Source organism: Hyposmocoma kahamanoa, unplaced genomic scaffold (genome assembly GCF_003589595.1).
Source record: "Hyposmocoma kahamanoa isolate Upper Pololo Valley unplaced genomic scaffold, ASM358959v1 202, whole genome shotgun sequence".
Classification (NCBI taxonomy): Eukaryota; Metazoa; Arthropoda; class Insecta; order Lepidoptera; family Cosmopterigidae; genus Hyposmocoma; species Hyposmocoma kahamanoa.
Window position 1 is genome coordinate 9,668,286 of NW_020653726.1, and position 138,688 is coordinate 9,806,973.

General features: G+C 35.5%; 7 protein-coding genes and 1 pseudogene across 10 annotated transcripts; 4 read left to right on the forward strand and 4 right to left on the reverse strand.

The window, feature by feature from the left end:
- The first annotated feature begins 448 nt into the window (after nt 1-448).
- On the forward strand, nt 449-9,338 carry LOC113227110 (integral membrane protein GPR180). The gene is made up of 7 exons (XM_026459986.1): nt 449-915; nt 2,591-2,866; nt 3,603-3,762; nt 4,554-4,691; nt 5,232-5,487; nt 7,008-7,112; nt 8,301-9,338. Exons 1-7 carry the CDS (start codon nt 449-451, stop codon nt 8,450-8,452), a joined length of 1,554 nt encoding a protein of 517 aa, XP_026315771.1. The 3' UTR covers nt 8,453-9,338.
- Nucleotides 9,339-24,808: 15,470 nt separating this feature from the next.
- LOC113226818 (protein retinal degeneration B) lies at nt 24,809-28,842 on the reverse strand. Its single transcript, XM_026459587.1, has one exon. The coding sequence runs from the start codon at nt 28,840-28,842 to the stop codon at nt 25,327-25,329; it is 3,516 nt and encodes a 1,171-aa protein (XP_026315372.1). The 3' UTR covers nt 24,809-25,326.
- A 9,934-nt stretch (nt 28,843-38,776) lies between these two features.
- Nucleotides 38,777-38,869, reverse strand: LOC113227221 (annotated as a pseudogene).
- Nucleotides 38,870-51,759: 12,890 nt separating this feature from the next.
- Nucleotides 51,760-70,295, reverse strand: LOC113226944 (carnitine O-palmitoyltransferase 2, mitochondrial). The gene is made up of 8 exons (XM_026459760.1): nt 69,643-70,295; nt 68,688-68,866; nt 68,229-68,499; nt 64,532-64,722; nt 64,130-64,299; nt 62,849-62,962; nt 54,141-54,442; nt 51,760-52,316 (listed from the first exon to the last, which is right to left on the reverse strand). Exons 1-8 carry the CDS (start codon nt 70,254-70,256, stop codon nt 52,190-52,192), a joined length of 1,968 nt encoding a protein of 655 aa, XP_026315545.1. The 5' UTR covers nt 70,257-70,295; the 3' UTR covers nt 51,760-52,189.
- A 4,026-nt stretch (nt 70,296-74,321) lies between these two features.
- Nucleotides 74,322-75,884, forward strand: LOC113227184. Its single transcript, XM_026460069.1, has 3 exons — nt 74,322-74,462; nt 74,782-74,865; nt 75,114-75,884. The coding sequence occupies exons 2-3, from the start codon at nt 74,787-74,789 to the stop codon at nt 75,689-75,691; spliced, it is 657 nt and encodes a 218-aa protein (XP_026315854.1). The 5' UTR covers nt 74,322-74,462; nt 74,782-74,786; the 3' UTR covers nt 75,692-75,884.
- A 3,044-nt stretch (nt 75,885-78,928) lies between these two features.
- On the forward strand, nt 78,929-82,569 carry LOC113226900 (neutral and basic amino acid transport protein rBAT-like). Its single transcript, XM_026459698.1, has 3 exons — nt 78,929-79,444; nt 79,878-80,017; nt 80,465-82,569. Exons 1-3 carry the CDS (start codon nt 79,228-79,230, stop codon nt 81,974-81,976), a joined length of 1,869 nt encoding a protein of 622 aa, XP_026315483.1. The 5' UTR covers nt 78,929-79,227; the 3' UTR covers nt 81,977-82,569.
- Nucleotides 82,570-82,646: 77 nt separating this feature from the next.
- Nucleotides 82,647-101,898, reverse strand: LOC113226861 (protein expanded). 4 transcript variants are annotated; one of them, XM_026459646.1, is made up of 5 exons: nt 94,594-94,767; nt 87,686-87,937; nt 86,889-86,968; nt 85,670-86,804; nt 82,648-85,045 (listed from the first exon to the last, which is right to left on the reverse strand). In XM_026459646.1, exons 1-5 carry the CDS (start codon nt 94,634-94,636, stop codon nt 83,304-83,306), a joined length of 3,252 nt encoding a protein of 1,083 aa, XP_026315431.1. In that variant the 5' UTR covers nt 94,637-94,767; the 3' UTR covers nt 82,648-83,303. The 4 variants fall into 4 exon arrangements, with proteins under 4 accessions (XP_026315430.1, XP_026315429.1, XP_026315428.1 ...); XM_026459645.1 differs by lacking the exon at nt 94,594-94,767 and adding an exon at nt 101,839-101,898 and having other exon boundaries at nt 82,647-86,804; XM_026459644.1 differs by lacking the exon at nt 94,594-94,767 and adding an exon at nt 94,863-95,108 and having other exon boundaries at nt 82,647-86,804.
- Nucleotides 101,899-124,924: 23,026 nt separating this feature from the next.
- LOC113227111 lies at nt 124,925-125,785 on the forward strand. Its single transcript, XM_026459988.1, has one exon. The coding sequence runs from the start codon at nt 124,925-124,927 to the stop codon at nt 125,783-125,785; it is 861 nt and encodes a 286-aa protein (XP_026315773.1).
- The last annotated feature ends 12,903 nt before the right edge of the window (nt 125,786-138,688 follow it).

Below are 138,688 nucleotides of genomic sequence, written 5' to 3' on the forward strand. Positions count from 1 at the left end.
CTCAAATCCTGACTTGAGCATTGGGTAGAGTTCTAGAATACGACCCTTAAACTATTATAAGGCGTGTAAGTGGAAAGCGTCTAGAAAAGCACGCTTTTTAAAAAAAGCTACAACGACAAGTTTAAACTTTAAAAAAAATAAGCAGTTTTTCCCATCTCTAGTGTAGAGTACAGTGGCTACAGTGACAGATTTCGTGATGGTGTGGGTCTTGTATTAGTAGTTTGTGGTGTGGGTGGTGGGATTGCATGGTCTGTCTATATGTCGTAGTCAGATTTAACAAAGTGATCAAAAATATGTGCGTAAACTTTCTCTTCTAGATGGAATATTATATTAAAATAGGATTATTGGAAATGTGAAACGTAATACTAACCACGTTTGTGAAACTAAAGCATAATGCGTAATGTGTTTTAGAAATGTTTTTTTTGTGTAGGTGTATCTCTTCGTCAAAATGTACAAGAAGATTATAATTTTAATATTTTACACGTTTTTTGCTAAAACTTCGTGTACGCATATAAAGGGTGAATTCTCTACCGATGAGTTTTTTAAGTTCTTAGTGAAATTTGGCTTCCAGAAGACAGATATTCATTATCAGAAAGAAACATATGGCTATATCTTTGGAAACATTACTTCAAAACAACAATTTAAATATCCTATAACGTTTGCGGTGTTAGATAGAAGGCATTTTATACATTACTATAAGAGTAGAGATATAGCTGATAAGGAGCTAGCATGTCAGGTTATGTTTCAAAACTTGAATTCGTCGGCGTATCATCCCAAATGCAACGCGTACGGGCAAGACTTATTTAGAAGAATCCCTTGTCAGAAAGGCAAGTTGTGCGTAGATGAGGACACTCCATGGAATGTTATAAAGAAAAACCAATTTACCTATGTAATACAGAATACAGGTCAACCAAGGTAAGGCAATAACTAAATACAAATGCTAAACATTTCTCTTCACTATATTGGGGAAATTACAAGCTCATGGGACTTGTCATCTGAAGTCTCAAGGTGATGGGTGCAGTGGCAGTGCTTCTCAGATATTTGCGATTTAGAACTCTAAGTGGCACTTTAACTGCTATGGACAGATGCGTCGCTTACCACCAAGTATACAACTTGTTAGTTCTGTCACTTAGCATCTTAATAAAAATTACAAAATTGTTTTGTATGTGTGTTCCAATCCATTTTGAACAAAAAGTAAACAAACCTGTTTGGTTAAAATTCTAAAGCAAACACTCAATAAATCGAATAAGAATACTTACACATATATTTCGAAGATTTCGACTTGATATATCATCACTTTTTCCAACAATATTCATTTGAATAGCATTGTAAAATCATATTTGAAATGTGGTAGTCCAAAAGTGAGGTTATTATTCATCTATACGTCTATGACTTATGTTAATTAAAATATATAATCATATCCCTAATTATATTAAAAATTTAGATAAAAATAAGGTTTTTGAAAAACAATTAAAGGATTTTCTCATCCTAAAAACCTATTATAATATGTCTGAGTTTTTCGATGATAAAAGTATTTGAAAGTTGGCCAAGATAAAGAACTCATCTTTTAACTAACTGTATGTCTCATAGTTGATGCTTCTACATGATTGGGATTGTTTTGGGGCTTAAATGTATGACTTATATATAGTGCTGAACATGTATAAATAATAATTAATTTAATTTAAATATAATTTAATTTAATTTAAATATAATAATAATACCCATATCAATTAATTACCTACGTTTTAAGTTTGGATTGTTCCTAAATTATATTGTAACTATCACTTAACTTTAATTTGCAACGCCCTTACAGGGTATCACATGTATGCTGTCATAGTTTTAAGTTTATTAAATTGTACCATACCTGTGAAAAGCAATAAATAAATGAAATGAAATGACTTGCCTATGGTTGCATAGTGCTGTTCGAAAAAAACATTTGGTTCAATCAATTACAGTTTAGTAATCGATTATTAAATCGAACATTTTAATAGCAATTGAACGAGTATCTAAGTTTAAGGATTAGTAGGAGGATTTAAATTGATTTTTTTTTAATATGCCTATATACGTTATGTAAGGAAAAACGCTATAGTATGACTCAATTCAACTAATCTATTCATTCAATTAATTAATTGATTTGTAGTTGGCATTACAATTGGCCACCACTAAACTGTCTATGGTCGAGTCAGTGACTTGTTTATTTACTTTTTGTTCAAAATGGGTTGAAACAAAGTATAGCATAACAATCTTTAAAAGTTCTACAAAATTCATCAAGCATACTCCTTGTCTTTGTTTCCCTTTATCCTTTAATCTGATTGTATTAATTACTGTGTACAATTATAATAATATACAGAATAATTAATATGTAAAATAATAATTAATGTACTTAATACAGATTTCACAGATTTTATATGTTAGAAACATATTAGACAATCAGTTTCTTATCATATTTCTATGTACATCTGGTAAAATGTCAAGAGAAATAAATAGCTTTAGATAAACCCTGAGTATGGTTTGGTGCCTCACATGTTAATTTTCATATTTTAATTTCTTTAATTGGAAGTGAATTTTGACATTGTTTTTTATTCAATAGGTTTTGGTACGTGTCAATGGTGGCATGTTACTTAGATGAAGCAACATGCACATGGCACCACTACACGGGAGCACCGACAAAAGACAACAAAACATTGACAGATATCCCTCAGACTGTACAGTATGACTTTTGGCTTGTAAACGGAAGTCCTAACTTGTCATTTTATAATACATTATTGTATCAATTTTCTTTTGATCATCAAAACACTCTCGAACTATATTTGGTGTTCTGGTTGTGCTACATCATATTATTGCCGGTGCAAATTTATGCTGTCAGGTAAATATGACACAATTTATTATCCACCTTGTTCACAAAGATGAACCTTTTTTGTTTTCAAGTGTAAAACATTATAGTATGAAAATTAGTATAAAATATTTTTATAGCAACTAAAGGAATGCCTGGTATGACGATTGACAAATATTCTTGATAAATTGTCTGAATTGCAACATCTTCTCCTCTGAGAACATTAGTAAGAATAAATTCATAACAACAGTTATGGATATTAAAAGATTAAAAGTAATATTCTTTAAAAACCCAAATATCACAGTGTACATTTTCAATTCAGTTCTAGTTTGCAACATTACAAATTACAATTACATAAATTATTCATTCTCTTCTTTCTTCAATTTCAGTTCAAATTACATGTAAGTTCAATTTGTTTCAATGGCTTTGTTTGTGACTACTCATTAGTCATCAGGCATCACTGCACTGATAGGATAATTATTGTGGTTTAGATGTATATTATATGCTCACTGTGTCTACTATTATGTGTAGTCATATAAATATGTATACAAGTATAATATTACAGTTAAACATATGGTGTACATATGATGAATAAATGAAATAGATTATGTAATAAACTTGTTAATTGTAGTTGGTTTTAAACATTTACTGTTATTAATCTGCAACAGAATATATTTAAGTAATTAATCAAAATAAATAACGAAATTCTAATTACTTATACAATAGCACTTCAATTGTATATAGCACAGTAATGGATTGCATATTACAGAACCCAGAAGCACCCAGTGACAAAGTTATTTACCTTCAGCCTAACCCTGGAGTTTGTTGCTCTTTGCTTCAATGTGCTGCACACTGTCAAGTTTGCTGCAGATGGAGTTGGTTTCGCGGGTTTGGCTGCTGCTGGTGATATACTTGATATTATGAGCAGGGTGAGGTCTGATTTCCTTGTTGCTAAGCAGTAAAATTTTGAAACACAGTGTGTGTACAATCAATGCAAGTCGCTTGATAAATCTCACTTGATATCCTTATGTGTTTATGATGTAATACAGTAGTGTACCTACATCTTTTCAAGAAGCCCCAAAGACTAATGTGTAGTAATTAGTTGCCATTTTGATTTGTCCTTATAAGGTCAACACACATGTTCAATATTGTAAATGGTAAAAGGAAGTAGTTAGTGTACTGTTTTAAGTTTGGGTGTCTTTCATTTAGTGATTCTTTTTAACTGTTTTTGATCCTTGAGCTGTAAGTAATTTGCTTTTTTTCTTTATTTAATTTGCCTCATATGAAAAAATGTCTTTAGTGTTAAGACATGAAGTATTTATATATTTTAACTATATCTTGTTAAGTAAACTTGGGGCTATATAATTGCGAAGTATAGTGGAACCACCTTTTTCATTTTTACTGAAAGAATCCCCTTGTCGGGTATACCACTACGTACCGTCGTCGTCGTGCTTTAATCTTTAAAAGTATATAACACGCACTTGCGACTTGATGCAACCAGGGTCTTATCCGTTCCTATATTGAACATTGAACATATTATCTTACTACATATGGAAAGTTGTTTTAACACTGTGTAGAAGTAACGTAATTTTTCATATACAGTAAAATTACATGGAGTTATTGCCATTGTATGACGAATAATAAGTAAGCATGGCCTAGGAAAGCCAACATCATTTTAGTTAAAAAACATTTTAATAATTATTTCCTTTACAAATTTCAGACACTCTTCATGTTACTACTACTTCTACTAGCCAAAGGTTGGGCAGTCACAAGATTAGAGTTGACTTATAAACCGCTTGTGTTTGGAGTTTGGCTTGGGTACGGAATTGTACACATACTGCTCTATGTTTGGAATACTGTGAGTACTTTTTATACATATCATTTTACAAAGTTAAACATGCACTTTGTTTAACAAAAAACACACTAGAAAATATTTTAATTTGAGTTTAACTACAATTGATAAAAAGGGTAATGACGTCTGATGTTATGTCGATGCTAACAGCGTCATTACCAATGGTGCTTCTTGTATGGACCAGTGATTGATCACCGTCGATGACTGCGTCCTTACCTTAACGGCTCGTACAGTAATCAGATACAGCAAACAGCGGCATGTCGCGGCTGCGCAGACGCGCTACTAACTTAATGCACATTGCTAGCAAGACCAAGGAGTTACTGGAGGTAGCTGCGACCACCGCTACCCAAACGCTATTGGGATGAAAGTGAAACAGAAAGATTGGTAATATCGTTGTAATATATAAATTTAATATTCAGGCTTTTGCATTGGACCCACATAGTCAATAAAAGAGTTAGAAAATATACACCTTAGTTTATTCGCGAGACTATAATTATGGGTCATTCTATAGTTGTAAAAGTCTCTAGCACAGCTTTTTCGTTACAGACGGAAGTGGATATAATAGAGGAAATTGATGAATATCAAACATGGCCGGGGTGGTTGATTCTCACTTTACGCGTAGCTATCATGACGTGGTTCGTGCTAGAACTACGCAACACAATGGTCTACGAGCATAATATGCCTAAGTTGAATTTCCTGCTACACTTTGGCGCGTCCAGTCTCGTGTGGTTCGTTTACTTGCCGATTATTGCGCTTATCGCGTTGCAAATCAGTCCGTTGTGGAGGTTCAAATTTTTATTGGGTGAGTTTGTTAATAGAATACCTGTTAATAGTTTCTGTCTACCTTAGACAATCTGTAGAAGCAAGTGTCTGCTTTAACTTGTACTTTCTTTGATATTTAAGCTGATTGTCTAGACACTATCATATTTTGTAATAAGTAATAAAATTATGTAGGTAATGTTTAGATGTAAATCGAAGTTTCACAAACATGCTATTATCACAGTGTAAAATGGAATATCACCTTTGAAGTCTCGCGAAAAGCCGCTGTCGTATAGACATTACGTTGTATGTTAGGGTTGTCACCATGTGTTTTTTAAATATTTTTACTATGTCCATACTGGGAATAATAAAAAAAAGATGTCGATGTGGGCTTTCTCACAAGCCGTTTCATAGTATGTGCAGTAGTTGTAGATATAAAATGAATATGGTAAAAAAATGTTTAAAAGCGTTTTATTTTAAATAAAACACTCTCACTCAATTTTTTTCCAAGTTTTTCCGATTAAATCACGTCTTTCACATGCTTCAATCCGAAGCTTGCATGTGAAAATAATAATAAGCTTTTATTTAGCTACTTTGTTTATGTATCGTATCAAGTCTATCAAGGATTTAATTATGATATTCATAATCATGAACCCCGATAACAGTTAAAATCGATACCCATATTGCTTTTATTTGAATAGTCGTGTTCGTCAACTTGGATTTGAAATAAAAATGAATAAAATAATAAGACATTTATTTCTTCACAAAACATAAAACACACAATATTGAAAAAATGAATAGGACAAACAATTGAGTGATGTGGACAAAAAGCTGAGACTCAGTATTGCTGATTTTCAGTCTTCAGTAGCTATCTGTTCGCTTGCTGCACCAAGCATTAGCTCATGTGGAGAATATGCGGAGTGTACACCAAGTAATAACTAGTAATAAGTTAAAATGTAATGGCTGTCCATGTAAAGTTAAAATAGATGCGGTTAAAATAGATATGATTACCACCAAAAATTAATTTTCGAAAATTCTTGTCCATCGTATGGGATTTTAAAATTAATGCCATATTTGTATGTAATGAGCACCCACTAGAACACCGCAGACAATACCCATTGTAATTTTATTTGAAAAAGTCATCTCAGCCATCTTGAATTAATAAATAATACCATTATTCGATTAGATAACGAGTAAAAGCAAGGAGCTTGATTTTAAACGCAGCGCGTCGTAAAGATTCACCATTTTGCTTTTTAAGAAATATAATTAAAATATAATTTCATTACCTCCAAAAAAAAAAAAATTATTTGACTCACCTTTCTTCTGTATGCGGTAACTGATGATATTTAAGATTTTTGTCTATGCGAGATAATGATGTACAATTTTCCACAACAATCCACTACAACACTTACTCGAAATATTTAACGTAAATGCCGCAACCCTGAATCCTCTCTCACCTCACGCAGCCCGCACGATTGCTCTGTCTAGACGTGTCCGTTGCCCGACGTAGGACTTGGTTAAACCTATAATATCATTGGGTTAGACTGTGCTATTATGTTTCAGGTATTACGTACTCGGCAGATTGCCTTGCATTCTGCGTGATGGCGCATCTACTGTGGCCCACGCGGTCCGAACAGTATCTATTGCTGGCACCTTCTAACTATACAGGTAAGAATAGGTGAATTGTATCTAGTTGATGATATTACGTATTATTACTTTTCTCAAACATGCTAGGAAATGTGTGCATTACTTCCAAAAAAGAACCCACAAAGTTTGTCATTTATGGAGCGGGCAACTCTTTGCCGGCCTAGGCCTGCAAAATAAGTATGAAAATCCATGAGAGCCTATGCACACGTCGTATTTTATACGCGCCGACGACGCTCAGAAGACGCGCAGGTGACGCGCGTTAACGCGATTCAAACGCGATGCAATCACAGCGAGTAAACCTTTGCAAACGTTCACATATTCAGTGGCGTCGTAAATGCGCGTCGTTTACGCGTATACGCGCCGCAGACGCACTGTAATCATGCGTGTGTGTCGCGCATTTTGATAAAAGATAGTTTTAATTTTAGTTTTGTTTGTTAATATCAGTTAGTTTTTGAAATGAAGCAACTAAAAAAATATAAAAGCACGCACACTGCGTCTTTTTAAACATATGCTAAAGTAGATTTAAGAGAAATCACTTAGTAAGTGCACTAAATTCTATTCCAAAGTACAAAAATGAGTTCTAGTGAGAAGAGCGAAAATACATACAACAGTGAACTGTAGCGTACTCCATCTTATGTTAAGAACCGGCAAAATTTGTCATGATAAACTTGTTTCTTATTATACACTTTTACTTAATTCTTTAGTCATTTATTATTTCCTAGCAATGTTTAAGAATAACAATAAGAGCCTATACACCCGAAGCATTTTATACGCGTCGACGACCATCGTTTCACGACTGCAAGAAAGAAGCTTATACACTCCCCTGGAGTTTACACTTACAATTCCATTTAGTTGCTTCATTTCAAAAAGTAACTGAAATTAACGAAGACAACTAATTCATATAATACACTCAAGCTCGTCCAGCTATCACTGCCTTCTCAGGCTCTGCAAAAATGCTTGCCAACGGAACCATACTGGAACACACCAATAGTTGTACCGTCGCGAATCGCTTACCTGCTATAAATTTGGCACTGCCCACTGTGTGATACACAAATAAGTCCAATTTCTTTTCTTACTACCGATTTGGTTGAACAATAATGAACTAAAAGTCCATTCGCCAATTTTATCACTTTTACATTCAAACGATTAACGATTGTTAGACAATAATCTCATCTGAAAAATTATAACAGTTTGTACATTTTTTTGTAGCTGAAATTGACGAGCTTGATGAATTCAGCGAGTCACCACACGTTGTAAACAGCGACACCGTAGCACTAACAACATCCGAAAGCGTGAACGCGGACGACGAAGAAATAATATTTACTCGCGCGGCGCTCAAAAACGGTATTGTTTTTTCATAGCGACAAGAATAGGTCCTTATGAGATCCTACTAAAGGAACGTCTCACCTGCTTTGCAGATTGTGATGTAAAAACTTATGAAATGGTTTTATACTATGAATTAACGAAAGTTGACGTGATGCTTATGGATAAGTAGTGCATACAAGCTAAAAAACTGTATTTGGTATTAGAATTAATGACAGTTCTCGACTGCATAGTTTCAGTTTTTATCAATAGAGCTTCAAATGTTCCACGAGCTTTTGTACAGGGTTTAGTTAAATGTTGAAGAGTGCGCGCCCCCTATTAAGCATTTGAAGAACAAAAGCTATTTCATGTACGTAACTCAATATGAACAAAACAAAGACAGTGTCTTTTTTTCACTGAGTGCCTGCGACCGAGATATATGCACCAACACACGCTCTTTTATACCTGTGGCTGTGTTGCTTCCATCAACTCTTGTTAATTCACCTATACTCTCAATGGGAGGGATTTCCTCTGTAGGTAATGAATTATTGAAACTACTCGAATGATGCCAACGATAAATTAACGTCGTAACAGTCAGTATCAAATATGTCTGAACTGTAAAATAGAATATACGGTAAATTTTGCCTTTTTCGGAGTGCTCAAAATATATGTAAATTTTACAAAAATCACCGTAATGTCAATAAATAAGGTGTGCTTTTTCATTTGTTAGTGGATAGATAGCGTGCGCGCTTTCTTCATAAGTAGTCGGACACTTAACTATTTAAACTCAATTAAATCTAGTAGATATTATGATGTAGAAACTATTAGAAAGGCAGTCCGTCAGTTTCCTGATCAATTTTATATTTATAAATTTACACAAGTTCAAAATCGCATAATTTTCAGCCAATAAGGAGACCAACTTAATTAATATTTTCAAGACCATTCTACAGAAGTTTTTCTATAGATTCTGATAACAGAATAATGATTAAGAAATATAGAAAATATATTAATATAATAATATAGAAATTATTAATTAAGTGTCTTATGCCGTGATTCAAGAAAAATGAATGAATTCATTGTATTCTTAGTATTTAAGAGCTAATCTCTTGTTGGTGGAGTAATCGCGAACCATACTATTAAAAGGTTTTATTGAGAAATCTAGTATATTTCTTAATATATGGACATTAAATTAACAAATATATGGAGACAACAACAATATTATAAAAATGTCAAATGCGGCCGCCCGATAAAATGCGCACCTTCTTTTTGTGGATTAGGTTAATTTTCTTCATATACACATATAATTTGAGCTTTCTGAAGGTATTCTTAAAGTTGACTGCTCGTACTGTGGATGTATAGATTTTTTGGTTAGTTTGATCTTTCAGTACTTTTACCTGAGTGTATCGTGTCGATAATCACTAGCGACAAAGTACAACTATTTTCTTAATATTTTCGGCAATTTTTTATTTATTTATTTGTTGAGGATTGGCTATAGAGCCATCAGCTTAAACAAGCAACAAACAATTAAGAAACTCAAAACGTAATAATACTTAAACTAAAAATTAATTTGCGAAAAAACTGTAGCTACAAAATCCCGCCATTTTTTCTTCGACAATCATGTTTTCAGCAAACTTCGGATTACCGAATGTACCAGAATACAAATTTATATTTATTAATTTGTATTCAGAACCAGAGCTCCGTCACTTGCTCAAGGTTACGCGATAAGTGCCTGCCGCACGACTGCAAATGGCAGGCAACATTATTAATTTTCACCGCTCTGAGCGCGTGCTTGGGCTCCTTTTTCCTCGTAGTGAGCGCCTGGTGTGATTGGTCAGATTTAGTAGGCTATTATAGCGAAGGTATTTTCGGTTTTGTATGAAAGTGATGCATCTGTTACGTAGTAACGATTAGGTAGTCTGTGTCAGGACTACGTACTTTATTGTGTTGTTTTCCATGTCAACATATAAGCGGTACAATTATTTCCCTTTTTATAATAACATTTACTCCTTAATAGTCCTTAACCTCAGGGCGTCTGCAAATTAGACAATTGTAGAAGTGTTGCAGTGGCGCGAATGCGGCGCGGCAGCCGCGCGGCTGTACCGCTTCAGTAATTTTTAGTTCATTAATTTTATTGTGGCTTTACAAGTGGCACGCACGTGTTACGATAATGGCGCTGCAACTGTGCTTCTAAATATTGTATGAACATTAGTAGTGGCGTGACTGCAGAGTTACAATGCTACAACTGCAGCGTTTCTACACTCGCGAGCAACCAAACCGACTCAGACCCTACACCTGCATATAAAGTAGTTTTTATCAAAAAGTACCCAGTCAATTAATAAAAGTGTCTTATTTTCTGATAGCCTGAAACTTTAACTTTAAGATGGTCTCATTAGCATAAAAATCGATTGCGTGGTTTTTGAAATAATGGTAATAGAGTTAACAATTAGGGAAAATAGGAATTTAGAAAAATAATTTATGGAGATTGTTATTTAAATTAAAACAAAAAAAAGTAAAATAATAATAATAAATTTATTTAATTAATATTTGGTGTTACCCCCTCTAGCCCTAGTAACAGCTTGTAGTCGATTTTTCATTGACCTGATTAACTTTTTAATAACTTCTTGAGGAATTCCGTCCCATTCTCTAACAACGCCGTCTTGAGCTCATTGATATTTGAAGGAATTGATTTCTGGCTCGGACCCTTCGTTTGAGCTCGTCCCATAAATGTTTGATGGGATTCATGTCTGGACTAAGCGCTGGCCAGTCCATGGTCTGTATACGGACTTCTTCCAGAAACCGCTTAGTTATACGCGAAGTGTGACACCGGGCATTATCGTGCATCAATAAGAAGTTATCGCCGACAAACCCCGCGTACGGAACAACATGTTCTAGGAGTATATCGGTAATATACCGATCGGCTGTCAATCCTCCTCCTCGGTCCCCCCAGGCACGAAAACGAGTTCGGTTTTCTCGTCTAAAGAAATTCCAGCCCACATCATACAAGAGCCGCCGCCATATGCAACAGTTTCAGCGAAATAGCACTGCGAAAATCATTCACCTGGGCGCCTATACACCCGACCTCTTCTATCACTGCCATGCAGACACATTCTGCACTCGTCAGTAAACAAGACAGCCCGCCATTGCTCGTGGTTCCAATTGAGGTGCTCTCTAGCAAATTGCAGGCGCGCTTGTCGATGGCTTGTCGTCAATTTCGGACCAGTTGCAGGACGTTTTGGTGTAAAGTTGCCTTCCCTCAGGCGTCTTCGAACTGTCCACTCGCTTACAGCCACTCCTCGAACACGTCTTAGCTCTTGCTGTACGTCGACACCAGTCAGGTGGCGATTTCGTTGAGATGTAGAGACTATGAACCGATCGTCGATTTGAGTTGTGCGCCTGTGACGGCTGGTTCTCGGCCTCCGGTCGAATACACCAGTCTCTAGAAATCTTCTGTATACCCTTGATACAGCAGATTGGCTTAGGTGCAGTGGAGCAGCGACAGATCGCTGACTAAGTCCCTGTTGCAAAAGAGCAACAACTTGAACGGCTTCTTCCGGTGTTGTATCCATGGTTTTGTCAAAATAGTGATGGCGATTCACGGAGATGCGTTCAGGTCAACTTCTGGAAAGCGGCTGTAGGCATAAGCCGCGTGCGGGAGGTGTTATAGGGTTAGTTGGTCGCCCAACTCGTACTGGGTACCGCGAGTAAATTTCCCTGTACTGCCTATTTTATTTTATTTTTTTTAAACTACTGAATCGATATTGATTTTAATGGTACATTTTTAAAGCTGAAGTTTCAAGCATTTTAAACATATAACGTTTTTATAATTCGGTTGTAAACTTTTTGATAAAACCTACTCTGAATGCGCGCTTAGACATTGAGTCGGTTTGGTTGCTCGCGAGTGTATAAGTGTCTAATCTAAATAAAGAGTAATAGCTACTCTATACACTTTAAAGTCGATTGAATGCATTCAGTCTGCACCATTCGCAAAGGGCAGCTGATGGAAACGACAACCGAAACAAGGAAAACTTTGCACTGTAAACTGGTCTGTGTGACAAATTATACGACACGCCCATACAAATATGTTACACGGTCGCTAGTGACTATCGACCGCCGCATACTCATAGTAGATGTACGGATCGTTTCGACACTTGATTGTACACCTAATTAGGGTTACAGAGATTTGATGATGTACTGTAGATAGTTTTTAGCACTGTACAAAACCGTCGAAATTAGTGGAAATAAAGACGCTGCTAGGAACGGTTGTTGTATGGTAACTAAAGAGTAAGAGAAAAGGGGTGTACAATTTGTCAATTAGTTCCTCTCTTTGCTATAGTTTATAAAGCTATTTGTCACTATATGTGTGACTTTTATGTATATTTGGAATAAACGCAAGTTCCAGTCTTACCTGTGAAAGTTGACTAAGAAATTGACATTCAGTATAGTTATTAATCTCGTTGTTTTAACTAAAAGTACGAACAAGATATTTTAAACGGTTATAGGTGTTGCAATTTATTATGTTGTGCATTTTACTAAAACTTGAGCCGTTTATGCATAAAAACATTGAGGCTGAGATTTATAAAACAAATTTGACTTCGACTAAGCTAAGACGGCAAGATAAGCGGTTTTTCATATTTAAAACGAACTTTGTCTAAGTTTGAGTTTATGTCGTTATTTCTTGCTTAAACTTGGACAAACTTTGTTTTGTAAATGCGAAAAATTTGCTTAGCTCTTCATTTTTGCTTAGTCGAAGTTAAATTCATTTTATAAATCTCAATCTAAGCCTAGTCCCTTAAAATGGGAAAAAGAAACCAAATGTTCCTAACTAAACGATTTTACGAATTTACATTAACGAAAATTAATATTTCTTGTATAGGAGACAACAATGTCTTCGAATCTTGGACGTTTGTTTTACGTAGTTTCGAAAGACCGAACCCGGAATAAAACGAGAACCAAATTATGGCCGCATTGTATACCAAACTTCTATCAAATATCAAACTCCTAAAATGCACTGTTTTTGCATTTAATACAATAGTGTATTAAATCAAAAAGTGTATTTTTTCAGAATCGATGAAAAACTTATTACTTCCCTAGAAAGATTATTTAAACTATAAAAATATAGTTTAAAGTTTATTAGAGACATCTAAACAATTTCCTACTTGCCAAATATTACAATAATTTAATATGTTTGAGTAAGGTCTGTTTTATCCAGAATTAGCTCACAAAAGTTTGTCTCATTTTGAGTTAACTAGATATCTTTCATTCATTTCCTACAATATTCTAACGACGGTTTTATTGACATGTAGAGATTCAATCCAGGGAAGTACTGCCACCATGCCTATTTCTGCCGCCAAGCAGTAATGTGAGCATTGCTGCGTTTTGGTTTGGAAGGGTAAGGAAGGGTGTTGGTGAAATTACAGGCACATAGGACTTGCCTACTTATGTCTCATGGTGACGGGGCCAGTAGCAGTGCATCTCAGATCTATGAGATTTAAAGCTCTGAGCGGCACTGCTACTGTTATGGACAGGCGTGTCGCTTACCATCAGGCGTATGACTTGTTCATCCCGTCACTTAGTATCATAAAAAAAATCAAATTTGACGTTCAGCAATAGTATAATTACAATCTTGAAATTCACATATTTTGAGTTACAACAAACACTATTGTAATAGCAGTGCGATATCTTAGTTTAGTTTTAGAAATATGCTCAACAGAGTCAACACCAACCGCTTATGATAATTTAAATAATTATTTTCTATACTTATATTCTTGTTAAAATGAAGAGACTTTTATATTAGAATCTAAACAATATTTCTTAATTTACGATCATTGAAATGTATTAGAAAGTTAAGTTCCTTACGTGTGTTTTGTAAAGCACGTAACATATTTACTATATTCTTAAGAGCACCAAAAGGGCAATATGGCGTGCTTTGACTTTTTTAGTTATATATTTGTCTTTTTAGAAAAAATACATTCCAAAATGTTTCGTCAGGCAGTTTACTAACAATTCTATTGTTAAGTATGTAAATTCTATTACATGATATTTAGTTAGTAAGTATATAATATAAAATTATCTAATTTGATTGTTGTGCCAATTTATGCAATTTCAATGGTGAAAATAAATTAAAACATGACCTAAAATTATGGCAAAAAATATCAAAAATTTATCACATGAACGTATAAGAAATATTTTCTGTGGCTAGTTTTGATTACATGCACTACGTATTTTGATAATTTGGTATATATATCATCTCAGGATTTGTATATAAATACACATTTTAAATTTTCTTAAACATGTACTAAATGTAAAACTTTTCCAGATTTTTTAATTAATTGGAAATATTTTGAATATTTGTAAACATATTAACGGTATACTTAGGTTCAAAGGTTACTTTAAACAGGCACTGAAATACTTTGAACGATTTGGTGCCATTGACCGTTAACACGTAAACAACTTCTTGAACTCGTCGAGGATAGTACAATTGTGCGTAACTAGCATTTGATTATGAATCTCCATTTCGGTAACTTAGTCGCCAAATGAAATCCGCGTAAATGTCGTGGCAACCAAATTAGTGTGATTTACAGGAATCTATTGTTATCAGTCCATAGACTGTACTGTGCAAAAATGAAAGTTGTAGCCATTGAAATAACAAAGTAATAACGTTAAATCCCTCTCCTGTGAAATTTGCTTTGGTGCAGATACGTGCTTTTTACCAATAAATACTACATACGCGGATTTGCACTATCCCCGACGAAATGCGAATTGGTGTCAAATGTATTATGGAAAATTGAAACATTCTTATGAACGAACATACTTAAAACATTTTATATGTTTTACAACTTAAAATAATTCGAATAGTATAGTAGAAAATTTTCGTATTGTACAGTGAAATTTTTAAGAATATTATTATAACACCTAAGTGTGTAAGTAGAAAGTACAATTAGATCTCAGATTGATTGTTAAAAATTGGATATACATTATATTGTTTTAAAATGTATAGCTCTTATTTTTTTCAGGGTTTTGCTTTACTAGTTAATTTTCTTTGCACTAGATTTGCAAATCAAGAGAAATGTTAGTACTCGCTGTTACATAGTTCGAGATGCTATTTTATTTTTTAAACAAATTTTGTCGACAACGTTGCGCTATTTATAGTTTGCTAAATTTAATTCAGACGGTTATAAGACGGCTTTCTCTTATTTTCATCACTTTACCTAATATAACGGCCATCTTTAAGTTGTAATTGAGACTTAACTTACAACAATTTTTGTGAAAGTATTTTGAATAAAAGAAAAGATGTAATGTTCAAAATGTTATTGTGAGAGCAAAAAGAAATACACGGTGAACAAAATGCACTTCCTAAACCACAGATACTGTCAAAACTGTTTTATTATACCTGTGGTTTAAAGAAAAACATTTTTTTACACCCTGTATACCTTATTTGTTTCAGTTTTGATATTTGATAGCTAGAATAAGTGTAGTACTTGTGTAGTAATGTAATTGAAATTTTGAAATGCACAGTATTGCAATCTCTTTACTATTTGTCTTAAACCTCCTCTGACGATCTAATTTCGGCCCTAATCTGCAGGAGCAATCTGGCAGCTGGCCCTGCATATGACTACGAAGTGTCCCGATTTATGGAAATAGATAGACATATTCTGCACTTTTTCCCCGCAGATAGCATAACAATTTGCATTAAGCGTAGTTGAGAAAGTTTGGTGTGACTCCCTCATGACGTGCATAGATTTAAAAAATGGTGTAACCAATAGGTTAGCAATATTTAATGGGTAATAATAATAAAGGGAACAAACATGTAACCACACATACTATACAAATTGTCAATTAGGCCACAAATTCGCAACAGTGGTGCGTTCAGCGTACAGTGTGTCTTGCGTTGGATATATTCAACACAAGCCACGCGTTTGCGTGCAATGTACAGGCAAACCTTGAACGCTCCGTCACCGTGAATCACCGTTCCTAATTTGCGGCCTTAAGCTTCATATTGGAAGGCTATGTAAAAAATGTTGTTGCATTTTCGACGAACAAATTCGCTCCCCTCATAGAAGAATAGCAAGTAAGTGAAGTTACGTCAAACATGTTTATTGCTCCATTAGATACAGAAAAATATAACCCACATCCTCTCCAATCGGAGATGTGACGTAACTCCACTTATGCCATTCTTCCATAAGGGGTGCGCAATGATGAGTTGGCACTCGCCAATTGTTGCCCAGGGTGCGCCAGACGTAACAAAAGGAGTGGTAGGGGAGGCTCCCTCCGTGCATCCCTTGAACTGAAATTGCATCTACTCGAAATTGTGACGTGAGTACACAAGATCCAATACATTGCTATTCAGATTAGGATCGGAATTGGATCGTTAGTAGGATTTTTTGTTTGATAGGGCATTATTAAGACGCTGAATCTTTTCTCACTCGTTCATAATTTAACACGTAATATTCTACTAATTGTGGGGCGTTCTATTTTTTGGTGCGAGAATAATGCGAATGGCGGTCGCTGGATAACCTACGTCATCTGATACCGTGCTTAATCGCACAGAAAAGTGGCGTCAAAGGTAGGATAATTCGTCTAAATTGGCTTTAGTTTCAAATATCAAAGTTGCTAAGAACTTCCACCAAACCAAATAGTTACTAACAAATTAGATGTTTCAGTCTCTATTAACGATGTAATCAATGGTGTTTTTATATTCCGGCTGATTCTGACTCAACGGTCATAATTTAGGCTTAGCATCACCCTTTTGAACATCCTCTGTGCGTTTTATTACGGCATCAGATGACGTACGATATGTTAAGGTGGTCGAACGCACAAAAGGTAATTTAAAAAATATAAAAAGGGGCCAACCGTGCCCAAGCGTTATGTTTTGTTCTATTATATTAAATATTTAAAATAGGTAAATATTCCACAGATCGCTATCTAATTTCGCATCTAAAAATAACCAAAGTGGTGGAACTAGGTAAGGACGCCAGCTTTATATCCGAAAGCTGGCGTTTTAAGATATTAGGTGCGCCCTTAGCTTATTCTGTTACAACAATAAATCACAAACCGATCTATCTTATTCGTGTCAGTTTTTCTTCCTTGACATTATGATTTAAGAACAGTTACCTATTTATACGATGTATTACATAATTTACGTTTTTCTATCCTGATTAATTCTCTAAAATCTATTTATTTTTTATCAGTTATTTTCTAACGAATCTTATGTACCTATTAGCCATAAGGCCCATTGCAGCTGTGAATTTTATTGTAAATAAAAATTTCATATTTAAATTGTGGTTTCAATATTTACGCAAGTTTAGCTAAGTTTGTTATACAAAATCTACTATTAGAGACTATCGAATCTTAAATTATTTATTCAAATACATTGACTTAAATAATAAAAAATATCCAATTCCCTGAAAAAAAAAGACGAGGCAGATGATGCGCTTTCACCTCGTACAGGTATTTATGTACACGCCAGCACATCAACTTACACATTGACGTATCTTGTTCCATTGCACTGGAGGCGATTTTCGAACAAAAATGTGTAGTCTGATGTGCCGTTGTCCGTACAAAAATTTCCTAGAAGTAGTTTTCCCGCAATCGCTAAACATATTACTACGTTTACGTAATATAAACATAGGTTACCCATAGATTTAGTATACCTATAGGTACTAAATCTATGAGGTTACCAAATTATACCTACAATGGCGACTACGTATTATTCAAATTAGTTCTGCCATACATACCTGCCTGTCCTATTCTTACCAATGTGAGCTATATAAAAATAATGACTCTATACAAGTTTTTTACATATTCTATTTTAGTACACACCAACAATCGAAAATATTTGCTTCCAGGAATGCGCTATCAGAAGTACGGGTTTTATACAAAACACAACATTCTAATAATAAAACCGACAGCTCACTATAATGGAAAAATTGGATTAGAATTCTCTTGTCTATTACATTGTGAGGGCGTGTTGTGTCTACTTATGTAACAGGAATAACAATAGTGTACTACAACACCATATAATAAACTATTGATTATAATAGTACCTACTTACCACACGATTCAACTAACTGTAAAACACTTTCTTCCCAATAATCGTTTGCGTCATTTATTGCAGTCAATCATAGGTACTTCTATCCAAACACATCAACTATATTAAGGTATTAAGCAGGTCAAGTACCTACGTAGGTATATGGATGTTTAATTCGCCTGTTTTTTGTAGAGCTTGGAAACTTTCCTATATCTACATGTTTGTATGATGTACATAATTGGCGAGTATTATGTATCACCGCTTTCGCCAGCATTTGACTTAACACTTAGGAATTGAGGTGAGTGGAGTCAATTAAATACCAGCGTGTGCTGGGCGGAATTTTGGTCCCTCCCACAGTGATGGCACTGCGTCGTCGACTCGCGTCCGATCCGATTCAGATACTCACCGAAGCATCCGTGCCCGGTGAGTATCTGTGTCAGTCGGAACGTGGTGACGCACTTCCGCTGGCTCAGCCAGACTTCGAGGTTGGGCAGGATCGCGCCGACGGCGCGCTAGCGCGAGATCCACGGCTATTCCAGCCTCTCGAGCCACTTCTCGAACGCCCGTCGGCGCTCCTGCCACCGCACTTCCGGTGGCGCAGCTTCTTCCGCCTGGCGGAGGCGCGCGTTAATACGCGCGTCCATCTCCGCCAGAATGTCCAGTGGGGGAAACCGCGCCAAGACAGTCACCGCGTCAAAGGATACGGTGCGGTATCCTCGTGCGATCCTTATGGCCATGCGGCGCTGCACGCCATTGAGCATGGCTCCGCAACGCCGGACGCCCGTCAGTCGGTGTGACCAGACGGGTGCCCCATACAGGGCCACGGATCGCACCACCCCACCGTATAAACTGCGAACTCCCTCCAAAGGGCCCCCCAAGTTGGGCAGCAACCGGTGCAATGCACCCGCCACCCTATCGATCCGGGGTACCAGGCGCCGGAAGTGCTCCTCGAAATCCCAGCGACCGTCGAAGATGAGGCCCAAGTATTTTAAGTACCTACTGCCCCACCTGGACGTCGACGTCACCAACGTGAATCGAGAAGCTGGGCGGTTCCCTCCCTCGCGGGAGTTTGTGGAACCACAGCGCCTCAGTTTTCTGAGGCGCTACTCGCAAACCCAGCTCCTTGATTTTTTCGACGACGCGAGAAACCCCGAGCTCAGCGAGCCGGATGGTCCTCTCGAAGTCCTCCCCTCCGGCGAGCACCAGGGTGTCATCAGCATAACACACCAGATGTACGCCCGGGGGGAGTGCTACCCTCAAGACAGCATCGTATGCGAGGTTCCAAACGAGTGGTCCAAGGACAGACCCCTGCGGAACCCCAAACACGACCTCTCTGCGATGGCTTTCGCCATCCCGACCCGGGTACATAATGTACCTGTCGCATAGGTAGGACCAGACAACTCGCTTCAGGTACGGAGGCACTCGATGATACTCGAGCGCCTCCTTAACGGTCAACCAGGGCAAGGAGTTGAAGGCGTTGACGATATCTACCACCCTAAACCTAGATGCAATTGTACCTAATCATATACGTTACGAATCGGTAAGGTATAGAAAACCATGTTCCACTCATGGTGCTTTAGTTATCTACATTATGGTGTGCCAAAAGACACGAATTAATTAATTATTTTTCACAAAAGCATTTGTTGAAATATAACAGTACGCCGTGTTAAAAGTATAAGGATTTTATTAGCAATAGGCTTAATCGGATAACACGGCAGTTATTCAATTTAAACCTTCAAAAATTTGGCGAATGTGTCGGCGTCGGTTTAAAAATAAAATATCACGACTTTTAACTTGCCTATAGAATTATTGGCAAGTTAAAAGTCGTGATATTTTATTTTTAATTATAAATTTAATAAATAATAATTTATAATAATTAATTAATTAATATTTGAATAATAATTCATTTAATTTAATACCGTTATTTGTATTTGTATTCACAAATACTTGGGTATTGATATCTATTGTTTTTCATCATCGGCGACGGATTACTGGATCACTTCGATAAATACAAATTTAATAAAGTAAAAAAAACGACAATAGGTGCCAACAACAATTTATTTATCCACACACAATATATATGTATAAGTAGTTACATACATAATACAAAAGAATTTGAAACTAGCACAGCTGCACAGCACTTTGATGTTAAAATACCGACCAAAAGATCTAATTATAACACGTTTATTTTATATTTGTTACAAACCTTATTATTTTAATCTAGTTACCACACAAATAGCCAAAAATAAGAACGTCATCATTTTTCTAAAAATCATTAAATAATGTCCAGATATAGCTTGCTTAAACTATACATAATATATAGGTGACTGTCGTATGTCGTATATTAATATATTAATTTAGTAACGCGATTGCGTTTCTGAAATATTTACGGGAAAGGTTTATGTCAGATCACACGTCTTTACCAAGTATCCTATGTTGCATCTACGCGCACAGTTTCCTTAGAACTAAAGAACGTATATATTTTGGCAAAAGTATGTACGGACAAGAGTTTTGCCAAGCTTGACACTTTGGACTTTGGTCCGTTCTTAACTCAAGCGGCATAGAGTTGGATTGCAATCTTAAACGTCAATTGTGACTCGCTCTTGACACTGTACTTGTATATAGGGTGTATATAAATTACACTCCAATACATTCAATATGGCATTCGTAGAGGCTTTAGACTTACTTTAAGAGGTAACAATAAGTTTACAGATAATGATACTGCTATAAATAACGCAACAAAACTATTTCTTAATTGAATTAAAACAATGTGATGTTTATTTTTAAGTACAAAATTTTGTATTCACAGCAGTTGTTCGAAACTAAAGCTTCTCTACGAATGTCATATTAAATATTCGTTCCCAACGCATAACGTAAAAATTTTGGATATTTCTAGTTTTATTTTTAAAAAGTTATTGATGTCATTTTACTCAATATACAACGGTACTCTCGACATCAGTGCTTCTACTATGAGTTTACCGTGACAGTTGTCGCTAACGGCCGCGTAAATTACCTACTTCATAATTTATTTTGTGTGGAAAATTACACAATTAGGTCACAAGAAACAACATTTTGTATACAAATTATTTATGCGGCCGTTTGCGGTAACTGTCACTGTACTGTAATCTCATGGTAGAGGCACAGTTTAAAGATTTTTCATACCTCTCATATTCACGGAATAATAGCTTGGGCACACTTAACAATTACATCATGTATAGAGCGACAAATTACAAATTATTGCATTTAAAACAAACTGTTATCTCGCAAATAACTTTTCTCATCGTATGATTTTACATTTGACGTTAAATTTTAATTTTAATACACAGTCACATGAATATTTAAAATTCTAACGTCTCAGTAGACGTTAATTATTTCAGTACTCAACAGCGCAACATTAACGTTGTTAGCAGCCCAAGGTTCGTTTACGCAAATAGCATCTTGATAGCATTTTTATAATTTTATCGAGTGTTTATTGATACATCACCCTCACCCAGACACCTATGTTATATAAAATTAGAAGCGAAGCGAACGGCCTCGCCCGAAGCCACACAATGGGAAGCAATGTGCTTACTAAGTGAAACCTGGATCTACAAGTATATCTAATGCAATGTATTTCTGTATACAAGTAGTGTATGTATTATTTAACGAGCCGATATAATCTGAAAAGACACCGAAATAGCTGTTTTACATTGAAGAGACTTTTTATTTATGAAAACACGACCAACAAAACCGTGATTCAAGGTACATCGAATCACGTTGCTATGACTGCTTTTCAATCTATTCTGCGATTAAGTATCTCCTAACGAGGGAACAATGTTTGGATGGGAGAAAACAATTTTTTTAAAACATTTGTCGTTTTAGTGCATATTTAGCATAGATAAGTATATTTGTTATGACATTTTAAAAAACATTTTTATAGTCAAATTAATGTTTTACTTCCTATTATAGCTTACAGCTGCTTGCGTCGAGAATACATTGGTTACTTTACTGCTATACCACAATAAACTATTTCCGTTACTACTACACCACATTAATATTTGATAGATATCACGAACTACACAGTAGATATTTATTTAATACGTAGGTACCTACAACTTTAAAATAAAATTTGATATTACGTCACATTTAACAACTATTATAACAAACAGCGATAAATCGCCATAAATATATTCTTGCTATACAACCAATACCAAAATAAACAACAATTTGTGACTATAATTAGGTAGATAAATTAAAATTAATACTGACTTTGATGTATGAATACTATAAATGTTATAATAATATCAATACTTAATACGCTAATAATTACGATGGCACAGAAAAAAGATAATCTTATTTTAATCTAACAGTAAACGATGCAATATAATACTTACAAATAAAAATCCATTATAAGTATACTTCCAAAAACAAACCACACGAGATCTGGTACTGAATTTCCCCCTATTATGTAGATTTATTTTATAAATAAACCATGAGTCTGTGTAATTAGAAGTGATACGTAGCGCCCAGTTTTACGACGAGAGAAAGATTTTACGCAGCCGCCGCGCGGCGACCGCCCAGTTACCGCGCCTTCATGTACATTAACGGCGAATCTGAATTCTATTTACTAGGCAACAACATTTAAATACCTCTGAGTAATACAATCGCGCGGTCACCACGCGGGGCCATCGCGATCGCCCGCCGCGTAGACCAAATTCAAGCCAGTCTCACCTGGGTGCCCGAAACGCTCATTTAAGTTAAAACATAAAAGCTAACTAGATCGTATTTTGCCATGAGTCATACCGCGTTTCGCTTCCATTCGGACCGCAATCGCGAAACGCACAGTCTTTGGCGCTCATATTGCACGAACATAAAAACTTTTTCTGACTGACTTCGGGTCGTATTCTAGAACTCCACTCAATGCTCAAGTCAGGATATGAGTATGGTTTAAAGCACTCGAAATCATACTCAAGGCCCTGCCATTAGGGTTGTATTTCCAGTGCTTGTGTTTCCAGTGTAATCCTGACTCTAAGGGTCGTATTCTAGAACTCTATTCAATGCTCAAGTCAGGATTGCACTGGCAACACAAGCACTGGAAATACGACCCTAATGGCAGGGACTTGAGTATGATATCAAGTGCTTTAAACCATACTCAAATCCTCACTTGAGCATTGAGTAGAGTTCTAGAATACGACCCCTAAAGCGATTCCGTATCGATAAGTGTGTGACTCCTTAACGTTATTTTTAATAGGATATGACTCTTGGGCTGTCAAAACTTTTTCTTCCCTGCTGTTATTTCGTATAGAAGAGTTTATTCCTTTATGTGTCTAAACGTAATCTTTACTTGCTTATACCTTTACTTTTTCTTTAATGGATAGAAATAATGTGAATATTTTACATTTTTATATATTAGTAATAATTTTAAAAATTTCTTACAACAATAGAAATATTTAAGAAACAGGAATGTATTTATGGAAAATATATAATATACGTATATAGAATTTATTAAGTAAGTACATAATTAATATAATTTACTTATTATTACGTCCATCGAGAACTCAAATGGCGAACTATAAAAATAATTTACCTCTTGTTCATAATATCAACATTATGTATATATTTTCAGTTACAAAATTGAAGGTATGCCCATTTAACTAATTATAATTACATTACATAGATACATCGGATAACCTTTAATTAATTCGACTTTTTAAGTCATTACGATTTTTTTTTAATAATTGGCTCACACGATGACGTAGATCATTACTATCATTATGTATCTACAAATATAATATTAAATATAAAAAGGACAAAGGTATTATCATTTTAACACTTGGCGTATAGGATATCAAGTACATTTAATTATTTAGCATTCCATTTTGTAACAACTACGATTTTCTACGACAAGACTTCTATTCTCCGTTCGTCATTAAATCCCAAAATAAATTAAATAAATAATAAACTAAATGTTTTTGTAATAAATAATATTTTATATAAAAAGCGAAAAAATAATTACTTGGTCACATGGTCACAAGTAAATAAATAACATTACCCAAATCCAGAGTTCTTATATAGAGCAAATTAAAAATACTAAGGTAACATGAAAGCGCCAAAAATATCAAATCCTTTATCTACTAAACAATTAATAATAATAAACTGTATTTTACTAGTAGTATAAATAAATAACAAGATATTAATATCACGTATTATTATGACGTGTCTTACACTAATTAAGCATGTTTTATTAGAACAATTGCTAAAAGTATCTAATAATTATTATTATTCAAAATTCCAACAAAAATAAGAGATGGCAACGACCATAAATGATTTAAAAATAGTTTGTTCAATCATAATTTTGGAGAATACACATGTATTACATGTAAATATTTTAATTGCACTTAAAATAGGATTGTACTTGAGACAGGAAAATTAAATGAGATAAAATGTAGATAATATATTACTATGCTCAGAGATTTTGCCTCTCACTGAATACAGTGCAATAGATGGATGTGTTTAATACATCTTTTATTTTCCTTTATTTAGGAAAAGAATTACAAGAGCTCTTAAGCAGTAAACGTTTAGTAAAAACTTAACTAGTAAACGGTCATTAAGGTTCTGGTGACAATCACGCAGATTATTTTGTTCATGAAGATTCTAATGGATTTCCCAAATCCATCGAATCGAATACAATTTCTACTTATTCTTTATCATAAACTCATATTTATTCTAATGAAAAAGTTAATGCAAACTATATTATCTATAACTTGAGACAGGTGATTATTCTTTTCAAAGGGTAGGTAAATAGATAGTGTTCTTCACAAAGAAAAGTACAAACAAATTGAATTCTTATACATAAAACTACCAGTCTTAAAGACATAGAAGCTACGAAGAGATAGGTACATTCGCAAATGAGAATAAAATGTTAATTTAGCGACGATGGCGAGAGCCAGAAGTGGTGGTAACGGTGGCTAAAAGTCGCCGAGGAACTAAAAGACGTGCATTGCCTCTAGCTGGCCTGACTGCACCGGGTTGCTTCAAATCCGCTAAATGGGAAGCATACCCATCTAAAGTCGTGGCCAAGCTGTTATATTTTTTACTTATACGACCAATGGCATAAATTTGTTTCGGTGACAAACCACAATTGTGATATACACTTATATCTTTTCCGGAACCGTAAGCAGCGTGAAGGGCAACGCCATGCTCAGTAATAAGATTATTCAAATGCGCTGCTTTGTGACCCAATGGATCCGTTGAGAATCCGTCAGAAAAGAACACTAGACCATGAGGAAAATTGTGTTCTGCTAACCACGATATCACTTTTCTTTGCTGCATATCCGGCCTCCCAGTTATGTAAAGGATAAGATATCCCAAATCTTGCCAAAAACGTACAACATCAACTGCACATGCCCGCACTTTTGGGTCTCTTCCTGTAACAGATACGCTGGCGGTAAAGGAACCATCAATGCTAAACACAACACATTCGGTTTGTGGAGGAACGACGGCTAGATGGAAACTGCAACTTGTGTGATCTCCTCTTACAACAGCTCTCATTGGATAAATGCCACAGCCTACGCTCTGTTTCTCAGTCAATGTGTAAGAAATTCGACCATGTTTATCCGTAACAGCAGTTGCCAACAATGTCCATTCACCTGCTGGAGGATCTTTCATCATGTACACATCCACTTTTTCACCCGTTAAAGTTATCATATCTAAAGGTCCATACATAAAACGGGCAACAAATGTTTGCGGACAGCCTTCTTTCACAACAACATCATTTGCTCTATGATTAGCAGCAACATTTTTTAACTTTACAGAAGTTCTCTTTCTCATCCATTTTTCTCTCTCTTGGCCAGGCTTGAATATTGGACATTCTTTGTCTTCCGCATGACCGTAAAGAGCTAAATCGAAATGACCGACTTGCCTCAAAATAAACGCTATAACATCTGAGCTTTCCCAATAACTAGCGTGGAATAAATGTGGTAAGGCATTTGTGGGGAAATTAGTCAAACCTTCAGGACAGTAAAGCGCATAATCGAGCCTTTTTGAGCCCCACCACTTTTGCTGTAATGCGTTCATTGTTATGAGAGGGATGTTGTCTACTAAACCGCTTACAGTACTTTGGACTGATGCTTCCGAAAGTCTCCGCAATACAGGTGTTGGTGGCATTTGCAGTTGATCTCCAAATAACTGGGGGTGGCTTTGAATTAACTCCATCAAATGATAAGGTTGTCCATTACCCAACGGATACTTGGCATATCTAGCAACATTTATTGGTGGCAAATTTGTAAACCTAGCTGATAACAGAGGCTCTAATCTAGAAGCGACAGGGTCGGTGGGGTGGAATAAATTGTAAACCTGTTGAACAGGTGGTTTAGGAATATCGCGACATTTTTCGTCTGACATTTTTCTTGAAGCTAAAATTAGAGACAAAGGACTGCCAAAAGTAAAGAAATCACTAACTTCAAATTCAAATTTGACGTGGTTTTCACTGGTGGAAGACGATCGTCTGCGGGGCGTTGGTGCTTGTAAATGCGATTTGTTTAAATAATGTTCCGTTGGGTCATTAGGAATAGTGATTTCTGTGTCGAGAATACTATTTTCACTGTCATGACGTGATTGATACTGAGAAGTGCGACACAAAGAATCGTAAGCCAGAACTGAACCGATACTATCCCCCACGAAGCAGACTTGGCCATTAAATCCTTTTCCATCTTCCGTTTTCAAAAATTCATTAAAGACTGCATTTGCCGAATGTATGGTTTTTGTCACAGAGTCAACATAATCAGGAAATGAAGTGGATAAAAGAGGAATCGCACCTATCGGTATAATATCATTGGTAAGAGATGGATTTTCTGCTGTAGATGGTGAACAATCGAAACTATAAGGGCTGAGTGTAGAAAGCACTCCAAGAGCTTCTGTGCAAATAGATGGACATGAAACTAATTTTATTGCAATATGTCCGACGAGTGTTGGATAATGTTGACGCATTACTGATTCAAAGGCGCCTTTAAACGTTGTAACATCCGATTTTTTTGCAGTCATATCCACATTGGCATCTAAGACACTTCCGGCATGGAACACAAGGATTAACACAGTTGTTGGACAAGAACTATGAACTGGTGTTTCAGGACAACCATCTATACTTTGATGGCTTTGTAGACTACCTATTCTTCGCGACCCTCTCTCAGATGTAACCCTCTTCAAGAAGGATGGATTAAATATACTGTCCTCTTGATTCTGTTCACCTTGCGTAGGAGATATGTCAATGTCTGCTTCATCAAGAGAACACATTGAAGACCACTTATTCAATGAAGATTCACAATCATAAAACTCATCTTCAGACCCTGTTTCAGTTTCAGACTCTCTAACAAGAGTTTCCATTCGCCAATTCGCCATTTGTTGTTGTAAACTTTTAATAGAACCTGAGGAAGATGATCTTAAATTTGATTTAGATGAACTTTTATGTTCAGATGGTGGTGTGCCTTCAGGAGTTAAATGTTTTTGGATTCTTTTTTCAGCATTGTTTTTCTTTGCACTAATGGGTGTTGGTACATCTTCATTCTTCTCTAAACTGATCATTGTTGCAGCAAGTGACTTGGAATTTTCTTCAGACAAGTCCTGTTCATCACTTGTATCTCCAGCCATTTTTTTCTGCAGTGCCAGTTGAGTTTGTCTTTCAATTTCTCTTATATCTTCCATGGTTAAGCCATACCACTCATCTTGCCACGCCCAGGCTTGCCTGTGAGCTCTCAACATTGTTTTTCTAAGAGCAACGTCATGAATGAACTTTTCTAACTTTGTTTGCATACCCCAGTACCTGAACTCTACTCTACAAAGTTTATAGGCGCACATTAGAGATTTCCCATTAGGTAAAGGTTGTGGTTTCCCTTGAACTTCTCGCCAATATTCCTCTAACCAATTGTCAGAGAGTGGTCCTCTGTTACATTTTTGGGAAACAAATAGTTTTGGATCTTCTTCTTTAAAATAGTCGGCACCGTACAGTTGATCCTTGACAACATCAATTACATCGACTACTCTATTTTTCAAATCACTGCCAGTCAGCTTGAAAACATTTTCTTGGTGACCATTATCACCATAATAATATGTTTCTATTTCTAAGGAAAATTTCTCAACAAATGGGCAAGTGTACCTTGTTTTTGTGTATGGGTATGCATTCCAGGCTTCTTCAGATACTGTTAGGGCAGATTTTGGAAGCAAACTTTTAAACCAACCTGGCAGGTGACTACCAACATGGTATATTTTTTGAGTGTACTGACCTTTACCTCCAGGCCCATCTTCATATGGCTCGTTGACTAGAATTTCAACGCCACTGCCTTCACCTGAGCTCTCTTGTCTACTCTTCTTGGCTATCATGTACAACTGCGCAATGCGATACTCCTCCACTGTAAGTGGCAGAGGGATCCTATACTCTTTGATCAGCATACTGCTTGTTAATTATTCCTTCTACACATCACGCATAAATTGAAATCTGGAACAAATTTAATATAAAAATCAATTAAGTACACAAATGAATATCCATTTAATATAAAACCATTTATTTAGTTATATACATTGACACCAGCAATTAACACTACACTAACTTAAAAATTGCAAATTCATAGCTGGGAAATGTGTGTTACCGTTCAAATTTTCAAACATATATTAATGATTTATTTACTACAAGTTATTCATCATAGATTATAAAAAGATAATTATTAGTTTTGTATTTTTTAATCTAATTTAAATTGGCTTGATATTTGAGCATTAAAAAAGTAAAATCGAGAAAATTCGAGTTAGCGCAGTGATATACTACAATTTTTCTAGGATGATCCCTGTGATACTTCTCAAAATTCTACATAATATAACCTTGTAACGATGTCCACTAATATACGTATTTTATAAACTATTGTTATACGTCTTGCTTGTAAGTAAATAAATTTTATTTAAGCAAATACATAAAATAAAAATAAAAGTAATACCAAATTAGTGAAAAATGAGCAGAGAACCATTTTTTATTTCAATAATGATTTTATCTTTATGACATACAAAGGTTACTTCATTAGACAGCATTTGCTAGAGATAAGGCATAAGTTTTCGATGATTTAATGAATAAATATATAGTGCATACACAAGTTTAATCTATTAGGTAATTAGTGCTTAATATAGATTAATGTTTTTAATCTACATTATGAGTCTCTTTATTAAAATATCAATTAAAATGGCATTTGAATTGAAATGGGTGTTTTATGCCTTCAATGCAATACAAAACACTTTATACAATCTATACAACAGGCAGGAGGGGTCCATTATTTTGTTTCTCGCAGTCAATATAATCACACAGACGACACACTACAAGTTACCACACTTGACTGTTGACGACAATGTTTTTGAGTCTTTCCAGCAAGGCTAAACAACATCCAAATTAAACAAAACAAAGTAATAAGAAATAAAAACAATAACAAAAACAAATAATTTTAACAGAAAACACAGCAGGAAACAATAAAAAATTCATGGCACATACAAAGTGTCAGCACTCAACTCAACTTCATCTTTTGTGTCTATGGCTCCGTCGTTTTGTGCGACGATTTTGCCAATGTCAGGGTTGAAAGACTTGTGGAGCGGTGGTGAGATAAATTGCCGGTTATTAAAATATTTCGGCGGTTTTTATTCACAATGACGGTTATATATATATATACATATTTTAATGACATTACAAAAATATAATTTGAGAGCTCATGTTATTTTCTTTCTTTTAGAAACATTGTAGGAAGTTTTATTTAGCGGGAAATAAAAAATAAAATCATTTAGTAAAACAAAGTTAGGCATCGTTTTCATGTCAGCACTCGTAATAAATTAAATTGACACATATGTACACATATCGAGTTCTTAGGTTTTCGCGATTGTTATACATAGGAATGAAACTATTTTTCCGGATTTAAATCGCGTATATTTGACTTGAGTCAACCGTGACCATGGGACCTGTAAAGGGCCCGAAACGTCGGTTTGTTTGAAAAAACAAATATACGCGATTTAAATCCGGAAAAATAGTTTCATTCCTACATATGTACACATGTCAAGATAAACATGAAAAGTTTTTATTCTTGAACAATTTCATAGATTTTAGGACACTATAATTGGTTGTATATGCAATCATTTTTGTTTACCTACCGCTGGCGATGGTTATTGAATCATAAACAAAAACTCAATTTACATTTATTTCTTCTCCAGTACTTACTCCACAGAAATACCAGATCGGATTTCTAAAATACAATAAATGTTATTTGTACACAATTCATGGGAATTAATTATTTTAAAAACTAACATTTTTTTAAACTGTAATATTTTACAAAGCTGTATAAGTGAGAACCTTTGTGTGAAAAATCAATTAAACCAAAAATCTATCAAGTTTACCTCATCCCTATGACAAAGTGTCCCAGGGATTATCTTAGAAAATTTGTAATAGTATAATTGTTGGTGTCAACATGTTACAACGGAAAACTGTTGTTTCACAATGGTTATTCAAATTACCTATGAATGAATGGTTTCTAGTGCAACTTTAGAGGTATCTACAGCCATACGAAACTAATGACAGCATTTGTGAACAATACATTATGATCCTACCAAGATGTGTGTTATTCCTTTAGGAGTCAACTATGAATTTTTTTTTATAATATCAAGTGACGGAACGAACAAGTTGTGCGCCTGATGGTAAGCTACATGCCTGTCCATAACAGTTGCAGTGCCACTCGGAGCTTTAAATCGCAAAGATCTGAGGGGCACTGCCACTGCTCCCTTCACTTTGACACATAAGTTGACAAGTCCCATGTGCCTGTAATATCACCAGCACCCTACCCTTCAAAACTGGAACACAGTAATGCTGACATTACTGTTTGGCGGCAGAAATAAGTAAGGTGGCAGTACTTTCCTGGACGAACTCTTTCACAAAGAGCTCTACTGCTACTAATTGACTCCATAAACGTAGATTTAAAGAAGGAATAAGGAAATAAACTATTCTTTCAAAATATAGGTACTAAATTTGTTTATTTTCCTGTTCAGAAAGCTATTACTTTCGCATTAAGGTTTAAAGACGTCATGGAAAATAATTGAGATATTGGAATGAAACACTTACCTTTGAAGTTCCATTTTTTAAGAGAAGCACAATGTTTTCATTCAGAGAAATGACTTTTAACTAAAATCTTTTTCTTTCACCAACACTAAAACCACCAATGAACTTTGACATTTTACGAGCTTCGATGTCAAAATGGCCTAAGCGCCATTCCTTTTTACGTTGTGTAGTATTAATATCATGTTTATGCATTTATATGAAAGAAATCAATTAAACTGCACGTAACACAGCATCACTGATTATTTTTTACATACAAACAAATGTAGCAAGTAGTACACGAGTGCGAGTCACGAAAATAAATAAAAATACAACATACAACCGAGGTTGAGAGTATGCGCGATCGTGGATTGGAACGCTGTTGATTCTGCGTAGGTAAGCTAGGGGCAAATTCATAGTCGGTTCCAACAATATTTACACATACTAACTTTCGAAATTCTCAGTTGAAACTTGTATTAATCACGTCATTTGTAAAGAGTTCAAATACTAGATATGAGTTAAATAGGTCGGAAAGGGGTGTTTCAAATCTATAGATACATGTATAGATATAGCTACAAGGAGTGACATAAAGTTGTTAAAAGCACCAAATATTAGGAGGAAATTAAACTATTTTTCCGGATTTAAATCATATATAATTGTTTTTTCAAACAAACCACGGTTTCGGGCCCTTTACAGGTCCCATGGTTTGTTTGAAAAAACAAATATAGGTACGCGATTTAAATCTGGAAAAATAGTATCATTTTCTGTATGTAACAATCGCGAAAACCTAAGAACTCGACACCAAATTAATTACTTACTTTTTTCGGATTTCGGATTTCCGGAAATGGTTTTAATGCATCGTAGGACGAAACTTCTGACCTGGAGGTCTAATGGTGCCATGTGAAAAAAAATGCAGTAGATAACCGACCTTTTACCAAAGCAGAGAATGAAAGAATAATGTGAAGGTCATTTTCCACCCCTCCCTAGCTTTAGATACCGCACCGCGCCCCGCATATTGGCTATCACATTGAAGGAACGGCAACAAGGCCGTCAGTGAGCCATTTGCTAAAGACAACACGTTGATGTTTAAAAAACTGTATATATTTATTTATTACGAACATCATGATCATCCACTGCCCGACTTCACCCACTGCTGGGTATAAACTACGAGGTAGTTTGTGCCATCCACCACGGTCCTGTGCTAATTTCACCCATCATGCCCGCAACTTTGACAATGTCGTCCACCCATCTCGCTACAAGACGTCGCACGTTTCTATATCCATTTCTGGGCCACCATTCGGTTATCGCCTTACTCCACCTGTGTTCACCACGTCTCGTAACATGTCCCGCCCAACTCTATTTTAAACTCGTTATCCGATCTCCTATGTCCTGGACCTTAGTTCGTCTACGGATTTCGGAACTCGATCTATAAGTTTGATGCCGAGCATGACTCTTTGTGCTATTCTCATTCAGTACACAGCCTTCTGTGTGAGCGTCCACGTCTCAGCACCGTAAGTCATAATGGGCAAGACACATTGGTTAAATAAGCGGGTCTTCAAACACTGTGGAGAATCAACTGATCATTTTACTGATGCTCTTTATCAAAGGATTGAATATGCCCAAGGTAAACTTACTGGTTAACTGTCTCCAGCTTCTCATTTCCTATTATAACAGTAGGATTTATGATGCTGGAGACATTGCCATAACTTTCGTCTTGGATATATTCATCAATAGGCCCACGCTCTAAGAGGTATCAAAAAGTTCATTTAAAATTACGAACGTATGTAACTATTATTATGATGGTCGTGAATATTTATCTTGATCTTGATAAATAGAATAAAGAAAGAAGTTATAGAGCCCCTAACGGCAATACAATTTACTGCTTGGGAAAAAAAACCTGTAAGTGCTAAATTTTCTCATACATCCTATAGATACGGCTCGCTCGAAGATGGACATTGGAAAATCGATAACAGTCGGCGGTGAGTTAAAGCGCCGCCGCCACCGCCCCGTGATATTTACAAATTGATTCAGTTTAATGATAACTATGTATTGCTAGCCCATTTATTTAGACGATCGAGGTAAGCCGTCCTACTGTCGAATATGTAGGTAGGTACAGGTACCAACTCAGATTAGAAAAAGCAGATGGAGCCCGCCGAACTCGAAAGTGAAGCCACCAAAGCAAATACAAATCCAAAAGCCAATACAAATTCGTAAAACATTGCAAAGTACTTTGTAGTCAGTAGTAGAGACGGGTCATGGATAAATATTTTTAATCGTGGTTTATTATTTGTATTTAGTAAAACAAAGTATGTTTTTAAGCTTAAAAACTTAGAATAATAACGCATAGAATGATAGTTTCATATCAAACGAACGGTCACAAGTGAGGCAAAAACCAAATTCATGTAGGCGTAAGCAACTTGTAACTACGCTCGTCGGCACGCACACAAATATACAAATAATGATGCCATGGAATAACATTTCCCTCAAAAGTGGGGAAAGTGTACCTTGCTTAACTCATCATTAAGTTAAAGGTGCCTACAGATTTGCCCGACATTGTCGATCAGGTACCTACAGATGTGCTCGATTTTGTCGATCGTTACTGTCGATCGACAATGTCGATCAGGTGCCTACAGATATGCTCGGTTTTGCCGATGAAAAACGAATATAGCACTTATTTATAAATCTAAGATGGCGGACACGATTTTTCAAAAAATGCTATACCTATGGGTATCCTTTTCGAAGTATTTGGAGATGCTCATTACGAATATGGCACTCATTTCTAAATCCAAGATGGCGGGCACGATTTTTCGAATAATGGCAAGTTGGGTATCGTTTTCAAGGTATTTGGGGGTGGTCATTACAAATATAGCATTTATTTCTAAATCCAAGATGGCGGACACGAGTTTTCAAATAAATGCAAAATGGGTATCATTTTCGAGGTGTTTGGGGGTGCTCAATACGAATATAGCACTTATTTCTAAATCCAAAATGGAGGGCACAATTTTTCGAATAATGGCAAGTTGGGTATAGCTTTCAAGGTATTTGGGGGTGCTCATTACAAATATAGCATTTATTTCTAAATCCAAGATGGCGGACACGAGTTTTCAAATAAATGCAATATGGGTATCATTTTCGAGGTATTTGGGAGTGCTCATTACGAATATGGCACTCATTTCTAAATCCAAGATGGCGGGCACGATTTTGACGAGTGCCATATTCGAATTGAGCATCCCCAAATACCTCGAAAAGGATACCCATATATCATTTTTTGAAAAATCGTGTCCGCCATCTTGGATTTACAAATAAGTGCTATATTCGCAATGAGCACCCCCAAATATCTCGAAAACGATACCCAACTTGCCATTATTCGATAAATCGCGCCCGCCATCTTGGATTTAGAAATGAGTGCCATATTCGTCATGAGCATCCCCAAATACCTCGGAAAGGATACCCATATTGCACTTTTTTTAAAATTGTGTCCGCCATCTTGGATTTAGAAATAAGTACTGTATTCGTAATGAGCACCCCCATATACCCCGTAAACGATACCCAGAATCAAAGTCAAAATAATCTTTATTTCATAGTTATTACACTAGAAATCGTCACATTGGATAAACTCTATCGCTCATTCGTAAGGCAGATTCCCCCGAGAAGTATGAGCAAGAAACTCTGGGGGTTGCTCTTTGTAAACAACATTTGTACGCATTTAACTTGCAGAAATGGAGGTCAAATGCACACTTACATCAGAATAAAAAAAAATCTGCAGCCATCGCGATATTGCCTATTCTCAAAAAATTACGTAATATAATTATTTTGAAACAGAATAGCAAAATCGGGAGAAAGAAATCCGTTACTTTGCAACATTTTCGTGTCTTGTTGCAACGAAATTAATTTTCGGTTTTAGTGAATATTTATATAAAAATACAAGTTGAAACGCGTTACTTCCTTGTGGAATGTGATGTTAGTGTCTATTTGATGTTTGCCTGTTCTATTTTTACACCCATTTGCCGCACATTTCGTCATTTTTAGCAAAAATTTTGGAGCTGTTTGCGGTTCAATTTGACCTTGAGCACTGACAGTCCGCCCGCTCGTGTAGGCCGTCTGGGAAGCCTCTAACTTGCCTCACTTAGCGTGTGCGGGCTAGGTTCTATGCGTTATTATTCTAAGCTTAAAAATATAATTTGTTTTATTTAATTAAGCTTAATTGTGGACATTGATACAATTTAGGAGCATATACGTGTAATATATTGCTTGTTACAACTTTTTTCTATAAGCAGTGATAAAAATAATCCTTTTAAGTACATACCATAAATCTCTGTGTTATTGCGTGAACCTTATTATTATTTAAATGAGTAGTTTGTTAAAAAAAAATTGTCTCCACACTATATTAATCAGCTGTCTACCATTTTGTATGGAATTTTTTTTCAACTTACTAAAGTGTTCTGCTTTTGTACATTTGTTCAGCTTCGTATATATAGAATAAGGGCGCTCCCTCACCGAGAACATTCACCTGTAATGTAACATTCAAGATTAGATTAGGCTGCGATTCCACCAGACATGTGCGAGGTAGGCGTGCGTGCGACTGCCTCTGAGTGCCCGCGAGAGCCAGGAGTGCCCGCGAGTGCCTTTGAGTACCTTTGAGTGCGTTGAAGTGTTGCGAGTGCCTTTGAGTGTCTTGAGTGCACTTTAGTGTCTTTGAGTGTCTTCGAGTGCCTTATAGTGCCCACGAGTGCCTTTGAGTGTCTTGAGTGCCTTTGAGTGTTTTAGTGCCCGCGAGTGTCCTTGAGTGCGTTTGAGTGCCCGCGAGTGCCTCCGCTCAAAGGTACTCAAAAGCATTCAAAGGCACTATCGGGCACTAAAAGGTACTCCAGGGCACTCGTTGGCACGCAAAAGCATTCAAAGGCACTCGCTGGCACTCAAAGGCACTCGCGGGCACTCGCAGGCTCCTAATTTAGTAAAGAATTGAAAACATTTCCACCATAACTGGTGGAGTCGCAGTCTTACAATCTGAACAGATTGTTACATTAGAGGCGAATGCTCCCGGTGAACGAGGCTACCGAATGTTACGCAGAGAATGCTCGGCTTACCTCCCTCACCGCCTGTAATGCTCGCTTTTGAACGTTACATTACAAGAGCATGTTCGCGCAGTTAGTGAGATGTTATCGACTCGAAAAACGTTAGGTACTAAAACTTAGAACTTATAGTTGATGAATTTACTACACTTTGCTAATACTATTTTTAAATAAAATTGAAAATACATTTTGCTATATCTCTTTTTATTTTTTCGGCATTTTAGACAAGCTATATTTAAACATGACATTTAAACATATTTCTTCTTTATGACCATTGACTTTCATTGAACATCACACTGAAGTCAAGGCTTGAGTATGATTTCATGCACTGGAAATACGACTCTAATGGCAAGGATATGAGTATGATTTCTAGTGCTTTAAATCATCCTGACTTGAGCATTGAGTAGAGTTCTAGAATACGACACTAAGACTCTAACATCTTTGAGAGATCAATGAATAGGTACCCAATCGACAGACAAATTTTTGTAGCCTGGGGTCTCGGTAGAGCTTTGGTAAAAATATCTAAATATCCGCCAGTTGTCCTTCACTTGACATCTTTACTGTAATCTCTCTCTTAGTTACCAGCTCTCTGAAAAAAATGACGTATTCGGATATGTTTTGTAAGTCGATGAAATTCCGGGTTTTCCGCTAGTCTTATTGCTGCCTCGTTATCAACTTGCAAAGTTGGTTTAGCTTTCACTTCAATTAGACTTGCCATAACCCGAACTAACCAGACACACTCCCTTGCACCTTCACTAGCAGCTACAATTTCAGCCTCTGTAGTCGAAATGGCTACACTTTGTTGTCTCTTTCACATCCACGTAATAGCTCCTCCGGCATACATGCATAGCACTCCTGAGGTTGAGCGCCCCGTATGTACGTCTCCGCCATGATCTGCATCACTGAAGCATTCCAGAACACTCTTATTTCTACCATAACTGATTCAGAAATCTGAAGTATACTGCAGATATCTCATGATCCGCTTCACCCTGACACAGTCATCATCAGTATTACTATCGAGGCTTTTGACACCACACTGACAGCATACGCTATGTCTGGCCTTGTCCCGATCATCAAATAGGCTAGTGCTTCAACAATCTGCCTCTGTTTGAAATCGGAATTGTCTCTTTGTTCAGCGTGTGTTTGTCCATCATTCACAATAGGTGTTGATACCGGTTTACACTGCTCCATACCAAACTTCTTTGTGTAGGAAGCCTGGTGCATCTTTAAACTGTCTTCTCGTCGTGTCTATTAATAAATAAAAAATGTCTAAACCAGTATCCAAAAGAGAATTTATGACATGTTCTAAATGTAAAATGTCATACGACTTACACTGTGCAAATGTTTCTGTTCAGCGTTTTAATAATACTATGACACCAAATCACAAATCTGCATGGAAATGCATGACCTGCATTGTAACTAGTAATATGGGCAATTTTTCTAACTCTAAAACCTTGAAAAAATCAGAGCAGTTGACCGACCCAAATAGTTCCTACATCACAGAAAATTCAATAACAAATCAAAGCCACAATAGTTCTTCTGGTGGGCTTGTCAATTACAATGATAATATTTCGATAAGACGGAAAGAAAAGATTAATGTGTCAATTCACAACTCATTTCAATCTTTATCTACTGAGGACGAAGAAGACTTATCACCATTACTCACCAGTCAGCATTGACTTACAAATAAATGGACGACGGGTCTAATACAAAAACCACGAAAAAAATGTCCTATTTAAACGTAGTGACATGTAAAGAAATATGAAAAAGCTAAAACGTTGAATTTAAATTGTAATGTCATCGCAGTACTGTCTAATTTTGCTTGCTTCGCTATCAGTCGAACAAACGAAGACTAAAGCGTGAATGACGCTCTGTATACGATTTTAACGCCCTATAAGTTCGGACACTTTTTAGCGCGGACCCGACGTCCATATAATTGTAAGTCAATGCCAGTCAGTAAAAAACTAGACTCAATAGAAGTTATCCAGAAATTGATACAATCCTGAATGCTGGAGAGGAATTAGATTTGATAAAAACGGAATTAAAAGACACTCAACATAAACTATTAACAGCGAAAAGTGAAATTGATAACCTGTGTGGAGTCGCTATGCTAATTCCTATTCAATATTTAGAAAAATAACTAGTAAGGATACAGTAGGTAATATTACACAATACAATTCTTCAAAAAATCGAAGAATGCTTCAAAGAACGCTTCACGATTTTGCGTGTCATCCTTGCGCAGAGGCCATGCTAATCTTCTCTGTATCATTCTGGTGGTAGAAAACAGTAACTTACAAAAACAAATAATACAGTATGAACTGAAGATGGAAAAAATTACTACAATATGTAATTCAAATGATATCAAAAGTAACTGTATTCTAGACGGTGGAACAACCTCGACTAGAACATTACATAAAAAGAATAAAAGTGATCAAAATTACGCTTCTACACCAAAATCCAAAACACAAAACATGCATTTCAGAATGAATCATAAAACATCTATACAAGGAATAAAATTCATAGAAAAAAAACAACATAGAGACGAAAAAGTTATGCGTTATAAGTACAAACAATAAAAATAAAATATTATCTATATCTAAAAAAGTATTAGGTGATGAATGTGAACTTTGCCACTACATAAAACCAAAATGCGGCATTCTACAAATGTTACATGGAATCAATTCAAAAGTGAAAAAATTCACAATGAGAGATTGTTGTATTATTATGATTGGACACGAAGACTTCCGGTCCACTATATATTATTATGACTTAATTAAAAAAAAAAAATATATCTTAAAGGAAATATCTCATACAAATGTGTTGTTGTGCTTACCTGTATTGAAGTGTGGCAGATATTGTAACTCAGTAATGAATTGGAGAATCGAAAGTTTCAGCAAGGCTATATATGAAGATATACAGACGCAGGAAAACTATCCGTGTCATATTATTGACTCTAATCTTCACCTAAGCTATGACGATACTATGTTCAACAGGCGCACTGGTTTATTAAAAAATTATGGCATGCTAATAATTTTTAATAATACTTACAAAACGATGTGCTTCATAATTTCAGAAGAATCTAATAAGAGTCAGGACTAATAAAAAAAGGAATTACAATAATCGTTAACCACATCTATATTTTTCATCAAAATGTTGCCGGATTGCTCAATAAAACAGATGAGTTGACAATATGTTTAAACGAGTTCTCACTTAAAGGTAGACATATAGATGTGATATGTGTGACAGAACACTTTATCAAAATGGGTCATGAAGTTTTGTTAAATGTCCCTAATTATTATAACGCAACGTGCTATTGTAGGATAGAGCAAAGCAGATGTGGTTCTTGTATATTAGTACGGAAAGGTATGCGGTGTAAAGAATTGTGTGAAGTGAAGAAACTTAGTGTAATGGGTGTTTTTGAGTGTTGTGCAATAGAGCTCATGGAATATCATGTTACTGTTGTATGTATTTCTAGAGTACCATATAGAAGTAATATTCTGATATTTTTTGCACCGTTATATAAATTGTTAGACACCGTTTTAAAAAAAATGTAAGGATAAAATTGTAATAGCAGGAGATTTTAATATTGACTTGATGAAAAAGGATAATACTGTTTTAGAATTTGAATGTATACTTTTAAATTTTAATTTGAAACTAGAATAAGACATCCAACACGAGTTGTAAGTAATACATGTATTGATAATTTTGCGCATAATGTTGGAGCTGGACAATTTGCAGAAGTAATTGATTAGGCATTATCTGATCATACAGCGCAACTACTAAAATTTCCGGTAAAAAAGTATGTGTTTTAAAATATTGGCGTAGATATAGACGTGACTATTCTAATGTAAATGTTAAAAAGTTTAAATATTGCCTAAAAAGTTTATCTTTTTCGGACATCTACACAATTAACGATCCAAATAAAGCCTATTCTTATTTTATCTCAGATTTTAAATTATTTTATAACTTATGTTTTCCATTTAGATACATAAAAATTAAAACAAATTGTAATAATAAATGGATATCCAAAGGCATTAAGACCAGCAGTAGAAAAAAAAGGAGTTTGCTATGGAAATATAGAAACATGCCTAATCAACAAAATAAATATATATATCATGCATACTCGAAGTTATTTAAAAAAACAATAAAATCTATGAAGCGGTTGTATAACACTCTTAAAATTAATTCTGCTAGAAATAAATCAAAGGTTACATGGGAGTTAATAGATACATGTAGGCAAAATGTACCCAGGGAATCAATTACACAAATAAAAGTAAACGACACTATATATTACAAATCCATCACTCATTGCAAATGCCTTTAACGACTTTTTTATTCACAAGACTCTACCACCTACAAAAAAATCGGCACACAATCAAAAAAATTTCGACAAAAACTGTTGCTCTATGTTTATGGCACCTTGCATACCATATGATATTGTAAAAATTATAAAATCACTTAAAAATACTAGAAACGTTGGGTATGACGAAATATGTACAAAGGTTTTGAAGTCAGTTGCTGAAGAAATAAAGAATCAATTATGCTATATCCTAAATATGTGTATAAATCTACCCGGATGACTTAAAAACAGTAATATTCAAACCACTTTACAAAAAAGATGATAGGGAAGTCATGAAGAACTATAGGCCCATGTCATTGTTATCAGTCATATCCAAAATATTTGAAAAATACATAAGTTCACAATTACAAATATTTTTAGAAAAATATAATATATTAGCATGTGAGCAAAAAGGTTTTCGACCAAAAAAGAATATAAACATGGCTATATATGATTTTATGCAGGAAGTTATATCAAGTGTAGATGAAAGTACGTCAGTCTGCTCTATTTTTTGCGACATGACTCAAGCGTTTGATCATGTAAAGCACAAAATACTTTTAGGAAAATTAGAAACCTATGGTATAAGAGATAATATTCTTAAAACTAATTTCATCATATCTTAATAATCGGAAACAAATCACTGAAATCAGCAACATAAATATCCGTACCAAAACTGAATGTGTCCTTAGATCTTGTAGTAAAACAATTATGTACGGCGTTCCGTAAGGTAGCGTCTTGGGCCCATTGCTATTCATTTTGTACATAAATTATCTACCTAAAGTTGTACTGAATCACCACGTTTCTCTCTTTGCCGATGACAGTACAACAACAATTAAGTGTAAAAATAAAATTACTTATGAACAAGACATTAACGAAGCAGTAGAGTCCATTATAACTTGGCTAAAAGAAAATAACCTCAGTATTAATTTTGAAAAAACTAAAGTAATGCATTACAGTCAGCGCCAGAATAATAATAACGCCATTGTTAGTTATGACAACATAAGTAATAATAACGCACACACTCAACATAGCCTATAGCTTTTGGGTGTAATTGTAGATAATTAAGTTGACATGGAAAACACATTATTCAAAACCTATGTAAAAAATTAAGCATTTCTTCCTATGCCTTATACAGATTGGCTCATATAATTGACATTAACTCATTATTGACGGCTTATTATGGTATAGTGGCTTCACATTTAAGCTATGGGATTATTTTTTGGGGTAATTCTACAGATTAGGATTTAGTATTTAAAGCACAAAAGAAATGTATGAGAGCTATATTTAGCATTTCTCGCATGGACAGCCCTTTGCCCTATTTAAAAAAATATAATATACTAACGGTGCCATTATAGTATATTCCAGAATCAGCATTATTTGTCAAAACAAACCCTAATCTGTTCAACAAACTTATGGAAGTAAGACGTAGGAATAGAAGAGATAATGATGCAGTATCTATGATGCCACATAAAACTGCATTTATGTCAAAAAATGTGCTCTATATGCTGCCAAGATTATATAATAGAGTCCCAAAATCTATCCGTGAATTACTTACTTACTTGGTGTAACGGGCTGGTGTCCGCAACTTGACGACAAGGCGCCTATTATCCGTGAATTAAATGTAGATTTGTTTAAGAATAAATGTAAGCAGTTTTTAATTGATAAATGTTTTTATAATATAAATGATTATATGAATACGAGATGGATTTAGGGCCCAATTGTAATTGTTTTTATATCTAGTAAGATTACAGATGTATTTGACTAATTTATGTTATTATTGACTTTCATTAATTTTTGACATGCACATATTTTATGGAGGTTTAGAAATGTAAATTATATAAGTTTGACATTAACACGATTTTTCGCTTTATTTTTGACATTGTTAATTTTTACTAATTTTTATTATATTTTTCTTTACATGTTTACTAGTTTTTGACAGTTTTTAATTATAATATTTTGTACATTATGCGACCACCACTAATTATATTTGTATGTTTCGACGAAACTGGTTGTAGTAGCACTGTTAATGTATTGAACTGATCTGATGAACTTATTGTACCTACTTCCACAAATAAATCGATCTTTATCTTTATCTCCGTGTTCTATCTCTATACCAAGAAAGTAAGACGCAGGTTTTGTTGTGATTTTAAAACCTTAACTCAATTGCTCCAGAAATTCTTCCACTAACTTCTCAGTTGAGCCTGCTATCAGCCCACCATCCACGTACAGTGCGACAATAAGTTTTCCAGCTTTAGAATTTCTAATAAGTAAGCATGGGTCTGCTTCACTTACTTTAAATGCGATTTCCTTGGAAAGATTCATTATGCTCTTATTTCAGCAGCCCGGAGCTTGCTTTAAGTCATAAAGACTTCTTTTTAAAAGACATACGCGTCCAGTACCATGATCATATCCTTCGGGCTGCTTCATGTAGATCTCTTCATCAAGGTCTCCATATAAAAACGCCGTTGTTACATCAAACTGTCTAATAGCCATATTTTCACTAGCAGCGATGCTAAGTACCGCTCTCACTGTTCCTAGTGAGACAGGGTAGCAACAGGGCTAAAAGTTTGATCATAATCAATTCCCCTTTTTTGTGAATATCCTTTGACTACCAAACGCGCCTTGAATTTGTCTACCGTACCATCTGCGTTGTGCTTTACTCGATAAACCCACTTACATGGTATGAATTTCCTTTTCTCCGGTAGGTACACAAGTATCCAAGTCTTTTTTTCTTTTAACGAATTTATTTCGCTGTCCATAACGTTACGCTATTCTTTGGTATTTCGAGATTTTATTGCTCCTTTGTAAGTTTCTGGTTCAGAATCAGTGCCATGTTCCGTACTCATGATATAATCTTTATATCTTTCAGGTTATTTCAAAGTGGTGCGATTCCGTAACACCATACGATGAATTTCTTGAATTTCATTTCAATTAATATTTTCTAACACATCATTTCTTTCCTCCCCAAATTCATTAAATTCATTGGACGTTTCAGCATCATTAAAACATCGTAATCACGATCGTCCGAGTCTATTGCAAACATCTGATTTCTACTACCTTCAGGACTCTAATTGTCTTCTCTGACTTCACCGTCACTAACAATACTATCTTCTGTAACTTAAACGTCGTTCTCTGCATTATGTTGCATAACATTCGGTCCTTTAGAGGTTGAAGGTCTGTTCCAAACTTCATAAGGAATCTCGCCAATATCCTGATGACTCTCTAGATATGTGTCCTTCGAGTGGTCTTTCATTGAAAGTCACGTCTCTTTATCGTATGATCTTGTTTGACTTTTCAATGCAAAGCCTGTAACAATCATCGTCGTCATATCCAAGCAACTTGCATTTGACAGCCTTCTTGTCCAATTTCTTGCGAGCTGTTTTGGAACATGAGCATATCACGACGCTCCGATTATTCTCAAGTGCTGTATCTGTTACTTCCATGCCTCACTGTAATTATGGCTTTACCGCCAATCTTCATGGTACATGATTCTACGTGTGACTCAAACACACTATTGGGGTTCATATCTTGAGCCGCCAACACAGAAAACAAATTCCATTTAATTCCAGGTACGTACCAAACATCTCTGAGGTAAATCCGACTCGGTTTTCCATGTAATTGAAATCCTCAAATAAATCTGCTCGCATCTTACGTGACTAGTTGCTCCATTATCAATATACCATATCTCAGGATGATTCTCAGCAGAAATAACAAAAACCAAAGTTAGCGTCATGCTAGACATACCCACAGTTCGTACATCCTCAGGTATTGTTATTCCAGATGTCTTCTTAGGACAATGCAACTTTAAATGACCTTTTTCCTTGCATATAAAGCGGCGTCTGCTCTCCTCTTTCGAAGTATCCGAATTCTGTTTTAGTACCTTCTGAATTATTTTCTGGTTATTCATCTTCACAGTAAAAACTTCAACTCCAGACTCTCCGTCGTGACAGTTCAACAGTGTCTTCTCGTGAACGTGTTCTGTCCTTCTATGACATTAGCATCCAACTCGCTTTAAATGAGAAATATGTATCAGGCAAACTATCAAAAGTCTTGCAGATTAGCAAAAACTCCGGTAAATCTGTACCTTCACCTGATTTGACTACCTCTTGCTTCAAAGTATGCCACAAATTTTTCAATTTCGAAATACAAGTCACTATGTCATCTGATGGATCTTTTTTCGCTTTAAAAAATGCCAAATAAGCTTCATACAAACGGTCTTCGTTCATGCCGTCGTACAGCCGATGCAACGCATCCCATACATCCTTAGGGTGACAGAATCTTTGTCCAGGATTTCATCCGAGATGTTGTTCGTGATCAAAAGCAACGCAGTGCTTAAAGATATCTTGTATTCTCCTAGCATCCGATTGTAGGTACTCCCCAAGAACAGAAGTGTCACCATCACCGGTAACAGCTACTGGTCGCTCAGGTTCTCGTACTTTGCCCTCGACGATATCCATTAATCCGTTGATGCCGTTGAGCATTGCGGTCATGCGGTAACGCCATTGGACCCAGTTATCCAGCTTCGTAATCTGAATTTTACACAACTCCATTTTGATCGGATGTTTCCGAGTTGTTTCTCAAAACTTCAACAAACATGGCCCATAACTACTTAGAAGTTATAGTTGATGAATTTACTACACTTAATAAAATTGTGAATACATTATGCTATAGGTATCTCTTTTTATTTATCCGACATTTTAGACAAGCTATATTTAAACATATTTCTTCTTTATGACCATTGAGTTTCATTGAACATCATACTCAGATTCTAACACTAAAACAGTATTGTTACTTAAAACAATGTCAAAATGAGAAGTAATCGTAGGTACGTAATTATTTAATAAAAAATGAATTCTAATGAATTTTATTATAAAAATAAATACTCAGTAAAAACGGATATTTATTGGATATTTATCCCTTGACGGATATATATCGGGTAAAAAAACAATCTCTAGTCACTATTATGCATAAATAAGTAAGATATAGGTGGGTCGTTTTCAGAGAACCTCCAAAAATGTGTCCTTTTCATGTAATAACATTGTTATGTTATTACATGAATGTTAAGCATTACTCATTTAATATGATTGCTTGCTTACTTAGTCTGTGTTACACATGAAAAGACTACTTTACTACGTCACAGTAATAAATAAAAATTAAAAAAGTGGGCAATTTCTCATTCAAGGAAGCCGGTTCCCAGGTCGCCCTAATTTTAAGAAATGAAGAAAAAAATTAAACACTCGTGGAAATCGCAATATTTCCCATCGAGGATAAACTCAAATAAAACAAATAACGTACTCGTCGAATTTATTATAAACAAACATGTTTTCTTGGGAATACAAAATGTGTTTCAATTTTTCTTATTATTAGTGTCAATTCAACTAAAAGCCTCCTAATAACAAAAGTTCATACCGCATCACCTTCACCCTTCGCACACGTAAGAAGGGGCTTCTATCGGATTATAGTGTACACAGTGAAGTAACCTGTGCATCTCCGTCTTAGCAAAAAATCGACATAAATACTTACCTATTTCAGCGCTAGTGACTAAATCCCCCATTTCAAGTTCCCATTCATGTAAAGCAGTCTATCTAAGTAAGTATTAAATAATAGTCTTATAAACTTTATTGTACATCAATTAGACAAAGGGAACTTTAAAATCCATGCACTTTTATAACGGTCCAGCATATTTTACACACTTGACAATTAAAAATGTATCCAAATATCATTATTGTCGCTCTCATTCTAGTCTGCTTTTAAGTCAAATAGTTACTTTAAGCCAAACATTTACTTGAAATATAACAATTAGATGGTGATAGTGGTGGTGATGACGGTGGTGACGATGATGATTGTAGTGATGATGACGATGATTATGATGATGATGTGAATGGTAATGATACTGATGATAATGGAGATCGTGATGATGATGTTTTGATGATATATTGATGTACATATTGGTCTCATCACGCCTTGAACCTCTGCAACTGCGTAGAGATGTTGCATCGCTTAGCGCCTTTTACCGCATGTACCATGGTGAGTGCTCTGAAGAGCTGTTCAACCTCATCCCCCCTTCCCCGTTCCTGCTCAGAAGCACGCGTGCTGGCCTTCGAAGTCACCGTTTCACTACCTGCCGAATTCCATCGCGTACTAAAAGGTTCGGTGGCTCCTTTCTCTGCCGCACGGTTGACAAATGGAACTCCCTTCCGGCACATGTCTTCCCTCCCTCTTATGATATGGGGTCCTTCAAACGAGGCGTGAAGAGGCATATTGTAGGCAGGCAGGGTGGAGGTGGCTAGTGCAGTGAGGATTTCATCGCTGCACTAGGTTCCTTCGCGTTTGGATACCACTTTCCACTTAACATCAGGTGGAGTGGAGGCATTTGCCTGTCATGTATAATAATAATAATACAACAAAGTTTATATGACATTAACAAAATACTTATTTATTTATTAATTACATATAGATAGATGGCCTTACACGGATGAGAAGGATTTTGATACAAGAAGTTGTATTAAAATATTTGTTACATGTTAAATGTTGTTAAATGTTCTTTTGTGAACGATAAAATGTGTGTTGTAATAATAATTTCTCATTACTGTGCCATCTTTCTCATTTATGTTTATGAGAAAATCATTCGTGTTACTGCAATCTCATTCGTGTGACCTAAACTGTCGTTTTTTGTTGTATTTAACTTAAATATTTCGGTGATTTTATAACTATTCACATTGCTTGAACTTATTTGTACGTTTAAGACCTTAAAACCAATAGAAAAAAGAGTTTTGCAAAAATCACTCAACAAGTGCCAAGTGCAACTCAAAAAATGCCGTTGAAATTCGGAAAGTGAAATTCACCCAGGTATTGTACTAAGCTCAGCGTCGCACTGTTTGGACTTCATGAGTGATTAAGTATTTATTTATGTTTAAAAATACCGGTTGTGTCTGTAAACATTGTAAAAGTTGTCCTCAAAAACAAAACAAAAAATGATGGAATATCTGTTCATAGGGCCATTGTTAATTTAACTGTTTTGTAATTTATTAATCCGATATTTTTTGAGATTCACTCGAAACACAAAACCTCGAATTTGTATATCTTGCCAATTTATATCGAAATAGGTTTTATGTAAATATGCATGGGTGATAGGAGCATCGAATAATTTATAATTTTGTATAGAAATTAAATAATGCATGCATTGCATGTACACACAGAATGGTCCAATTACAGCGGATCCAAAATTGTTTATATGTAACTCAGATTCACCTAAATTATTCTCAAACCAATCTCTAATCGCCATAATGTATGTAACTACTTATAAGAAAATGTTCAACAGCTAAAATTGTAGCCCTATAGATACGTATATTATATGTGCACATGTCATAAACAGAGTGATTTTGTAAGAAAACGTGTCAATAAAATTGAAAAAATTATTGTAATGTATGTACGTACATGCATACATAGGTAGGTACATGATTTCACAGGTTCTAAAGTTTCATTGGGAAACAACAATTTTTGTCAAATAATTATGAACACAATAATCATCAATGCTATGGCGTTGATTACAAAGTTAATTTAATAAAAATTTTAATAGAAAAGTATTTGTTGGCGAGATTGCACTACATATCAAAATTAGAAACGAATGCTGGATGTATAGACGCGAAAGGGTAGTATTATAAAAAATGTGTACAAAATAAAGGTTAATCATTGAATACCAATTCAATAAAAAATTAAAAATAAAGGTTATTAAGATATTGTGTAACTGCGATTGTAATAAATATTTTGAACCATCAAAGTTTTCCAATTTAAAATATCATAAAATATTATTTCTGTTGTGTGATGCAAATCAAATAATAACAATTAAAGATTAACTTATATTGCATGTAATTTGTTTGATATCCTAATATCACTTAAGTACCTATATTGCAAAATAATATTTCCAGTTTGTGACAGTATTATAGAAAGCAACAAAAAAATACGTGAGTTTGTTCGCAGCATCTGGCAATCTTACACGCACACAAATGCGCATGTCCCTACAGTGCACCTCCTAGTTGTCACGCACACAATAAATAATAATCTCAGTACCGAGTACTAAAAAAACCGACCTCAAAAGTACGTGGAATTACATCTATTTGCCAAGTTTTATTGAAATATCCCCTAGTTCGCCACTATACAGGACTTGACACAGGAGATAATAAAAATCGATTTTCACTACTCAAAAGTATATTAAGAGAGAAAACGCCTTGAATTGGAGAATAGCAAAATCAACCATTAAAATAATTGCTCCTTAAGTAAAATTTAGGCGCTATGTATGAATGTGAAAAATGAATGTTCATGCGTGATCAGCCACCCTTAGAGATGGATGATTTTCTTCAAAATGAAATGGAACCACTATGGAGGTAACCTCTTTCCAACAAAAAAAGAATCATGAAAATCGGTTCACAAATACCGGAGTTATCGCGTAACGTATATACAAAAAAAAAGTCGAATGGAGAACCTCCTCCTTTTTTTGAAATCGGTTAAAAAGTGCCCTTCACTTCGTTTGTTACATATGCTCCATCTGCCTATTGTTTTGTAATTTGAGGGTACCAACTTAATTGATTACAAATGTAGGGCGGAAATTCAAAATACGTACGTACGTCAATAGCACTACTACTATAAGCTTAACACTTACGATTTAAATTCAACTCTATGCCTTTTGCTATATGAACGGTCAGTGTCAAACTTGATTGCTCTTGACTGTACATGCGTAGCACCAAGGTATATCTTATATACTTATCTAGACAGTGAGGAGAGTGGTGGGTGGCGAGGTGAGGTACCTACGAGTTTCTAGGCATATTCTATTTCCATTGTGTTTTGCAAAATTATCCAAAACATGTTGATTTCAACGGGGACATAAACTACCATACGATTCACGATCACACGCTTAAAGAGCGAAATTATTATACTGCAACATGACTGCAACTACGGTTTTGCTTGGTGTCTATTGGCTTTTAACGTTCTATGAAAAAGGTATGTCAAAAAAATGCGACGTGTTGGTACAGTCAAGAGCACAGATCATATAAATGGTCCCAGAGCACATTGGGTCGTTTATAGTAGACATACTCTGGAACCTATAGCGAGCAGTACGAAATAACACAAAAAAGAATTTCGGTATAAAAACAGACTAGGTTTATTAATCAAAATGCTTTATAAATTGAATAACGATCACCGTAAACTTCTTATAAAATATCATGTTATTCTTAAAAAAATACACATTATTAAAAAGTAAATATAAACCCTTTGTAAATTCACTAGACACCTACATTCTAGGTACCTACATTCATATATACAGGGTTACTGGTAACTCGACGTATTCCTTGCAGGACGTCATAGTAGGGTTAAAATGCAGCAAATTAGGCCAACAAATGTTCTACCGAAGTTCAGTAGTTTTTGAGTTATTTAGATTTTAAGGTTTTTATGAAAAAAACCCAGATTAAATAATTTGAAGCCAATTCAAAAATGATTTACAGCGGGAAAGTGCTGAAATTTAAGTTAATATCATAGTTGATGACATAGCAGAGCTTTGTAAATAATTAAAAGTTCAAAAATGCCAAAATCTTTGGCAAATATCACTGAAGAAACATTTTTTTTTTGTAATTTTCGCTATTACTTCATACTATACAAAATGTTGTCTAGTGAAAAAAAAAATACTACGCCTGATGTACAAGTTATTAGAAAAATATCCTTGTCTTATCAGCTATCCAAAAAGGTATGATTGTCAATAGTTTTGCATGTGTGACAGGGAAGGGAAGAGTTTTATGAGGAGGGGGTAAAATTACGAGACGGTCAACCTATTGTTTCATATTCGTATTATTCGTAGTTTTTACCTGCGCTTCAACTCCAAACACTCGGCAAGCTTTGTGATTGGTCACTATTGTTCTCTCGGCATGACACGGGGTGCGACTTTACAAAATCTGGTCGTCAGCGTCAGTTAGTTTCAACTCTACGTCGCGCAAGCTCGTGTTTTGTTATCTGGCTATTTCCTTAACTGATACCGCGTATCTTGCTCTTGTGCTGCGCTGTGCCTTCATAAGTGCTGACTATGGCGGCATATTCTAACCCTGAATACGCTGACATAATGTACTGTTACGGACTTAGTGACGATAACGCTGCTCAGGCGCGGAGAGAATATCAACGTCGCTTTCCCAACCGCCGACTCCCACACGTTAGTGTTTTTGGATCGACTTATCGGCGGATATCTGAAACTGGCAGCGTCCAAAGAAGCAGGCAAATTGACACTGGTCGTTCTCGGAGATACACGGCTGAGGACGAAGAGCTGATTCTTCAACGTTTTATTGACGACCCCAACATATCGACAAACATCGTAGCGCGTGAGCTTGGTATGTCACAGTGGAAAGTTTGGTCTGTAGTTCACTTGTCAGGCCGACATCCATACCACTATCAATCTGTCCAGTCATTAGAAGAGGGAGATCCGCCAAGACGGCTTGAATTTTGTCGTTTTATGCTAAGTGCCGACGCTGAAAGCGAAGACTTTTTAAAAAACATTCTGTGGACTGATGAGTCATGTTTTGACCGTGATGGTATCACAAATTACCACAACTTACATTACTGGGCACCGAAGGCAGAAGCAAATCCTAAGAAACTGAAACCAACCGCATCCCAGCGTAGGTTTTCGCTTAATGTTTGGATGGGTATTATCGACGACAAATTAATTGGCCCACATTTTTTACCTATTTTTATGAGTTACCAGTAACCCTGTATATATAAATCTATTTATTATTATATATATATTATTTATATATAAAAATCATAAAAGAATGCTACTATAATGTCTTAAATATGTTGAGAGTAGATAAATCTGCTCATTATTTCTTGGTGGAAATCGTAAAACTAAAAATAAATAGCATCATTAGTAAAAAAAAACAGAAGTGGTCGATTTATCTAAATTGCTCTCAAGTATGTGTAGTTACATTTTTTCTATTGTCACTATAGAACAAATTAAATTAGAAATTGACTATGAATACTAAAGACTTGCAAATAAACAATACTCTTACCCTAATAACCATTTTTTAATTGATCAAAATTCACTTTATTATGCTTACTATTGTTATATAAGGCACACTTCACATCATTATCTACTGTACATGCGTGGTATACATGCTAAACGCCATGCCATGCCATTCGATTAAGACGATGATTTTCGATATTGGCAATTAATGTCGAAAAGCAACAAATTCATTTAAAAACAATAAAATGCATTCTTGGTGTGAAGTGTGCGTAAGAAAATAATTACCCAGACAAAATTTTAGTGATGTCAATAAATGATTTTTGTAAAGCTTCAACAAACTGCGTGCTGTCGTTGTGCGTACGGTAGCTTGATACTGCCGCACCTAATTTGTCGGCGAATGCTGAATATCTGAAAAAAAAAAACACATTTAATACTTATAACCCAGAAACTAGATTATATTTGTGACGGTGTGACCTCCTTTCACCGTCATCTCACCTTTTTGTAACGCCTCTCTCTTCTTGTATCCTATCATTTTTTTTTATTTTACGTGTATTTAAATTTTAAATTTGAATTGTTCCATCTTCATTCACTTTCTCATTTTGTTTTCGTACCACGGTCACTCCCAGCTCGACCGCCACAACAGTCGGAGCTGTTAATAAGCTAATCATGTGTAACAACTTATAAGTCTACACCCTTCATGTATCTATTTCTGTAATTCAGTTTCTCGGCCCATTTAGGGCCTTTCTTTAAACTTTACATCTTTAATAAATTTTGTGGACCGGAAGTTTCCCATTTCATTGCCGTGAACCTGTTCACGGCTAGTTAGGGTTACAACCCTTTCATATTTTTATTAACATTTACGCGGTTGGACCGACAAAATATTTTAGGAGTTTGGGGGTCATTTCTTAGCTTTAACTCGCTGACCCCTACTTGTCACGGTAATAGAAATTATTTAATTACATTTTTATTTAATTACACAAAATCTCGCCTTATGATGTGTAAAGAAACTAGTTTATGCTACAAAGGGGACCTAAAATAAATTGTAATAGAAAGAATTAGCACCGCTTTTGATACTATGGAAAAAAGAACTGCGATTTGGAACAACAACAAACTGAAGTAAGAAAAAGATGCCATGTAAAAATTTTAACTGCTTACGTGGCCGAACCGTTACTATGCTGGACTGCCACGCGGAGGTCCCAGGTTCGATTCCCGAGCCGGGAGAAATATTTGTATGGCCTATATTTATTTTTCTCGTGAGTTTGGATGTAATTTGTAGTTGTCTATGTGTGTGTCCATGGCACCCGCGATACAGGGTTTCCCTAGTACGGGGCTATGAGTGTGCGTTATTAATAATTATTATTATGTAAAACAGAGGCGGATAATTTGAGCAAAACTTGTAATAGTTAAGAATGAAAAAACTAAAACTAAAAACGTCTTTTTATTAATCTTATTTTAACCTTGTAATTCATTATTTAGTTAGCACCTTTTATGTAGTATCTCTTAATTCTCCCTTCGGTACAATTGGTCTACTTTTACCATTCGTCCACTTGTTTTTCCCGATTCGTCTATTTCCCATTTCGTCTACTTTCCTGTTTGGTCTACTTTTCAATTTCATCTACTCTCCTGTTTGGTGTACTTTCCCGTTTGGTCTACTTTACCATATGGTCTACTTTCCCGATAGGTCTTCCTTAATGATGCGTCTACTCAGATAATCTCAGTATAGAGTACTGAAAAAACCGACTTCAAAAGTATTATTCATTTTTTTTTGTAAAATGTTATTAATTTACATGCTTAAAACGTGGACCATTTGGACAAGTGGATCAATCAGGACAGTAGACCGATCTGGAAATGAAACGAAATTTAAAATGGACGAATCGGGAAAAACAAGTGGACAGATCGGGAAAGTAGACGAATAGTGAAAATCGACCGATCGGGAAAGTAGACGAAATGGGAAATAGATGAATCAGGAAAGTGAACCATTTGGACAAGCGGAACGATCGGGAAAGTAGACGAATAGCGAAATTGGACCGATTGTGAATGTAGACCGACTGTACCGAAGGGCTTATTCTGACCACGTGTCGAATGATTTCTATGACATGTAGCATTATGGTTGGACAAGTTTTTAAAATGAAGTTAATTTCAAAATCATTTTTGGTTTTTATGTGAGCTTCAAAAACTCATATATTTATTAACTAAGTATAAACGAAAACCAACAACTAAATAAACATTTACCCAATACCGAGTCCTTCCGGGATAACTGGTCCGAAACCTCCAGCGAGTACACTAGGTGATGACAACGTACTGGTGCTTAGTATGGATTTGTTTAAAATCTTGTATTCGTAAGAATCGAACAACTCTGGTGTCGGTATATTGTTGTCTTGGGCGATTTTCATTAATGCGAACAGATGACGGTCAAACCCTTGGCCCATTGCAGCTTGTTTGACAAGCTCGGAGTGCGTTGTAGAACACTCTTGCAAGATTGCTCGCAAATCATCCTTAGAAGCCTTCTTACTATGGAGGCCGTCACAAAACGCCTGTGAACAATTGATTATGTAACGTTTATACCAAAATATATGTATAGAACATACATAATGAAAGGTAAATTAACAGACACGAAATACATAAAAAAACAATCCAATTATTGTTACTTTATTTATTAGTTAAATAGATTATCATTATTATTACTAAGTTCATATCGCAAAGCACGCTTGTCGCCCGTCTTGACAAACCCACACGTTTTTCTGGTCTTAAAAAGGTATCTAGTTAAATAAGTGTCAAGTCAAAAATATAGACATCATCATACTGCAAAATTGTATAAATAGGTAAAATTCGAGAATGGGGGGTTGGTGTACTTTAACACAGGGTAATCTCTAGTATAGATTCTGCTCTCTCATCATAGCCCAACAAATTACAAGTTAAGCTCTTATGTGTGACCATCTTAAAATCAGTGCCACTGTAATTGGAAAGCTGTGGTTAATCATAATAATATATTGTTGTCAACCTATTAAAACAATAATTATTTTATTTATATTCATTTAATGACAAATTACACATTTCTTATTAAATGAATATGCATTCAATAAAAAACAAGTTGTATTGAATATCGTCCAAATACCTTCCTAAACTCCATATCACATAGGATGGGTACTGTCACATTTCAAATATTTACGTTACATGCATCTTTCAATCAGGTTACTGAAAGAAATAGTGAATTCGTTGTAATAATTATACCAAAAACAAACAATATTTGTTACAGTTATAATTTTAAGTATGTTAAGTTGATAGAAAATGAAATGTATATATTGAGATTTTTTGTGAAATAACTCCACTATATAATAACTCCACAATAGAATCGATAAATCGCGTAGGTTATTGTGTAGCTCACGTCAATACGTGTACAAATTGTATTACAATAACCTTGTATGCAGGCATCGAGTATATACTCGATGTATGCAGGTAATTTTCTTTTGTTTTGAGTTTTGGATGATGTATTTGGGAGTCATTGTTATAATTTCGTTGGTTTGCTGTTGATTTTATGCTTCGTTGTAGAATTTTCGTTTGGTTGTTGTCGATTTTTTTAGTTTGCTGTGTAGTTTTTTAGTAACTTAATAACATTTCCTTTCTCCTTCCCCTTTGATTCTTTTTGATACGTTTATTATCGTTCTTAAACAAAATCTGCAAATCGATTCTTTGTTCGGCATAAATTATATCGATAAGATACTTAAATAGATTTATTTTCATTCGATTTACATCACTAAAGCTACATACAAACGTCACCGTACCCATGCTATGTGTAATGAGCTGTAGTTGGCAATATTGACGCCCCACTATTAGAAGGAATATTATTATTTGATCCTCAAAGAAATAGTTGATCTATTGTAAATACGCACTTTTTTAAATAAACGATATTTTCTTTATGTTTGATATATGGGTATATTAATTGTTCCATCTACTTATATTAGTTGGTCTACGGATAAATTATAAATAAACTTAATTCAAGATTACATTATTTTTTTATGATACATAGGGCGCACTATAAGTTTTCGGAACTGGCCACTTACATAAACAATATTTAAAAAGTAATTACAACATTTGAAAATGGAACTCTTTGGCTGTAGAATACAGTTTGTTTCATCTGACTGTCACTTGTTTTCACATTGCGGCGTTATTTTAGAAATTGGTTGTCTACAACACTATTGATTTAGCTCATGAAAATTGTCGTAGTATGATTTTCTACGACATTAAGTGTAATTTAACAGCTCAGCGGCGCTTCGCTCGGCTTGGAACTGCTTTTGGCGATGAAGCAAGCCAAGAAACCATGCAAGACGACTATTTGTAGCTGGTTCGCAGAATTCAAACGCGGTCGTGTGAATTTCAGTGAAGAACTTCGTGATGGTCACCCGTCCACTGCTGTGAACAACAAAAACATCGATGCTGTGCGCCGGATGATCAAAACAGACAGGCAGACATACTATGAGATTCGGTCATCTTTAGGCATAGGCATGAGTCAAATACAATAAATACTACACAAACATTTGGGTGTGAAAAAGCTGTGCTCTCAGTGGATCCCACACAATTTGACTGAGGCTCAAAAACGGATCGCGTCACTTGACACACCAGATTCAATGAAGGGGCGTCAAATTTGGTGTAGGACGTAGTAACAGGTGACGAAACATGGATTTATAGTTACGATCCCAAAACAAAGCAGCAATCGAGCGTATGGGTCTTTCGAGATGAACTGAAACCAACCAAAGTGGCGCGCGTGCAAAGTGCCTCTAAGCGGATGGTTGCTTCTTTTTTTAATAAAACTGGACACGTGGCTACTGTTGCTTTGGAGAATCGTTGTACCGTGAGTATTGATTGGTACACGACCATTTGTTTGCCGGAAGTTATTGATAAACTCCGTAAAAGTAACCGTAAGCACCGTATCATCTGGCACCACGATAATGCCAGTTCTCACACGGCCAGACAGACAAATTAATCTTTGAGGGTGAACAACGACCTTATGAGCCATTCCGCGTTCAGTCCCGACCTGGCACCTTACGACTTTTATTTATTTCCAAAAATTAAGAACCAGTTACGCGGTCAACAATTTTCATCACCTGTAAAGGCTGTCGAAGAGTATGAAAAATATGTTTCAGAGATTATCACGGAGGAGTGGCATAAATGTTTTCAAAATTGGTTCATTCGTATGAAAAAGTGCATTAACGCTAACGGAGAATATTTTGAGAAACAATAAATTAATTTCTGACCATTTATAGTACTTTTTTCTTATTCATTCCAGAAACTTATAGTGCGCCCCACGTACTAAGTGATATATAAACTTAAACATAATAATAGCTGCAGTAGAGCTCCTTGTGAAAGAGTTCACCCAGTGATGAGACGAACAAGTCGTGCGCTTGATGGTAAACGACACGCCTGTCCATAACAGTTGCAGTGCCACTCAGGGCTCTAAATCTCAATGATTTGAAAGAAGTGCTACTGGTGCTTCAATAGGTGTTTAGAAAATACTTACGCGTTTACATATTTATATCTGAGGTGTCAATATACACTCCGTGTCAATATACAGGGTGTAACAGAAAGGTGTGGTCATATTTGAAGCTCGGACTCAGTTAATGGTATGAAACTAGTTAGCAAAGTTGTTTTAGTACACACTACGTTATTTATGGAAATTTCGCCATGAACAGTTTCGATCAGCTGATGTCATTTAACGAAAATAAATAGTCACATCACATCTCTATTGAGTATCATAATACAACCAAATTACGTAACTTGAAAAAATTGTGAAATTCAGGCATGTTATTGTAAATGATAAAGTACTTAATGCCATATTCTTATTACTATGTTATAATTTACTAAATTTATTATTATTTTATTCATGTAATATGCGTGTGAACATTTAATGAAAAATAAATATTATCGATTACTTTGCCAAAATACACTACTTCATAATAAAACTATTATTTAAAACTTAGTACATAATAACGTAATATGGTTTCGTTAACTTCATATCCTCAAACATACAAAATACACAAATTTCCATTTAATATCCATTAATAAAACTAATGTCCTCTAAAAAACACATATTTAAAGTTATCTCTGTTTCTTTTTACCATATCATATGTAATAATACGCATTCATCTATTGTATTTCAATGAATGAAATTTGTCTCTTTCTATCCGTCGGTACTGTTCTAACGCATGGCGGCTAGCGAATCAGTCGGTATGTTTCTTCTAACGCATGACGCAATATGACGCAATTATCCGACTAATACTTCGCACCCTTACAATGAAAGTGACCCAAATCAAAAAATTAAAAAATGAGTTTATACCGTAAAAATATCTTAAAAAAATATTTTGTTACATTAGTCACACTGCTGCACTGTGGTGAAGATGAAATTGTGCAATTAAAGCTCGAATAGCACTGATTCATAAAGGTCCCTTTCATTTTGTTCTTTCAGTTTAAAAATTCTACTCCCGCGTCGAAATATTAACGCTGCATTTATTGTTGAATCTGCATTTGCAAAGACAACACGCTGCCACTGACGGATTAGCATTTGAGCCATTTTCGTTCCGAAAATCATATTCAAAAATCACTAGTAGCAGTAGAGCTCCTTGTGAGTTCGTCCAGCGTAGTACTGCCACTTTACCGTGTTACAGTTTTGAAGGGTAAGGGTGCTGGTGAAATTACAGGCACATGGGACTTGTCAACTATGTCTCAGAGAGATGGACGCCGTAGCAGTAGTCTTCGAGCGGCAGTGCTACTGTTATGGACAGGCGTGACGCTTTCCACCGGGTACACGACTTGTTCGACCCGTCGCTTAATATTTAAAAAAAGTACATTTTTTTAGTAACTTACTTTTTAAAGGGACTTACTATTTTGTTTCGTGGACTTTCTTCTTTTTTAATTGTGAAACAGGGACCACAAAACAATATCAAGGGTTATGACATCTTGCTTAGCTGATGAACATTAAAAAGACTTAATTCTTAATACGTTAAATGATAACAAAAAAATCGTTAAAAAAAAGATCTATTGGCGGCTAGTTTTTGTAAATTATGTTTTTAAATTGTTGAACATTAAAATGATCAGAAACAATTTTCAGTTGTAAAGTTCCATTTTTCCTCATTATTTTCAAAGACTAATAACGCCATCACTTTTAGTACTTCAAGAGTAATAAATAAAATAATATGAAAATGTCACAACTTGAAATCTTATGTTGCGTATTCCCGTAAGTAGAAATTTTGTATTGGGACACTTTCATCGTAAAGGTGCAATCTGAAGGTCGGCAAGCGTCAAGAAATTAGTTTTGATCGTTGACCACGAATTAATTATTGTAATTTTCATCTTTTGCTTGGAAATGAAAATATCGGGAGAAAACTTGGATTTCGGAGATAATTGCCGAAATCTTCAAAGATGCGAGAATGTCATGTCTCCAACCAGTACTTACTATGCAAGTGTAGTGGACTAAACCTTGTGCAAAAATAGTACTTTACTAACTTACATACGTCTATTGCTGAGCACACGTTTCTAACAACAGGTTTACGCTTAATTTGACTTATCTACACACGACAACTTTCTGTGTATGGGTTTATTACATGGTGAAATTGAAATAATTAACATCCGTTGAACCTGTTAAGGTTCTTACTTCCTAATAATATCTACTCATCTAAAGAAATATTTTAGAATAGTTTAAATTAGCAATAGTGTAAAACCATAAAAAATCTTACCTAAATAAACAAAGTATCAAGATTAGTCGCCTTGCGTACGCGATACGTATTCGTAGCGAAGTCGCAAGTCTTTGGCGGCAACTTTAGCGGCAAAAATATCACCTTTGACTTTCACCGCCAGCATTTGATTTTATACATCGTGATGTGGAGTAGTGATTAATGTTAGACTCGTTTCGGAGGTCGTGGATTCGATTCTCATAGTTGACTGGCTCTATGGTGTAGTTGTTAGAGTGTTAGGTTTTCTTTTTGGATGTCGTAGATTTGATTCCCATGTTCGACTGCCTCCATAGTCTAGTGGTTAGAGCGTTAGGCTTTCTTTTCGGAAGTCGTGGATTTGATTCCCATAGTCGACTGCCTCTATGGTGTAGTGGTTAGAGTGTTAGGCTTTCGTTTCGGCGGTCGTGGATTTGATTCCCATAGTCGACTGCCTCCATGGTCTAGTGGTTAGTGTCAGGCTTTCTTTTCGGAGGTCGTGGATTTGATTCCTATAGTCGACTGCCTCCATGGTGTAGTGGTTAGAGTGTTAGGCTTTCGTTTCGGAGGTCGTAGATTTGATTCCTATTGTCGACTGCCTCCATGGTGTAGTGGTTAGTGTGTTAGGCTTTCGTTTCGGACGTCGTGGATTTCCGATGGGTGACTGCCTCCTTAGTGCAGTATATCCGTAATCACCCAGTCAGTTCTTGCGTCGTGTGGAAGTGGTACGGGTGATGGCTATGTTTACAAACAAAGGCGTATGCAGTGCAACGTTGAAGGTCGTAGATACGTAGGATATAGGTATTCGTTTAATGTGTATGTAAAAATTACATAATTTGTACCATGAGAAGGGTCTTATTTTAAAAGCATGGTAATAATTTTAATTTCATCCGGTAGGTACATTATGAAAACGTTACCCTATATTCCAAAATTTGCGTTTCAGTCGGCGTCCTTTGATGTGCCGCAGCTGAGGCAGAGGCACTATTTTTTAATTTTTTGTAACAGTCTGTAATTGCCGTTTGCGTTGTGAGGACTAAATAGGTGTCATCGTTTTGTTTGTGTCTCGTTTTTGTGTTTATTTAAACTATGTCACGCTTAAGCAATAGTGATTATTAGAGATGATGTTGTGCGTAGGCGCAGCCGATGGGAGCTTGCGCCAGCCTCGCCAAATTTATTGATGGCGTCCCAGAAAATCGACGTTGACTATTTCCTACTCTGGAATGCTTCAGGAAGATGGTTATGAGACTTCATAATAGTGGATCGTTCCGTGGTTCCAGTTCTGAAGGCCGGCCGAGTTCACGAGACCCAGAATTCGAGGCAGATGTTTTGGGACATTTTCTCGGCAATCCAAAGACAAGTACTCGTCATGCTGCGGCAGCGTGTGCTACGGGATGACGGCCAGCACCCATACCATTTTCAAAGAACGCAGGAGCTGTTACAAGCGGACTATGATCCACGTTTGGCATTATGCCGCTGGTACCGCGACCAGGTTGGGAGGTTTCCCGACTTCGCTTCGTCGGTACTGTGGACAGACGAGGCGTCATTTACGCGTGCGGGCATTATCAATATGCACAATGAACATTTTTGGACTCATTTGAATCCCCGCGTATCAAGGGAATCAAATTTTCAACACCAGTGGCGGATTAACGTGTGGGCTGGTATAATAGGTTGTGCCGTCATCGGTCCAGTGTTTTTGCCGGCAAGTCTGAATGGGGCCAATTATTTAAGATTCCTAACAGAAGACTTTGATGACGTTCTGATGGCCCTGCCAGTGACACAATACGTGAGACTCGTGATGGAACACAGGATGACTTTCCAGCACGATGGAGCACCCGCACATTTTGCTCGAAATGTAAGTTCCCATCTGAACGACCGTTTCCCGCAGTGGATTGGGCGGGGAGGTCCTGTACCCTGGCCAGCGCGGTCCTCAGACTTGACACCGCTCGATTTTTTTTTATGTGGTCATATAAAAAATATTGTTTATGCGGAGTCCTGTGAAAGCGCAGAAGAAATGAGGCAGCGGATCGAAATGGCGTTTAGTCAAATCACTCGGCAGATGCTTCAAAGAGTAGAGCAGTCTCTGTACCGACGCACGGAAATATGCATATTACATGGAGGTCGGCATTACCTCAAAACCAAAAAAGGAACCTTACCTGTAAATGTGTGAAATGTGCCAGCAGTGCGTGCAGTGATTGTACTTATTATTCAAAATTATCGTAATCAAGTCAATATTTCGTACATTGTACAACAGTGAATTACAATTCGTAGGAAATTCATTAAAACGTGTATGAATTGAACAGTAGGTAAGTACCAATTAAAAAAGTATCCACTATTGTAAAATTGTCGTAAATAAATGTATTAATACGAAACTATGTAGAATGTGTATACGATGAAGGCGTGCGTAACTACGGGCTTAATAAGTAAATAAATATTCTTTAAATTGTATGTAAATAAGTACGTACGCGTACCTAGGTATGGCATAAAATAATGTTGTTAGAGATAATTCGATTTTTTATGTATTTAAAGATTTTGTTACTTAATATTAACGTATTATCAACATATTTAAATCATGTTTTTACAATGGCATTTCAATTGTAGTCAGCTGTTCTTTCGCCCCGCTTGCGGCCGCCCAGGTTTCATGAATGAATTTGTGAAGTCGTAGTAACGTAACTAGCAATAGAGTTGTGACGCAGTGGTTGTTTCGGACAATCACTATTTATACAAACATAAACTTATATCAACAATAAAAGTCACTTATTTTTATTTGATATTTTGCACACAGGGTCTAAATCAAGTGTACATTTGGGTCCTTTAATATGACCACACCTTTCTGTTACACCCGGTATAACATATGCTATGCAATATTAGTACTACGGACAACGGCACATCAGACTACATATTTTTGTTCGAAAATCGTTTCCAGTGCAACGGAGCAAGATACGTCATGTGTAGCTTGATTTGCCGGCGTGTGTACATTCAATGGATCGAGGGCAAAAACAAAAATTCCACGGTACCATTAATGGGACAATGGCAAAAAAATGCCTCTGTACCATCAATGGCACTGTCTAATGGTACTACAGTAAAGAAAGGATAATAACAAATAGGACTTTCATCATACTGCAAAGAAAGAAAACAAAATAAATAAAATATGTACGCAGAATAAAATATTATAGTTTTATCACAAAACATAGCCACATTAGATTAGTGTAAAAACTTACAAAAGATTTCATATTTACATACCTTAGTATGCACGGTACATGGCCTCATCGCTTCAGTCCTGCCATGTTTAAAAGCTGAAGTACTGCACGACTCGTAAGTGCCGACATACTTACCATGGAGCAGGTGGAACGCAGCCTGAAATAATTCATATATCATAATGAGTAAATAACATGCATACTCGAATATGAAAATAATATTCACCATAAAAACCTTTTTAAAGTGATCTTTTACTTGTATACAGGTGTAACGGAAATGTGTACAGGAATTTAAAAAATGTAGTGAGTTACAATGAAAAAGTAATTTTGCATTGATTTTTTGTTCAATAGTTTGTTTAATTAAATTAATTTATATATTTTAAGACTTTCTTATCGAAAGAAGATAGACATAATGTCTGTTCTTGAATGAATCAGTAACAGAATTAGAATGAGATCGCCACTTGTACTGAAGGTACAAGGGGCATGAAGCGGTGGCAGAGGAAGGGCTGTAGGGGTGTGTGTGGAGGCCCATCATAGGGATCAGAGGATCCCACTGCATCAGATCCGGAGGATCGATATGAGGTCAAGGACCTGTTAGGACAATTATAGTAGTCCCATGAAGTAGAATGGAGTTAGAAGAAGTGTACATAAAAAAAGATACTCTATTTAAAGGTTGTTGTGATAGAAAGAATGTCGCATATGTAATTTACGTTATGATGGAACCTTAGGCGTGGCGACACCTATGTTTCGATCAATCAAATTTAGAGATGTCGTCGCTGGAAATCATTACGCCAATTTTAAAAAGGGCCACCAATATGGGACAGCAAAAATATCGACTATAAAAATAGAAGTATCACTATAGAGAACAATAGAGATACTATTTGTTCATAATTAGTGTGAGTTCAATTTTGCCTTGATATTTCTAAGAATATAGTCAAACGTTTCGACGGTCATTCTAGCGTTATCGTAGAACATATCCGGATTTTGTCTTTGGTCTTTGTAATTTTGGCGAAACTCGCCCTTTTGCTTTGTTTGTTTGTAGTGCTCACGTCGAGAACATACTGCCGCCGGCATCTCTCGCGCAATCGCGCCGCCACTCGATCTGTCGTCCGAATACACCATCATGTTTTGACGCTTTTTGTTACACCCTGTATATGCGTGCTTTTTTGTTATAACCTCTATATATTGATATATTATGTTTTAACGTCAGGCACTCCTCACGGGCAAATTAACAGCAAAAAAATCCTTATCATATATATAATCTTATCTGGTTAAGTATTGTAGTAAGTTTTTTGTTAAATAACCTAATTTTATATCTTCACATTACCTGAAAACCAAGCTGCATAATACAATCGGGACTGACTTTGAACTTTTTGCAGGCTTCCTTAGTCAGGCCCTCATACAGTATGTAGTCTATACTTAAAGAGTCACACCAATCCTTGTACTCATTTTTAGCCTTTTGAATGAAAAGTTTAGACTTGTCATCTAGCTCGAGATCTATAATCGTAAATATAAAACAGGCCTTAATTCAGCATTGGTCGATTAAGGCCAAATAGATGAAAAGTATATTAATTTAATTGTGTAATTGTGTTATTGTTCTCTCAGTTTTTCGTTGTCATTTCGCTTTCGTTACGTGGTAACGAGATCTATGTGGATAGACTTTGAGACTTTAGAGATTTCTTCATAGAAAAGTTAAAATGTTTTACAAAATAGCAAATAAACCACATACCTAATTTAGTTACATTTATGTTACTATTTGCTGGCTTTGTGTCTGGGTGAATGAATGGTTTCTTTATGGTTTCCGCATATATATCCTGAAAGAATCTTAGCACGGCGACCCCATCGCCCCAAGAGTGTTCGAAGTTTATACCTGACACTCCGTCTCGAGTTACAATTAGGCTGAAAGACTTGTCAAACCACCTGGAAAATTAAGTTCGTTTTTCAATACGTTTATTAAAAAATATTATAAATTTTGACTTAATTTTTATATGCACTATATATGCCTATATTTAGTAGATTGTACAACAAGTGCATAAAACGCGTCATTTAACCCGGGACGAGTATATCCACCCGAGCCGTAGGCATGGATTCTTAAGTCGACTCTGCTTTTCACTTCGATGGCGAGGAAATCAAACAGTAATATTACAAATAAACGATTATTTAATTAAAATTGAATGCTAAATTCAACAATTAGATATATTTGATGTGATTGTTTTTCCTGGCATATTCAGTGCATTACTTTGTATTTTATTATGAACTTGAGATGCCTTTATTTTATAAAGTTCCAGTTCCAGTGTGCGCGGCTGTTTTTAACGACGATTTTATTTTATGCGCTAGAGCATAAAATCCTATTTTAAGTAGCCTATACCCAGCATAAATACGAACTTTAAGTGCATGAGAAGTGAAAATGTTATTTGTACATAATATTTTAAGTGTTGTCAACTAAATACCATCGCGCTCCATGTCGACAAAGTTTTCAGCAGTAAGAAGTGATATAAAACTCATAAATCTGCATTTGCAAAGTTGTGTATATCGCATGTGTTGCTAGTGGTAGTGCTAAGTTGGCTTCCCACAGCGCGCGGTTTCACGGGCCGCGCCGCGTGCCAACGCGCCGTGGGAAGAGAGCTCGCGCCAATGCGTGCGTCGTGGTGGGAAGAAGGCCGTCTGAGGAGCGATGGGTGAGTTGAGTTAGTAAGAGTTACTCCCACAACGAGTCGACTCGAGATGCTTTTTATGAACTCGAGCTAACACAATTCGGTGCCCGTACCGCTGCGCTTGCTCGCCCGTGGCCGCCTGTTCGGATTCGCCGTGAGTAGGTAACTTCAAAGGAGCTACGTGAGTGCGCGCGTGGCGACCCGTGACTTTTGGCGCTCATTCGGTATTTGGCAGCCTTCAAATTAATAACTTATATGAGTTCGAAAAACAAACTGTGCTTGTTCAATTCAATAAAATCTTAACAAATGACATCCACCAGGGTAGTACTTTTGTTTTTTTTAAACAAATCGGGTATATTATAGCCACTGCATAAAACAAAAGTGGCAGCAGAAATAGCTATGCTTTTTTCATGCGACATTTTCCAACGGTAGCTCAAACCAGACAAAATTGGTGAAATTACAGGCACATAGGACTTGTCAACTTGTGTCTCTGGGTGATAGGCGCAGCGGCAGTGCCCCTGAGATCTTTGCGATTTAAAGCTCTGAGTGGCAATGCAACTGTTATTGACAGGCGTGTAGCTTACCGTCATGCACGACTTGTTCGTCCCATCACTTGATTTCATAAAGTATAAAAAAAATATAGACTAAGTGCCTAAGCGCCGCGAGGGTTGGCGCGAGGCCGCCCGGGCACGCCCGTGGCGCAAGCCCAGTCCATTCAAATCGGCGCGATGCACACTGGTCGGAATTTAGACCTTCCCTTATATACATTACACACATACATTTAAAAATAATGTGGCGTTTCTTTTTATAAAAAAATAAGTGCGCATTTGACCTCCTTCTCACCTGATGGATAGTGACGATGAGGTCGAGGCTGTAGCATGTACATCTAAATAATGCCTATTCACTCTCGCCTTGAAAACGTCCAAGTTATAGCGTTCGGGGAACAAGTCTGCAGGCAGGGAATTCCACTCCCTAGCTGCTCGCCATATAAATGTGGAAGCGAAAAGCGAAACATAGGGGTGGAACCCTTGCCCACGTCTAGTCTCCCGATGATGGAAAGGGGAAGGCGGAATCAAATTATGCAATTCCATTGCTCTCTCTCCGTGATATAACCTGTAGAATACCGATAAGCTGGCAACTCTACGGCGGCGTTCAAGGCTCTACAGCTTCGCTTCTACTAATTCCGCGTCACCTATAAGCCTCTTAGCACGCTTGTCGATTGAATCCAAGGTGGGCAGTTGGTATTTAGCAGAGCCATCCCATAAGTGGCAGCAGTACTCCATACACGACCGGACTTGTGCTTGGTACAGCTGAATCAACTGTCCTGGTGTGAAGTAACGCCTCACCTTAGAAAGGATGCCAAGCTTCTTGGCTGCATTTTTGGCCATGGCTTCAATGTATCTGTCGAAGTTCAGATTGGACGACAGGTCCGTTCCAAATAGATGAAGACGGTCGGCTATCGGTATGGATATATCACGAAAAGTCGGAGTCAGGTGAAAGGGACACCATTTAGTGCAGAAAAGACACGCCTGCATTTTGGTAGCATTCAATTTGACAAGATTAGCATCGCCCCAATCTGAGACTGCCTTAAGTATCAAATTCAAACGACTAACCATGGACTCTCGACAAGACTGGATTTCTTCCCCACTGACCCTTGCATTGGTCAAGTACCTGTCCACAACTGTGCTGTCATCAGCATACCCAAAGGTACCTGGAATCAACATGTCGTTTATATACAGCACAAAGAGGGTTGCGCACAGTACAGAACCCTGAGGAACTCCGGTTCTATCGGCCGATGTTCGGAAGAGTAAGTAGCCTTTTAAGACCACTGGAATCGAATGTTCACTTAAGAAATCCGAAATCCAATTGCAAGGGTCAGTGGGAAGCCCATAAGAGGGAAGCTTGCTTAAAAGCCTTGCATGCCAGACCCTGTCAAAGGCCTTAGAAATATCTAAAGACACTGCAATGGCTTCGCCATGCCCTTCTATAGCCTCGTTCCATAAGTGAGAGGCGTACACAAGAAGATCCCCAGTTCTTTCTGCATTGTGTCAAATAATATTGGAAATGACATAAAACCGAACATTTTAATTACACCTATTTCACTGCTCATCGCAACGAAAAGTAGTCTTAAACATTTTAAATGTATGAAAACAAAAATGTCTTAAAATATCTCATTACTGTCAAGCTGTGTAGCTGTAGAGTTAAAACTTAGATATTGTTACTAGGTAGATAGTGGTCCGCGCGTCCCGTTCCAAAAGATATAGTTTAGTGAAAAATGTAATATTAAACAAGTTTAATCCACTAAGTTGATGTTTTTTTTTATAATTATAATAATAATAACATATATGTTAGCTTAAGTTGTAATATTCTTAGATAATAAAAAAAATACATTTTTTAAACCAATAATTCTTAATTTTTTCAATTCCTATGTAAGGGACGGTCTCAATTTCGACCAGTGGGCGCCGCGGCCTTGGCGCGACGCGTAAAGCAACGCGCCGCGGTGCGGTGCAAGCTCGTGCGGGCGCGGCGCCTGGAAGAACATTCTATATAGATAAAATCTCGACTTGTTTGTTCAACTTTCATCACAAGACAATGCTTGGACAAACGGAATGCTGTTCTGTTTAAATTTTTTTGACATTCAGCAAGTGTTTGATGATGATTTTTGATGTCCTATAAATCCAAGTTAATTCATTTTATCACCTACGCTACTCCTAATATGAGAATATAAAAAGTAATTGCTTCATTATGAATTATCACGTAAGTAAAAAGTACCTGTTGGTCCCATCACCATGAAGATAATGGTGCAAGATCTTATGTTTATTGTCATGTATTGTCTCATCATCCAGTACTAAATTAAATATTGCAGAATCTATCTTTTGTAGAACATCTCCATTGCCAGATTCCTGTAAATGTATGCGTTGTGTTGCCCATTCATCTCGATTTTGACAAGTGAGTACACCAAGAGGGTATTCTGCTTTTGGTGTATTGTCATTTAAGATGCTACTTAAATTGCCTAAGATTTCTGTAGGAGTTAACAAGTTTCCTGAAATAAAATTGATTGGATTCATTTAAGCACGTAACAAAAGTCAAGAGTCCATGCACACGGCGTATTTTAAAGGAGACGACGACGCGCGTATTCGCGCTGTAAGCGCTTACTCATTGAAGTGCTGCGCTGTAATTTAAATTACTCCTATAAATAGCAGAAAATAAGGAACCAAAGAAAATTCATACCATCAGCATCCAGAACATCAAAAATGTAAAAATTGCCATTCCTCTGGACCAGCACATGTTTGCTATTAGGATCTCTGTATATTCTATCTTTAGCGATTTGTGGAATGCGTGTAGCACCAAATAGGCCAACAAACTGGCTCATGTCTAGAGGAAATGCTTTGAATAAATATGCACCATACCTGAAATATTTCATTTAAACACATTTACATATTTCTTTACAATCATATCCAATTGTTTGTCTGTAATATAACACACAGTAAATGCCTCCGATATGATGTTATAACGCATGCATGCTGTTGCCTGTTATTGTGTTTACACTCAAGTAATTTCTGCAGAGCTATTTTATAACCATGTTTAATAGTGTATTTCTGTTGGCGAATCTAATAAATAAATAAAGATAAATTTAATACAACATTTAAAAAAAAACAAATCTAAAAATTATTATTAAAATTAAACAAAATTTACCTACCTGTTTGTTGAGTTTGAGTAATTTTCTTTTTACCAATTTGGCTTTGTACATACAAATACTTACAAGAATTTTTGTTGATTGTAAAAAAAAACATGTATGCAATATCTTTAAAAAACAACCTCAAAAGTTTGTGGAATTACATCTATTTGCCAATATTTATTGAAATCTGTTAACAGAAAGTGGAAAAGTGGAAGTGGAAAGTGGGTGGAATTCTATAAACCAGATTCGACCCCTAATTTGCCACCTTTAGAGGTGGAGATTTTCTTCAAATTTGAATGGGATCATTACTGAGGTGACCCCCTTTCCAACAAATTGTATAGCATACATAAAAGAAAAGAAATTACGGGCGAATTGAGAACTTTCTCCTTTTTTTGAAGTTGATTAGAAATTATTTTTTTTTAAATCTTGAGAGTTTGCTTAGTTTGTTTTGATAAGAAAAGGATGTCTAATTTGATAGCAGAAACATAAAATATATATACAACCAACCATGATATGGCCTCAGGGAGCATCCCTGTAACACTTCGAAAAAGTCGTGTGTTACTTTTCTTTGGATTTAAATGAAATACTTCTGGCTCCAAAAGTTCGCTTCTCAGGGATAACATAAATCTCACAGCACTTATCAATAAGTTTGTAGATCTCACAAGCTGATTATTGTACTCTGGCCTCACATCATTTTGAAATACAATCAAGGGATTATAGTTAACAGGAAGGGCTAAGCGATCCCGCAAATAGAGATCAAACCAATATTCAGAAATGTAACTAGTGTGTTTATTGACTTTATCCTTTGCAATCAGTTTCTTTTGGAGGCTTTTGCCCTCTTTTACTAGAAATTCGTTTGTTCTGCGTTCTGCTTCGCTATACTGATCGCTAGTCAACAAAGGCTTTAAAGCATTCAAATACCGTTCCCCGGATTTAGATAATTCCGGGATAGGTAACCGAGGCAATGATTTCTGGAAATGCATAGTCGGTATCTTACTTCTTTGCAAATATTGATAATCCACATCCCGGATGTTTTTCACTTTGGTTGCAAAGTTTCTACTTTGTGCAAATTTTTTTAATGCAACACTATAGTTATGGATAATTTTATTGACTGTAATCATTTTGTAGTCTTAAATAACTTTGTTACCACTGATGGTTAGTCTATCCCATCCACACCAAAACTAATGAACACAACTAAAATGAAATAAACTCGCCGATGAACCCCTGATTTTTTTTTTAAATTTATTAAGGCTTTGGCAAAGCCATCAGCCTAAACATGAAGTTGGTTTCTGTAAATATGGCCGCCACAAAGAGTATGGCAATTTGAGGCTGCGTGTTTGGATTGACTCGGGATACCTTAAAACGGGCCGATACGGATATTCTAGTTCGAGATTCATATAATTTCGCGTTTTAATCTTCGACTAAGGCACAATAGCACTATCCTATTCCACTTTAAACTAGATTTCACAAAATAATTAAAAGTCAAAATAAACACGACACTTTTCCCTCCAAAAGGTCCAGAGTGAACCATTGTGACGATTTCAAGTGTAATAATGCTTACCTATGAAATAAAGATTATTTTGATTTGATTTGATTTGATTTGAACCACAGAACAATAAACACTAGGTATGGGGCATGGGCGCTACAAATCGTATATAGTTATTGAAACTATATATTGTGGCAATATCGAAAATCCGATATCGTAAACTTTATTAAATGTGAAAATCGTAAGTTCTTGAGCGCACAAAATGCGAGAAAAGTATATTTTGTTAATTTAAAAAATATATTTATATAAAATTAACCGTACTAAATTAGCATTCTTTTTACCTTCAAAATATACTACACTAATGTACCAATCGAATAAAGAAAAAGTAAACGTTTATCTCGGAAGATCTCGGAGATACCGCGTCTCTAAGGTTTTTTTAGATTTCTATGGAAATAGGGTTCTCATAAAATGTATAAATTTTTACCCGACTACGTGAATCAATGGAGGGGTGTGGTAAAACACCAACAACAACAATAATAATATATTTATTTCAAATATGAATAGACTTGTACGTAGTAGTAGATATAAAGATGCGAACTTATTTTAGTGTTAGTAAATATAAAATTTTATTCATACATGTGAGAATTTTTTGACCTTTGGTAGCCCACAATAATTCAAATTCCTTTATGAGGTTCAGATAACATAGTCCATATGGTACATTAATTGAATTTTTACATTTTTAAGTTACGTTAGTTAAATTTAAACTCAAGTGAAATAAGTTAAATTGAAGTAATTATGCCAAAAATAATTGAAAACAATGTACGTTACATAGTATTGGCATATTTTCTTATAATATTTACGTATGTGCATTACATTGTGTGAATAATGATAAATTATTCTGGCAAATGCTGAAAGCTCATACATTTCCCTCATTATCGGATTGCAGAATGATTTCGTCTGTTGCTAACGTGATATCTAATTTAACTGCCTCTGTGGCCGAACGGTTACCATACCGGGCTGCCACGCAGAGGTCCCCGGGTTCGATTCCCGGGCCGGGAGAAATATTTGTATTGCCTACATTTATTTCTCTCGTGAGTTTGGGTGTAATTTGTGGTTGTCTATGTGTGTGTCCATGGCACCCGCGACACAGGGTTTCCCTAGTGCGAGGCTATGTTGAGTGTGTGCGTTATTATTATTATTATATCAGCCGCTTCAATACTAATGTCCTCTGATGGGTAATGATGGTAACGAACATTTTCCGTGGTCACTTTTAGAAGGCGAAGAACTTTATCAGGTATAGGTATAGATTTTTTATGTTTGTGACGTGTACTAAGTGTCAAAGAGGATAAATAAGGATCAGACGATTCCAGTGCACGGTGAAACAAGTCTGTGTTGATTGTTTTCCGAATCAACTTTTGTGTATGGTGCTCTCGATCATAACGTCAAAACTTGTTCCCTGATTCACCGCCTAAGAATATAAAATATTGCACTTTGCAGACTGGATAAATACTCAGTGACAACCCTAACCCAAAATTTAAAAATTCAATTGGTCTCTTTTGGATAGTTTTGGCGTTGTCGCATGCGGATATTTTATGGTAGTACTTATTACTGTAATTAACAAATCCGCGTTGAAAAAACATCCTAATATGTACAGTCTTCAGAAAAAATGGGTTAAACTACAGAAAAAAATTGATTGTGCTCTAGGATAGCTTGATATTTTTTATTTTTGAACTCATTGGCGCTTTTAGTAGTTTTCTATCGTAACATGAAATATGTAATGAAAAATCATTTATAGGAAAGGAGATAATCTGATTTTATGGTCTCTATGGATTTTTCTCGATTTTTTTACATTTCTCTAAAGCCATTGTAGACGTAGCTAAGAGAGTTTAATTGAGTTGTAGGTGCAATATGTATCCAATGTTTTCCGACCTTTGATCAAGGGTCATATACGGCTCACCCCAGAAATAGGAAAGCACTCAGGTTTCACGCCCAAATTGAGAGTAAAAAATATTTACTATTAAATACTTGCTAAGTTATGTACAAATTTTACGATATTGTTATAAAATGCTTCTACTTACCTAATTTCCTTATTCATATTCATTTCAAAACACCACAAATCACGTCTATTTCGAAGTTGTACTCTACTGTTTTAAATCAGATCAGATCTACAAGTTTTTGGTTTACTACTACACTGTTTACTACTACTGGTCTACAAGTTTTTCCGACAAATAGCCTCTGTAACATATTGTGCCACTTTAGAATCGGAGGGTCACTTCCGCTGTATCACCCGTCCTCTCGATGAAAATAAAATGAAGAAGTGAGTAAAGTATGATATGAATATATAATATTGCGCTTTGCAGACAGAATAAATGCTCAGTGACAACCCTAACACAAAATTAAAAAATTCAATATTTCTGAACTCTTCTGTGGTCCAGGAAAGCTTGATATTGTTTTATTTTTTGGATTTATTGCTGCTTTTAGTAGTTTCTTATCATATCATGAAATGAAAATTCGTTTACAGGAAAGGAAATAATCTGATTTTATGGTTTTTATGGATTTTTCTCGAATGTTTAAGTTTCTCTAAAACTATAATCGATACAGCCTGGAGAGTTTTATTAGGAACTTTGTTTGAATATTATCTTTCTAAAAAACACTTAAAACGAGGACGTCCGCAACTAAGGTAAAATAACACAGTGTTATTTAAGGTAAAATAACTCGGTGTGTTATTTTAAGGTAAAATAACTCAGTGTGTTATATTAAGGTAAAATAGTACTTTTTAATTTGTGATTGACACGACACGCTCCCCCTTAGACTATGGAAATAATGGACTACTCCCATTGACTTACAAATATGACTACTCCTTTTTTTTCCATCCTCTAAGCGCTCCCCCCGACAAGCAACTTTGTACAGAAAGCAAATTATATTTGTTATGCTCAATGACAGACAGTTGTTCCATTAACATTTTATTATAGTTATAGAACAAGCCGAAAAATTAAATTAAATAATGAATGAGTAAAACACAACTCTTCTGTACGAGAATGAAAATGAAGATACATTTTTTTGTAGTGCATATTGGTAATACTAGTGATCCTACAAGAACAGATGTTTCCGGGAGTCAAGACTGAAGAGAAGAAAAAAATGAGAGAAGAGAGAGAATGTCGTTTCGCTTTTATAAGTACGTTGCGTCTTTGATATAAAATTTTACTTATACCAAGAAATAGCTCGATATCTTGAAATAATTATTCTGTTTTTGTTATACTTTCAATGTCGAACTTATTCACGGCCGGTAATCTACCTATAGAGAACCGCTCGCAGTAGCGGCCATCTTTTTTAATGAATAATGACATATGTCATTTTTGTTTCCTTGCTGTGATTGGCTGCCGCAGGAGCAGTAGCCTTTCCGCCATCTTGGGTAGTGATCGTGGTATTTTACACCTTGTTATTGTTTTGTTAGTCACCTTGTAGTGGCTTGTAGTTTGTTTGTACAGGTTCAGATCGAGTGAAGACGTGACGTGCTTATCCTCTCCGTTAATTCTGTATTGTGTGTTTGTATTTTGCTTCATGCAAAATGTACGAGTGCTGTGTATGTAAAAGTTCACGACAGGACGCTATTTTACATCATTTTCTTCGCACTGAGAAAAGACTCATGAAGTGGTTAAAGTGTCTAAATCGTGATAATCTGAAAAAGTTATCACCAGAAGAACTTTCAAACGTTTTGTATGTCAAAAACACTTTGAAAAGAGGTTTATTACGACGCAATTACGTCTCATAGGCAGTGCATATCCATCTTTGTTTACCGAAGACAAGATTTCCTCTGGAATACCATCACAGGACAATGCCGGTAAGTTTTAAGTATAGACTTTACTATAGCTTTCTAATCTCTACCTCCTAACAGACTTTTAATATGAACTTAGCCCGTAGTCGCCTTGTAGAAATAAAATATTAATAACTATGACCGTCATCTAAGAAACAAATTGACGACGTTAGTGTATCCAGCGTTAATAACTTATAACAATTTAAGTACTTGCTTACTTTTAAAACTAAAGAAATAGTATTGAGTTTTGAATATAGTTAGTGTTTATACCCGGTTGTGTCCTAGTTCGAAGGAATAACTTTTAATGTTATTAATATTAATTGTTTTATTTATTTTGCACTTACAGAAAATATGGATATTGATATGGAGCATAGTTACTCGCGTAAAAGACACTTTGACCACACGTACTTTCAAAGGGAACCACTAAAAGGTTAGTAATGCAGTTTGTATTACTGTAACATTTTCTAGTAAAACTGTTTAAATGGATTTATTGAAAAAAAAATCCAAGGTTCTTCTTTTAAATGTTATGGCCCCATTGAAGTAATTAATGATTTTGCCAATGTCAAGTTGAGGAACGCACGCATTTTTACTCAAAAATTTACTGGTGAATTTCGATAGAGGTTGCTATTGATTTTAATTATTTACTACTCATTGACAGATTAATAAAATATTTTTCAGCTCACTATGCAGATGGCAGACCAGTCAGTAACACTTTACAAAACACTGCAGACACTGTTTTGTTCTTCGACAAATTGTTTGCCAGCGTCAATGGAGCTGCAATACAGTCAAAAAGAAAAGGAAAAATATTAAGAACAGCAGTAACGGAAAAATCACCTCATCACGAATTTTGGAGGGAATCAATAAAAAAATTGGAAGAAACCAAATATGTCGATGCGAAAGGACACGAAAAGTCCGTGCCGTCATTGAAAAACTTTGTCATAACTTTAAAAAGTTATATGAAGCTGAGGCAGTTTTTCCAAAGTAAAGGGATTACAATAATGAGGCCTAGATATTTTAACTCCGATCCAATAGAGAATTTTTTCGGTCAAGTTAGGACCTATAGTTATAGAGATAATGACCCAAACTGCCACAGCTTTAACTGCACCTTTAAATCATTACTAATAACTAGGATTATTAAATTCCATAATGAAACTTTTAATTGTGAGGATGATCCGGCGGACCAAGTGTTCAATTTACAATCATTATTTGAAGAACAAAAAGAAAATATTCAACCTGATCATCTTATTCATTCATAGGACTGAAAGCGTTGAAACTATAACGTCTCAATGTTCACTCTCGGGCCTACACTGCTGGATGGGTAGTAAGGAAAATTTTAAATAAATTAAAAATAAACTGTGACTTATGCCTAAAAATTTAACAAGTAATCAAACGCGTATTCACGACTGGGTAAGTCACAGGGAGTATACAACGTTAAAAAACCGACTGAAATACCCATCCGAAGGAGCAGTAACGTGTTTCGGTACAGTAATCAGAGAAACAAATGAATACTTGGAAAGCAACGCACATAAAGCGAATATTGCATATTATAATATTACAGCGAATATTTTGTCCAAGTATTCATTTGATTTCATAAACTGTGCCGAACATAAAACTATTCTACTTAATAGTTTTATTGCTTTCACTGTTCGATTTACAATTATGAATTGGTGCAGTACCACAAATAAAATTTTAAAAGGCACGGACATAGGTTAGCAAACCGCATTCTACCTCCAATGCAAAACAAAGCATTAGAAAAATTTAAAAAGAAATTAAAAAATAAACGCCTTAACAAATATTGAGTTGTTTTATTTATTTTATTTTATCGTATTATTTTATATAAATGAACTGGAATCCGTAAGCACCTAAATTTGTTTGGATGTATATGTTCTGCTCCTTTGCAAGACAATATCGTCTACCTATTAAAAAAAATGAAATGTCAGTCGACATTAGTATCACAGATTAAAAATAATTCTTACTACTGAAAAAAAGTACTATAATGAGCAGTCTGAACGTAGTTTACTGTGAACTTATTCATACAAATGCAAATTCCTTTACGCCATAGACAAGACTATATTTTTTTCATGGACGTAAAAATAAATAATACACACATTTGTACAGACAACTAGGCTGTCGGGGAGTCGTTTTTGTGCTAAGACGGCTTTAATATTTGAATATAGTTTTCATTTATTCATTACCAAACTTGTATGTTAATAATAGGGGTTTAAATATGAAATTGCCGATTTATTTTACTGGCCACTTTAAATTAAAATTAAACCTGTATGGTGTCCGATTTCAGAGTGAAACGTTTTTCACACGAAAAGTAAAACATGCTTAACTTAAAAAACATGATATTTGATTGTTCGACTTTCAATTGTTTTTACATTCAGCTTTTAACGTGAAGACAGATACAGCGAAAATCTGAGTACCTAATTTTCGAATACGAATTTCCACATGGAGTTAACGTAGCAGAAACTGTCAATGCTGTATTTGGAGAGGATACGGCATACGCAAATACGGCAAACGCCGGCAATACGGCAAATTACGACTTGAAGAAAGAACCACGAGGAAGACCAGTCACAAATGTAAATAACGTTGAATTGAAGGTAATGATGGAAGCCGATCCGTATCAAACTACCACGAAACGTCATGGTTTAATGTTAGCATACCCACAATATGACATATGGCGTTTGAATAATGACGACGGAACTCGCAGCAAAACAGCTTCACCGTTATTGCTCTATGATAACGCAACACCTCACACTGCTTGAGAAACAGTTTTACTACTACAAGACCTGCAGATATAAATTATCCATCATCCTACATATTCGTCGGACCTCGCCCCGACCGACTACCATTTTTTCCCGCAATTTGATTTTTTTTTGTATGGAAATAAAATTCCCAGGAAGTAGTACAAAAATCCCTTCACACAGCTGTGGAGTCCAGGTCTCCAGAGTTCTATCGCAAAGGTTTAAATGACCTTCCGATTACATGGCAGAAATGTATAGACAACAAGGGAAAAAACTTTGATTAAACAAATATATTTAATCTTAAAAAAAATTGTTTTAATTTTTCAGTGCGAAACGGCAATTTCATACTTTAACCCCTAATATATAACATCATTTTACGTTACTATTTATAATGTTTGTGAATTGTGCTGTTTACTGCTGTTTATCATCATCTAAAAGGGATAAAGAGAGAAGTTTCTTTCGATTTCCGAAAGATGAAACGAAATAAGTAAAAAAAAAAACTTGTCTGAGAGTCATTCAGTTACTGTTTTCTTCATTTATTTAGTGCAGAGTAATATATAATACAGATTTATTACCTATATCAATAATAAAATGCCAAGATAAAATGACAAGGGTTCTCGAATTTTCAATTTGATTTACCCATAAATATTACGTAGTAACTATACTTAATTATTATTAATAATAATAATAAATTTGGACACGCAATTTCAAATACCTTGGTTACGTTATTTAAAAGTACCTGTCCAAAATACAATTTATTACATAAAAAAAATGTTTTTTAAATAAATCTTCAATATTATTCTAGTTAGTGAATTAATGAGAAATTCGCGTTAGAAGTGTTGCCGCTCTGACCACGTAACGTACGAGAAAGTGATGGGTTACCCCGCCACTTCACATTTGCGCATGTGCGGATAGCGCTTTGCTGTATGTAGTAGTAGTAGTTAAATAACTTTCGACTGTTGTATGGAGTATCTGGGGTGTGACAAAAAGTAGCTCAAGTTGACTCGTTGTGGGACTAACTCGAGATTATATAACTCGATTCGCCCATCGCTCGCGACTCGACCGAACCGAGTTCGCTCGACTTCACAATAAGTAGCTCGATTTGACGCGTTGCGTTGTGGGAGTAACTCGAGTTAGAGATGGGCGTTGAATGGACGAACTAGTCGAATCAACCGTTCACGTCCAATCGACGTTTCTACGGGTCTACCGTTCTTCGGTTCACTAGTAGAATTCGTAGACGGCTAAACGGAGAGTCCACGCGTTAATCAACGCTCTGCGTCACGAGACGACGAAGTGTAAGTTGATATTTGAATATGTGCGACGAAGTAAGATAGGTCTGTTATGCTATTTATTATTGCAATAGTGCATTCAATAGGTATAGAAAAACTATGACGGTGTAGTTAATTCGCTAGGGCGAGAGAGAGGCGTTGCGCCCGTTGTGGCGCAATGCCCTTGAAGCTATCGGAATTAAACTCTATTGCAGTATGTTAAAAGCGTCGATAGCCGCGCTCATGTTAAACATTGGAAATAAATTAATTTCTAAAACAATAGTTCATATTCTCAAAAGTTACTTTAGTTGATTCAGTTAAACTCGTCTCACGAACGAAAACCAACTTAAGTTGAATGATCGACTAGTCGACGAATTTAACTAGTTGACCGACTAGTTGATCGTCGACGATGGACGGTTGCGTTTCGAACGGAAAACGCGTCGACGACCCATCTCTAACTCGAGTTAAATAACTCGACTCGCCCATCGCCATCCATAGTGCATGCATTCCGCTGACAAGGTAGGAAAAAACTGTCAAAATCGTAAAAAATTCAAACAGTCCAAAAATAGCGAGATTCTTGCTATTTTTGGACCGTTTGCAATACATTTTTATTCATTCGTACTTCGCTAAATATGCGTATTGTATATAGGCAAGACCGCATGCGCATTGTATTCTGATTCTGCTGTTTTCTCTGAAACAGCCCCTTTCAATGGCAATTAGAGTTCGTATCAATTAATATCGGTCTGTGATTCGTTGGTCCTTTCCTTCGAGTTCAAAATGAATGATTTACCAGAAAATAATAGTAATGTGGGACCTTCTGAGTTGGAAACCTTGGATTACCTTCACGGTGTGAAGTCTTCAACATGCTTGCTGTTGCCGACAACCCCCAGCCCCACACCTTTGGATTTTAAGCATCCCCTATCGGAAGAAATTGCTGAAGCACCATTTCTTTCTCTGAATAATGAACCTAACATGGGTAATATGCAGAACTCAGGTAAGAACCTATATTTATATTTTTCTATAATTTTTAAGCTTGATTGTTATTTTGATTTTTTCATGATTAGAGTAGAGTCATAGCGTCAATAGCGTCTTTGCCTTTAGCTAATAAAGTTATTGCATAAAGTATTTAATTTTAATAATGTGTTACAATAAAATATTGTATTTATCGTGTTCTTAGGTTTTCGCGATTGTTACACATAGAATGGCCCGAAACGTCGGTTTGTTTGAAAAAACAAATATACGCGATTTAAATCCGGAAAAATAGTTTCATTCCCTAAATATTGTATTATTATTTGATTTGGCCAACATGTCTTTTTTATATTAGAAAATTTTTGTTATAGTATTGAACTGTTGCTAGCTGAGGACACATTAACGTTAGTTATTGAATTAAAACCACTTTATTTTATTATGTTCATAAATTATTGCAGATGCATCAGCTGGTGATTCTAGTTCCTCTGGTGATTCAAGCTCAGTTGTACAAGATCCTGTCAGTGCTCAGTTGATAAATAATATTAGCATGCTGGACTATCAGACTCTTAGCAAGAATGGAGATCACATTATGGGAGAAGTAAGTTCATTACATTTACATATCGTCAGGGATAGTGCAATTATGCGTAACTAGGATTTGATTGTGAGTCTCCATTTCAGTAATTTAGTGGCCAGATCAAATCCGCGTAAATGTCATGGCAACCAAATTAGTGTGATTTACGGGAATGTATTGTTGTACTTACTGTGCAAAAATGAAAGACTTAGCTATTGAAATAACAAAGTAATAATGTGAAATCTCGCCTCTGTGAAATTTAGTTTGGTGCAGATATGCGCATTTTACATGGATGTACACTATCCCTGATGATGTTCTAATTTTAAATAAGTAAAAAGAAGTATCAAATGCTAAATGCTTAAATTGCTTTGGTAAAATGTTTTTTTTTATTGAGCACATTTATCATAGTGTCTACCTAACTATAATTTTATTATTGTTCTTTTTTTAATCAACCAATTGAAATGTTTATTTCAGGCTGAAGATTGCAAGCTAAATGGAAACCTTAATTTTCCTAATAGAAAACTTCCAGCTTTTGTCACTTGGAATTGGCCACTGATTAGAAAAATACTTCTTTGGATAGTCCTGTCTGGCTTGGTGGCTTGTTTGGGGGCTATTATTGCCATGATTGTCACTATTCCTAAAGAATGTAATCCGAACTTACCTTGGCACCAAGGAAAAGTGTTTTACGAAATATTTCCTGCTAGTTTTCGAGATTCTAACCATGATGGAACAGGAGATCTCAAAGGAATTATTAAGAAATTAGATTATATACATGAATTAGGAGCTTCTGCTATTCGTTTGAATTCCATTTTTGAAGCAAACAACTACCCAGAACAATATTACAATGTCACAAATTTAATGAGCATAGCTAAAGACATTGGGAATATTGAAGATTTTGAAAAATTAGTGAAAGCAGTAAAATCTAAAAATATGTCTCTGGTACTTGATATACCTGTATTGTCATTGGCGAATCTTGTTTCTGTTATCGATACAAATTACACAGTTTTATTTTCAAATGATGTTAGTGCAAAATACACTGACCAAACCTCAACAGCTTTAGCTTTCTGGTCACAGGTTCATAATGTTAATGGCTTTTACTTAAAAAATCTAGAAGAATTTGTTGATAATATCAACTTTGGCAGATCTCTACAACTTTGGAAGCAAATTATTGGGAATGGTAAAATATTAATTGTCAGTGAAGAATCATACAAAAAAGCTGTAGGCAAAAATCTTGATGTTTTACTTTCCCAAGTAGATCTCATTGATATTCACCTGAACTTGGAAAATGGCATAAATGGTTTAAAAGAACGTATTGACGAAGTTATAACTGGCACTCTTTGGAGTAAACCTCATTACCCCTGGGTGCATTGGAACATAGGCAACATCAACAGTGAAAGAATTTCAACAAAACATACAAATAACACCTTGGCATTAAGCGCATTGGAATTCATTTTACCTGGAACAGCCAGTATATTTTATGGAGATGAAATAGGGCTAGGAGGTCTACCTGTTCATGATGTGGAAGAAGATTTCCACGAGCATGAGCATATACACAACTTGGTACCTATGATGTTTTCTGGAAATGATAACAATGGAAACAAACTAATTTTGCCTTGGAATTCAAAATCTGTCCTGGAGCCAAAATATCACTTCCTGGAGGTTATGAGGCGATTTACTGAAGTGAGATTGAATACGCCAACGATTTATTTACGAGCCATCTTTAAGGATGGTAACATTTTGAAAAATACGGAGATTCGTAAAACTGAAGAGAATTTGGTAGTGATTGAGCGTTGGTACCCTCGCAGGAACACTTGTGTATTTGTGGGAAATCTTGGTAGCAAATCCATTACTACAGATTTGTCGTCAATGTTCTACGGCGGTACTGTGGTTGCAGGAACTAACTCTTCTCTCGTTGGGCAAGTACTCTACTTCGATCAGGTAACTTTTCCTCCTAATTCTGCTATAATATTAAAGCTAGAGAAGTAGGTAAATTTCCAAATACTAAACTGAATCAAATCATAAGACTATTGTATACCTACAAAGAAGGTATGGTATATTGTGAGTTACTTATGTCAGCCAAACTGTAAACGAGGTATCATCTTTGATGTTATTAGTGTTATCAAATATAGTAGGAATTTAATTATAAACAAGTTGTCTTCTAAATTCTTAAGCACCAACAACAGTGTGTTTTCTATTTCGTGATAAATAATATGTAGTTCGTATTCAATTTGAATCTTTCAGTATTTTGTGAGCCATAGTTCTAAGAACACTTCTAGTCTTCTATACCTACTTAGTCCCACATTTTCATAAGTAAATTAGTACCTATATTTAGTTTTAAATAAGTGTATAGTTTTTATCTTATTATGTGTATACACATACATGTGTGTGTTTGTGTATGTATACATATATATATTGTTGTATGCCTATTATTACTACCAAAGAGTGATTAAAATTGAATCTCGGATAAATTAAAATACTGTGTTATACATTCACGAAATTTTAATATACATTTGTACATATTACAACAATTATTATGTACTTAGTATATTATATTATTATGTACAATTTATGATGCAATCCAAAATAAATATTTCAAGAATTTACAATCTCATTATTTCATGAAGACTATTAAATTACGCCGTTATGCTGGGAAGAACAATTATTTCTTTGAAATAAATGCAGTTGAATATTTCTTTTATATGTTTTATCGAAACTATGTAAAAATATGCATTTTACATAGGTAAGCAGTTAAGTTGCGTATTTCTGTAGTAAGTAATTTTCTGTAAAAAATCCAGATATTTAATTGGTTTTCACAGTATAACGACTATATGACGACCAATATTATCTACAGAGTAATATCAAGACTCCAGGAATATTGCCAATGGTGATAATTTTACAAAAAAAAAACAATTATTTTCCAATTTTATTACGTTTTATCCACTACCTAATTTATAGCAGATCTTTCAGTTCACTCAATTTGTGATATACGTATGTCATGATATTTTATGAGTAATAAATAAGTGACGTAACGTAGATATTTATTTATAGTTACATTATGGATATTTTTTATTAGGAATCTACGAAACAATTTATCAGTAAAGTACATATTAGAACATAATCGTAAGAATATCTAATCTACGGAATGTGATTGTATGTATTAAATCGAGAAGAATAACAACAACTAATACAATAGGAAATGCAGACTTACTATAACAATCGAGGGCTTTAAGCTCAGTCTTTATTATGGCTAAATCGGTGGATGAAAGCTAATAGCACTGGAAGGATTCACAAATGATTCACAGTACAGTGTCTGTCATGAATTGGGTTGGATCTTTTTAGTTTTAGCTACACTTGGATGTATTACATAGGTGTTAGACATTGCTCTTGGAGTATGAGTTGCGGTACCCGGCAGTGCTGGAAGCTTATCAGTTGGGTTTCGCATTAAAATTTTTTTTTGAGACCCTGTTATATCCCTTTTAATATTACTTTCCTGTTTAATCTTAAGATCTATACTATCGGTGGTACTTTGGACAGACTTTGCACACTTTCGTTCACTTTCACAGTCACTAAACGTTTGTTTGCTCAACTTCGGCATACCGAAAGCTTTTGTTTGTTTTAGTAACGATCGATCATTACATAGTGCAGCTATAAGGGGCAAATCCAAATTTTTGCTTTTCTCTCTAAGAGTTTTTATATCTAAATCACAATTTGCGTCTTTCACTTTATTCACAACATTTGCATCATTATACACACAGTTTGAAGCTTTCAGTTCCTGAAGGTGAGATGGTAGTTTCTTCTTATGTTCGTAGGGTGGCGGCGGAGGTGGAGGCATTCTTCTCATTTTCACTGGTGGAGGATCCTTAGCGTTCAGTACGTTTTCGTGTGATCTAGCTCTTGTGAAACTTGAGATTTCTGACAATCGCGTAGGTATTGGAGGTCGTTCAAGGTTTGTAGAGTGGTTGCTGAGAGAGGTTCTGCTTGTTAACGAGTACCAACTAGTACGCGTACCAGGCAATTGAACGTATGAATCTGAAAGATTTTGAATTGACCCATACATCGAAGATGCTGATAGTGATGTAGATAGGTATGGCGTACTTCTGTATTGCAAGCTATTTTTGTGCATATTTGACACCCGTGATTCTGTTAACTTGTGATCAAGATAGTTTTGTTGTGAAATAGCTGGATCTTGTATGGGATAATAAACGTAGTCCACATCGCTATAGAGTTGTTGATGGAACATCGAATTATGTGGAGGTGGCGGTGGAGGCAACCGCGAAACAGGTGGTGGTGGTGGTAATCGCGTACGTCTGGGTGGTGGTGGTGGTGGAGGTAATTTCATCATTGCTACTAACACGTTTGCGTTTACTCCGTGATGTGTTGGTGGCAATTCTCTCGAGGGCGAAAGGCTACATATCCCTTGAGCCAATTTTGATCTTTCGGCTCTTCTACTAGACGCTTGGTGGCGTTTAGATTTTTGAAACCGATGTTCTAATACCATTGGACTAGCGAATGTTCTTTCACTTGAGGCATTAACCTCACCTGCTTCTGCTTTTAGAATTGTAATCATAGGTCTTGACGTTACTACTCTAGCAGCTACTTCTTCTTTGTCTCCCTGTTGCTTTAAAGGTAAAGACGATACTGCTGTTCCAGGATACGCCGGTGGTGCTTTAGTTGGGGTGGATAGTTGTGCCGAAAGCGTTTTATGATTATATTCATAAGGTGGTGGGGGTTTGTCATGAAACTTTGGCATTACAGATGTATTCTCATCAATATTAAGTATGTTCGGAAGAGACAGATTAAGCATTTTACGACTGTCTGTTCTGGTTGGTGGCGTTGGTGGACGATCAAAGAAAGAGTTGTCAGGATAATTGTCATCGGAAGGAGCTGTATCTTCGTAGCCTTGAAGATAACTGTCGCCTGAAAACGGTAAAGGTAGTCTAACATAATCCGACACAGAGTCTAGCGTGTCACTTACTGATTGACTTTTGGGATACACGCCGCGGCCGACGATTAAATCAGTTAATTCACTTGCACTCAGCAAATTTCGCGTATTGTCTGTAGGATCACTGCCATCACCGTGAAAAGAAACAGTGCTAACATTTGAATTGGTTCTTTCTCGGAACATATTCTCTTTCGCATGTTCTTCCTTTGGAAAATTAGTTGCTCCATCTACACAATCGGTACTAGGCCTAGATGTTTGTATTCTTAGCGTTCCAGTGCACTGACTAGTTCTCTCAGACTTATTTTTTAATATTGAAGATACACTATCAATTTCGGCAAGGTCATTTTCTGGAGATGGCTTATAACTGTCGTAATGTGACCCATTGTAATCAGTTCTACTACCATCAGACAGTGCATCGATTTTTGATCTTGCAGTCAGTTCCGAACTACCCATTGTGTATACGCCACTGGTTTCGCTAGAAGCAGCTATAGTCATAGGCTGACCTAGACCATCATATAATGCTGAGGCTGTGTCTTGAGAATACTCAATGTTAGTTCCAACCGTACTATTATCACTCAACATGGAATTTTGTGTGGTATGACTGAAGCCCAATTCCAGACTACTAGCATCGGACGCTCGACTCAATGTGTTTAGACCTGCTCGAGCCATAATAACTGTACTACACGATGATGAACATTGCGATCCAGTACATTTTAATTTATTTGGTCCTGGACTATCTGTAGAGATTTCAGTAATACTTTGATCGGGTAAAGAAATTGTTTCTTCTATTTGCATTCTTGAACTTTGTCCGATTTCAGTAGAGATATCGTTTTTAACAATAGTGTCAATTTCATCCAAATTCTTTTTGTTTCGTAATTTTGCTTTTTGCAACTGTAGCGATGAGGTTTTGGCGAAAGGTTTATTGTCATCAGGAGTATGCTGAATAAAATAAGCATTTGTGCAATCTAATAAATGAGCGAAAGCCAAACTTTCAGTAGACGGTGCCGGAGGTGAATCAATCATTATTTCCAATTCATCCTCAGATTGTACTCTGTCACTAACAATACCGGACGTAGTATTTGAACTTGTAGACGAAATGACTGATATTCTTTGTTCACTTTTATTTTGGATGTACTGCAGGTTAAGTGATTTTGGATAACCGTAACAAATTTTTCTTTCTTCTTCTTCTTTACTTAATATCTCCTTAAACTTAGGTGCGATCTTCATAGAGAACTGATGTGTTTCTTTGCATAGAGCGAAAAGATATTTACACTTTTCTTCACTTGACGAATATAAAGTGATTTTTCCATCTTCAGTCCGTATTTCAAACTTTTTCCGATCGAAACTTAATTTTCCGATGGAGGTCCATATGAAATTGGAAACAGGTCCATTATCAGGTAAGATTTTAATGCCTTTAGCTGTGACAAACAGCCAGATCGTCCCTGGATCCGGTTCCGATTTGTTTTGTTTCAAGCGATATCTATGAGAATTCATTGTATCAGGTAGAAGGCACACCTCACGTATAAACCTACTTTCTGCGTCGATTCGGGAGAGTCCACGATGTTCACGGTGACATGCTCGCATTGCAGCGGCCACCCAGTCACCTGTGAGCGACGTTGGAGCATAATCTTCCACTTTAAAGTAGTCCCGGTCTGCGTATCCGTCAGCGTCTCCATATTGCGCCTGCAATGCCAGCCCAGTTAACAGAAGAAGTACCTCAGCGGGTAATGTGTCTCTGCATCGGACATTATGACGTAATTGTAGGAAATAGAGATGGCGACCAACTTCATCGTGTAAAAGTAAGGGGCTCTCAACATGAAACTGAACCACGAGGTGCAATTCAAGGAGAGGCTTCCCGTTTGCGTCTAAGCCCTGAAACAGATGATTAAAGTTTGTTTAGTGTTTTTACAGTGTAGCATAAAATCAAACTATGTTATCAAAGTAGGTTCAACTTACATGAGTGTGGGATGACCTCCAGCTCTTTGGCGCATATTTGGAGAGTTTGCTTTCTAAGTCAACAAACAAGTACTCTCCATCTGCAAGTAAAATAGTTTGTATGAAGTTTTGAAAATATTGTATCGAGTCTAATTATTTTTTTCTGGTTGAAATTGCGTATAATTGTTTTTTCAAACAAACCAACGTTTCGGGCTCTTTACAGATTCCATGTTCACGGTGACATCTGTTTTGTTTAAGTAATATTTTTTTAAATTTGGGGATTACTCGCTGTATTAAAGAGCACGCACGCATACCTATAGCAGTAAACTCACAAAGGACAGTTTACTCTTCACATGCTTCCGATAATGTAGATAGAATTAAGATGCACCTATGTACTGGCAGAACATTGATTAGTCAAGAAGTACATTTCGGTTGTATAGGCAGAATGTTTCTGAGTAGGAACGCGACGCCGGCGCCGCCATAAATACGAGTAGGTACTTCTTGGGTGTTTGGGGGAGTAAGTACGATCAGGCTGACATTTTAGTTTAATATTTTAATTATAATTATGTAATTTAAGTGTATTGTTATTTAAATTAACTGCTACTGTCAAACTTTGTTTAGAATTTTGCTGTATAGAATGAACTCCGACGAAAGTATGCATAGACTTTCTGATTTGAAATAGATATTGTAAGTTGTATGCAGAAATGCGTACAAAGCTAACTGAAATGGCAATAAATATGTCTCCTTAGAATGACTAAACTCTTAAAACATAAACATAAACTATGCATCACGGGGAAGCAATTAATTTTGATACTCACTTTGCATTACGGCTAATCCGAAGAGGTCTGTGTCGGTCATGCCTTGTAGTTGAGCATGAGCATTGGCCAAAGCCTTCAGTTCTTTGACCTTCGCCTTGGCTTCGACGACGAAATGAAGCGGTTGAGGCTGGCCGGGCATGCGAAGGGATAGGAGGCGTGCGCCCGCACCGAGCGCGCGCGTCTCTCCACCCAGCGGCCCGCGAACCGAACACAGAGCGCGCATGTCGCATCTCGAGACCACTGTTACGTGCCCTGTAATACAATTACCATATATTTTTTTAAGAATTATTTTTACCATGCTGTAATTTTAGTTACACGATGCCATAACAATGTAATTTTATCTGATGCGCTCTCACAATATCAAGTCTCAGTCAGTTATTTATTTATTTCAAATATTTATTTCACTTAAATCTATGTACATAGGTACATTATAATAAGTTTTTATTAAGGAAGCAAACTGAAACAATTTCTAGTTATTTTATAATTAACAGATACTCAGAAGTACAGTATTGTTTTTAAGTTAAAAGTATAAGGAAGATCGTTTTATTCTACTTGCACTTGCATCCGCTGTACCTCCGTGTGCTTTCCTATAGCAGCGGGTACAGGAATGTCCGGATCTGCACCATCTGTGCATTCCACAACCTTTTTTTCGTCAATCTTCTTTTTGCTACCTGCTGCTTTAGAGCACTACATTGTTCGATGTTTGCATGCCATGCCTGCGTTTTTTTTTTCATAACAAAAGCGATGCAATCACCTCCATTTAGTTTATTTTATAAAAACGAACGTATCCATTGATTCTATACGTGGTGTCATTAAAAAAGCACAAATTTATAGATAAATAAATAGAGGAGATCAAACCAACATCTTTGTTTAGTACTTAACATACCATTTTTTATAGGAAAATTGTAAAAGGAATGTACTCCCAGTTTTTTGTATGGGAAGACAATTTTTTTAATTTAAACGAGGAACTGTGTGCACTTATTGCTCACACCCGTTTGGCAATCAACACTTTCAACATCAATATCAGGCACCGTAGTTGTCAAAATAAGATTTTAATTTTAAAATTTGTATCTTGATTTAAAAAAAATATTCTTTTATGGTTCGACTTAAGCCCACTAGATGGTAGTTCAGGTGTTCATAAGTAGGAATAAATATGTACCTATTCAATACGATTGTTGGAATGTAGCACCACAAGATCAGGTTCAAAAAAACTAGACGCGAATAAATTTCATCCCATCCGGTACCTCTGCGGCTCCTCAGCTCTTGATAGCCATAAGAACATGTTTTTTGTTTTAGTAAATGCGCGATACTTTGTGACGGCGCGGTTAGGAGTAGGGGGCGGGGGCAGACCGGTCGACGCGGGCGCAACGGGGGCGGGGGGGAGAGGCGCGGGCGGGGGGGGCGGGGGGTAGAGGCGCGGGCGGGGGGCGCTACGTAAGCGCGGTAGCAGCGGACGGCGACGCGAGGAATGCGGACGACCTTCAGATGCCGAGCGCCCCTCCCCCTATGCCAGCCGCATATTGCGTCCTCGCATACCTATGGACGTCGCGTCGTCGTCGTCGTCGCCTCCACCGCTTTTGACACTCACAAATTGTCAGGATAACAATGGAAGGAATTTGAAAGACAGGCGGTTTGTACGTACGCGTATTTATGTTTTGACTTGGCTAAAATAAATCAGCATTAACACGTTATGCATTATCAGTTGGTAACTACAGAGAGTTGTATTAAATAGTTTCAGTTATCCCATCCCATAATGCAACATTTAATTTTGTAATTTTAGTCGGTTTTAGAAATATATTTCGTTATAAGTGACGTGTCTACTTACATTCGCTTTGTGTAAATTCATCAACTTTCTACTTATGAGCAAAACCACGCGGGAGTTCACTCACATCCACTAAAACTTTATTAACGGACGAAAGTTGCAAGCAATATGCTTTGATTTCACCGTGAGCAATAACCAAACAATTTGGCATCTCAATAAACGACAGTAGCCCGTACGTTCGTTCGCCGCGGATATTATACGGGTTTTTAGCGCATACCACACTATTGACGTCATTATGTAGCTTATAGAGCGTTGCGGTTTTTCTAAAAACATCTTTCAACTATCTCTATTTGATATTGATCATAAAAGTTGTTGTCACTAATAAAATATTTTTTTTTAGTTATGTTTTATAACGTCACCTACATGAACCTAGAAATTAATATGCTGAATCTAGACCGCCAGCATTACTACCTTTTTTTTTTTTTTTTTTTTTTTTTAAGGTATTCCAATTAAAACTATTTCAGACTAGCTGTTTCGTAACAAATGTCATGCATCATAGCGAACACTTCGAAGAACTTGTAATCTAAATTGATAAGCCCTATATAATTTTTCGCACACACTCAACATTTTATGTTCTTTAAAAAGATACGTCGTCGTGGATGCATTTGTTTTGGTAATTATTGAATAGAAAATTTATCTTCCACAAATACATAATCATATATATATATATATATTATATTATATTATATATATCGTCCATCGTATTATTTATCTACTTGTTCAGTGTGCTATCGACGGAATGCGGTCGTGGTCGTTGCTGTTTATTGAGCTAATGAATCATTTATTTTATCAATATTAACACTTAGGGTAACTGAGATGTTCTACATATTTAGTAAAATGTTTTTTTGCGTATTACGTTTGTTTGCGGATTTCTAGTCATTCCACAACTCTACAAAGTTTATAATTTCACAAGAAACATAATGTCTTTCGTCAGATCCGGAATGCGCACTATTTAGACACCCAAAATAATTAATCTAATATTTTAGATGCAGCTACATGGTAAAAACACATTACTTAGAAAAAGACAAAATTATTTTTATGAAGACAAATTTATTAAATCCAACAAAACGATCCTCTCCTTATAGACGCTAGAGAATAATTACTTGATAATAGTAAAAAACGTCTCAAAAGTGTATTTTAGTTATAAGACAGAAATATTTAATTTAAGAGCAAATTAATTTACTTCAAGTCACAAAGCTACTCTAGATTCAACAAAATATTTATTAGTTATTAGAAATGTCCGATTTTGACTTGAAAAAGAAAAGAATGAAAAATTGAGCGGTACTTAATTATTTGACTGCCATCTAGCAGTGGCGCGATGGAACTAATTGCATGTTGAAGTTGTACTTGTTACAAGTGTAGTTTGATATCATGCTGAAACCAAATTTCTTAAATTTTGGCTACAAATAACACACTAACAACCTAGAGATACTACGTATTGTTTCTTTGGATAAATGACTGTTTATGATTTTTATGATTACAAGCATAAGTATAAGTAATCGTTACCGCGTGTGCCTTTGGCGACATGTCACGACAACATTGACTATGAAAACATGAAAACGCAACGAAATGTTGCTTTAAAAATATACTCTAGAATTTAGAATATTAATCTGAATAGCAAACTATTTATTTTTATGTTTAAGAATATATTTTCTTATTATACACCCAAGAAATTTTGAATTCATTTAAGATTATTTAAATTTGATGTAAAAATTTCTTGATTTAAGTAATGTCCAATTAATTGATTAGAAATGAAATAAAATCTTGAAGTGAAGGTATTTGTCTAAAAGTTAGAATAAAGTTAAGAGTAAAATTGTATTAGAAAAAGATAAGCAGTATTTTTGTAATGACAATATTTTATTACTTTTAATAAATATTTTTTCAGAATTAGCAAATATTTTGAGAAATTGCTCTTTCTTATTAGTAGAATTCCTTTTTTTCTGTGTACAAACAGACTACTGTATACCTATCTCTATCTGTCTTTGTAATAAGAGTTGGTATCTAGGTGTATTACTGTACACATAATGGGAAGTAGGTAAGTGTGGGGGGAATCGCCGAGTGCAAACATCGTAATATTTCTTTATTTTCCCATCCAATGTAAAAAAACCGAAAATTCCTAATTGGTAAAGAATAAAATTAGGAATCTTAATACATAAATTAACGAATGTACCTAAGTATATACTTAGCCACAGATTAAGCTGTACGTTGAAACTGTCTTGATCCACCCAGATGAACCAGACGGATGGATGATACACGGATCAATTTTCTATAAAAATTTTTGACACATTAACTTTTGCTATGGCCTACCTATCAAGATAATAGCAAAACATTTTTTTACCGTAGGTTCTTGAGACAATACGAATCACAGCAAATTATAATTGCTTTTAGTAACTGGCATCTATCGCATAATGATAATAAATTAACGAGTAAATTATCGATGTATGTAATAGATGTATTTGTGACCGAGTAAGTCTTAGAATTGGAGTAGTAATAGAAGCACCGAAAACAAAATTAATAATCTCAGTACAGAGAGTTAAAAAAACCGACCTCAAAAGTACGTGGAATTGCATCTATTTGCTAAGTTTTACTGAAATCGATTACCGGAAAGTGCGCCGGATTCATCCCCTAGTTCGTCACTATACGGAACTTGACACAGGAGATAATAAAGATCGGTTCTCACTGCTCAAAGTATATTGAGAGAGAAAAACGCCTTGAATTGGAGAATAGCAAAATCAACCATTAAAATAATTGCTCCTTATAATAAAATTTAGGCGCTATTTATAAAAATGAAACTTCATGCGTGAACAGCCACCCTTAGAGGTGGATGATTTTCTTCAAAATTAAATGGGACTACTATGGAGGTACCCTCTTTCCAACAAAAAAGAATCATCAAAATCGATTCACAAATGGCGGAGTTTTCGCGTAACATACATACCAAAAAAAACATACAGTCGAATTGAAAACCTCCTCCTTTTTTGAAGTCGGTTAAAAATGACCTTTTTTTAAAATATTAATATCACTATGTTATTTACTAAGCTACCAAAAACTTTTATGCAAATAAAATACGGAATCAACAGAATGAAATACTGAAAGTTCCGAAAAATCTTGCTGATATAACACTACTATACTACTACCAAATTAATTTATATTTTGCCGAAATTATTATAAGCCATTTTTATTGTAAATCATCTATTATTATAAACTTAAAGCTCTCTTATATATTTCATAAACTTTAGTACTTGTTAAACCATTCCATCGTACGAAAATACTATTAGGAATGACAATATCAACTCATACGAAATATAAAAATTTTTATATAATTTTTTTAAATTGCTTGTTATCAAATTTTGTAATTTTTTTTAATTTTATACATATATTTTTTTCTGCGCCTGGTGGTAAGCGACACGCCTATCCATATCAGTTGCAGTGTTACTTACAGCTTTAAATCGCAAAGATCTTAATGGCACTGCCTCTGCGCCCGTGTCACCCTGAGACATAAATTGATACGTACCATGTGCCTGTAATTTCACCAGCACCATTACCTTTCCAAACCGGAATACAGTAATGCTTAAATTATTGCTTAGCAGCAGAAATAGGCGAGGTGGCAGTACTTCCCTGGACGTACTTTTTCACAAGGAACTCTACTGCTACTGACTTTGGATTAAAGAAATATTCTTAAAAATATATAATTTGAAAGTGGAAGGAGGCGGTTAAAAATGGGTTGTTGTAAGGGAAATTAATTTCAGTCCTAAACGACTTCCTCGTTTATATAAAACAGTAACTACGAAAATTTAATGTGGTGGCGACTTCTAACCTATATCGATCATATTCGTTTCTGCCCAGAAAGACTACCACGTTTATAAAAAAAATTTGAAACTGATAGCATTGTAGTGTAACTCGATAAAAAAAAATGTCAAGATGGCGTCGCATTTGAACCTCGCATTGACGGCCGAACGGTATTAATTGTTTTCATTAAAATTGAGAGTTAAAAAAGTAAATCTATAACGAGTAACATAAATTAAGTTGGTTGTTAGTGTGGTAAAAACGTTTTTACAGAATATGTATTTTCGGTAGTTAGTATTTCTTTCAGAAGATTAAAATCATTAAGCTTCATAGAATTGTAATTTGAACAAGCTCTTGATTTTTTGCTAAATATGATTAGGTAATTTATATTAATAGTAACTCATTTTAAGGCAACTTCATTACTATGATAACCTCATTTCGCTGTTTTCAATATCAGTGTAATTTGTTTTTCGGAACCTTTAGATAATTTCCCTTAAAATTGTATTACTGGTTTGCCCATTTTTCCCAAGTTAATTTTGTTGTTTGTGTTTTATTGTTCACCTAAATTAACCATCATATCAAAGCGTTTTCACTTAACTGCTCTTCATAAACTACTAATTTTATAATACGTCTCATAGCTGTTATCATTGTTGTTGCCTGTTTCTTGTAGGTAATTGTTTTAAAATGTTCTCTACGTAGAAGGAAGAACAATCTAACTACATTTGATACGTACTAACGTACATTGTTGGCGTAGGTATTTCGTTTACGTAAGCCTTTCTTAGGCAGGTATAATACGTATATAGGTATACGTATTATACCTGCTTAAGAATTATTCAGTAGGTACTAAATAATAGTCAGCACCTACTAATGGTACCAATATAAATACAATGTATACGTAATCCCTAGTGCCATCATATCATATACATTACCTGTATTTAGTATGGTATGTCAATTACATAAATACAAATTTTCTATTTGCTGTAAGTAGAAGTATACTATACGGGCATAGACCCTAAATTTATGTATTTAGTAGAAATGATTCATGGAAATGTAGATATCTGAGGTGTTTCGCAAAGGAAGTCGTATTTTGGCCATTTCCTATCAATGTAAATATTATGGTTTTCTCTTTACCTACTTGTCTACACTTTGTCTATTTTTTCAGTCCCTACGTAGTTCATGTATTTGTACAAAACAAATTTCGTACGTAAGTAGGTACATGTATAACATACACTCTTATGTATTCAAATTACTTTTATGTTTTTTTTACTATAAGGTATCTAATTGATACAACGTACGTAGTTACCTACTACAGTAACAGCAATCGTGTTACAATAATGCATCGGCATGTAGTTGTAATGCAAGGCGACTCGGTACCAATGCGAACTTGGTGAGCATGGCCGTGCTGGTGCTCTAGAGGAAGGACATGCGGGCGCAGGGTCAGCGGCCGCAGTGTGGTCGGCGCGGGCGCGCGGAATTCGAGCTATGCGTATGAAATGAAAGTGGCCGCATCGTGAAAGCGCGCGCATCCACAGTAGTCGTCCGAAGCGTCTTTGACGTCCACGACTCACTCACCATGAATAGACAAATCCAATGTTGCTAAACTCAGTAAACAATATTATACTCCGTCGTTAACCGCATCCATTAGCACTTCACTTCACTTCGGTCTGCGATCACGCGTATGGAGCGGCTAAGTGACGTGATCGACGCCGGGGCGCACAAACTTCGTGAGCGCAATGGAACGACTGAGGCGAAGCGGGCGCGTGGGTCGGTCGGCGAAGGCACGCGCGGGGCGCACCGCGACTTCGGCTCTGTGGAATGCGGCAAGATAGTGGCGCGCGAGCGAGTACCAGTCGAGGCCCGCTGTAGGCTGGAGCCTCCGTAGGTACGCGACTCGACGGCGTCGCGCGGACGGAATGCGCGCGGTCAACCTCTGCCCATTAAAATAAATACAATTTCCAAACGCTCCGAGGCCCTGATGACCCGGCTATGAGCACCTCTAATCTTTTGTTTGGCTTACAGTTAAGTTGATATCTAGTTCAACATCAACATTCTATAGATATAGCTACCCTTGTTAATGACGTCAAATATTATTTTACAGCAGCAGAATCAAAAAGATTTAATTAATTGAAGGTTCACCTGTGTAACTGTTCTTAAACAGGGTGGCCCATTTACAGTGGTCGATAAATTGTTTTTTAGATAGAGGACATTGGAATGAATGACCCACTTAAAATAAACATTAGTTCCGCGGAAAACAATAGTTTAGAATGTTGGTAGGTCAATGGTTTAGAAGTTATGTTTTTAAATGTTATTTTTGAAAATTTTCTATTCTAGTCACTAAAACCACTGTAGTTTGAAAATTATTCCACAAAATTAATTGAAATTTGGTATGGACGTAGTGTGACCATGTAACTAGCATGCAATGAGCCATTTTTGTATTTGTTCTTTGCGCCATTATTTTAGATATTTAGGAGATTTTTTATTTGTTCATGAACAAAATGTTAATTTTCGAAAAATTTCTGACTGAAAAATGTACGATCATAATATGCTAATGGCCCTAAAAAGTACCTTAAGATGTAGGGATTGTTTACAAATACAATTGTATTATTGCAACTGTTGTAATAACATCTTCATAAATTGTACATACTTATGCAAACTAGAACCAACCCACAAAATGTCTATTTCGAGATAATTAAATTTTTGAGAAAACAGTGAGAAGAAATAAATAGGTAAGTTATTTGAGACAACGTGACTTATGTGTAGCATTGAGAATGATATGTGTATAAAGCTATAAGTTCTTTCTCACTGATAGAAATAGAACGCATATTTCTCGATATGGTGGTAAAAAGATAGTTATACAGTACGCGGATAGGTTCCAAAGCAAAGAATCAAATATGAGAAGACCTGAATGTGGAAAATATGAAGAGAGTGATCATCGGCCTGCAAAAACTATAATATATGGAGGGAATATTTGTGCATTTTTATGAGGTACACCCTGGTCAATTTCCGCCGAAAGTAAAAAGTGTTCGAATTCAAAATGGCGGTCAAAGAAAAATTTGCTTCGATCCGGCTGAAACTTGGCATGCGGGGGTGTTTCGGTGTTCTTAATCATAATTTGGGGTCAAAAGTTTATTTCCGCCATTTTTAAATATGGCTGCCATATAGGCGTTTTTTTTTTGTTAATAATAGCTGCCGAAACAGTTGCTCTGATTCGGCTGAAAATTGGCATGTGTGGAGGCCTCTATAAGATTATAATTTAAAAAACTTGTTGTTCGCTATTTTCAAATATGGCCGCCATAAAGCGTTCGTTGGCGGCAGAAAATAAATTGCTCTGATCTCTTTGAAAATTGGCATGTGGGTGTCTCTAGGAGTGCTTGATAATAATTTGTGGTCATAATTGGTTTTTCACCATTTTCAAACATGGCCGTCATACAAGCGTTTTTGGGCGGCAGAAAAAAGTTTGTTCTGATCTCTTTGAAAATTGGCATGTGGGGGGTCTCTATAGGTATTTGATAATAATTTACGCTCAAAATGTATTTTTTCGATATGGCTGCCATGCAAACTTTTTTAGCGGCAGATAAAAATTTGCTCTAATTCGACTGAAAATCGGCATTTCGGCGTCTCTACGAGTGTTTAATAGGAATTTGCGGTCAAAATTTCTTTTTCGTCATTTTTCAATATGGCTACCATACAAACTTTTTTGCCGGTAGATAAAAAATTTCTTCTAATTCGACTGACAATGGCATGACTTCAATCATAATTTGTCTTAAAAATTTTATTTCCGCCGGTTTTCGATATAGACACCATACACGCGTTCTTTTTTTTTATGTAAATGGCTGTTGAAAAAACTTGCTTTGCTTGGTCCGATAACAATTAGTGGTCAAAATATATTTTTGCAATTTTTTTAAATATGGCCGCCATTAAAGGACTATTTTTTTTTAAAAAAACAGAAGTGCCGAGGCCATAGGTCGAGGCCGGCGGAGGGCGAAGCCCGAAGCGTCCGCACGCCATCGTACGGAGGTAATATACGGAGGCGTAACAAATTACGAATACAAGATCTCTCAACTGTAAAAATGTAAGGCATGCTTCCCGATGTAGTGGAAATGAGATGAGATTCTTATAATAGCGTTGTTGTATCTCGACCGTCTCTCTGTTAGTTTCCTTTTTTTGGACGCTATGCCAAAGAGAAGTATTTAGGGGTGAAAAACATCCGAACAAACTTTTGCCGAATTTTCCAACTTAGAAATGTTCGTTTCTTATATTGGCCCAATCGAACCTCCTCATCATGCACCTATGGTACTAACCGCTATGCCATCGAAGAGCATGAGCATACTCCGTAATCTGAACCCGACCACGCGCCGCAGGCCGAGCCCGACCCCACCGTAGTGGGGTACAGGGCTCGTTATATTATATAGCAATCAATAGAAAACATTATGTATCTTTTTATTTAGTTAACGACAACCGAGTTCTAGTTTTTGTAATGAAAACGCTGGTAAAGAACACGTCTGGTGTTCTACCTAAATACATAACTCAATTTCACTCGAGGAGGGTTGGTTCTTGTTTGCATAACTATGTCCAATTGACGTGACGTGCACCGAGTCACTAAAAAAAATTGATAATTGTTCATAATGGTTATTCGAACAATTTCAACTAAATTTTTCAAAGGAATACATAAGCTCAACTCCGATTTACCTTAATTATTATCAAGCCAATATCTAATAGCCATAATGTACACGAAAAGAAAATGTTTAAAAACACCTACAATTTTAGCCCTTCTGACATAGAGAACTTTCATTGTTTTATCTACGTGTTATAAACAGAATGAAAATATGACATCGCACATTGAAACCAATACTGTCACTATGCACAAAATCAACTTTCGGGAAATGGCGATAGAAATTTCTGAAAATAAGTCAGGATAATATTTTTTTATTGAAAGAAGTTATACGTGACCTAATGTTTTTATATTATGTCTTGGAGTATGGCCTTTCTATTAATTAACTTTTGTCAAATTATATTGAGTTTCTATTAATATTTTGATAGTTTTAAAAAGAAATTCTGTTTAGTGTCACTATTCCATTTCAAATATTTCGTTAACTGTTTGCAGTAAATGAATGAACTGACACTATCTTAGTACATTTTTGGAAATTAAAATAATGAATTAATGAATTATTAAAGTAATTTACTGGTTTTTAAAGTAATGGTTTATTCTTATTAACTAGGTAAAAAAAATGGTACAAAAGTACAGAAACACAATTGTTTGAGACTAAACTAACAATCTAAACAAAAATCAATCTAAAATAACTAAACAAGAACGTACAATCACTGCAGCGTAGTGTATCGTATAAGTCTTGTATAAAAAAGCAATTTGAATTCTCCGAATTTTCTCACAATTTTGTATAACCTTTTATTAAAAACTTATCATGATGTATCACTTGAGATCAGTGTATTTACCAAAATCTTATATATTAAAAAAATCTTCAAAAATACAAAATCAACAATATTAGAAGTAATGTTTACGACTAATTTAAGCTAGCTAATAAAATAAACATAAAATAGCATTAACATAACTAAACAAAACTGCAAAAACTTTTATTCAACATCAAGTAAAAATCTTATATAAAAGTAAAAAACAGTAATTTTGATACGCATATGCATATTTCGATGGCCCCCCTTTGTCCTTCGACTTCGTTCCAAAAGTAACACTCTACATCTTTCGTACCAAGCTCAAACATTGTAAAATTATAGCAATTCAGTTTTGATTTATAATAGAACACCAATACATTGCCGTGAGGGACTGGCAAGACAGCTTGTTACTCATTGGTGGCAACTATATATTTTGGGCTACATAATTCTTAATCTGCAGATTTTTCTTTCCTGGCTTCTTCTTTTTCGATCAGATGTGTTAAGTATTTTTCTTGTACACATAGTTCGCACTGATCCTTTTTGAGAGTAAAGAAGCTGATTTTTAATTCATTTTTAAAAATTAGACGATAAGTGTGTATAATACAAACGGTAAATCTTCCTTTTCGCATTCTTCTACGTAATCATTATACAAATAGATTAAATTTTTTCCCCCATCTATGAATTCCCTAGACGTTTGGTTTCGCAAGTAGTGACTCTCAATTCTTGGTATTCTGTTAATATGATTCCATACTTCAGCTAGTAAACCTGCGGAAATTTGACCATGATTGCAAACGTTTAGCTTGCTTCGTTTTTCCGGCTCTAACATACCATTTCCTTGTTTCTTCTCTATTACTGTTCTTATTGGCCTGTCGTTGATACCAAGTGTACTTTTGAAAAACATCTTACGTACTCGAATTTTTTTGCAATCTATTTCTAAATAAAATGCATGTTTCGGTTTTCTTGTATTATCTTTTTCCTTGCACTGGTGTTTCGGTTGTATAGACGTCATATGACTGTTTATAAAATCTCTCTGACGTGATAATAATCCCATTGCCCAATAATCACCAAAGATCTTTTTACGCTGCACTTCGTTGATTTTTTCGCTATATTTCAAACGACAATGGTCACCGCAAGGTCTGCCCATTATTGTTGCTTCTACTAACTTTCCTTTTGTAGAAGTATATTTCAAACCGGAGTCGCTCAGAGTTTTAATAATTATTTTCTTATTTTGAGTCTCGGCGTCGTCGTCGTATTGGTTCTTGATACTGAGTTAAAATAGATGGAGAGTATGGAGACTCAAGTTTCAAGGGCTATCGCTGTTCATTATAGGAGTAGTGTTGGTGTCTTCATTTGTGGAACTTTCGCTAAGATATAGATCGGAATGTAAAAATGAAACAATGGTAGCAGAATCTTGGTCTGTTGTGCGATTTTGATTTAAATCTGATGTAACATTATGCTTGATAGGTGAACATTTTCTACCCAAATCTCTTGATTCAGATTTTGATGAAGGAGGGCTGACGTTGGAAGGTTCTTTAAGCTTTGGTAAAGAAGGAATTTCTTCTCCTGAAGAAGAATCGCTTAAATTGCTGGGGTGTTTAAAAATTCTAGGCTAGATGGGTGGCAACATGTTTCAAGAAAGACCTGCCGTTGCTGAAACAACTTTTGAATTTGCTTTTAAAGATGATACCCCATCGTCCAAAACGGATTCAGAACTTACTGAAGGGGGCCTTAGCTTTGAGGACATGTTAACTTCAGATTATGTTTTAGAATCACGCATTATCGGAGCAATCTTTTTCGATCTTTCCGATGACTTTTCAGAATCTGATGATGAAGAACGAGATTTTATGTTTGAGTCACCACGCTTAACTGATGAAGATTGTTCAGAATCTTTGTCTTCCGAAGTGGAATCAGAATATGACGAAGAGATGGAGCTAGATAAATATTCAGGTTTCGTATTTGGGTCGACACGTTCCTGATAAGGATTTTGCACAATCTTCACGTTCCTTTAAAGAAGAACGAGAACTGCTTTTTGCAGACAGTTGTTGTAAATTAGAAAAATATGTTTGTTGGTCTGGGAAAATTACCGAATTTTCATACATTGAAATATTAGTTTAGCACGTTTAGCGGGTATTTCATCTTCGTTAGAAAAAGACTCCGATGGAACATAATCTTGATCATCGTCTGAAGCTGGAGAAAAGTCTTCATCATGGCTACTTTATGATTCCCAAGAACAGGTGGATTGACGTTCAAGAACAAGTCGGTTGACGTCTTCTTTTGTAGAAGTTAATTTAGATGGTTCTTTCATGGTAAAATTAAGTAATTCGCATTTGTTTTTTGGTGGAGATAAAGTTGTGCTACGCGTATTATCGTTAGGATATTTATTTTCCTTCTCAGGTGAAGCCGAGTTTCGCAGGTTATTTTCAATTGATTTGTCCTGCCGACTTAATCTTAACATCTTCAGCGTTCTTGAATTTGGCAACATCATTTTGGCAATCTAAAAAAAAAGTACTTAAGTAACTAGGCAAATTTAAGAGTTCCAAATGGCAAACATTTTATAACTAAAATACAAAACCCACTGTACCTTAGTTGTCCATCTTGACGTCCAAATATTGGTTCTGTTCGGAAACCTTAAGTTAAAATAAATTTATTCATGTTGGAGAATATTATTTACAATTTTAGACAATCAGTACATATCGTGGTCGAGAATAATGTTGCGGGTATGGATAACAATATAATCAATAATGCTTCAATGTGTGTCGTATCACTCGAATAATATTGATAGTGTAATGCGCTCCATTTTGTTTCTTAAACTTACGTTTGTGTTTTTCTTTAATTTCTCGTTTTAATAGTATTAAGATTAATGAAACATACAAAAAGTGAGGAAGACTTTAGTAATAAAATGACAATACCAATTTATTAATTTTAAAATTATCTCAGTTCAGTAAACTCAAAAACGGCGCTAATAACAACGTGACTGTATTTCCTAAGAGTATTTACGATTTTCGTTTCAAATTAAGGCAAAAATGGGATTATCTGTATAATGTCACTATTCCAGTTAAAATATTAAAATATTTGTGATTGGCATAAATCATTAGAGACACTAAATACTTAAAGACGGCATTCCACTTACAATCTGTTTACTTACCTCATAATCTTAAGGCAATAACGTTTTTATCCTAATAGTGACACTCTTGCGCAGAGGGACTATACCACCATGATTGACAGCCACGTCACTACTGAGATAATGTCGGTAAAGCAGTTACGAAGCGCGCGCATTGCGTCGAAGGTAGTAGTGACATTAGTACCTTCTAGCGAAAACAAAGAAGACTTTTGACATGGGTGTTTGTGCATTGGACGTAGCTTTACCACATGAGAAGCATAGCGCGAAATTTGAAAAAACGAATTTTCGTTTAGTGACGGGTTTCAGTGTGCGACATGATTTAAGTAATTAATAGATTCAGGCGTTACTTTGCGGATGTCCGTTTTTAATGGGATGATTTGCTACTAGGAAGTAAAATCGTAAAGAATATCAATCGATACCGTTGGATAGCTGTAGTAGGCCCAAGTGACAATAATTTGATTGAAATATTTACAATATCTAATCAATTATTTTTGGAGTCGGTGCCAGCCATGGCAATTTTACAAACTTACTGTTTAGCAAGAATCCATTAAGGTAGGTATTTCCTTGTTTTTCTTTCCTTGGATTTTTTTGTACTTCTTTGTTTTTATTTCCTTTGGTTTTTTTGCTTTATCCTTTCAATTTTTTGTCTATCTATCCGAGAACCTTTGATGTGTAGCAGTTCAACAATCACACTGTACATGCCTATAAAATTGGAGGATTTACCTCGATTTCCTTGGGATCCTGTCATCAGATCCTCATCAGATTCTGTCTTTTGTGACAATGGGAGTACCTCGAGAGTGCACCCTTTTAAACAATTTAAGAATTTTCAAAATCGGTCCACTATTGACGAAGAAATCGGGGAACACACTGTACATGCCTGTATAATTTGAGGATTTCGCTCGATTTCCATGAGATCCCCTCATCAAATTCTGACTTTGTGACAATGGAACCATCTACAGGTACAGCACCAAAGAGACCAGCTACAGATAGTGGTAGATGGATTCGACCAAAGCAGCAGCGCATTTGAAGAAACTCTTGCGCGCATTTCTTCTTTAGAATGTGACCTACTCGACGCATACAGTCAAATAACTATAAGGGATCAAGCAAGGGACGAACTACAGTCAACACAGTCGCTGTCCTTATTTGATGAGCTGGTCCGCAGTGCTCCCACAATGGTCTGTGCTGTACCACCCTCCTATTCTGAACCAATAACCATTGATCTGACTTGTGAAAGTCACTCATTTAATTCAACAGCTTTAACTTTAAATTATAGTAAAAAAAGTAAAAAAATGTTAAAATTAATAAATACATTTCCAGCACAAACAAATTAATAAAGAAAAATGCAGCATTTTGTAAAAAATATATCATTAAGTAAAGAACGTCAGAGTTTGTTGAATTAATTGAGTGATTGTACTCAAAATCTTGAGAAAAATAAGCTAAGGTGTGAATGTGACACACAGCGCCTCCAGGCAGAATAACATAGTGTAACAAATTCATTAGGATTAATAACAAAGACATATGAAACTGCTCAACAGAAGATTATGGAGCATACACAGGCTATGGATATTTATTAGATTTATGTAAATATAATAATGACAGATTTGAGTCTTTAACGAATAATCAAGTTTGCAATTGCAAAAAAACAAAAACACAATCCTCCCTGTCTGTGTGTATCACTTATCCCTCCTTATTGTTATTGCAGGAATCTTGTTTAAAATCTAAAAATACCTCCTTGTCAATAACTAGGTCAAATGAAATTCAAAAAATATTATTTGTATGGTGATGAAATGGGTAAAAATATAGGTTTGCAACTTAACCGCCTAGGAATAAAATTAACAAATATTTGCATGCCAGGTGCTACATACTGTAAAATATTAGATAGTATTTTGTCAACTAAATTTGACCAAGACATTTACATTAATAATTTTAATTGGCGGAAGAGGAAAATGTAACAAAAAAGATTTAATGCAATATTTTTCACAATTAAATAATTTAATTCATATAAAAGAAATTATTTTGTTCGCTTTTCCCTTCAGCAATAGCCTCACAACAAGTGAAAATAATATGAGGCATAACTTAAATAGAACATCACACAGTTAAACATTTCATTATAGTAAATTTCATTTTATTGATACTAATAATTTTATTAGTAAATATTTTTATTTGACTAAAGATAGGTATTATCTTACTATTTATTTTAGGAGACAGGTAGCAGAGTTGCCATCATATTATAATAAGAGAACGGAGAGATACTCTTGCAACACTGACAGTAAAAAACCAACCTAAAATACAGAAATAAAATAAATTGCGCGTTAAACCCTGTGGTGCACCAAAATATTGAAGACATGAAAGGCAAAGAGTTAGAAATATAATTATTTATTAACTGTAATACGCGGTGCACCCTATAAGTTTCCGAAATGAATAAGAAAAAAATACTATAAATGGTCAGAAATGAATTTATTGTTTCTCAAATATTCTCCGTTAGCGTTAATGCACTTTTTCATACGAACGAACCAATTTTGAAAACATTTGCCACTCCTCCGTGACAATCCCTGAAACATATTTTTTATATCTACCTACTCTTCGACAGATTCTTCAAGTGATGAAAATCGTTGACCGCGTAACTGGTTCTTAATTTTTGGAAATAAATAAATCACAAGGTGCCAGGTCGGGACTGTACGCGGAATGGCTCATAAGGTCAACGTTATTCACCTTCAAAAATTAATTTGTCGGTCTGGCCGTGTGAGAATTGGCATTATCGTGGTGCAAGATGATACGGCGTTTACGTTTATTTTTACGGAGTGTATCAATAACTTCCGGCAAACAAATGGTCGTGTACCAATCACTATACACGGTATAACGATCCTCCAAAGCAAGAATAGCCACGTGTCCAGTTCTATTAAAAAACGAAGCAATCATCCGCTTAGAAGCACTTTACACGCGCGCTTCTTTGGTTGGTTTCGACTCATCTCGAAAAACCCATACGCTCGATTGTTGCTTTATTGTGGGATCGTAACTATAAATCCATGTTTCGTCACCTGTTACTATGTCCCACTTCGTTGAATCTGGTAAGCATGGCATTGCACCAAGTGACGCGATCCGTTTTTTAAGCTTCAGTCAAATTGTGTGGGATTATTCACCGAGAGCACAGCTTTTTGACACCAAAATATTTGTGTAGTATTGATTGCATTTGACCCATGGCTATGCCTAAAGATGCCCGAATCTCATGGTATGTCACATGATTGTCTGTTTTGATCATACGGTGCAGCGGATGTTTTTGCTGTTCACAGCAGTGAACGGGCGACTATCACGAAATTCGTCACTGAGATTCACACGACCGCGTTTGAATTCTGCAAACCAGCTATAAATAATCGTCTTGTATGGTGCTTCATCGCCAAAAGCAGTCTAAAGCCGAGCGAAGCTCCGCTGAGTTGTTAAATTACACTTATAGTCGTATTTCAGAACTCTACTCAATGCTCAAGTCAGGATTTGAGCAGACTTGAGTATGATTTCAAGCACTGGAAATACGACCCTAATGGCAAGGACTTGAGTATGATTTCTAGTGCTTTGAATCATACTCAATTTCTTACTCAAGCATTGAGTAGAGTTCTAGAATACGACCCTTAAAGTCGTAGAAAATCATACTACGAAACTTTTCACGAGTTAAATCCATGATGATGTAGACAATCAATTTCTAAAATGATGCCACAGTCTTCCATTTTCAAATGTTGTAATTGCTTTTTAAATATATATTAATAATGTAAGTGGCCAGTTCCGGAAACTTATAGAGTGCCCTATGTAATATTGATATTCTTTGTATTAAGTGAGCACTACTTTTTATCTAAATATCAGTTTATGTTGCATGTTTAGCTTCAACAATCACCAGTTGGCTAGTTCGTTCAAAAGACAAAAAGCTATTCATGGCTGCTCTTTAATTCTTATTAAAAATAATTTAAAATTTAAAGAACGTACAGATATTGTGAACCTGTCTATTGAGCGGACTATAAAGATATCCTGCATAGAGCTTGAACGGCTTGTTGTATTGGGCGTGTACAGACCTAAATCCATCTTACGAACTATTTGAAAAAAGATTAGATGAAGTTTTAGGCAAATTAAATAATCTTAATAAATATATTGTTGTTTGTGGTGACTTCAATGTTTACTTATTAGAAGATTCCAGTGCTAGCAGTAGGCTCATATCATTTTTCCAATGTTATAATCTTGTGAATCTTTTCTTGGTGCCTACTAGAATAACTTCTACTACAGCCACTTGTTTAGACAACATTTATACTGACACCGTACCTAGTAAGAAATTATTATAAACGAACCCTGTGCCCCACCTATGGGCCGGGCTCGGCCTGCGGCGCGTGGTCGGGTTCAGTTTACGGAGTGTGCCCATGCTCTTCGGTGGCACAGCAGTTCGTACTATGGGCGCTTGATGAGGAGGTCGATTCCCGATTTGGGCCAATTTAAGAAACGAACATTTCTAAGTTGGTTTTGGTCTGAGTATTCTGGATTATCGTTGTTTTGGTATTCCTAGTACAGGAAATTCGGCAGTAGTTTAGCATTTTTTCCCCCTAAATACTTCTCTTTGGCATAGCTTTCAAGAAAATGGAATCTAACAGATATGGTTGAGATACAACAACGCTATGATAAGTATGTCATTTCCACTGCATCAGGAAGTATGCCTTACATTTTTACAATTGTGAGGTTAGGACTTTGTTTTAAAAGAATTTAAATAGCTCTTTAATGGCGGCCATATTTAAAAAAAATATATTATGACCACTAATTATTACCAAACAATCTTAGAAATATTTTCGTGCTAATTGTCAGTGCGAGCAAAGCAAGTTACATAAATAAAATACGGCTATATAGAAAAACAGCGGAAACAAAATGTTTACCCCAAATTATGATGCCATGTCATTTTCAGTCGAATTAGAAGAAATTTGTATCTATCGCCAAAAAAGTTTATATGGCAGCCATATTGAAAAATGGTGAAAAATAAATTTTAACCGCTAATTATTATTAAACACTCATAAAGACTCCGACATGTCCATTTTCAATCGAATTAGTTCAAATTTTTATCTGCCGCTAAAAGAGTTTGCATGGCGGTCATATTTAAAAACTAATTTTGATCACAAATTATTATCAAGCACTCTTAGAGACCCCCATATGCCCATTTTCAAAGGGATCTGAGTAATTTTTTTTCTGCCGCCAAAGAACGCTTCTATGACGGCCATATTTGAAAATAGCGGAAAACAAATTTGAGCACAAATTATTATCAGCATTTCCAGTGGTCTTCACATGCCAATTTTCAGTCGAATCAGAGCAAATCTCTTTCGGTAGCTATTTTTAACGAAAAAAACAAGTATATGGCAGCCATATTAAAAAATGGCGAAAATAAATTTTTGACCCCAAATTATGATTAAGGACTCCTAAACACCCTCGCATGCCAATTTTCAGCCGGATCGAAGTAAGTTTTTCTTCTGCCGCCATTTTGAAATCGCCATCTTGAATTTTTTTAACCCAGGCAGTTGACCAGTGTTACCCTCTATGATATTCCTTCGAACACCTCCTATATATCTATAATAGTTTCCGTGATAAGAGGCTTTGAAATTTGTATGGCGGTCATCTTGTTTATTTGAATTTCAAACATTTTTTACTTCTTACGGAAATTGACTAGAGTGTATCTCATAAAAATGCACAAAAATCCCCCCCATGTATTATAGTTTCGGCAGGCCGTTGATCACTCTTTCATATTTTCCATATTCAGGTCCTCTCATATTTGATTCTTTGCTTTGGAGCCTATCCGCGTACAACGGTATAAATTTTTTTTTTCCACCATATCGGGAAGTATGCGTTCTATTTCTATCAGTGAGTAAGAACTTGTAACTTTATATATACATATAATAAATTAACTTCTGATCACTGCGGTCAATTGGCCACTATTAATATAACTGTTGACAAAATGCCAAGAAAGGATATCACATGTGCTCCGATATATAATGGTCGACTTAAAGCTTATAGAAATAACGTAATGTTTATACTAACTGACATTTCTTACATTAACGATCCCAATCATCGATGGACCGTCGCGACAATACCTACTATCGGATTCCATATACATCGATATGGTAATTCTCAGACCTATGCATTCCTAACCTTTGTGTGTACATATGTTGATGAGGTGGGCGAAACCCATTGATATACATTTGGAGTTTGTTTTCAACATAGTGAAAAGTGAACGTGATAATGTTTTCATATCCAAAATCATAACCATTAATAATTCATTGAAATTTAGTGATAGGGCGACAGTGGGAATTCACAAAAGTAAACAAAGGCTATATTATGATCTTTACGATGAAAGGACCTATAACACTAGTAATAGTCTTAATGATTTGGTTAGGAAGCATTTCGCAAGCAAACGTGTTTGTGTTGCAGCCAAAGCAATGTTTATAAATAATAAAATTAAAAGTAGCGCGAATGTAGTAAAATCGACTTGGAATATTATAAACAGCGAAACTGCAAGGGTCAAACCTCGTAAGTTAGATTTTCAACTAAAGTTTAATGACAAAATTGTAAACTTAGATGCAGAAGTTGCTCAAATATTTGAAATTTTTTTGCGGATTTTCCAATTTTGACTACTAAATCATTAAATTCATCTCCCACCGCCGCTGAATCCTTATTTAATCTTAATTTAAGGTTCCGTCATGTATTTCCAAACGACATTGTTAAAGCCTTTAAGTCTATAAACAAATAAAAATACTGCTGATCTTGATGGACTTTTAGTCGTAGTAGAGTAATTAGTTCTATAGTTGATTGTATTGCGCCTTACTTAACATGTGTCTTTAACAAATGTGTTGATGATGGTGCCTTTCCTGACCTCATGAAGCAATATTTCAAACCCCATCAATTTCAGACCTATATCAATACTATCAATCCTCAGTCAAAGCAAAGAAGTCTCAGTCAAATATTTGAAAGAAATATTCTAAATCAGATGTGTGCACATTTTTACACTAATAACTTAATGTCTCCCAAACAATTTGGTTTCACTCGGGGTCGCTCTACAACCGATGCTGGTGTTGAGTCGATGAAACATATATTTGATGCATAGGAAGACTCACATGATACTATTGGTGTATTCTGTGACCTTTCCAAGGCTTTTGATTGTGTGCACCATGATACACTGGTCAGGAAACTTCGTCATTATGGTGTGGCGGGACATGATCTCGACCTTCTTAAATTGTTACGTGGTAGGGTACAGACGGTCGATGTTAACGGTACGAGATCATCAGGTTCCGCAATTAGCATGGGTGTCCCTCAAGGTTTAATTCTAGGCCAATTTTTGTTTTTAGTTTATATTAATGACTTACCTAGCCTCATGGAGGGTATAAAACATGAGATAGTATTGTTTGCTGATGATACTTCCTTATTATTTAAAGTTAAAAGGCATCAATGTTCCTACGACGATGTGAACAATGCTGTATCTAAAGTAGTGGATTGGTTTGCTGTTAATAACCTACTCCTTAATGAGAAAAAACAATTTGTGTGAAATGTACATTACCCAATGTTAAAGAGACGGTTACAACCATTGTACTTAGAAACGAAAAATTGATTCAAGTGGATACAGCTGTATTTCTAGGTATAACGTTAGATTCTAAATTGCAATGGGGTCCCCATATAAGTAAGTTATCAAAACAGCTCGGCTCTGCAATGTACGCGATTAAAAAAATACGGAAACTTTCAGACGTTGAAACCGCTAGATTGGTTTACTTCAGCTACTATCACAGTCTAATGACATACAGCATTTTGCTTTGGGGTAATGCCGCCGATATCAATAGAATCTTTGTCCTGCAGAAACGTGCGGTTAGGACAATTTACAATATGGGCGCCAAAGTATCTTTGAGAGATAAGTTTAAGGAAATTAACATTCTTACACTAACCTCACAGTACATTTATGAAAATATAATTTATTTAAGAGGAATTGTAATTTCTTTATGAAAAATAGTGACAGACATAACATTAATACGAGGAATAAAATAAAATAGCTGTTCTTGATAGTCGTCTTCACAAAGTCACAAATTCATTTAAGGGGCAATGTATACGCTTCTATAACAAGATTCCGGTTGATATACAAAATTTACCTTTCACGAGGTTCAAAACTATAGTGAAACAAAAACGTTATAAAGGGTTTTTCAATAAGAGCGGGTAGATGTTGAAATGGAATAAAACAAGCTGTGTGTGAGATATTAACAAAATTATTTTTTTATTTGAAAGGCCCATGTATGCCATTAAGTATGGAATATGACATCATGCAAATGCCCGCCTCGGCTTCTTACGGTGGCACGAATCCGAGTGGTCCAATTTTCAATGACTCTTCCGCATAGATCGGGCTGAATTTGAGCGATGGCTTGTGTTATGTTCACCTTTAGGGCATCGGTCGATTGCGGTTTATTTGCATAGACCTGCGACTTCAAGAAACCCCACAGGAAAAGTCTAGCGGGGTCAAATCGCATGACCTTGGTAGCCAATTCACATCACCCCTGCGAGAGATAACCTTACCCTCAAATCGTTCGTGCAGAATGTCAATCGTGGCGTCCGCTGTATGGCACGTAGCGCCGTCCTGCTGGAACCACATATCGTCTAGGTCCATATGGTTCAATTTGGGCCATAAGAAATTGGTTTTCATCGTTCTGTAGCGCTCGCTGTTGACGGTGACCGCCTCACCAACGTCGTTTTCAAAAACGTACGGACCAATGACGCCGCCGGCCCAAAATCCACTCCAAACGGTAACTTTTTGAGGATGCATTATCACCTGGTGAGCCTCGCGTGTGTTGGTGTCGTCCCATATACGGCAATTTTCCTTGTTAACACAGCCATTCATCCAAAAATGCGCCTCGTTACTAAAGATGATTTTTCGGCCAAAATTGGGGTCCTCTTCCAAACGATTCGAAACCCAGTCAGCGAACAAACGGCGTTGTCTATGGTCATGAACTTTGAGCTCCTGGGTCAGTTGGATTTTGTACGGGTGTAGGCCCAAGTCCCGACGCCAAATTCGCCAAGTTGAAGTCTGCGAAAGGTCGAGTTCTTGTGCACGGCGAGGAATCGACTGCCTCGGGTTCTGCTTTACACTTTCACGGACCGCGCCGATGTTCTCGGCCGATCTTGCGTTCCTTGAACGTACGGGTGTTGGCTGATTGTTTACTGAACCGGTGGTCTCAAATTTGGCCACCAAACGTTGAAGAGTCGACTGTGAACGGCCACTACGTCTACCGTAAAATGGGCGCAATGCGCGCAACGGTTGCATTAACGAACACTCATTTTGATAATAAAGTTTTATCATTTGAACGTGCTGTTCAATCGTGTAACTTGCCATGATGATTTGGCATAAGCAACTGAATAATATACAAAAGATTTGATAGATGTCACCAAAACAAAAAGGCCGCCACGGGCCGCCAAAATCTACCCGCGCCAATTGAAAAACCCTTTACTAAAGGTTATTATACAACTTCTGCATACTTGGATGATAAAAATCCGTGGTAGTAACCCGTTTAGCTCATGGAGGTAGTCTCGATCTCTGATGTTCCAAAACAAAAAATATATATTGTAAATGTTGAATGTGTACAAATGTTATTTACAAAGAGCAACCCCTAGAGTTTCTTGCTCATTCTTCTCAAGGGAATCTGCCTTACGAATGTGCGGCAGAGTTTAACTAATGTGACGATTTCAAGTATAATAATGCTTACCTATGAAGTAAAGATTATTTTGAATTTGAATTTGAATCTCGAGAGTCAAACAGTTAAATTATTATACTTTGTAGTGTTTATAGAATATGACTTTTCATTTGTATAGTGTATAGGTTAGTAGGTACGCATTTATCTCCTAATTTACACGTATATTAGGTATTACAAAGCAGTAAATCGGAACGCCTAGTTCAAAAATCTACAAAATTATATTTAAGCGTATATTTACAGCGAGAGATGTCGGTATTCACTGTATTAATTAATATAATTAATAGTACCTTTACAGCTACCAGTCCTGGCGAGAGATGTCGCTATTCACTGTATTAATTAATTATATTAATTAATACAGTGAATAGCGACATCTAACTAAGCTACCAGTCCTGGCGAGAGGTGTCGCTATTCACTATATGTACAATAGCGACATCTCTCGCCAGGACTGGTAGCTGTAAAGGTACTAACTGGGTGATAAATCTGCAATACATTTCTCATAGATGGCGCTACGACTAAAAAGTCGTTGAAAGTCCAAGTACAAAGACACGACGCAAGCACATAGAAAAATTCGTGAGGTCCGTTGGTTCGTTCCGTGGCTTAGTTGGTATAGCGTCTGCCACGGTATGCAAGAAGACGTCGTCGGTTCGAATCCGACCGGATCGAAGGAATTTTTTCTGAGTGTTTTTTGTAAGTGTTCGATCTTTGTATTAATAATTATAACAAACTAGTGGAGTAATTTCACAAAAAATAATTGAATATCAATTCAATAAAAATTTAATTATTTTTATGTGTCAAATTTTTGGGTGTCAATAGTATAGTAGTAGTAATAGTAGATATAGTAATAACTATATTTACTAGTAGACTGGTACGCGTCCGCTTAGAAGATGTTTGTTCAATCCGTCTTTAACGTATTCAGGTTTTGTTGTTCAGGGCATGAATAACTCTGTTACGAATTCCTTTAGCTGTTGCAGGACACACTCACACTTTCTGAAATGTTGCAGTAGAGCTCCGTGTGAAAGAGTTCGACCAACTACGGCACCTTACCTATTTCTACCGCCAGTAACATGAGCATTTGGAAGGTACAGGTACAGGTGAAATACAGGCACATGGGACTTGTAATATGTCAAAGAGTGACGGGCGCAGAGGCAGTGCCCCTCAGATCTTTGCAATTTAGAGGTCTCAATGGATCTGCAACTGTCATGGATAGGCGTGTCGCTTACCACTAGGCGAATTGTTTGTCCCGTCGCTTGGTGTTATAAAAAGTATCCTACAAATTACCATTTGATTAGCTACTCATCGTCGGGTTTAGGGGTTTTTATCTTCAAACAAGTAACAAGTCTTAGGGTCGTATTCTAGAACTCTACTCAATGCTCAAGTCAGGATTTGAGTATGGTTTATGGCACTCGAAATCATATTCAAGTCTTTGCCATTAGGGTCGTATTTCCAGTGCTTGTGTTTCCAGTGCAATCCTGAATTGAGCATTGAGTAGAGTTCTGGAATACGACCGTAAGTCAGTAAGTTTTTTGAGTCGGCGCTCCACGTCACGGTGTGAATGGAGGCCATTTTTGGGATATGAGCTTTTTACTCCAAAAACCTATAGATCTAACGATTTGAAACTTTAGAGTAGAACTCCCGAATGACAAATGTGCATAGTTATGGAAAAAATGATTTTTGAAATTTGCTTAAATTTAATCTGAATAAAATAGAAAAAACAAAAAAAATATCCTACAGTAAAATGAAAACCATTACATAAAAACAGCATACGTGGCTCAAAAGTACTTCTTAAGTTACACCTCTAAGACCTTTCAGCAAGCTTGTAACTTTATTGGATTCAGTGTAATAAATTATTTGTAAATTTTCGTTTTAATTTTTTTTCTTGAATATTCCACCGTATTGGGAAAAGTTATATTTACATCATTATTGAGTTCTCATATTCTTTATTACCTCACAAAAAAACCGCATTTAAATCTAATGGAACCTAGGACTTACAGCCAATTTTTTTTTTTTTCAGGGTTGTCACTTACATATTCGGTATCTGTACTTTTATATCCGGATATTATGACTTGAAATAAAAATAAAAAAGTCCATTTTGATCGTTAAGTTTCGTTCAAATACGTGTCAGGTTTTTCGCGAAATAATTCGTAAATATACTACATTTCAATAAAATATTATTTTCAATGGTCGGAAAAAGGTGTTCCACATGTGCTAGAGCTACATGGAGTGACATAGAGTTGTTAAAATCACCTAATATTATTTTTTGAATTCCGGATTTCCGGAAATTATTTTACTGTATCGTAGGACAAAGGAAGGAAGTCGAAGTTGGATTGTAAAGTAAATGCGTTGATATTTAAACTGTTTAAATTTACTTATTACGGACGTACCTTACTATTATTATGATGGTTGTGAATCGTGGCAAGTACGGCTATTTATCTTCATCTAAATAGAATAAAGAGAGGAGTTTCTTTCGTTACAAAACGTTTTATTAGATTTTGAATTTTCGATATGATTTACATTTCGGAAATTAAAGTCACAATAATCATTATAAATGCCATTAAACATGTGAAAAATATATTCCATACCGATCATGACGCCGCCTCCGGTTAAACAATCATCAGACGCTGCCGCCGATGACTTTACAATGGGCGCACATATCTAGCCTCCACTGTTAATTTTCTGTCAATAACAACTGCATCTTCCGAATATATTATACCAGCCTCCGTAGCATGGCTACGACGCGCGCAATAAAATTGAAGCGCGCGCTATTGGCTATCTAAATTAGATCTGATTGAGACAGCCAATAACGCGCGTTTATTTAAATTTTATCGCGCGTGTCGCGACTATCATGCGTAACCATACTACGGGGGCAGTTGCGGGTAAAAAAATATCGATTGTTTTGTTTCCGTCGTAAGGGCATTTTCCTTTTCGTTTACAAAAAGTGCGTATAACGCACCTTACCTTTTACACCTATGCTTGTGAGGAGTTCGTTATGGACTGTCTGTGATAATCGCTGATGTGATGATGGCGCTACGAAAGCTTACACTTTTTTACTCAATGCTCTTTTTATAACCGTATTCCGAGCTATTAACCCGATCATAGTGGCTACGTGTACTCAAATCTAAAAATGCACTACTTTTGTCACTTAAAGGTGTCTCCAAGTCATTATTTGGCTCACCTAGTGCACTGGGCAATGGGTTAAAACCTAATCAACCTGCCCAGGTTTAAACCGGGTTTTTCTCCAAATCGTGGGCGGAAACCATGTGCGTGTAAAGTGCCCAATGCTGGGCACGGGTCTCTTCTTAAGAGACGGTTTAGGCCACAGTCCGCTACGCTGGCCCAATGCGGGTTGGGAACTTCACACATTATTCGAGGGTACGTTAGGTAGTTGCTACGACAGCTTTTTAATACGGCACGGTTACGATATAATACTTATTAGAAATTTCGATGTAGAAAATCGTTTTTAGACAAAAAACGGACTACTCCACACAATACCCACCTTGCAATCCTGTGTACTCTCATTCACTACTTGGGATACGATTCTATTTTTATTAAAATCGTTTCAAGTCTATACTATCTAACGACTTTTGTGTCGATTCATTTCAATGCGATTTACAAGCGAATCGATTCAATAGGAAGGCAAAGTAGTAAGCAAGCAATAAACATTTTATAATATTATCATTACCAGTGATCGGAATTGAGGGAGTTAATATATCTAAAGTGTGAACATTTTCTTAGTATGCAGATACCCATTTTGTCATCAATGCGTATAAAATTTATTTTTAACCGACTTAAAAAAAGGTGGAGGTTCTCAATTAGACTGTATGTTTTCTTTGTATGTATGTGACGCGATAATTTGTGAACCGATTTTGATGATTCTTTTTTAGTTGGAAAGAGGGTACCTCAGATGTGGTCCCATTTAATTTTGAAGAAAATATTCTACCTCGAAGGGTGGCACACTAAGGGATGAATGACTTTTGAGGTCGGTTGTTTAGTGCTTTGTACTGATTTTACTGTTTATTTTCTTAACATCTCAAAATATAGGTTGTTTCATGTTTATATAATGGCTAAAGTATATAAATAATAATAATTAGGCCTTGGGAGAGGCAAGAGTCTAAAATAGATATTATAATAGTAATAATTATAATAATGCACACACTCAACATAATTACATAAGTCCCTATATAGAAACACATTTATAATATTATTTTTTGAGATAATAATTTATAGCAAATACTTAATTGGACAAAATAATTTGACGCCAATATACTTGAATTTCAATAAATAATACGCATATTAAAAAATAACCAGTTCCGAGAAATCCTGGGATTTACACAAGGGAACGTCCACGTTATTCTTTAGTTTAGCTAAATTAACTCCCTCAATTCCGATCACCCATCATTTGAACAAATCTCAAACTTGATTTACAAATATTCGTTGTAAATAGTTTTTGGCCTCGATTTCAGGCTTTACTGGGTTTTAACCCGATTTAAGCCGTTTACAAACCGTTGGGTTAATCCAGTATCATGTATGAGTTGAAATAATCTGGGCTTATCCAGTCCCTATTTGTGTTTTTTATGTATTTGCATTGTTTGTACATTATATTGCACTCCCATGAAAACAGTTGAAAGAATAGACGCGACATTTTTTTTGAAAATGTCATAGTTATTCTCAAAATAAGCAAAAATTGTGTTAATTCTGTCAGTTAATTACAGATAGGTGTATAGGTTTTTTATTATAGATTTTAAACACGTCCATCAGAGTTAATATTTTTTTAGTTTCGTCTCCTCATGAACTGTGGCGTTACTTATAGCTTCAAATATCATTCACTGACTAGCAAGCGGGCTCTTGCTTCCCTAGCACTAAATTCTCTACACATTTTTAAAAATATTTGAGTATTCTTTACAAGAGCACACATCACAAGAACACAACGGTAGATACGTGTAGTGTATGCACATAATGTACTATAGACATCAGACAATATAAGATACACTGCGGCCCGCCGTTCCCGCATTACGACACTAGACAGTAGTGTGAGCTGACATATCGCACGTGTACGTGAAGTAAACACAGTCATGTTGTTTCATTGAGCTATCCCTGTATACTAAGTAGCGTAAACGCCACAAATGGCGACGAGGATAAAGAACGTGAGTAGAATTAATAATATTTCACAATGTCGTCGAGATTATCAGCTCCGAGTCAATTTTGTTAAAAAAAGAAAAAAGTGGAAGTATGTATCACGATTTCAAATCATTAGAATCCATTTCACTAAGGCATATAAACGCAATATCTGAATATTGGAAGTATGTGCCATATATGAGTTGAAATAATTTAAGTCCATAAAATAACATAATTATTAGGTATCCGCATATCACGGTGTACTACACCCGTGTCTTATTCTATTAGCTTTAGAAATGATATAAACAAACTGATACCGTTGGCTTCTACACTAGCCAAAAACATAAGTGCCTGCTAATACTTACAAAAATAAATATTCTTGTTGTTGTGTAGTTGGTATTGCCTGTATTGAAATTGCTGACTGACATTGCAAAATTACATATGAACTACAAATTACGATGTTGACCTACGACTATACACAATATGTGAGTGACTTTTCATAGAAATTGATAATCAGAGTAGATTTGTTGCTTGCAATTTAAAAAACTTGTTAAAAATATGTAAATAAATAAAAGCGAATAAATTTTGACCAACTTTATGTTACTAATTCAGCAATGCAAATCCTTTCTTTACTAATTAGATATGGCCTGCACTTCGCATTTATGTGTAAGCAGTAGCTCACATTTTGTTTATATTTAAGTAAACATTTTGTCACTGTATTAAAATACTACATACCTACTCATTGAAGGAGTGGTTTATTCTATCCTTTCAAAAAACTGATTCATAACAACATTCCCAGCGTTTGTTGCATTAAAACGATAATTATCATTATGTAGTGATATTGGAAATAGTAAAGTACAATCAGCAACATTTAGAAGAAAAAATGTTTTCAACAACTACGGTTTATATTGATATATCCGACTACACAACAACAAATAGTGCCTGTAAATATTAGCCGAATAGAACAACAAATATGTAGCAGTGAAAACACCTTGAGTGTCCCAGAAAGTGAAAATTGTAGTGTTTTGTAAGTAATGCAAATTACTTATAAAAATGTTAAGTCAGTTTATATAATCTATCTATATGGTCATGAAATACGAAGGAGTGATCCATGAGTTGTTAGTAAATTGGAGTTACGTCAGTGTACACACTCAAATTATTAGTACCTAAACGTGAAGGAGTGAAAACTCCTTGAGTTCCACATAACTGAAAATTATAGGTTATATCAGTTATGCGATCAACATGACCATAAAATGCGAAGGCGCGCAAACTCCTCCAGTTCTTCTTAGACAGGAGATATTATGCTTGTATATGAAAATTGAAAATGTTTGGTCTGCAATTGTCTCAAGGTTTAACCCTATATATCGATTGTTGACTTCTTCCAAACACTCCAATAAAACGCCGTATTAACCAAACTGATTTATTAAATTATCTATTCCTCCAACATATTAGACCTTTAAAATATACTCAACAAAATTTGTAACCACAAAATACCGTTATAATTCCTGACCAATCTAACTTTAACATTTGATGAGACACGAATGCATAAATTTTTCTTTCACCTAAAGACATTGCCTCGTAAATCCCTTCTTTTTCAATTCCCGCCATTTTTCCCAAGTAGAGAACTTTAAAAGTAATGTCATTGGCTAGTCGAACCGGTAGATAAAGTGTTCGGACCAATCACAATCAAGACCGACACGCCATCTACTCGGTAACATTTCGGAAACCTAATAATATCAATTAACAAACTTTTTAAATTAATATATGGAATAAGCTTATTAACCCTTATAATATTTAAATAAATAATAATGAAAATATTTTTTCTATTTTACGATTATATATTTCTTACAACTCGTTCATCCTATCAACATATCACGACCTCGTGAATTAACGTTACTAAAAATTTAATACAATATTAAAATTTCTTGTTATTACAGTATTAAAGATAGTAGTAAAGATAGTATTAAAGATACATTACTACATTTTAATTAAACTAAAAAAAATTACATTTAATAAAATTCTATTGAAAAATTCTTAAAACATGCGTTGTAAATAGTAATATCTATTAAATAGTAAATATGTAAAGAATAAATAAATTAAATCATTAGTTATAGTAAACAAAGCATTTACATTACTATAAAATATCCTTCCGTAATTATTAAATACTCTTTCTATGTATATAATATCCATAGTAAAATATACCTCAACATTATAACAATATTTCTAAATTCTATAACATTATCCTTCCATCGTGTAACAATATCCTTCCATAACTGGTATTAATAGTATCCTTCCAGTATATTAATAATATCCTTCCATCATTTGCACAATATCCTTCCATTAATATTCCTATGCTGTAAGCTGATATTATGTGAATTCAAGAATCAAATCCTTCGCTGTGTATTTAATACAACCAAGTCATTCATCCACGTCCATATCGACAACGTCATTGTTATCAGTATTATCTTCGGAATCCTTTATCAAACTATCCCTTTCACATTCACTATCATTCTTCTCACTCACATCACTATCACTACTTTCATCTAAATTATTAAACGTTAACCAAGGATGAATTCTTTCTACTGGATGAACTCCTTTATAAGATGCTTTTTCCCTTTTTCCGAGTCACAGGGGTATCTTCAACTAAATACCTATCATTTTCGAATACTTTTGCTACCTTATATGGTCCTGAACATTTACATACCAATTTTCTACTTTTACCAGGACATAGCACATTTCTTTCTACCCTTACTAAATCACCAACCTTAAAGCTTCGGGGAGCACATCTCGACTTATCAAACCTTTCCTTTTGTTTTCTTTGATTTTCGGCAACTTGACGGTCTACATCCGCCCTAACCGCGTTAAGATCTATTTGTCTACCTATTTCGTCTGAGCCTAAAGCTGCTGTTACTTTCCCTTCGCTCTGACCAACTAATCGCAATCCAAAAAGAACTTCTGCAGGTGTACGACCTATGCCTTTGTTTATCGTATTATTTAGACCCCACTGAACGTCTAACACCTTCTCATCCAGTAGCGATTCGTCACGTCCATGATTCATCGCCGTGAGTGAATCCAGAACTGTCCGATAGTATCGTTCTACTTGTCCATTTGTACGGGGGGTAGATACCGCGTTCATTATATGCTGCACACCCAAATCGTTTGAGAATACTTTTAGTTTCTTTCCAGTAAATGAAGAATATCGGTCCGTAATAAGTCGCACAGGTAATCCAAATGTGCTAAAGTATTCTTTCAAAATTCTTATTGTTGTACTCGCCTTTGTACTCTTAACAGGTTTCAATACGATAAATATTGCTATAAGAGTCTATAATTATCAAAAGATATTTATTCTTAGTTTTACTTGGATTAAATGGTCCCAAATGGTCAGCGTGAATGGTGTTAAATGGCATCGAAACTTTAGGAATAGGATGTAAGAATCCAGATTTTCTCCCAGCTGGGACTTTACTGTGCGCACACTCTAGACACGCTTGCACTCATTTTACTTTTTTTTTTTTCTCATTTTAGAGAACCAAAACTTTTCGGACACCTTATCTAAGGTTTTCTCCGTTGAAAAATGGCCAATTTCGTCATGACAAGACTTGAGGATCTGCCATCTAACACCCTTTGGTACTATCCATTTAAGACCTTTTTCTGTAACTCTGAAAACATTATCATTTTTAACGCAATAATTCTTGTTAATTTCAACGATATTACTGGTTTTTGGATCTAATAGTATGTCTTTAATTCTGTTAACTTCACTGTCACTAATCTGGACCGTTTTCAGCCATTCATCTGTGATATTTAAAACGCAAGGCAAGTCTAAATCAATGGGATCGTTCGGTACGGGATTTCTACTAAGAGCGTCTACATGAAGCATAGTCTTTCCTGATTTATAAATGACATCACAGTCGAATTCCTGTATTAAACTCCACCAGCGGGCAACCCTTGGTATCATATCACGTTTCATAAACGTAGCACGTAATGAATTGCAATCGGCTACAACGACAAAAGACATACTAAACAAATACGATCGAAATTTACTTAATGCCACAGCCAATGTCTCCAGTTCATAAGCAGAGAAGTGCTGCTCCTCAGGTGAAGTCTGACGGCTATAGTATGCTACTGGCTTAAGCTCGCTAGACTCTGGCTTTTGGAATAAAATACCGCCTACGCCCATCTTACTAGCGTCCGTATGTAATTCTGTGGCTAATGAAGGGTTATACAAAGCTAAAATTGGGCGAGAAATCAATTTATCTTTGAGGTCTTGAAATGCATTTTGCTGCTCCTCTCCCCAAATCCAAGGTGTGTCATTTTTAAGTAACCCTGCAAAATTTTTAATAAATTTTCGGAAAAAACTGGCTAAGCCTACAAATTGTCTTACATTGTGTGCATTTTGAGGAGTGGGAAAGTCCTTGACAGCTTCAATTTTTTTAGAACCCAGTCTACAGATGTTTGAAAAAAGTAACACTTAGACAACTTTAAAGTTAAATTAGCTTCCCTAAATTTTGTAAAAATGGTTGCTAACCTTTCCAACCCCTCATCAAATGACACAGACGGAACAAGGATATCATCCATATATGCTACAGCTGTATCGAACCTAAGAGACCCCAGCGCTTTGTTAACAGTCCGCTGAAACACGGCTGGTGCATTAGCCAAGCCAAATGGCATTCTGTTAAATTCCCACTGTCCGTCAGGAGTCACAAATGCCGTTTTAGACCTCGATTCCTCAGTCAAGGGTATCTGGTAATAACCGCTAGCAAGATCTAGTGTAGTATAGAAACTATTTCCTGCTAATCTCTTCATTTGATCTTCCATGCAAAGCAACGGATAGTGTTGTTTGACAGTTTTCTTGTTGAGTGCTCTATAATCAACGCACAGCCTCTTATCACCGGTTTTCTTACGTACTAATATAATAGGGCTGGCGTATGGTGAATTTGATTCACGTACTATACCACTATCAGCTAGGTCATTAACCATACTTTGCACTTCGCAACATTCAGCATGCGACAAACGATACGGTCTATAAATTATTGGCTGATTGTCATATAAATCAATCGACATCTCTTCAACACTAGTGCAACCCAATTCTTGTAACGAAATTGCAAAACAATCTCTAAACTTGTTTACTAAATTTAACAGTTTTAATTTTTGAACGTTAGTTATATCACCGACATTCAAATCATTTAATGTAAACGGTTGAAAATTTTGTGAGCGAGACTCTATTTTATTAACTTCAGATAGACCAAATGATTCTAATACAATCTCAACTCTAGCAATCAACTCATTCTTTTTTAACGTTATCGGTTTATCTGTAGCAGGTATAATTATAAAAGACCCTATTCCATTTTCTAACTTATACAAACCTTCAGCCACGCAATACAAATAAATCTTTGGTTCTCCTCTATAACTACTCCGTACATAGACTGACCCAGTATACTTAGAGTCACAACATATATCCACAACATCTGTTCCCGCAACCACCGAGTAATTTGCAATCATTAGTGTTAAACGCTGACGACCCTTACATTTTCCTAGATCATCAGCATTCACTACCAATAAATCGAGATCAGTTTTAACAATGCGCACGTGCGGTTGTTCACTAAAACTCTGGCCAATCAGCAAAGAATGACGAAGAAATAAATCTGGGACAATAACACATAAGACTTTAGCTATAACCGCCTGTACCTTTATCTCTGCTAGATGAGATCCTATAGAATTCACGACAGCACCTCCAAAACCAACCATAGGACGACTGTCAGTACTATCAAACTCGCCAAAAATTTCCTTAGCGTCACCGCTTCTGCACCTACCCGTACAGACCTATCATCAATTCCATGTAGTATGCATTCCGCAGCTCTTTTACCCGTAATACCACAGCGATTAATTAGGGCAACTTTTTCATAGAAGTAGGTCTCTAACGAATCTCCAAACCTAGCGCGTTTTTGCAACATATCAGAGAGCATTTGCCCATAGTTTTCGTCGTCAGGGAATGCATTCCTAAGCTTGCCCTGCCACTCGGACCAGTTAAACAAAACGGATGGTAATCCTTCATATCAAAGTTTAGCCAGAGCTTTGGTAATGCGTAATGTACAATTTGCCTATCAGTCCATTCATACAATATAGCACTCTCATTAATTTTCATTAACCAGGTATTTATAGTCTGATTCTTCAACGAAGGATCAAATTCCGGAATAAGGTTGGAATTAGAAAAAGATTCCTTGTTTTTACTTTGTCTCAAGCCTTGAATCATATTAGCAAACTTAGTAAACAACTCACGTGTATCGCCGTCGCCTTCTGGAGTCCTCCTATGCCTCCCAGCTGGTGACCGGCTACGACTTCTATTTCTATATGATGGTTCAGGTACTCGTTCGCGTCTTCGCTCCTGATACCGTGCTCGGGGTGACCTGGTAGTATTACGTTCATCTTCACGTGAAGCGTGCTCACGTCACTGGTCAAAACGTCTGATCGGCTGCGATGTCTGGAATCTCTAGATCGCGATGTAGTACGACGAGCTCGGCTCCTGCTCCGTCTGTTTCTCAAGGAACGAGTTACAGATTCCCTTAAAATTTCTTCATCCAACCATTCTACGTTTTCATATGGGGTCTCTGCCCTCGATTGTGTTGGTACCCACGATCGTCGTCCACGAGAAGATTTTTCAGCCACATCCATATTCTCACTGAAACGGGAAAACATAACCGACACAATTTTTGTACAATAACTGTAGATAGATTATTATCATCTAACATCACGTCAATGCTCGGTCACAAATGATAGTAATGTCGAAGCGTATATCAACCATTAGCTTATGTTCACTCACATAAAATCATAAAAGTGGAAGGATAACTAGGTATAATAAACAGCAGTACCCCACTGCTACGACAACTGCACAGAATTAAATTTCTAAAATAACTATTGCCATCAATATATATGTATCAATATGCAGCAGTCCCTCACTTGAGAGTGAGTCAACTGCATAGAATTAATTTATTAAAATGACTATTGCTATCAGTGTGTATCAATGTACATAAAAGGAGACAATTTCCTGTTGTACCAATCATACTTTCCTTTATTCTCATTTCACTTGATAATTGATGTATAAAGTTCTTCTTAGACAGGAGATATTATGCTTGTTTATGAAAATTGAAAATGTTTGGTCTGCAATTGTCTCAAGGTTTAACCCTATATATCGATTGTTGACTTCTTCCAAACACTCCAATAAAACGCCGTATTAACCAAACTGATTTATTAAATTATCTATTCCTCCAACATATTAGACCTTTAAAATATACTCAACAAAATTTGTAACCACGAAATAACCGTTATAATTCCTGACCAATCTAACTTTAACATTTGATGAGACACGAATGCATAAATTTTTCTTTCACCTAAAGACATTGCCTCGTACACTTGGATTCACGAAAGATGACCACGGCGCAGAAGGCATATTTTAGGTCTCTTTGGAGGTGCGAGATGAGGCGCGGGCGGAATGCGTCAAGATCGGAGCGACGCCATTGGTGCGCGCGCGTCTCGTGATAGACTGCTCAGTCGCTATTCGTCTATCGCGGCGTCGACGCGCTCACACTGCTCTCGAGTACAGTCGAAAAGAAGTGTTTCTTTGTTTTAAATTGTTTTTTATTTGTTGTTTTCGTTTTTTGTTAAGTTTTTTGTTGAGATTTGTTATTGTGTTGAACTTATTTGCTATTTTACAATGCCGCGAGGAAAAGGCAATACTTTGAATAGACAGTCGAGAAGTTTGGTGTACAACGTGTTTCAATATTTTTCACAAGATTTTAAAATACTCGAAGCTTACAAAAAAACGGCCGCGGCAACAAAGACGTCTGTATCGACAGTACAAAGAATTATAAAAGAAAGTAAATCTTCACCGTTCTTAGTGGTTTTTAGAACCCCTGGTAAAAAGAGACCGCGCCGTAACCCTGCCTCCGACGTTGACGCCTTTGACAAAGGGGTAATTAAGAGATGTATTCATAACTTTCATTTAATTGAAAAAGAATTGCCAACTTTAGAAAAGTTATTATATATATCAAGATATTAACTTTAAAGGATCCAAAACAAGTTTGGGTCGATTAATAAAAAGAATTGGATTTAAGTGGAAAAAAACAGAAAATAACCGAAATATTTTAATAGAAACATCAGCTATTCGGTTGTTACGAATCAATTACCTAAAAAAACTCCAAGAATATCGAAGACAAAATTGACCAATCATTTATACTGACGAATCGTACGTCCATGCTACACATGCAAAACCCATGGGCTGGGCTGACGGTTCTACAGCAGGTCTGAAAAAGCCTATCTCAAAAGGCCAACGTGTCGTTATCGTTCATGCCGGTTCAGAGGCTGGATTTGTGCCAAATGCATTATTAACTTTCAAGTCGGGCACAAAATCAGGAGATTATCATGACGACATGAATTTTGAAAATTACCAGAAATGGATTCGAACTCTATTGGTACCCAATCTCCCACCGAACTCCGTTGTTGTGGTAGACAACGCCCCATACCACAATAAAGAATATGATATGGCTCCCACATCTAATTCCCGAAAATCCGACATGCAAGAGTGGCTTACCAAAAATGGAATCAGCTTTGATTCCAATATGTTGAAACCTCAATTGTACGATATAATAAAAAATAACAAACCTCGTTTAAAGAAATACTCCGTTGACAAAATTTTGATGGAAAATGGTCACGATGTTCTCCGTCTTCCACCGTACCACCCGGATTTAAATCCCATAGAAATGGCTTGGGCCTCTATAAAGGGTTACGCGAGTAGTAAAAACGTAAAGTGGAATATTAGCTGCGTTATAGATTTAATTAAAGAAAAAGTGAATCTGATGGGACCAGAGGAATGGAAAAAACTATGTGACAAAGTAAAATCTATAGAAGAAAGCTATATAAAAAGTGACCACATCGTGGATGTTCTTACGGAGGAATTAATTATACGTGTGGGAGAATCTGACGAGAGCGAAGATTCGACAGATGTGGATTTTCCCGAATCATCGGAAGATGAAGACTTTAATATGGAACCCGGCCCCAGTTCCTCAAGTTCCACGATTCCCTCAAGTTCCATGATAGAGGGAATCATGGAACTTGAGAATAGCGATAGCGACTAAATGTGTTTTACAAATTTTTATATTTTTGGTTCAATTTATTATAATAAACATTTAAAATTACTTACGTTTGATTTATTTGCATAACCAGCGTTTACAACATTACACAAATTATTAAACCAAAATTAAAATATTATATTGTCATAAGTCTTCTTCATGAGTGTACGTGCGCAGACGGCCGCCATTTGTGGTCATCTTTCGTGAATCGTACTGTAAATCCCATTGACTTACAAATAAATGGACGACGGGTCTAATACAAAAACCACGAAAAAAATGTCCCAAGTCAACCTATTCGAAATTTAAATTGTAATGTCATCGCAGTATCGCGCTGTCAGTAGAACAAATGAAGACTGTCGCGCTCTGTATACGATTTTAGCGCCTTACAAGTGCGGACACTTTTTAGCGCGGACCCGACGTCCATATAATTGTAAGTCAATGGTAAATCCCTTCTTTTTCAATTCCCGCCATTTTTCGCAAGTAGGGAACTTTAAAAGCAATGTCATTGGCTAGTCGAACCGGTAGATAAAGTGTTCGGACCAATCACAATCAAGACCGACACGCCATCTACATGGCAACATTTCGGAAACCTAATACTATCAATTAACAAACTTTTTAAATTATTATTTATTTTTAAAATTATGTGGAATAAGCTTATTAACCCTTATAATATTTAAATAAGTAATAATGAAAATATTTTTTCTATTTTACGATTATATATTTCTTACACGATAACTATGTACTGTGGCGTATCTCAAAAGCTAGTGATATGTCAGGTCACGTAGTGTGTCTGCTACGCAAAGTTAACGAATACCATCCCAATGTTCGGATTAATCTCTTATTATACGAGTACCCAACGAAAACTTTGGGGTTAATTCACAATTTTGCCTTTTCTGAATAAATGTCAGAAAAAAAAGATAATTTCAGGTTGAACCGCTATTCTTGAGAAGCTGTGATTTGCAGGTAAGCGTACCTGTTCGTTTTGTTTCCACTTTAAGTGAATATTCTTCTGTCCATAGTAAAGCGGTTCAGTACAAAGTATTAATTTGATGCAAAATTAAAAAGTGACAATGAACCTTAAAGCATATCGAAGAACTATGTGACGATTTCAAAGTAACACAAAGGTGTCTAAGCGCACAGGTCGTAGTTTTCTACGGCAAACCTGGTTCATGAGAACTGGTTGATCAAATCTTATGGTTCACATGAAAATATCTTCAAGTATTTTAATCTACATAATCATTTCATATTGATGTGAATTGACATGTAATAATATACCCAAATATAATTACTTTACAAGTACCTAGGTATCAATAATCGCTAAAGTGTAAATTATTGACGTATATTTAATTTCATTTACACTTCGCGTTAATATGTAAAGTGATTACTAGATATTTCAAATTGAAAAAAAAAAAAATTGTGTGTATAGAGTTGGATTTATTAATCCAAATGGATTGCTTTGTATCCCAAGGAATAGTTACAGGTTTTATTTAAGTGGGAAGGTGGTCTAGTGGAATTTTGTAATATTTCAAACACAATAAACAACATTCATGTGCCTTGAAGTAGTCTAAATAAATACGTTTACCACAAGTAACTTACACTTACTATAATATCTACCTATAACTTCACACAAGCTGGTCTAGTGCTTGATAATTAAATTGACATTATAATAAAGGTAACAACTAATTATTTATTCATTCAATAATTATTTCATAATATGATTGCATTACTAATGTAATGTGAATGTAAATATGAGTTTGTATTACATGATAGACAAATACCTTTTGTTGTGGACAATCGATGATAATAATACTGTTTATTAGGTTGCTGTATGCACGTGATCAGGGTACATCTTAGGTACCGAAACAATTTTGAATGTACATCATAATCTACCACAATATATGCCTTGTGCTTAACTTATATTTGGCCATTATAGAAATAATAAAGTTATTTTGCATTTACGACGCATAACGACTTAGAATATTATAAACAGCGAAACTGGAAGGGTCAAACCTCGTAACTTAGATTTTCAACTAAGATTTAATGACAAAATTGTAAACACAGACTTAGAAGTTGCTAAAATATTTGAACATTTTTTTACAGACATTCCAATTTTGACTACTAAATCGTTAAATTCATCTCCCACCGCCGCTGAATCCTTACTAAAAGAAAATAATGCAGTTAGTATCACTAATTTAAGGTTCCGTCATGGATTTCCAAACGATATTGTTAAAGCCTTTAAAAAAATACAAAAAAACATAAAAAATACTGCTGATCTTGATGGTCTTTCAGTCAGAGTAATTAGTTCTATAGTTGATTGTATTGCGCCTAACTTAGCTTGTGTCTTTAATAAATGTGTTGATGATGGTGTCTTTCCTGACCTCATGAAGCAAAGTAAAGTTATTCCACTTTTCAAATCTGGTAGAATTTCTGACCCCACCAATTTCAGACCTATATCAATACTACCAACTCTCAGTAAAATAATTGAAAAAATTATTCTAAATCAGATGTGTGCACATTTTTATAGCAATAACTTAATGGCTCCTAAACAATTTGGTTTTACTCGGGGTCGCTCTACAACCGATGCCGGTGTCGAGTTGATTAATTATATATTTGATGCATGGGAAGTCTCACATGATGCTATTGGTGTATTCTGTGACCTTTCCAAGGCTTTTGATTGTATGCACCATGATACACTGATCAGGAAACTTCGCCATTATGGTGAGGCGGGACGTGAATTCAACCTTCTTAAATCGTAGAAACGAAAAATTGAATCTTGTGGATACGGTTGTATTTCTAGGTATAACGTTAGATGCTAAATTGCAATGGGGTCCCCATATAAGTAAGTTATCAAAACGGCTCGGCTCTGCAGTGTACGCGATTAAAAAAATACGGAAACTTTCAGACGACGAAACCGCTAGATTGGTTTACTTCAGCTACTTTCACAGTTGAATGCCGCCGATATCAATAGAATCTTTGTCCTGCAGAAACGTGCGGTTAGGGCAATTTACAATATGGGCCCCAAAGTATCTTTGAGAGATAAGTTTAAGGAAATTAACATTCTTACACTAGCCTCACAGTACATTTATGAAAATGTAATTTATGTTAAAAGGAATAGTAATTTCTTTATGAAAAATAGTGACAGACATAACATTAGTACGAGGAATAAAAATAAACTAGCTTTTCTTGATAGTCGTCTTCACAAAGTCAAAAAATCATTTAACGGGCAATGTATATAATGTATGTGTTCCGGTTGATATACAAAATTTACCTTTCACGAGGTTTAAAACTATAGTGAAACATGGGTAAAGGTTATCATACAACTTCTGCATACTTGGATGACAAAACTTTGTAGTAATAACCCGTTTAGCTCATGGAGGTAGTCTCGATCTCTAATGTTTCAAATAAAAAAAAAAATATTGTAAATGTTGAATGTTTACAAATGTTATTTACAAAGAGCAACCCCTAGAGTTTCTTGCTCATTCTTCTCAGGGGAATCTGCCTTACGAATGAGCGGTAGAGTTTAACCATTGTGACGATTTCAAGTGTAATAATGCTTACCTATGAAATAAAGATCATTTTGAAGTTGAATTTGAATTGCGAGGCGCATAAAGTGGCGAGGCGCATTAACTTGCGACGCGCATTAAATTGTGACGCGCATTAAATTGCGACGTGCATTAAATTACGAGGCGCATTAAATTGCGAAGCGCATTAAATTGCGAGGCACATTAAATTAATATTTAAAAAAAATTGCATCATTTTGATACATCAGGCAAGATCATGATTTAACAAGTATACCTACGTTATTTTATTACTTTGCAGCTACCTTCTTTTAAATTACTTTATATTGAAAGATAAATACAGCAAACAACTTATAAAGTACAATTATTTACAGATTCAGGCATCACTTTTAGAAAATCGGAATGATCAAAAATAAAGTAAATTAATTTGCTACTCCGCGAACGCGGTGAAGGTTAAATCGACGATTAATTATGGCCACGCTCTCTAACTAAATCGCTACGCAAATTAAAACTGTATATGTATATTGTTGTTTTTATGACCACACAATATTACTGAAACAAATGACCATGCAAATTAAAAAATATACTGTTCATTAATGGCCACGCAATCTTACTGAAACAAATGGATACGTAAATTATAAACATATAATGTTGGTTTATGGCTACGCAATCTTACTGAAACATGTGACCACGCCAATTAGGAACATATAATGTTGTTTTATGGCCACGCAACCTTACTAAAACAAATGGCCACGCAAATTGAAAATATATAATGTTGTTTGAGGGCTATGCAACCTTGTTGAAACAAATGGTCACGCAAATGATTTAAAAAGATAAAAAGGTCATGCACAAAGCAGTAAGAATACGGCTAGGCAGTTGATTATTGTTACTTAGTGCTTACTAGTAAAAGGCCACCCACAATAATACATACTGTTACATAATTATGTCAAAAGCCACGCACAATAATATATAAGTCACATATTTGAAATTACGATTTAGTGCTTATGCAATTGGAAAAATGTCGATTCTATTATTTGATATCGACAAGAAGAAGTTAATATCAAATCTTTGAAACTTGCTTTGATAGCAATGAGGCTCTTTCCATACGAAACGCAAAAAAATATTATAGATAGCGGTGATATTCTACCATTGTTAAATTATATTGATAAATATTATTCAAATAGCCCTTACTGAATTACAAAAATCTGATTTATCAATGTCAGAGTTCTTACATGTTTTTGACGATATCAGAGCAGTAATGAATTGTACCACTGACGAAGAAAATAAAATTGAAAGTGTTGTACCGAAACACCGATTATGATGTGGTTAGAGAGATAAGTGAAAAAATTGTGCAGGGCGTTGACATAACTAACGAAAGTTTGTACAAATATCATACATCCGTGGATGTTGAAAGATCCTTCATCTTATTAATAAATATTGAGTGTCAAACGAAATAGTTTGACACTGGTAAATATGGAAAAAATAAATAATGTACAATTAGCAGCTCATCGACTTACAATCTTGTTTGAATATCTCCTCCAGTGCAACGGAACAAAATCTGTCGATGTAATGATTGATGTGCTACCATCTGTACGTATTAGAGACTTCAAGCGAGCCGGCAACGTGCATCTCACTCGACCTTATACTAAAAGCAGTGAAAGTTAGCTTATTTTCCCGCTCGCACCGCTCCTACTGAATAAAAGACAGATGAACTATCAACGCTAATCTCATCCAGGCCTATACCCAGCAGCGGTGAAATCAGGATGATGATTTGCTATCAACACAGACAGTTCACAGTTACAATTAAAAAGACCGATGAACTATTAAGACCGTGCAGGACGACCGTAATGTCGGTCATTATCGGAAATACATTCCTTATAGTTCGTGAATGAAATATATAAGCCTACTATGAACTTACTAACTACTTCAAGCCTACTGTGTTTTTTGTAAAAAAAAAGGCGAGTGATAATGGTTGTTGACAAAGTTGCACTTTAGCTTCAGGACCTAGCCCTCCTGTGCCTATGAAAAGACGGGAACTGCCAACGCAACTGTGAACTAATAAGTTATTAATTTTCCAGGTTTATATATATTTCTCTTAATTGACTGTTACAGCAGCATTAGGATATAATATTCCAATATAAATCCATAATATTCCAGCAAATTGTAAAGATTCTACATATTTCCAAACTTGGCTCCCAGTCAGTATGCCACTCGGAATTTGGCATTAGACTTACAATTCAAAGTCATACTTGCCACAATCGAACGGCGAGATCGTAACAGAAAATCCCGACAGATTAAGCGTTTTAAAATAAGTTAAAGCTTGTAATCTTCTAATATAGAAGCGAACCTTATGATGTATAATAGCACTCCATATGCAATTATATAAGCAAAATAAGAAATATACACGTGGAAAATGACTAGAAAAGTCAAGAATTAAGAAGGACAAAAGAAAATAGAGGGGCAATTGGAAATTCATAATGAAGAGGAAGGTCAAGGTGATAAAAACGGACACAATGAAGAACAATGTAAAATGCTTTAGGCTACGTTTATTTAGTTTAGTACATTGTGACAGTTAGTAATAATTATAAAAATAAAGTAAAAGTACACATTGTTAAATTTTTTATTAATTTTGTTGAAAGGGAGAGATGTAGTGTACTCACATCCTAATGTACCATAGACATTAGACAATATAAGATACGCTGCGGCCCGCCGCCGTTCCCGCCATTACGACACTAGACAGTAGTGTGAGCGGACGTATCACACGTGTACGTGAAGTAAACACACGTTGTTTCATTGAGCTATCCCTGTAATGTAAACGCCACAGTACGTACTACATCACATAAATTTCCTGTGGCATTAGCTGACTGGATCCTTTTGAAAACTTTGAGCTGTGCCCATTTTTATAAAATTTCGTTGATTTTTAAAAACTTGAAATGTATGCTTCGTTGTTTTTTGTTACCTATTTTACTTTATTGTTTGTATTTTTTTTATCTTCTTTTTTTGTGTATTTTTGTGTTGTGGCGTTACAATAAATAATATATATAAATAAACTTGTGACCACGGCCAGCGCATCCTGGCCGAAATGTCGGGATAATACGTATATTATGTCTTCTGGCGTCTGGCTTCTTCGGGATATTAAGTCTTCTGGCCGGGGCCGAGAGGGTGGGGCCTGTCCTATAACATACATGTCGTGTCATCGGAATGAAATTAGACTTAATTTAATTTGTATTATAATATAGACCAGGATACTTTTAGTGTTTTTGAAAGAAACAACCCTAACGACGAAAAATCTGGATCTAACTAAAACTGGCTATAAATTCTACATTCTAAAAGATTTATATACGGTTTTAAGTGAGGTAATAAAGAATATGAGACCTCAATAATGATGTAAATAACTTTTCCCAATGGGGTGGAAAATTCGAGAAAAAATTAAAACGAAAACGCTCCAACGACGCGACGGGTCTAAACTCTAAAATAAGCAACTAATAGCAGGTAGCTCTATTTAGGAGCTGCAATGGCGTGATTGATGAGGTGAAGTAACACTGATTTTAGGAAAAAATCCCAAAGTATAAATTGCACCGTTTGGACACAAATACTTAGGTATGCATAGAGTAATCAAAGTACCGTCCGTATTTATTACAAAAAAAAACATTTAAGAGATACAACTTTTTAATTTCTAGAATGAATTGCTTTTGCTAGGGTATTTCAAAATATTTAATGTTAGATCTAGGTACTACTACTATTTAAAAAAGCGGCACAATTTTTTTTAGTTTCTGGCTTTGATCTCGATGATGATGATGGATAGTTCTACCAGTGTCTATTTAGATATGGGAGTTACACCTTTTATTTATTTTTTTATTATGTCGGAAATAATAACGATTAAGCACATGTCATTTTGAAATTACCTAGGAAACCTTAAACTATGGAAACTAAAGGACATGTTACGTTGACATATATAAATCAGCATATATAAATGATCCATTTCGACGTCGAAAACATAAACATGTTCTTGTCTTTGTTTAACTATTACGTGCCGTCTTAAGCTAAAAGAGATAGCATTACATTGGTCTGTATCAAACACGGGAAACGAAAACACGTAACGTCATCTTAAATGCCAACCGTGTCCATTTTGCAGTACATGAGGTACATGCTTAGACTATGGAAACTAAAAGACATGTTACGTTGACATATATAAATCAACGTTATATGTATATGATGCATGTCGACGTCGAAAACATAAACATGTTATTGTCTTTGTTTAACTATTACGTGCCGTCTTAAGCCAAAAGAAATAGCATTACATTGGTCTGTGTCAAACACGGGAATCGAAAATACGTAACGTCATCTTAAATGCCAACCGTGTCCATTTCGCAGTACGTGAGGTATATGATACCGTTGTCAAAGGGAAGTACATGAAATGTTAAAACAAATGTTTTTCCAAATGTACTATTGAATTATTCGCATGTATTATAATTAATTTGGACAAAGTATTGACAGTAAGAATAATTAGGTATTAATAAAAATGCGACACTGCAGCATTAAGGGATGTGGCTTTAGAAAAGTGCAAATCAATCGAATGTTACATAGCACAGGTATGTGTTATTTTTTTGTCTATAAATCACACAATAGCCCAAATATTTCATGTATTTAGACTTATTTAAGCAGTTTATTTATAAATCTTGCTAAGTTTTGCTTTTGTTACTTTAGATTGCCTGTTTGTTTGTATATTTTAATGATTGTTGTTAACGATTATTTTGAGATAGTGTTGATCTTGTATGCATACATGTTATCGATATTCTGTTATTAAATAATTCACTACGAGGTTTTTACTGTTTTATTATTATTATTTCAAGTTTTCCTACAAATGAAAAAAGGAAGAAAGAATGGTTGGAATTGGACTGCCGAATATAAACGTTGGATCAAAGACCATCTTCATTTGTTCGCTTCATTTTGAAGAGTCAAATTTTAACAGAACTTTGAATGTAACTAGATTACAAGACAATGCTATTCTATCATTAGGTTTATTGGTAAATAATTTTATGCTCAATTTAGATTAAACAAGACTCATTTACTAGTTATTCTCAGTAGGTACCTGAAAACAAAATTATCCACTCGTTTCGGATTTTTCCCAATGACAACTCTAACTATTAAAAATGACTATTTTTTTAAAGCCTACATTACAATGACGTGTTAGTCCAACGTTGCCGGGTAAAGGCCAATACCAGCGTGTAGACAGCCTATTTGCTAATACTAGAATCCGCAGAAACCTGAATAGGCTTGTATTTGACAGTTGGCTAAAAGACGTTACGTAAATACGTACTAAAATGTTAAAGGCGTACCTCTTAAAGTAATTTTTATATTTTATTTAGTAAGTACAATTAATACTATGTAATGTTATATACCAGTAAAGTAGGTATAGGTAGGGCAATGTTGAGTGTGTGCGTTAAAAAAAAATAAGTAAGAGTGCGCATGTCGCCAACAAAGTGCACAACAGTTTGGTGACTATTACTAAATAAGTTACCAGTTAAAATTGCTTGATAGATTGATTTGTTTAAGAAAGCCAGTAACGTGAATACTAGAATCCGCAGAAACTTGAACAGACTTGTACTTGATAGTTAGTTAAAGACGTTATCTAAATATGTACTAAAATGTAGGTTACAGGCGTACTTCTTAAAGTAATTTTTATATTTTATTTAGCAAGTACAATTAAGACTATGTAATGTTATATACCAGTAAAGTAGGTATAATTAAGTAATAATGCGCATGTCGCCAACAAACTGCACCGCAGTTTGATGACTTTTACTAAATAAGTTAGCAGTTGTAATCTTGAAAATAAATTTTAAAAATGTGTGTTGACATTTATAATACTATACCACTCGAGATTAAATTATTAGAGTTGTGTTTGTTTAGGCATACTTTGGTTACAGTAAACTAAAGAAACAAAAAAAAAACAGTTTCAACATTCAAGCCATACATTTGCATGCCGATAATGAGTTATCGATAGATTATGGTACAACACTAAAGAAATCCGCCATGTGTAACTTTCAAATTTTGGTTATATGCACGTTGATTCTATAGTTAGGGCAGCTCCTTTCTTTTTTTTTTTCCATCCTCTAAGATGGAAACCAAAGGACATGTTATATTGACATTCGTATCCGGTTGTCAGGGGACAAATGTTTTAGTGAATTATTCGCATGAATTGTAATAAATGTGAACAATAATATTATCGACATATTATCGATATTCTGTTATTAAAACCATTCACTACGAGGTTTTTGCTGAAAACCGTGTTCGAAAGAGGACGGTTAGTTGGTTTTTTCGGTTAACCGATTTGCATACCCTATTTGAGATAATTGTTTTTCACAATTTTGATTAATTGATTCTGTTTAAAAAAACCAGTAAATTGTATACTAGAGCCAGCAGAAACCCGAATAGACTTGCACTTGACAATATTCCTGTGACTACTATACACAACAAACGTTATTATTAATACAAACATCGAACACTTAGAAAAAATTGCTACGATCCGGTTGAATTGGAACCAATGTCTTGCAGCAACCCGTGCCAGAAGCTATGCCAATTAAGCCATGGAACGAACTAGCGGACCTTACGAATTTTCCTCACTTTATGAGTGACGAAATAGATTTCTGACAGATGGCGCTACGGCAAAAAAGTGTAAAAAACTAAAAACAAAGATCTGCAACAAGCACTTAGAAAAATTCGTGAGGCCCGCTCGTTCGTTCCGTAGCTTAGTTGGCATACTGTCTCTCACAGTTGACTGGAAGACGTTGGTTCGAATCCAGCCGGATCGTAGCAATTTTTTGTAACTGTTCGATCTTTAAGAAACTAGTGCAGTAATTTCACAAAAATAATTGAATATCATGGTGGTCAAACATTGTCACATTCAATCGTAACTTAAAAATTACAGACAAAGTAATTTAAAATGTGTGTTAATATGTATAATAAAATACCACTCAAGATTAAATCATTAGACTCATGTTTGTTTATAACGAAATTATGTAAGTGATTAAATAATAATATTTTTTATTATAGGAAATAACATGTAAAATTTTATCTTGTTTTAATAATTCTTGGCAAATTTAATTTGTAACGTGTGACATTTTTTTTGTTGTGGTAGTTTAATATATGATTATGTAATATAACATTTTTGTACGGACACTGTCTCTTGCTACATCTTCTGTTATACCACGTTTTAAGCAAATAAACTTACCTATTATTAATATTATATCTGATTTTATGATTATTGATAGTGTTATTACAATTATATAAGTAATTTGATTTATTTCAAAAATTAAATTGAAATGTTAGATTCACCTAAATCAAAATCACTGATATTAATTCTATAACAATACATAAATACAAAACAGCTTAAACTATTTGGAAACCTCTTAAAAAATCTAATATCAGTCTTGAGATTAGAAATGCATAGAGATCTCCTGATATATTATTTTTCGTAATATGTGAGCATTTATAAATGTAAATTTTTGAATTAATTCAAAATCTTATATCTATCATCCCGGATATTCCCATATGACAATGAATATTGATCTACTTTAATTAAACATTTTAATCATAATATATTGATTACAGTAAACTATACACATTACAAACATAACAAAAAAAAAACAGTTTCAACATTCAAGCCATACATTTGCATGTCGATTCTGACTTATCGATGATTACGGTACAACAATAAAGAAATCCGCCATTTGTGGTGGACATTTTTGGCTTAGGTAGGGACGTTTATTCCGTAGATAGGGCAGCTCCTTTCCTTTATTTTTTTCCATCCTTTAAGGGTAATATGTAGGTACATGATATGACAAACAACGGTCTGATATTCGATTTTGAACCGTAGGTAAATATCCAAAACAGGAATCCAACGTAGATTAAACGCATTATATCAGGACTGTATTGTTACTTCTAAATGTACTTGTAGTTTTTCTTCATTCAAGGGTTGTGATGCAATGTCGAGGCGTTACCGACAATTCCAAAAGACGGCGGAGGTCAGCAGAATTGGTACATATTGTTGAGCTTCCCATCACAACCGTCAATTCTCGGGGCTTGGTATTCTCATGTTCTCATACTTGTAGTACTCTTCCTGTTCTCGTATATCCTGCGTTAGCTAGTTCTCGAGTAAAATATAAATAATTTCGGATGTATGTTCCAGTTACAATTGTGTGATATTATTATGAGAGGTATGGAGTTAATGCAATTAAGATTTACGAATGATAATGTATTCATTGATGAACTTCTTTTTATAGAACATTTGTACCTAGTTATACATACATTGTGATGTTAAATTAACCAGATTCCCAGTAGAGCTGATTATACCATACGAAAAACGAACTCTCTCGTATTTATTTCAGCGTCTTCTCCTGATATTTCAATGAAATGAAATGACGTTTATTGCAACCATGGTCCAAAAATAGTTGCTACATGAAAATTTTACAATCACATGGATCCTGTCAGGGCACAGTAAAATATACTTAAATCTAGTTAGCCTTATATAAATATTACTTACTCTTAAAAATCTATTTCTAATAATTAAGATAATCGTGTTAAATAACTACTTGGTTACGAACAGGGTACTTAATATGTGCTTCGGTTAAACACTGAGATCTTTTGTTATAGGTCGTTATCTTGCAAGGACTGAGACAAAATAGTATGCGTTTTTTATTAGAAATTCCTTCAGGTTGGAGGTATAATGCTTTTGGCTATTTTTTTAATAAGCTTTGGTATTTTATTATGAATTTGTATTCCACCGTAGTATGAACCTTTTTTAAATATTTCCAAGATCGGTTCTGTGAGGATTAATTTGTCTTTGCGACGTGCACTCTTGTTAAATTCAAATAGACCGATGTTATTTCGAACAAATGTAGCGACTTTCAGAATGTATAGAGAAGGGAGGGCCAATAAATGAAGGTTTATAAAATGCGGCTTGCAGCTGTCAGTTTGAACGATGTTTGAGGATGGGAAAAATAGTCTAAGGTATTCGTACACATTAGTTTTTTTGGTTTATAAAGAGTTCACGTAAGTCTGTGCTATGACCCCATAACAATACACCATAGCGTAGGCAGGCCTGAGCGCAAGCGTGATAGGCGTACAGTGCGCAGTCAGTGATTGACTGACACACTGACTGCGCAGTCAGTGTGTCAGTCAATCAGTTTGATTTTAATACGCTTAATGCGTAAAGAAAGGAGGTGAATTTTTACTTTATTTTTGCTTTATTGTCATTGCAAAACTTGCTATTAGGGGATACTTCCATAAATTCCACTGGATAGTTAGAAATGCATTTGCATTTAAATAAATAAATGCAAAATTAATGCCCGTCAAGGTTACATTACAACGTGTTGCGTGTTTAAAAATAATT

What these genes read in the sequence shown, in the direction of transcription:
- LOC113227110 (XM_026459986.1), top strand. Translation starts at nt 449, where the DNA reads ATGTACAAGAAGATTATAATTTTAATATTTTACACGTTTTTTGCTAAA. An exon ending in CAGAATACAGGTCAACCAAG is followed by an intron (nt 916 to 2,590) that starts GTAAGGCAATAA and finishes TTTATTCAATAG; the next exon opens with GTTTTGGTACGTGTCAATGG. An exon ending in GGCACCTTCTAACTATACAG is followed by an intron (nt 7,113 to 8,300) that starts GTAAGAATAGGT and finishes ATTTTTTTGTAG; the next exon opens with CTGAAATTGACGAGCTTGAT.
- LOC113226818 (XM_026459587.1), bottom strand. Translation starts at nt 28,842, where the DNA reads ATGCTGATCAAAGAGTATAGGATCCCTCTGCCACTTACAGTGGAGGAG.
- LOC113226944 (XM_026459760.1), bottom strand. Translation starts at nt 70,256, where the DNA reads ATGATTACAGTCAATAAAATTATCCATAACTATAGTGTTGCATTAAAA. An exon ending in CTCCCTGAGGCCATATCATG is followed by an intron (nt 68,867 to 69,642) that starts GTTGGTTGTATA and finishes GAAATATTTCAG; the next exon opens with GTATGGTGCATATTTATTCA. An exon ending in CATGTACCGTGCATACTAAG is followed by an intron (nt 54,443 to 62,848) that starts GTATGTAAATAT and finishes AATTGTTCACAG; the next exon opens with GCGTTTTGTGACGGCCTCCA.
- LOC113227184 (XM_026460069.1), top strand. Translation starts at nt 74,787, where the DNA reads ATGGATATTGATATGGAGCATAGTTACTCGCGTAAAAGACACTTTGAC. An exon ending in TCAAAGGGAACCACTAAAAG is followed by an intron (nt 74,866 to 75,113) that starts GTTAGTAATGCA and finishes AATATTTTTCAG; the next exon opens with CTCACTATGCAGATGGCAGA.
- LOC113226900 (XM_026459698.1), top strand. Translation starts at nt 79,228, where the DNA reads ATGAATGATTTACCAGAAAATAATAGTAATGTGGGACCTTCTGAGTTG. An exon ending in GGGTAATATGCAGAACTCAG is followed by an intron (nt 79,445 to 79,877) that starts GTAAGAACCTAT and finishes AAATTATTGCAG; the next exon opens with ATGCATCAGCTGGTGATTCT. An exon ending in GAGATCACATTATGGGAGAA is followed by an intron (nt 80,018 to 80,464) that starts GTAAGTTCATTA and finishes TGTTTATTTCAG; the next exon opens with GCTGAAGATTGCAAGCTAAA.
- LOC113226861 (XM_026459643.1), bottom strand. Translation starts at nt 94,636, where the DNA reads ATGCCGATGCATTATTGTAACACGATTGCTGTTACTGTAGTAG. An exon ending in GATTGCTGTTACTGTAGTAG is followed by an intron (nt 87,938 to 94,593) that starts GTAACTACGTAC and finishes ATTGTATTACAG; the next exon opens with GGCACGTAACAGTGGTCTCG. An exon ending in GGAGGTCATCCCACACTCAT is followed by an intron (nt 86,805 to 86,888) that starts GTAAGTTGAACC and finishes CATCTGTTTCAG; the next exon opens with GGCTTAGACGCAAACGGGAA.
- LOC113227111 (XM_026459988.1), top strand. Translation starts at nt 124,925, where the DNA reads ATGGGCTGGGCTGACGGTTCTACAGCAGGTCTGAAAAAGCCTATCTCA.